Source organism: Drosophila gunungcola, assembly GCF_025200985.1.
Source record: "Drosophila gunungcola strain Sukarami chromosome 3L unlocalized genomic scaffold, Dgunungcola_SK_2 000005F, whole genome shotgun sequence".
NCBI lineage: Eukaryota > Metazoa > Arthropoda > Insecta > Diptera > Drosophilidae > Drosophila > Drosophila gunungcola.
In genome coordinates this window covers 1,088,558-1,194,172 of record NW_026453180.1, presented here as the reverse complement: position 1 = coordinate 1,194,172, position 105,615 = coordinate 1,088,558, and the positions used below count along the sequence as shown (strand labels likewise).

Genomic DNA, 105,615 nt, shown 5'->3' with positions numbered 1-105,615 from the left:
AATTAACTAAAGAGATGGAATTATTGTACATATATTGTTCTTCCTTATTATCAAAATGCGGCTAATAAATACAATATTATCCAAGATATCATAAGCAAAAGCAGGGATGTTAATTGTTTAACTCCCTATGCTTATAAAAGTAAATTCTCAAATTAAAAAAAATATTTAATAATTGATGAAAGGTAATATATATGTAACAAATTGTATAACAAGTTCTGGAGACTCCAACTCATAAATGGGTTTTTAGCTTACACTAACACTTTTTCTTATTATACATATATGCCTGGACTTACTTTTCATCACTTTCTTTATTTTCCAGGATATTCCTCAGTTCAGTAACATATTTTCACCATTTCTGACTTCCCTCTAATACACAAAACACAAAGTTGCAAGTGCCTCCTGTAGTTTTCCCATCCCCTCCATGCCCCCTTTTTCCATTCATTCAATTTTCTAGTTTCCTCTCGTTCTGCATAGTTTTTAATTAAATCAAAATATGTTGCACCAGCCAGTGTACTATATGGCCGAATGACCAAAAAAAAAAGCAATAGGAGTGGGCGTGGCTTCTCCGATCGGAGCAATGGCGATTGCCACATGGGTCCAGGGAGGTGCCCATCATCCAGCATCCAGTCTTCGGGTCAGAAAGAGGCAGCATCTGTGGATGACCAAGGCTTTGTGGGTCAGGTTACGAAACCCGTTTCTCGGTTCTGGTCTCCCTTCTCTCTCGCTCACTCGCCGATGATTGGAAGAGTCCAAAAAACAAGATACAGATGCGAAGGGTGTTCAAGATGCCTGTGCTACCTGCCATTTGCCCTGTCCATTGAGCGTAGAGGCCCACAGAGTCATCAAGTTGCAACCGCATCATTAATAAGCCTCTACAAATGAAGATGGTTAAGGGTAGGTGCTATACAAATAAAAGGGTGGATCTAAGGTAGCAAATCTATGGCCTAATGGTTAACACATCCTGGCTAATGAGGCGCAACCGAGAGAATTTTAAAGTTATAGGACCTATTGTAAGGGAAAAGTTGACAGTCAGACTGATTAATCTCTGGGAATACTTGTATTCTCAAGGGGTTTCTTGAATTGTTTGTTTTACCCTTCCAAATAGTTTTATAATTGTGGGCAGAAGTTTGTTATGTCAAAAAAATAGTAAAAATCCAGTTGTCCGTAAATAAAGATACAATTCTTCATTTAATTCCTTTAATTTTTCAATCCGGTTGTCAGTTAGGTATTTTTTATACAATACTATGGAAGAACTAATTATAGTTACAATACCTTTATGGCTAACAAATACCATTTCTGTATTGTAGTTAAATTTATAGAAGCTTTGAACTATTGGATGTCAGTCCATGGTCTTTTAATATTTGAAATTCTTAACAATGTTTGAAAACTGAAAAGCCCACCTCAGACTAAGCGGATTGTGGCACCTCTTAGAATACATTGATATATTTTACAGAAAGTTTTCAATTTGCATTTCATTGCACCTGCCCCGGAAAATCTCAGCTCTGCTCTTCTGAACTCCAGCTGCAGTTTTTTTTCCGAGCAGTAAGAGAAAACTTCAAAGGAGGGAGCCTCAGTTCAGAGTTCATTTTCCGAGCACACTCAACGTAATCGCCGCCCAGATGATTTCCCGTTTTTTGTTCAGGGACAGAAACACTTGTCGACTGAGATTCTCCACTCGGCAGAGAAGGCACAGAAGACAGAGATACTGAGAGAAGTCGCAATTAAACTGCACTCGAGGGAGCTGGTACCGAAAATAGAAAAGTAATAACAAGGAACTTATGCTAATAGCGCGTACCAAAAGAGCCAAAAGAAAACAAACAACCGACAACAACAGGCGGCAGACAATTCATAAAAAATGTACTTGGGGAAAACCGAGGAAAAGCGGGGAAAGGAAAGAGGCCACGACCTCAGGGTGCAATAAAAATTAGAGTGCGCAGGCGCAGCCGGAACAGAATATGTAGGAAAATATGTTTATTAAACGTTCACAGAGGGTAGCCGCGGAAGCTGCAGGAGTTGGGGAACCTTTTAGGCACCATCATCAGTCACTAAGTGTGAGGCAGCCAAAAAGTGGCAATAGATCTTCCTCCTTCTGCGGTTTCTGGAGGCGGACTTCATAAATCATCTTATAATTGACTGGGTATTTTAGTGGTATTCCAGGAAAAGAACTTAAAGACTCCACTAAAGATGATCTATTATAAGGGGGGATGAGTGGCTGATAAGGACACCTAAGCATAAGTTGGCGTAGGTTGCATTACATGAAAATTAAATGTTATGTAGGGTGTGGAAAGTATTTCGAGTGTTTTTAATAATATTAAATATATAAGATAGCTCAGTGATGGCAATAAAACTATGGTGAGAATTTGTATAGATATACATTATATTAAAAACTATCCTATTCGTTACTAAAATGTGTCAGTTAGAACTGTAATTGCTCAGCCCAATTCATTTAGCAAAGTTTACTTAGCAAAGTTCTTTTAGCACAGTTGATTTAGCAAAGTTCATTTAGCAAAGCTATATTTAAAGTAGATATTTCCCTAGCAAACAAACTCCTTGAATTGGTGTAATTTATAATCTATTTTCGATTGGCGAGATCGTTGCCCAGATAACCTCTAACCCAATTCCGGTTGCCAAGTGGAAAGTTTTCACCCAGTGCAACGCCTCTCATTCCACTTCATTTCCTTTAAATATCTCTTCGGGCGGTGCATAAACAAATTCCGGATTCGAGCAGCTGCGAATGATGATGATGCAGAGGATTTTCGACTAAATCATTTTGCCCAGCTTTGGGATTTTTCTTGCCATAACTTGCCCCTTCCAAAAACCCCTGACCCTCCAATAGTTATAGGTGAGCTCTGTAGGGAGCTAGGGCAATTTATTACCTGCCATTTACCGTTCCTCATTATTAATTGCAAGGCAATTAATCAGTTTTACTTGCGTTCAACGAGGCGTATACGCAACCCTCTCTCTCGCTTCTCGGGCAAAATGGATAGAAAATTTGAATGAATTGAAATGCAAATTGTTCGAGTAAATAAACATTCACCTGGAAATTGGGGATGACTTTAAGACACAGAAAGCAACGCAGTGTGAAATCGGAAATTCGTGTCTCCTTCACGTGTCCGCTCTGCTTTTGGTTTTCCTTCCAATTTTGGCTGCATATTTGTCCGCAGGACGTGGCAATAAAATGCATCGACAGTTTCCCCTGTTTGCGACTCTCTTTTTCCCTTGTTCAACGATATATTTCTATTCGATTTCCAAGTTTCAGCTGCATAAGTACAGCCTCCTCGTCCCAGGAAAAAAACCCCCCACCCACCAAGGCCACTGTCCCTTACTCAATAAAACTTTTTGATTTCCGCTCGAATAGACGAAACTTTTTAATGCGGATGTTCTGTGCCAGCAGCAGGAAAGCAGAAAAGAGCGAAATAAAAAGCGAAAAGTGAAAAACGAAAACGAAATCAAATCAAACCAAATTGAATCGAATCCAAGGCAAAACAAAAGGCATTGGAATGGTGGGGGTCTGTTGGGTCTGTCAGTAAAAAACAGAAATTTAAATGTAGAATCAGAATCAATACCAAGAAGACTAAACACCTGCCAAATCGCCCTCAGTTCCATTTTAATTCAATTGGATTACTTTCCATTGCAGCACCACTCGCGTGCTGAAAGGGGTAGGGTTTTTTTTTGTTTTTGAAGAGGGGCTTAGAATGGCTGGAGGTACGACAATCGCCACACCAGGGACAGTTTCCACCATTGAGGGGCTAAATTTCCCCACTCTTCCGCGTGGGGCTTCTTTATCGCTTTTTGTAAACTCGCGATTAATGCACTCTCGGCTGCAAAAGGCCCCATCATACAGCCCAACACCTCTGGCGCTTCGTTTATTGCCTTTGGCAATCACTCAAATGGCACAAGAATTCTAAACAAAAAGTAAAATAGACTTAAATAAAAGCAAACAAAGTATAAATGAATAGAAGGAATTGTGAATGGAATATACATAGTTGAATGGGACGTAAGAAATTGACTAATGTGAATAATATGTAGGAGAACAAAGGAATCACAATTTCCAAGGCATTTAAATTTGTGAGTTAAGGGGTTTTTTTATGAATAAAACAAAGGTAGGTGAACCTTGTAAACAAAGTTGAATTACTTTATTTGTTTCTTACAGAATTTACCTTCTTGGCTTATGTAAAGAGTGACTTGGAAGTAAACTCCAAGTCTATTTCCTCTCATAACTCAAATGTGTATCTGGAAACTACTCAAAGTACTGCTGCCATAACAAAACCTTCGATGAACCCCAGTTTGGAAGAGAATAAGCACCGAAAGCGAGCCATTAGCAACCTCAACTGCACTTAAGACCGGAACACGAGACGCCAACCAAGTGGGGGAGCATCCACATCCAGTATCCAGCATTCAGCATTCAGCATCCAGCATCTCTATATCTTAGCCGAAGAATAATGGATGAACTGGCATCGCTCGTGCCAACTCCTCGAGAGGAGTCCTCATTCAGGAGCAGGAGGAGAAGGAGCAGGAGCAGGAGCAGGGGCATTACCAGATGAAACCGAAACCCAAGCCGAAAACGGAGACAAAGCCAAACGGCAGCAGCGAGCAGTAAGGAAGGGCACAATCACCGGAATGAAATGTGGAGGGGCTGCAGCTGGAATCTGATAGCAACATCATCTCGAGCATATCCGGCAAGTGCAAGTGCGTGGAGGTGGATTCTGCAGGGGATTATGATGATGACTGGGGCAGGGGGTTGGACGGAGTGAAAGCGAGTGTTGACGCTTCCAGCTGCGGGGTTAATAAGCGATATAAGCGATGCGATAACAAGTTGTGGAGTACACGAAGTGCTCTTCTTTTCGTGCCCCACTCCCGAAACTCCACTTCTGATACAAGTTCCTCAATGGGGATTAAGCTGATGCCTCGACACACTGCGGGAAAATTAAACAAACAGCCAACATAGCTTGTAATATCAATGTTAGGAAAGGCAATTTGCCCTAATTTCCTCTCCTGTTTTTAGCTTCTTAAATGTATCCGATTGAACTAACGATTTATCCCACATACATTATTTTGCAATGACTGACAATGGCATTACTTATAAACAAGTTCCTTAAAATCCATAAATATATTTCTCCAGCGAACATGATTAAAAAAAAAAAGTGAAAAGCATTTTGCATTTTTGTTTGGTCTTTGATTGTATTCAATAAAAATTAAACATTTGTTTAAAGACGAATATTTTCGACGACCAAAAAAAGCTGTTAATAAATTGGCTCATGTTTTATGCATTTTTAAGCTATACAGTTTTAATAAAAAATTGAAGATATTAACTGTACAATAAATAAACATTATTTTTAATAAGTGTAAAAGAAAATTAAGTTCTTGGAATGTATATATAATAATAATTTTAACTCTTTGTACAAAGGCCAACTATTTATAAATAAAAAGTTTGGTCCACGTTTAATGCACATTTGAGCATAACATAACATGTTTAGAAGTATTTAGAAGTATTTTTTCGAGTGCTAAATTCTTAAACCTCTTTTCCCGCCTGCCCCCTTTCAATGCCTTTGTCCTTGCCTGCTAATGGATGCGACAAGGCATGTCCTGGCTAATCCTGCGACGTTCCTGATTAAGTGCAACTTTGACGTGGAACGGTTTAATTGGTGGAACACCCAGGCAGCAGCTGCCCCCTGCCCCCTGTTTCCTTTCCCTAGTACCTTGTACTCCATTAATGAGCTATAAATTTGGCATTCATCCCTGGCCTCCTTTGAAATCCTTTGACTCGAGCCTGCCAGACTTCTAGGCAGGGACTGCGATTCGATCTCCGCCCGATCCATGTGCAAATTCGATCATTTCAATCTGCTTTCCATGTCCTTTGGCCTGGCATCTGCCGTCGTCGGCAGCACGCGCATCCTTTTTGTAAACACTAGGACAAAGGACAAAGGACTTGCCCGAGCACACACACATGTTGTACCGACAGGAAGCGCACTGATTGAGGGGCAAATCTCTGGCCCTCACCCTCCATTTCTCCTTCGAATTCTTGGCCTGGGGACAGATGTTTTTATAGAGGACGAGGACGATAGGACAGAAACGCGTGTCCTGCCAGCAAATCGGAAGTGCATCCCCCCGCCCTCGCTCCATTATTCCCGATCCTGCTCCTCTTTGATCTCTCCTGGCATTTAACCTACGAAATAGTTTTGGTTTTCGGTACCACAAGATTTATTATTATTATTCCTCATGGTGTGCTTCCATTGAATCCAATTGTTTTGCATCCCAATTATGGAACTGAGGTTTTGACCCTCGACAAGTGAGGAATTTGGGGTCGGGGGCTACAAACCATTTCCCTATGTAATTACAAAAATAAACCCAACAAGACCAAAGACAATTAGCGGACATGGAATAATTATCCAAAATTTCTATATTTATTCATTTCATACTTTAAATGAATATTTAAATAAAAATAAATCAAAAGAATAAAGGTCTTAAAAAAATTATTTCAATAAGCAATTTTCGATATTTTTTTCGGAAACATTCTTAAAAATTAAACATTTAGATCTGTGAACTCTTTTCGTTTATAAATTTGAAAGCGAATTTAACAATGTAAGACTTTATAACTTTCAACCATTACGTATTTTTTGAGATTTTGGGAGAATTTTTAAAAATAAACACATTTCTTAAGAGTCTTTTTGTTGTAACTTGGCAAAAATATGAAGCACAGCCATGAAAGTAACTACATATTCTATAAAAATTATTTTTTAACCAATTTTCTCTTTTTTGATTAGGGGTTTCATTACAATTTATGGCAAAAATTTGCAAACAGTCCAAATTTTCTTCATGTTTTGTTTAACAAAAAAATAATAAAATATATTTTACTTTAAGATAATATTCCTTTTAAAAAAAATTACCGAAGTAAACTATTTTTGCGCTGCAACTGTGGGAAACCTCTTAAGCATTATTAAAAACGTATCTAATTTCTGCTGGCCAGCGAATTCCGTTACCTTGTGCTCACTGGGCAAGGCAAAGTGAATCCTTTTCCATTTAGCTCACTGACCTGTTAGGACGCTGATAAGTTCTTGGCCAGGATCGTGCTCCTGCTCCTGCTCCTGCTCCTGCCTCGACCTGCAACCATATCAAGTAATTAGATTTTAGAGCCAACTCGTGCACTTTCTCTGTGTGTTTGCATCGTGGCCAGGTAAACAGCTTTTTTGGTGGTTAGGCCGGGGGATGGTGGGTGGGGTCAGTGGGTGGGAGCGTTTTCTAATTAGTGCACCGCAAAATATGAGCCTGACCACCATTAGATACTGCTGCCGATGCTGCTGCTTCTGCTGTCGTCTGGCCTCATAAATTCACCGACCAGGCAGCCGGAGGTTCAATTAAATTTCAAATTGCGAATCAATAAACTAGCAACATTTTCAACACAATTCATTTAGCGTTCGCTGGTGGATGGGTTCGTTTGGCAGGAGGATTAGAAGCGAAAGGACAGCACAGGACAGGACAAGCCAGGAGCAGGATCAGGAGCAGATGTGTGCACCTGGAGGAAATCAAAGTGCCGAGGAGCAGCGAGGGGCGCAGGGGGGACGACGCGTGTGCAACTCGACACCGGAACAAGTGGCAGCCAGAGGGATGGGATGGGATGGGGTGGGGGATGGGGAAGAGCCGAGCTGGAGGAGAAGGGAATTCAGTTCCACAGTCTTACCTCAGAAATAAAGTAGAGCAAAAGCATGGATTAGTTGTAGGAATAGTAACAGCAAACATTGAAAAACAGACAGATATTTGTAATAAACCAAACAATAAAATATTATAAAAAAAATTAATTTAAAGATTAAAATCTACAAAATCGTTTAGTTAAGAAAACTTAAAGCTAAAACTTAACTTGTATACACTCATATAAATATTTTTCCAAATACTAGAAAATCGATTATTTTTCGTAGCGATTTTAACGTTTAACGTTAAGAGCATTAATTAAATTTGGTATGTCCAGCGAAGGTGAAAATTTAGTAATAAATTTAAAACCTTAAAATACGTTAAACGTTATTGTTTTCAAGCAACATTAAATAAAAGCTTACTTTTAAAATTAAGTCAATGAATATTGTGTTTTAAAAATCTGCAAGGTAAACCAACCTAACCAGCAAAATGATATATATAATGATAATGATGTTGATATTGTTAATATAGTTGATATTTTATATTTAATATAAAACTGAATAAATTTTTTTATTAAGTAGAAAGAAGTATCTTCCTCGGGCTCTTTTTAGTATTTGTCTACTATACGTTTCCAAATGAAGCGCTGCGGTTTTAGTGCGCAACGATGAAAACATTTGGCAGTAGTCAGTGTGAAGGAGTCAGGTGAAAGGTGGAGAAAGGAACTACGAGAAAGGAGCCAAAAGAAAGGAATTATAAGCCAGGAGGCACGCGCAAGGGGAAAACATTTACTGAAATTGGGACAACAACAGGAACCAGGAACGTGGAAAAGGGGAAAGGGGAAAGGGGGAAAGGAAAAGGTAACCACACGGACAATGAGCTCGACATCCTGTCGTTGGACAAGGGCAACATCGGCAAATCGGCGCACTGCATTAATTGGTTCAGTGATTTTTTTATGGCCAACTGGTAGCGTTTCAGTGGGGAAAACATGAAAACTGGCACAGGAATTACTCGAACTTCGAACCTCGAACGGAGGACCTGTCGACCGCAGGCACAGGATAATCGAAGTGCAGTTGCAGAGGCGAAAGGAGAAAGAAGAAAGGAGAAAGGGAATGTGGAACAGGATTGCAGCCTGTCACATGTTTGTAACAAAGATGCAGCCGTGCTGATAAACAGAGAAACCAAGAATGCACCACAAGATATAAAGGCACTGAGAAAAAACAACTTGGAAAAAACAATTTGGAAATTTTAATATAAAAATCAACGCACTACCGATTTTTCACTTAATTTAGATAGAAGGTAATTTTTATGACATTAAGTGTTACCTTATTAAAAAGTAATTGTTACTCAAAAAAATTGTTTTTCGCTTTAATTTGTATCCACTGCGGTTTTTTGTTAGTTAAGTTATATCTGTTAATTTTATTTAAATTTATACCATAAACCTAAAAACAAAAAGGAACCAACTTAAATATATTATTCCGTTTGACTAGCGCTTTACGATAGAATACAATAAAATACAAATACAAACCAATATAAACTTTTTAAAATCCCTAGAAACTTACATTTTTGATACAAATTAAAAAAAATGTTTAAGTATTCCACTAAAGTTTAAAAAACATATTAATATTGTTTCGACACCGCCACAATAATGATTTTTAAAGGTCTCACAAAAAAAAGGCAAGTTCAGTTTTAATAAGTGTGTCTTAATACTGACCGTATTAAAGTATATGTATTAATTCTAAATAATATTATCACTACTCCTTTTAGTTTTATTTGTATACCGAATGGTCTAAAAATGTAATAACACTCATCTTATTGAGAATTTTTCAAACTCTATAGCTTAAAATTCTAGTACCAATAGTTCGTTTTTTTTGTGCGGATCAATAAGCCATACTATTAATTTCATGAAACCCTTTTATTGTCGCAGTGTAGTTATCCTTGGCCCAAACAAGTATCAGCTGCGGTATAAAGTTAAGAAAGAAGCTGGGCTAACGAGCGGAAAACACAATATTACAAGCCCATGCCCATAACTCGTGGCTCAGAAGCAAGGACCTCGAACCCCGAACCCCAGGCTCAGAGCCAGGACCTTTGGCACGCTCCTTCCCATCCTGGCAGCAGTCGGCAGATGGGAATGGGAATGGATGAGGAGCTGGCAACGGCGGCGGCGGCGACAAATCTCATTAAAACTGAATCGAAATGGTAATTCGAGTTGTTCACAAACAGATCCCGATGCAACTGCGATTCCGATTGCGATTCCGTTTGCGATTGAGTTGATAGCGCCGGGACCCATGTGTGTTTGTGTGTCCCTGTTCCTTATTCCTCTTGCATCCCTGCATCCCTGCATCCCAGCATCGCAGCATCCTTATCCTTCGAAGACTTTGTTTGCCAAGATGTCTGGGGAGGGATTTCCACACGGTGGGGCGGTGGGGGGGAGTGGAACTCGGGGCAAGGTGTGATTTGGCTGCTGCCATTGTCTGCAGGATGTGCTGCCTGTGTTTGCCGCTCGGTTTTCAATGCGGGCAGGTGGTTTTGAGCGGTACCGAATGGCTCTGCATGTGCCAGCGATGCGGGGCGAGGGGGGTGGTCGATATGCCCGGGGTATAAATCGGACAAACTCCCCTGTCTACTTCAGCCTAATTGCAATCTAAGTACTCGGCTGGCTGTTGTTGGTCCCCGAGTGTCGAAATACCTTAAATGACGTTTATAGTTTCCATTTCAAATACTAGATAAGCGCTGTGCAATTTACATTCATATTTTTAACAAATATACAACTAAGATAATAATGATTTAAATTTCAGAATGAATCCAAAAGAATCTAAAACACCTGCAGAATCTGGGTTCAAATAATTTATATCTTTAAAAACTGTGCATGGATTGACTTGTTTCCGGAGTTATGTCTAATGCGTATAACTAAACATCTCTAATTCTTTTAAATACTCATCAACAAATTAAAAATTAAATCTAAAATAATTAATGTAAGTATTAATAAAAAACCATTTGAGCATAGAATAGTTTTTTATTAGCCGCAAAACGAAAATATTCACTACCTTTTTTCTTTCTCAACAAAAACATCATGGTCACAGAAAGCTGCTAGAAACCAAGGCTTTACTCAAACAATAAGCTAAAAAATCTCGAGGCCATAGATTGCAATGCAGACATAATAGACTGTAGCTGTGAGAATCAAACATTGGCCACAGGCTATTACAAAATTATAAATTTCCCAGCATTTTTCAATTTCGTCCCGCACTTTGTGGTGCTGTCATCTTGATTTGATTTTGGCATCAGGCATCAACTTTTCATGTATTTCAATTAACATACTCGCAATGCAACCAGTTTAGTCCCTCAGATTGTGACATGCGGATTAGGAGTGATTATGAAAAATTACATTTCAATTTGTGGCAAAGTGAATATATTCATAAACCGCAGCCCGCATAAAGGATTGAGGGGTTGAGTGGGGCAGTGATTGCGTGATTGATGGATGGTTGGATGGATGGATGGATGGACACTGGCAGGAATTAAATTAAATGCAGCGCGAGTGTCACTTTTAATTAGCCCCGAAACCCGTGAACCCCTCATTCCACGGAATCGGGATTAGTGCATGTCCAGCGCTGAAAATTACGCAGAAACTGAGCAGCAGCATTTCCACTCTGCTACTCCCTTTTACAACTTTTCGCGATTGTTTTCCATTAAGCTGAATAATTAGCATTCCTCTTCGCAAAAGAAGGTAAAGGTGTGTGCGCGTAACTACGGACAAGTTTCCTTTTCCTTCCTCCTCTCAGCTTTTTATCGCAGCTCCGAAATTGATTTTGACACCTGAAAACTGCACAAACTTCTGGGCTAAAAACTTTCTGCCAAAGAAAGTTTTTTCCGGGTGCAGCGAAATGGATGAGGTGCCTAACAAAAACAGAATTAAACATAAAGAGCAGGCGATTCAAGGGTGGGCGCAGATAGCTGAGCAAATCGCAGTGAGTTCCATTTGAGCAAATAACTTTTTGTCTCGAAGATTACACGAGCATTACACGACTTTCGGAACGACCTGCAAGAGAAGTCGAAATTGCAGTCGAGGTTGATGGGGAATTATGTCAGCCCAGAGGTTGAACATAGTTCCCTGGTTGCCTCACTGTCTTCTATAAGCCCTGGAAATACTTTTACACGCAGATAAATAATATTTCGAAATTAAAATAAATTAATTGCAAGCGTCATAAAATAGAAGCATCAGGCGATCAGAGAATCTGAACTAATTAAAACCATTCAAAATTTAAAATGCTTTTGGAAGAAATTTAGATTTCTTTGCTCTTTTAAAATAAAATTCGCATCAAACTAAAAATAATTTAAATTATTCGATAATGATTTTGGTCTTTTTGTAGACGACCATCTCATCTTAATTAAGCTTTCTTTGATCTTTGAAATACAAATTAATAAATAATTAAAAACTATTAAATTCATTCGTTGAATATTTTATTTCTTTTGTGGGCTGACTTTTTATTTACAAGTTTTAATCTTACTTTTATTGATATGGTATTTCTTGATTTTTCATTGTCAATAATTTAATTTTTTATGTTTTTCTCAAGAGTTTCATAGACGTTTAAATACAGACAATTAGACCGCAATTTATTTTCTAAATATTATTATTTTTACTGACAATTAAGCTCCTATTAATTTTGTACGCCTTAAACCTTTCTAGTATGTTTCTTAATATAAATGCTATGTTTTTTATTTTAAATGGTCAAATTTCTTTAAAATTCACCCATGTCTTGCGGTGTATGCACTTTTAAATTGATGTGCATATGAGGGCGGCATATGTATGTGTGGTTAGGTGGGCGGGGCAGCCGCAATTGATGTGGCAATATTTGCTGCACCTTGTTGGCTTCGCCTTCCAACCGCCCACTTTTCACCCAGTTCCCAACCCCCCACCCCTCTGCTCCTCAGTTTCCTCTTAAGGGAACACGCATCGTATGCGCAACTTGTGCAGTTTATTGAAAAACTTGCCTAATTTATGGTGTAAAGGCGGTAAAAGGTACGGAGTGAAATGGGCGGGGCTTCCATCTACTTGGTAGTTGTTCTTTGACTTTTCTAAGCAACGACTGACAGGCAATCAAATTATGCAAAGAATGCGCACAGTGAAAAGCCGTAAACAATCCAAGGGAAACGAACTCCAACTAAACGCAATTGAGTTAAAAGTGAGGCGAAACAATTTAATTGGGGGAAATGTACCCATTCTGAATTGGAATTGAAATTGGAATTGAATGCAAAACGAATTACCAAAGTGATTTACCCTGGCTGCTGATCCATTTAACAAGTTCATATGGCAACTGGGACATCAACCGGCCAGGGGATTCTGAAATGAATGCGAAAAACGAGCAGGGTCATGGCCAAACCCCAGTTTCAAAACGGCAAAAAGGGGAGAAAATCAAACAGATGTACGAGCAGCAGGACAAACAGTCGTTCGAATTCAAGAGAGCGCTTAATGGCGCAGTAATCAAAAGTCATTATGTGGAAGCAGCAGCCAAGGACGCACCACAACACATCCTGACAAAAGGCGAAATTACGCATATTATGACCACAAGCAGAGTTGGCCAAGAAAATGGTTGGGAGGGGATGGAAAACTGAGGCGTTCTCGGGGGGGTTGGAAATCTGAATCACCAGCCAAAAAGGGGCGCGTCTCAAAGGCCCAGCCCTCGTTTTTCCCCGCTCTTAATTTGTTTGTCGAGCAAGGAAACTGAATATTCGCCACATCACGGTGACCGGCCATTAAGTTTGGAGGGGGTTCACAGGAGTTCCCCAGCAACAGGGGTTTGGCTCTTGAATCGGCCACTAACCCACGGATTAGGCCCAAATGCACGCACCGCCCGGAAAAGCGGAAAATCGTTGGGCGGAGAATTTGAATCCAAATGCATGGCATATATATGCCTGCGAATATATCCTGGAATGAGATGCCAGGACACGTGCTGCGGCACAAGAAACGAGATTAGATTCTCCAGCAGAAGGAAATTCCTGAATTGAGCTGGGGGAAAAACTAAAACAAGAAGGTGGACACATCGAAATGGGCTTGGGGATCATCTAAGGGTGAATTAAGAAGCCACCAAGTTGGAATCGGAAAAGCAAACAGAACTACCATTCAAGAAAATACATTTGTTTCCCTCCATTATTTACTTGAAAACCACTTTTAATACAGTAGAAGTTTTACCAAAGCCCTTTTTAGAATAACAGCCATATAGAACAAATATTGATCTGAAATGTTACTTGTTTTTATGAAATTTCGTAACGATAATAAATGAAATTCCAATTTGGTTTTAAATTTGGTGTTACAATTTAAATAAGACAAATAAAACGATCATAAAGCAAGTGCTTAACTAAAATATAAAAAAAAATTGGAGCGACCCAAATCGACAGAATTTCTTTAAATTCATTCGAGTACTGCCTTAATCATAATTTACTTGATAGATCCATTAATTAACTCGTAGAAAATGAGTTCAAGGAACTTATGATCAATGGAAACATCCCCATGATTCGAGACCAAGTTCTGCAGAAAGTTGATTTGAAATATTATTTCAACAGAAAGCTGAATTGTTTTGTAATAAATTGCCAATCACTCAGGAACCATTTAGAGGAAACCATCGACCCACTCGATTACAGTCTGTATAGTCTGTGGAAGCTCCTCTTCGTCACGGCATCAAGTATAGAACATTATTAAGTGATCCCCTGGTCTTTTGGGGATGTTGTTTGTTTACCTGGCCGGCGATTGAAATAAACTCTCGTGCAATCCACCGAAAATAGAATTGAGTTCTCTGTTGCCTGGCAGTGGAGGGCCCCAAAGAAAGCAGACAAATGCAAATTTATAATCAAAACTTTCGTGGGCACACGACGCCACTGATGACGTGGCGCTAACGTCACTGAATTTTCACTCACGCGCTAAAATATCTTTATTTATTTATTATTTTCAGCCGGGGGGAATTACTTATCTGGTTTTGTGGTCCATGGGATTTTAGTGACTGCATCATCGCCACCTTAGTGACGTCACTTGGATCGCTCAACTGATTTCTTTCAAACCGCCTGTCTTCAGATCAGTGGGTGGTAATCAGAATTCTGCGAAGAATTCTCTATGGCCTGGCTGATTGACTAGGAACTGGGTCTCTCTGGGGGATTGCTTTTGTCTGCTCTTCGGCGGGATTTATTTATTTGTATTTAATGGAAATTGCGCCTTGTTTTCGCCAAACGCCTCCACATACGGCAAAAAAGAGTCTAAAGTTTTGGGCACTAAATTCGACACTTGGTGAAATGTTATAGTTCGGTGGTTCCCTATAAACGCGCTTTTGATCTTTAAGTTTCAATCGATAAACTGACCAGTTTTCTTCTTTATCTTATGATCAAATGGTGGAATAAATTAATTATTTTGTGTACAACTTTGATGGAAAAATACCAAGTTTTTTAAAGAAAAAAATGTAGTGTTTGCTTTTACCGATAAATAGATTTAACATTAATGGCTTCGTTCCTAAGGACAAACACATTTCATAGCAATTTGTACCTTAACAGGTTTTTAAATCTCTAACCAACCATCAAGTTAGGTTTTTCTAGCGTCAAATCATGTGTTTACTTAATATATCCTATTCTTTTATTAAATTTGAAATTGATTTGAGTTTAGAAGCAGTAAAGTATTAAATTCTTTCTATCAATTTACATTTACTTACACCAATATTTAAGAAACTAACGTTTGCTTATTACCACTTCGTAGTAATTCCTATAGAAAATAGGATGAGCTCACTTAGATTTAAGTAATGAACATTGAATTATTAATACTTCAGTTGTTTAAATCGATTTTTCGGCCTTCACCACACTTGATATCCAATTACATGTTATGTGGGCAAACTGATGAAGGCAGCACTCAACAAATGCTGACCACTTTAAGGAAATTAAAGCATATTTAATCGACTTAATGTTCCGCTTCCAATTGCTGCCAAAGCCTCGTGATGAGATGTGAAATCAACACATCCTCTAGCTCACCTCTGACCCATTGGAGTGATCCAGCCATGGATTTGTTTTTCAACCCATCGATTCACCGATTATGGGCTGATTATGGACACGCAAAATCCTCAACGGAAAGTTCCTCCATATCACATGCTCAAGTGGTGGCTATCCATGGAAAATCTAACCCGTAGCCCACACTTCTTTCCTCCATCATTCCTGATTGACGTCGACAAATTGTATTAAAACCATGTTAATTGGCATTTCGAGATTTTCAACAATTTCATAAAATTTTACGCCTATCATGTGTCGGCCAATTGGTGTCTGTCCCGTTGTCCGATCGTCTGGCTGGCTGGCTGGCTGGCCATTGTTTGTTTTTATAAACACACAGATAACTTATTTTCGAGCACGTATTTTTGAATTATTAAGTTTTCGGTCTTCTTCAGACCCTCGTGACGCAAAGTAGTAAATTCTGACGCTAAACTCGAGCTCTGATGGCCTGCGAACAAATGATTTCCATATGCAAACGTCAGGGAAAGACCTCTTTTCAGAGCAAAGATGGCAAAAACAGGAGGGCCACCTTACCCTAATTCTCAGATTTTGCAAATTTCATTCAGCATTTCGCTCGCCGGTGCAAACACACAAATCAATTCGGGCCAAACAGGCATCATCGCATTTATAATCATCTTCACACCTCGCTCGATGACTATAAAAACACAATGAACCTCATTGAGTGGGCTTATTTATATTGTGGGCAAACAGTCGTTAAAAAACACCACAGGATGTGAGCCATCAGACATGAGTTAAATGGCCGCCTTGCTTCAATCACTGAAAAATTTGGTTGGGAACTGCAGAATCGTTGGGGTACTTCGCTGATCAGTTTTCAAATATCTTGCTGTAAGATACACCATATTCTTTAGATGCATTAGAGACGTTCAAGCTCTTTAGTCATAATGACTTATCTTTCTTTTTTAACTTCATTTAATTATGTCTATTGTTAAAACATATTTTTTGTTTATTAATTTTCAGGTTAAAGGCTCTCTCTTGTAGTTCATGCGTTTCATGTTCACACTTATTTTATAAAATAAAATAAATAGGATCCTTTCATTTTGTTTGTCCAACACTTAACACTTGCCCTTTATTTGGTGACTTCATTTAGGAAAAGTTTCAAAGTTTAAACACAATGGTAGGCTGTGAAATGCATTTTTGTGAAATCCTTATGCTAGAAAGTGTAGCATACTTTTGGGAGCCGATCTTCGCAAAGATCGTAACATAGATGGCGCCTGAGCTGCTCACAGTTTTTTAAGAAAGTCATTTGGAAATGTTTCAGGCTGCTGAAGACCTAAAGTGAATTCCATTTCAAGCTTGAAACCGTCAGTACTTGGCCAAAAACCAGAGAAAACCGTTCCAAAGTTGATGAACTCGTGAAATGATACTCTATCAAATCTGGAAGATAAAACCTTTGCCGTTGTATAGTCTTTCCCAATCCATAGAACTTTAACAAAAATATCTCGACAAGGTCTAGTGATTGATGGTTATTATATTAAACTAGTAAAGCGAAATCATTTCACGTCTCATGCTTTGCATTTTCCACAACAGTAAGAGGAGTTTGGGCCAAGAAAATATCGTTATAGGAATCGTTTGGTTTTTGGCTCTCGCGATCGTACTGAGAGCCAATGGCCCACAGCGACTCTAAGTCGTATTCCTCCCGAGCCCTAGGTGAAAATATATGCAGGGCAATGTTGCCTATTGAATAGAATGGCAGTTAGAGCAACTTTAAATTAATGATGTTCCTGTTAGTACTTACCCAAATCCATGGCCATCCAATCCCGGCTCTTGTCGCCCTCAATGCGGGGAAGAATGTCGCCCTTGGTCCGCTTGATTTTAAAAATCCGACGTACAAACTCCGCCGTGGTCAGCATGTGACGGTAGCTGCGACCACTACAAACTACCAGGTGATCCACATATTTCAAGTTCTCTGGCACATAGCAAACGAAAATATCGTCCACATTCTCTTTGCGCAGCAAATCCACCAGATCCCCAACATCGAACACTCCGCGAACCCCACCTGTAAAGAGGGAATAAATCTTAAGTTTCGGTTCATTCCTGGTTACTCTCTAGCTTACGCTTTAAATTCAGGCCATAGTATTGATCCTGCTCCGGTTCCGAATCCTCTGGCAGCTGCTGCTCCTGACTTCGGGCCTCCTCAACATCAAAAATCTCGGTGGCCTCCTCGTCACGGAATATTTTGTATTTGTCCTGAACGCCGGCAACCAAATTCTTGCCGGGGTTAGCTTCCTTTTCCAGGCTTTTCTCAGGCACAGTTGGCGGTTTGGAGAACTCGTGGTGAAAGCAGCGCAGAAAAGGCACACTTAGACGCCTATCGTGCACCAAACGAAACACGCGGGTTAGCATTTTGTTCAAGTTTATTTTATTGAGTAACAAGTGAAATAAACATCTGCGCCTCCGAAAAACGATTGTTGGCAGTGTGACCCTCTAGTGGATAATGGGTTTTTAGTATTTGGTATTTTAAAAGATGTTAGTAAAAAGTATTTTTATAATTTTTTGTTAAATTTGTTTAGTTACGTATATTTTTAAATGTTTTTAAAATTTTTGTATATAATTGTAAATCGAATTTGAAATAAATTTACGAATAAAAAGATTTCTACTGTCTCTGTGGCATAACTTGAAAAAGAATGGTACTTCAAGCATATATCAATAAAAACCTTAAACATTGTATTTCATTCATTCACTTAAAAATCATTTTACTTAAAAAATTAATAAAATTTAGACCACAATATATAATCTTAGTAGTAGAATCTTATTTTTTTAATTTAACTTGTTTTTTCCAACTTGTAATTTATTTTTAATTAAACATCCAGTGTGAGCACGGTATTTTTTTGATAGTATAAATAAAGCGTTAACCCTGACAGCTTGGTGCAATCACTGTGCTGCCGCCTGGTCACTCTGAATAGTTTTCCAGCTCTAGTCAACGCCGCCTGATTAATTCCAAATTAAAAGTTATTAAATCGCAACAAAACGCAGCAGCAAAGTGTGCACAATGAGCGAGCAGAAAACGAGTGGGCTGTCGGCCCTTCAGCAAATCGCGGCGGAATACAAGGACAAACGGCCACAATGGCACTCCTTTTACAAGGTAAATGGCAAGAACAACAACTACGACGGCTGCAATTGCACAAAAAAAGCACGAAAAAATGGATAAACTGTTATGGCAAAGGTTAAAGTCGCGGAGGATTCGCAACGGATGCGGGTACACACCTTTTCGGAGCTCCTTTGGCGGTTTGATTTCCACGAAAATGTGATGAGTGCGCAAAAGGCTTTCTGCAGATGCCTCCACCACCAATACACGGGAACAAGCTTTCTGTGTGTGTGTGTGTGTTTGTGGGGCCCCAGTGCGCTAGTGTTGTTGCTTTTGCTTCACCAGCCAGGCTTTGACCAAAAACAAAAAACACTGAAAAAGAATGTACAAACAGATTCACACCAACACACACATGCATAGTTGCTCACCTGCTGCATTTCGCTTTGCATTCTCTATTATGGCCGTGTCTGTGTGTGCGTGTGTCTGTATTTGGCATATCTATGCTTGGCTATTGCTACCTTTCCCCAAAAACGTTCTCCTTTGACTATCAATAGAGCTTTGAGCTATTCCGCGAAATCTCGTTTGGCCAAATAAAATTGGAAGCAATTTCTGGGAACACTGTTGTTGTGATTGCCATTGCCCCCCCCCCGAAAAAAAAAAACAAAATAAATGGACGAGGGGTGACAGTGTGGTAGCCACTTAAGAACTCCACATACACACACACACTGGCGGGCAGAGAGGCTCACGCACACAGGGGCACAAAGGGCATGCGTCTGGTTTTTTGAGTCTCGCTTTGGGTTTCTTGTTGCCTGTCGGAATCCTCTCTTTGCCTCCTCCTCCTCTCCTTCTGCTTTATAGCCAGTTCCGGCGAACTGTGTCTTCAGCTGCTCCTCTCTCTTCCACCTCTTCCACTCACTTGAATTGGGATTTCACGGAATTCCACTCCGCAGTTAGGATGACACAGTATGGGCTGTGTATCTCGGTTTCTGGACCCGTTCCTCGGGCATCCTTTGTGCTGTGTCCGCGCGGTGAGGATAATCTAATTTTCCAGCTAACTGAAAGGAGCCCGTTCGCAATTATGCGTCGCAACTGGTTGGAAAAATTGCTGCCAGCCATTTCCATTAAAATACAGTTCAGCTTGGCTATGTCGAATTTCTATGAAAAAAAAATTAGAACCGGGAGGAAGAACTTGGAGATAACTAAACTTTCGCTTTTTCCTGAAATTTTCTTACTCATTTAAGTCCCAACATTTTTCACTTTAAAGAGTTGCTTAACCAAAATTCCATAAACGAATTTGGTTGAAATTTGATCTTTCAAGAAACTTCCCCATATTTTTATAGTATTGCAATTTATAAGTTGATAAACACAGTCATATTTGTATAACAAGAAAAGATACAGTTTCGCTATGCCTAGCTTTCTTTTCCATAAATAATACTTTAAATTTTCATAAAATTCCTCGTAATGTTTTAATGTCTCTAAGTCTTACAGTAAGCACTATTGTGCTATTTTTATTTATTTATGCAACATTCTGGAAATACTTACCATTGTTTTTAATAAGAAAATTCCAGAAATAATTTAAAATTATGTGTAAATAGGTTGGAGCAAATTTTATATTAGACATGTTCCAAGAATTTAAAAAATACAAATTATTAACATAAAGACTATAATGTTTGAAAGCAGCTTTAAAGTCAATTAAGATGAGTTTAAAGGTCGCTATTAAGCTAACATTACTTGAATGGAATAATTATTAGGTGTAAATTAATTTTGTTTATGACTAGGTATGATGGAATTTTCGTCTGGTTTTAAATCATTGAGTAATAAAAAAACGTTAAAGATTATCAAATAAATTTAAAAATAACAGAATAAGTTTTTCTTTTCAAAAAACAAAACATATGATGAAAAGAATGACAGCTTTATATTACTGTTTTTAAAATGTAATGTATAATAGCGTCACTTCCGTGGTTTGACTGTATGCCGAAAACGCGATGACGCATTCGGATCGTATTGTTTTGTTATGCTTTTTGCACACTTTATGCATATTCGTTTCCATTGAACGCACTCCCGTTACTGGGTCTGCTCCTCTCGCCGCCCCCATTTTCCCGCTTATCAGCTTACACCTAAAGCTTTTCTTGATCCATCCTTTTCATCTTACAAACCATTCCATTCCGCCCCATTATGACAACCTCCATCGACTGTGACGAAGCTTTTTCTTGATGCTCTGCAAATGGGTCGACCAAACTTTAATTCTCTAATGTATATAACCAAAAAAATCGTTTCAACCTATTTAAATTTTTTATATTTTTTTGGACTCAAAACGAAATGTTTATAAGTTTATTTTATTTATTTAATTTTTTTTTAAAACTATTAGGGTATATAAAATTCGACTTAATAGGAATTTTACTTCCGTACTAGCTGCAATTATGCTCCGCGTGCATGCATTGTTTTTGTTTCAGTTTCTTGCCTTTCCTTGAGCACTGCAACACAAAGCAGAAAAATAATAATTAAACTGTTTGTACGACACGCTTTAGAAATCCAAGCCCCCGCCCGCTGAGATTTTGCAATTCTGTTTAGAAGGGTCACCTGGATAGCCATAGAGCATAAAATAACAGTTTGTAGCTGCGGTAAACGGCCCAAGACTTAATGATTAATGGAGCTGAAGAACTGATTTCTGTTTGTTACAAAATCAGGTCGAATATAGATGCATGTATGTACATATATCAGTTAAATTTAAATATCAAAGCTACAATTCGGCTTATGTTGTCCAAATAAATAAATACTAACAGATATTTCTTTTGAAAAGGAATAAATTACCCTCATAAATGATTTGCGTGCAACAGATGGCAAATATGTATGTTTTCTAAGAAATACAACAAAATTCGTTATCACTGGCAAACATTTGAATAAAATACCCCAATTATATGCGTATATTTTCACGTGACATGATGATAATCAAACGTCAAATAATTGATAATAGCGAATACTGTGGATGTGATGAATAGTTCTGCGAAATATTTTATGCAACCCAAGTTTACTTTCCGTTTCTAAAGAATTATCAATTATTTCGATAGCGATACGAAACGTAAAAGGTGTGCAAGTAATTTTTCCTCTCTAAAAATGTACGTTATCGGACATTGCCCTTCATCAATCTGAAGATTACGTAAGAATTTGGCACTTCAAAGTGATTTCATAACTGAAAAATACGGGTATTTTCAAGCTCTGCAGCTGATTCACTTTCGAAACATGACAAACTGATAATTAACAACTGATTTTTCGAGCTGTAATCAACGAAAGCTGCAGGAGAAACAGTATAAATCGCTTTGTCTGGGTTACTCATCATCAACGTATGCATGTGATTAAACTTATCCGGTGGCCAAAAAAAAAAAAACGGTGTTTGCCTTTGAGCCGAGTTTGAGGCACACACTTGTCATCGTCGTCAGGTTGGCGCCATTGACCTTGTTTGGTGTTTGGTTGTTGGATGGTTCGATTGTCCATGGCAGCATTTTACAGCTGCGCCAGCAATTATATGTACATACATTCGGCTGATAAAGCCGGCAAACGGTCATGCCCAAGATAATGCCATTAACGACAGCCAGCCTGCGTTGCCGCCTGGCTAATTAGTCACGCCCGGTTTGTTAGCTGGGTGGGCTTTTGCTTCGGTACTTCAATTCAGTTCAGTTCGGTTCGGCTCGGCTCCCTTCCACTCCAAGTCCCCGTATCCATTCATATCTGTCTATTGCAGCAGGGATTGGCCAAGAAGAGAAGCCCGTGTGAGTCAGGGGCAAATGGGGCAACCCCCATGACAAAAGACATTCGATTTCTGGGTGCAAATTGCAAAATGAAATTCCTGCCTGTTGATATTAAGCACAGACAAGAATGGAATATACCATATACCCGGTCTTATCAACTTGAGTACGGAACTTGGAAAATCAGAATTCTGAGGGTATAATATAGATCCCCCTCATTGGTAATGGTTTTTTGTTTACAATATTTTTACAGAGAATTTCAGTGAGCCAAAATGTTTCATGTCTGTTTATCAAAGCATTATGAATATGTCATTTTAATTTTGTTTTCAGAATTCAATGAATCCTAATTGCTTGTGACACAGATTTAATTTCTTTGAGAACTGATAAATTAATTATCCATTAAGGTTACATTTTCTATTGCTATATTTTTATATCTCTGCTGCCCATTTCTTAAGGAATGTGTTGAGTCATTTGTATGTATGTATCAATGCGTATGCAAATGTATATTTAAATAACTTTGACTTAAGGACTTACCAAATAAGCTTTAATGATAGAGTACCCAGAAAACGAAAATTTTCCTCAAAAATCAACTGCCAAATAGTAAAGCGTTAAGTGTCCAATTAGCTTTTTAAATATGTGCAAAACGTATTTATTCGCAGTAAACTAATTCCTAGAAAAAATAAACATTAAAGCTGTATTTGAATGGGCCGTGCGTTTTAAGAACTTGCTGATTATATGTAGGCCTAGCCTTTTAAAAATGTAGAACACAATTTCAAATAGCGTAAACGACTGAAAACTTGAAAGCTAAATATAATTTTTTGAAATCAAAAGATTTTCCATTTTTAAAGAAGAATTCTAAAAAAAAATATCGGTATTTTGGACCCTTAAATTGATTAAAGAAAACAACCATTTAAAAAATTTTTGAATGGCAGATCTCATGATGTGATTTGCACTTTCTGGAAATGTTTTTAATTTTGGATGACAGAGAACGGAAACCTCCCCCCTTAATCACTTGTTGTTATGAGCCATTCCGATTTGACTAATCAAGTTTTTGGAATTTCAGGAAATTTGCGAGACCTGTGACCGGGAAGCGAAGGAACAACAATTCAGCACTTCGGAATCGGAACGTCACACAAACCGCGGGCTGAATCGTTATCGGGATGTTAATCCGTATGACCATTCCCGCATTGTTTTGAAGCGCGGCAGTGTGGACTACATCAATGCCAACCTGGTTAAGGTGGGTCCCCTATTTTAATGCTTCCGCTGTCCCCCATTTTAATGCATATTCTTCCACTTTTATTAGCTGGAGCGCGCCGAGCGTCAGTACATCCTGACCCAGGGACCGCTGGTGGACACAGTGGGCCACTTCTGGCTAATGGTCTGGGAGCAGAATTCCAGCGCCATTCTCATGCTCAACAAGATAATGGAGAAGAAGCAGATCAAGTGCCACCTCTACTGGCCCAACGAGATGGGAGCTGACAAGGCCCTAAAGTTATCCAATGTCAAGCTCACAGTGGAGCTGATCCGCTGCCAGACCTACCAGAACTTTGTGCGACGGTGGTTCAAGTAAGTTATGCTTTTCCAAAAGTTTCTTTCCAATAACACTAAGTGTATACGAGCCGAATCCGACGAGTATTTCATATTGCTCATAAATGATTCGCATGCGTCAGTTGGCAAATATGTATTCTAAGAATACGACAAAATTCGTTATCACTACTGGAAAACATTTAAATAAAATACCCCAATTATATGCGCATATTCTCACGTGACATGATGATAACCAAACGTCAAATAATTGATAATAACGAGTACCATTTAAGTTATGAAGTAATGAGGAAATTAACTTTCCGTTTCTTAAGAACTAACAATTATACCGATAATTGTAATTGTTCTCTCGACATTTAACACAGCTTTAGTTTATTGAAATATTCAATTTTTCTATTAACTGCAAGGGTATATTAATTTCAGCTTGCTTTCTTCTTTTAATTGCAATTGAAATATCTTTAAAACAATTATTTTGTTTCCCAAATAAACTTAATATAACACCAACTAATTGAAATCCATAACTTTTATAGATTAACCGATCTCGAAACGCAGCAGAGCAGAGAGGTGATGCAGTTCCACTATACCACATGGCCGGACTTTGGCATACCCAGCTCGCCAAATGCATTCCTCAAGTTTTTGCAGCAGGTGCGCGACTCCGGCTGCCTGAGCCGCGACGTGGGTCCGGCGGTGGTGCACTGCAGCGCCGGAATCGGACGCTCGGGCACTTTCTGCCTGGTGGACTGCTGCCTGGTGCTGATCGACAAGTACGGCGAGTGCAATGTGTCCAAGGTGCTGTGTGAGCTGCGCAGCTATCGCATGGGTCTGATCCAGACCTCCGACCAGCTGGACTTTTCCTACCAGGCGATCATCGAGGGCATCAAGAAGCTGCACGATCCCGTATGTATGCGTGACCAGCGGCCGGCGTTTGGGGGTCCAAACCGAGGGCTGCCAAGCGCCGCCGTTTTAATTGGACAATTCGCTTTTTGTGGGGTGTCACAGGAGTGTCAAGTGACATTTCGCAAAAATTTTCTGCCTTGTCAGAGATTTCATAATTCAGTCTTTTGTTTTTGGTACAAATTTAATTTTAATCTAAAATCTTACTTCGCACAATTTGTTTAAACTTGTTTTTGCTATTAACAAGTTATTGTTTTACGTTTTCAATTGTGTATGCCAGCATCAGCTCTAAATTCAGTTCGTAAATAATAATGATAAAAATTATATACCCAAATTAATTTTCAATTTCATTGATGCGCAGGAGATGACATTGATTTTCGGTTGGTAGAGATTTCTGTGACATTCTTTCTTTTTATTCAAGACTAACGCTTTTTCTTTACTTCCTTCGCAGACCTTTCTCAACGCTGAGGAGCCAATTATTAGCAATGACACAGACACCCACACACTGGATGAACTGCCGCCGCCTTTGCCGCCTCGCGTTCAATCGCTAAACTTGCCACTGGCCCCCAATTCTGGTGGCGTTCTTTTGCTTAATATGCGCGCAGCCCAGGCCAATGGAGCTGATGATATCGCCGACCTGATTGGCGAAAAGTTAAGCAAGGATGCCCTGAACAACTTTATCAATCAGCATGATATAATCCACGATGCTGAGGTGGCCGACAGCCGTCCCTTGCCGCCGCTGCCCTCGAGGCCGCTGAGAGCTCTCAACGAGTCGGACAGCGATGAGGATTACTTGCTGGACGACGAGGAGGAGGATGACACCGATGAGGATGAGGAGTACGAGACCATTAACGAACACGAAGCAGAGCCAGTTAATGGTCATGTGACGACGGCACAGCCGCATGTCGACGATGTGAATGCCAACAACGAGAAGCCAACAGCGCCGGCCGGTGAACAAAATAAGGCCAACGGCATCGATACAATTCCAGATCAACTCGCAGCCAGGTAGAGATCTCTAGTCGATAGAAAACACCTTAAGATGGATTGCAAAAGATAGCCCATTTACACACAATTACTTTCCACTTTTTTGATAATTCTTATGATTTCTTATTAAGACCTAGTAACTAGTTTAAGTTTAATTTTTCAATTTTTATAATCATGTCAACATTTAACCTTTTCAGTCCGGAGAACGAGCTGAAGCGGCGAAAACGCAACGAATACCAGGCCAGCCTGGAACAGAAGGTCAACGACATAAAGCGGAAGCAGCGGGAGAACGAGGACAGCCAGCTGGCGGCAAAGAAACGAAGGTCATTACTCACATATATTGCCGCTGGTGTTGTGGTGGGCGTGATCTGCGCCTACGCATACACGAAGCTAGGATAAGTGCCCTAAGTAGCCACTAAGTAGTCGTAGGCCAGTAGTAGCAATAGCTGTATGACGTATTTAGTTGCCGTAGGAGACCGATTCCCCAGATACCCGATTTCCGACTACCGACCACCGACCGATCCCCACCAGCTCGTCCGCCTGGCCCGTCATCTAATGTGGGCACGAATCAAGGGCGAGGTACGGATCGGATGGGATAGGATAGGATCAGAGATCGGATGGAATCGCATCGCAATCATCAACGGATTGCGGATGGCGGATTGAGCTGAACGAACGATACACGATGCATAAATATTAGGGAATTTTTATATACGAAAAAGAAAAGAAACGGAAACGAGGAAATCTTGCAACTAAACTAAACGAGAGTCGGGTAGAAATCACGTCAAATGTAGATTTTGCGCAATAGACTGACATTTTAGATCAAATTTATTTTCTACACTTAAAAAAAAATATATATATTGATAAAACAGACCAGAGTACCCGAAACGCACCACACCAAAATCCAAATGCAAAACTTACCTTACTCGCTCGCTATGCAATAAAATTGATTATAAATACTATAATTATCAACGATTCAAGCACCCCCCCAAATCCACTCACACGCTTCACTTGTTGTTGTACAGCAATTTCTTATAGCATACGACCTATGTATATTTATTTATGAAGATTTACAAGAAACGAACACTTGTTGTAGTCCATGGCAAAAATATAAAGTGCAGCAATGTGCCAAAAAGAAGCGAAACGGAGCGGAGCATGAAAAAGCCCTTCATGACTTTTAATTTAACTTTGCCATCTTCCCGCCCCATACTCACTTTGAATTGTTGTGTTTAGAAATACTTTCATCTTTAAAGAGCACTCTATTAAATCAAACGAAATGCAGCGCCATTAAAGCAATATTATAAACAAAAGCAAAGTACTACACCTATATCTCGTTTAACGCTTTAAGGAGTTTTATAATCAACATTTTCAGTTTTAACACACGACCCGAACAGATCTGAAATCAAAATAAAGGGATTACTTTCCAAATCGTAATCTTTGACTTGTCTAGTTGCATATTATATTTAATGAGTGTATATTTTATGAAGTCGCTAAGCGAAGTATAGGTGTATGATTTAATGATTTATGATTTAATGAACATACAGGTTTTTGCCCTAGCAAAATCACTTTGTATTTAACAAACGAAGAGGGTGGAAGGCTATTCAATGGTTTTTCCAGTAGATTAAGTGCGTAACCCCAGCCCCCAAAAAAAAAATTTATATAAACGTGTAGCGTGAGAGGATGCAAAGATACGACATGAATTATTTTTTATATGTGTAATCCACAATTTAACGAAATTCAAGTAACCACCCACGAAAGCGAGGCAGTACTAAATGAAATCGGATGAGCCAAGGAGGATACCTAATAAACGAAAAAACATATTTATATTAATTTATCTAACAGTAACAACATGAACAATACCTATAGTAATGCCTAGTTAACTGAACGTCGGCTAAGTACACACACATCCATACACTGAAACAAATCGAACACCACACAACACAAACCAACACAAGTACTATATATAATGCCTATGAAAGAATGAAAAGAGAAGTGAGAGAAAGTATTCAAATAAAGCTATTCATATAAGACACAGCAAATGCAAACTGCTTGTACTTGGCGTATTTCTTACTGTCATTCATAACATGTTTTCATCTCTCTGTTTTCAGGCGCGAAAATCGTCACAAAAAGTCCAAGACAAAGTAGCGGCACAGCCCATCCAGTCCAGCACCAACACAAAGAAACAAATTCAACATATCAATATTGCATTATTGTAGCTTTTAATGCCAAAATAAATACTTTTTAATTACGAACTATGTTTGAAGTGTAGCGCTAATTTATCGATGATTTATCGATCTGTTATATAACAGAGCGGTAGCAGAATGTTGTGTTCTGTGTGGCCAAGTTGTGGAACTTTTATCTGTTTTGGAAAATAATGTTGGTTTTTTAAAAACCAATTTTGAAATATTTTATCTCGAACTCTTTTATATTAAAATCATTGCTATTCTTAAGTCAATAAATTTATATCTTTTTTAATGAGTCGTGCTATGGGTTTCATAGGAGCTGTTTATTTAAAAAAAATATATTTTCTCAAATTTTGTAAAGTCATTTTGCAAGTCAATCATATTATTATATATAAATGCGTTTTTGAAATTAACCGCGTAGCCTTGTACTGCTCATTTATTGTCTGGTCACACTACGGATGATATGGTGTTTACAGTATATTTTGAAAAGCTGGATATTTAATAAACTGTCCTGCGGTCACACTGGCTACAAAAAAAGGAAAACGTGCGCACAATTTGGTTCTGTCAATTTGATTTTTATTGAAAAAAACTGAGTGAAAAGATGGCAAGCAAGCCGAAAAAAGAGGTACTATGCGACTATTGCCACAGCAGCGACGAGGCAAAGAACATGTTCTCCGGCCAGAAGGTATTCGCCATGGGCCGCAAAATTGTGGGTCTGCTCGAGATCGTCACGCACAGCAACGTAAGTGGAAAAAGGCGGTATTCTGATTTCCCAATCTTACTTGACTGACCCCTTCCCCTCCCCCTCCGCCTTTCAGCACCCGGCCAACGCGGCCGTAAGGGTATGCTTCCATTGCGCCTCGAATTTGCTCTCAGTCACCCAGGTAATCGAGAAGTCCAAAAATATGGTGGCCAGAATAGCCCTCGGCCTGAAAAACGAGGAGCTGGATTTTAAATCCAGCGATGAAGAACGGCCAGTTTCAAAGCCAAATCGGAACACTACCATACGCCAGCGCAGCAAGTCGATTGCCGCGGTACCAGAAACACCACTATTTACAGGGTCTACAACTGCCAAGGGCTTTCATAAGAAACTTGATGGTTCCGCCAAATCCCGACTTCTCGAGGATTCCATAAAGATGACGCCCGCCAAGGAGGTGTCGCCAAAGAAGAAGGCTTTTAAGCAGCTCTTTGGCACCGGCGATGACGATGCTGCTGAACTGACATCCGAAAGCGAGGAGGGGGAAACCGAAGAGGGGGCTACAAAGACGATCACCTTCGAGACCAACAACTTCAAGTGCAATTATTGCGAATACGTTTCGAAGTATCCTAAACAGTTCAAGGAACATTTGCACACAGAACACGGTCAGCAGCGGCCACGCATTTACTCCTGCCCCCGCTGCCCCAAGAGCTTTGGAGTCCTCAAAACGATGAAAGATCATTTGTTATTGGTCCATTCGCTCGTAATCGAAAGCGGACCGAAGGCGACCAAGTCGAAGCAAAACAAATCAGAGGGCCAGCAAACAGTTGATGCAAATGATCCAAAGGAGCCAATGATTCAGGAGGAACCAAAGGCTCAGAACCGTAAGCCAAAGGAAGTTAAGCCTAAAGCTAAAAAGCCAGAGGAGGTTATGGAAATCAAGTCAAAGGATAGCCCAAAGAAAGCAAAGTCATTGGGTGAACAGGCTGTGAGCAAAGCCAAGAATGACAAGGACAACAACGAGCGCGATTTAGCCACTTTCAAAGCCCTTAACGACACATCGATTAAGAAGAAAATGTTCGATAAGCTGATCGATCCGGAATACACATTTGCCATTAACGGATCCAGTGCATCCACTCCCAGGGCAGAATCCTCAGATTTTCAGTGCGACATTTGCGACTGTGAGCTGACTACCGCTAAGCAGATGCAGGATCACATGAAGACCGCCCATGGCATCGACAAACCAAAGATCTTCAAGTGCAACGTTTGCGAGAAGAGTCTGACCACCAAACAGTCTCTAAATAAGCACATGAATCTGCACGGCGAGGGTGCTGAGCTGGCTAATTCCACCAAGCGAAAGATCCTGCAGGCCGAGGAGGAAATCGTTGAGATTGAGAGTAGTGTCGAATGGAACAAAATGGCTGATAATGACGAGATGCCTAAGGAAGAAAAGATCGAAAGGGAGCAATACCAGGTTGATGGAGCCATGCCCGCTCCTCAGTCGCCCCTTAAGAAGTTTAAAAAGAGCAAGTCCGGTTTGCTGGACACTTCTGTGGCCACAACCAATGGGGAATCGCCTTCAAAGGCTGAGAAACGTACGAAGCAGAACAAATCTGGGTACTTGTCCAGTGACCAGTGGATGGAAGAGATAAACCATAACGTTAAGCCGCACAAGAAGGCCCGCCTGGAGTCCGTTACGGACTCAACCGCCGACGAGTCCACGTCCAGCCTCAGCTGCAACCAGTGCGCAAAGCCATTCCACTCGGTGCAACGTTTACATGAGCACGTCCACAAGAAACACACCTCGTCTCTGAAGTGTCCAAACTGTTCTAACATTTTCAGCAGCCATCTCGATTACGTGGGCCACTTTTCCGAGTGCGGTGCCGTGGACGCACTTCCCTGCGGCGTGGCAAACTGCAAGAAGAGTTTCTCGGATGCCAACTACCTAAGCTCGCATCTGCGCAAGCGCCACCAGTATGCTTAGGGCCGCTTTTGTTTTTTTAATTCATCACTTTTTGACCTAATTAGTTTTATAGTTAGTTTATTGATTTACGTTTGAATTTTGGTAAACTTTTTACTTGTCTTTCATGATTTATAAGAACAACTTTAATTTGCAATGTATAAAATCATCTTTATCTTTTGACACACAATACCATTTCAAGAAATCTTAACTACGAAATGTAGTAGTAGATTAAGACTGGACATACCCTTTAATAGGAAATGAAGTACTCACCAAGAGTATGCAAATCAGTTTCGATTTTAGTAACTATTTTTGTACTGAAAATTAAACTGTTAATAAAAACGTCAAATGACTACGACATACGAACAAGTTTTTTACTCGCTCAAGAAAAAAAACTCCAACATTAGTTAAGTATTCTTATACATTTATTTGTCATATTCCCCAAACATAAACAAAACTAAAAGAGCGTGTACGCGGAAACCAACAATATGCGAGAGCCATTCGCCTAGAAGAGCACAAGGATTGAATACAGTACAGATGATAAATCTGGGGAAGCATGGGTATGGATTCTCCACACTAGTTTAACAACGAGGGAAAAATATAAACAGTATTGTCTAGTTACACTTTTCTACTTAATGTAAACAATGATATATCGATGAAGGGTGAACGGAGGTGGGAGAAGTTGGGTTCAAGATGCTGGTCTAGTACTCAAGACGTCGCCACCTTGCCGTGAATCTCGGCCTGGGCCACCTTCATAACATCCAGGGCTCCCCGCTTGATCAGGTCCTCGGCCAGCGTCTTGCCCAGCTGGTTGGCCCTCTCGTAGATCCCCCTACTGTGGCAGGCGTGCTGGTAGAGACCGCAGAACAGGTTCTGCACATCCTCAATGAGCACCGAGTGCTGCGGAGTCGGTTGCTCTTCGTCGGCGTAGTCGAACATTTGCACGGTTTTCTGCAGAAACGGGCACTTGGCTTGTGTTGTGTTGCCATTATCTTTTGTATTCGCCTCCAGACCGCTGCCCTGGTGCATCGCGGCAAATGGACACTTGGAGGAAGTGGCCACATTGTCCACTTCATCTCCAACGCTGCTGGCATTACTGGCTCTACTGCTTGGTGGCGTGGGCAGAATGGAAGCCGGTGCTGCGGCCACACCTCCCGTCACTGGACACTTGCCTGCCTGGGCATAGGATATCTTGGTCTCCTTGTTAACGTACGGACATTCGCCCATAAAGTCCTGGCCCACGGGCATCTGGAGCGGACAGTGGGCAGTGGTGACGGCTTCATTTTCGTTGCCATTGTTTGTGTTGGAAGAATCCCCGGAGGCAGCATGAGCCACTGGACACTTGGCGGGTGCCTTTGGCTGATTGTGCGCCACTGGACACTGGCCCATGACATCCTGACCGGCCACCAAACGCAGCGGACAATGCCGGGCAGTTGTATTGGCATTGCTGGTATCCGCATCGCCACCACCGGTGGCGGCTGGTCCCAGAGCACTGCTGGTGTTCAGCACTGGACACTGACTGGCCAGATCGGAGAGCTGGTGCACACTGTAACCGGCGAGAGCCTCGCAGGCGGCAATGTCCTCGCAGATAACCGGAGGACTGCCCTGCTGCCGAGGGCTACTCGAGTTGGAATCTGATCCGGAGCTATCGTTACCATTCCTAGCACGCTTCGTAGCTGGCGGGGAATCGCAACTGCTGCTGTTCTCCTCCTCTTGCTGGCCAGCGCTTTCCTGGGCTCCACGTTTTCGCTGCTCCACCTCCAATTTCTGCTCATTTAAGGCACAAGCCAGGTGATTTCGTATTTCTATGGCCCCGTCCAGACTCCAAACAGCGCCTGTGAGGGAGAGTCCAACCTCCTGGCTATTTCCATTTAAGGGTTCCCCCTTAAGGTTACTCCAGACAGCCACTGGTGCAGAGCAACCGCCTCCCAGGGTCTTCAGAAAGCTGCGTTCTGCCAAGATCCGGCACGTTGTGTTCAGGCACATCAGTTTCTGCAGCATGGCCAGCACTTGATCATCATTAGCCCGACATTCCACGGCTAGGGCTCCTTGTCCCACAGCATAGAGCAGATCTGTCGGCTCAAGCACCTGGCTGATACGACTCATCCAGCCCATTCTCACCAAGCCTGCCTGGGCGAGAATGATACCAGAAAACTTTGAATCGGCGGCATCCAGCTTGGCTAATCGAGTGTTTAGATTGCCACGAATATCGCACACGGTCAAATGGGGATACATCCTCCGGATCTGAGCCGTGCGGCGAAGAGATGAGGTTCCTAAGTAGATATTTATAGTTTTAATTAATTAATTCAATAAGAATATATAGGTTTGTATCCAAACTTACCAATTACACTGCCTTGGGGAAGTGAAGCTATCGTGTGACCCTTAAAGTTCTCCCGCAGGACCAGCGCATCTCGGGCATCTTCTCGTTCTAGAACGGCTCCAATGGCCATTCCTGTTGGCAGTGCCGTGGGCAAATCCTTAAGCGAGTGCACCACAAAGTCAACGCCGCCGTTGCGGAGTGCATCCTCAAGATCACGGGTAAACAAGCTCTTTTCACCAATCTTGGGCAGAGAAACGTTCAGCACACGATCACCAAAGGTCGACATGGTGTCTGTAATTTATAAATATATAGCATTATAATATATATTATAAATATCATTGTTACCAGGTAAATAAAAAAAATAAATGTTGATAGCAAAATTATTAAGTATTTTTATTTTCCATTAACTTCTTAAAAATATATGCTTAACATTAGGTACTATTTGATCATTACCCATCTATAGATGGGAAAACATCTTGAATTGATAATCTTGGGAACGTGTTTCTATTATTGCAGGCTGTTATGTCATCACCACCTGATAAGGGACCCCCAGTAGCACCCTAAGAATCTAAAATTAATGACGGCAATCAACAGAGACATGCAAACGAGATATTCAACTTCCCCTTCTTCCTTTTAAGACACGCAATGATAATGTTTTTTCCAATTGTTTTGCTTATCTGACCGGGAATTTGACTCGAATAAATATACATACATAACAAAAGAGGATATTGCGTGTGAGGTTTGGAACAAAAGCACTTGCTAAAATACATTTTAATTGAATTTCGATAAGCAAAGTGAGAAGCAACTAATCCAAGTATGATAACATTTGTTCGTGTTTGCTATGCAAAAACCATACATCAAACTGACTCATGCTTAATTCTTCTAAAAATATTTCAATAGCTGGCCAATCTTATCGAGTTCAAAGACACTCAACATGCCTGCTTAAATAAAATTTCAACAGATTTTACTGTTGTGTCGACAGAAAGTGTGAATCTAATCGAACATTTCTACTTTATCAGTGGCAGAAACGCAGCGATCAGATAAACCGGTGGGATCTGATATGATCCAAACATAATATCCACACGTAATGGTGGAGTGCACACCAATAGCACCTGTATTACTTTAATTCAATATGTTAAACAGAATATTTTAATATAAAGTCATTTTGATTGCTTGTATCTAAACTTATTTCAAATCCATAGTCCATAGGTTCGAAACATATTCTGTATTTAAATAGGATTTTTAAGGAATAGGAAATTTGTTATGAAATTTAAAATTAATAAAATGGTTTCAACTATGGGATAATATCAAATAAATTACTACCTTTTATCATAGTCTGTGATTCATATCCTAACTAACCAGTTCAGTAACTAATGGCAAGCATTTGAATGCCGAGTACTTCTTCACTACTCTCCGCTGTTTGTATGTACGTGTGTGTATGATATAACATTTTTCGGCATTCGCCCTAATCTCGACAGTAACAAAAACAACAAACAGACATTGACATTGAGAAAACTTTGCAAAATGGCACGTGAGCGGGAAAGAGATGACGAAAGAGCGAGAGAGCCGGTCAAATAAAACAACCGATTTTATTAAAACGATCGCAAAATTGGTTTTAACTACTATTAAAATATGAGATAAGCCTAAGGTTCCCCCGGCTGAAATTTCCACGAGTCATGCTTTGCTTTTAATTTCAATATCTCTTCATGCAGCATGAGCTTGTGGTTCGCTTGGAAGAGCTTCCGATTCCCGAGCCCCTTCCAGTTTTAATATCTCTGTACGCGGCATGAGTTTTCCCTTCCAGACGGTATCCCAATATTTGCCTCGACTTTCACTTACGGATCTCGAATTTCTGCTTTGGATATAGCTTCTGCAGTCGGCCGATGACATGTTTGGTCTGAATTAGAGCCAGCTGCAAAGAGGGGAGAGTTTAATCAATTAATTAAGTGCCTATTTAAATGCTAAATGTAAATGAACCGGGAGAAAAGGAGAGAGAGTGGGGCACTCAAGTCGCAAATAAGTCAAGTAATTTCAAATAAAAATGCCAACAGCACACAGATGGCCTTCGTTTCAAGCACGATCAAAGGTGGCTCAGCGCAATTACCACAAAAATTATTAAAAGGCTTAGCTTAAAATCAAGTTTTGAAATGGAGATCAAGAGAGCGGTGGCCTAATAAAAATCATCAAAAAAAAAACATATAAAGTACGGGCTCGATAATGTGAAGTTTCGAGGAAATAAATTAAAAAGATACATTATTTATTTTGTTTTTGCTGCTATCGAGCAGTTTTAAAATTTTTTAAACATGAAGGGCACAGTGCACCATAGACAATGTGAACTTTTGTAATAATATTTATTTACATATATGAATTATTTGGGTTTCGCTGCAAAAAAGCAGTTTCTTATTACTTAAACTGAAAATTTTTAGGAAATAATTTTTTTTCAAATAGTTCCTATTTCGGGTGTTCACTGTATAAGTTTTGCCTCTCTCTTCAGTGCAAAAGTGCGTGTTGTTGCTATTGCGAATTGTGTAACAGTAATCAAAAAGCAGGGCAAGTACAACAACTACGCCACGCGGAGAGCAACAAGTCTCAGTCTCTTGAATTAAAGGAAGAGAGGAGAAGGAGAAGTGGACAACCAACCAAATGTGATTGGAAATTCAAATGCAGCTAAAGCATTTTAATTCAAAGCGGATGTGCATATTTTGATTCTAGACGACCACTTACCTCACTCTTTCTCGATCCAACGCGTATAACCTTTTCCTGCAAAGACATTGTATCCGCCTTAAAGTTTCGCTAATCAGTATTGCACAATAATTGTTTATGCTAGGTTATTTGTTCGTTGTTGTTGCTGGGCCAAAGTGAAAGTGTGCGCGAGAAGGACAGCTTTCGGGGTCACGTTGGCAGCCACAAGAGACGAGAGTGCGAAAGAGAGGGGAAGCGGAGGAGCCTCGGTAATTGGTGAACGATGAATGAAAACGTAAATGCACGCACTAATCAAGACACATTGTTGAGTTGTAGTCACGTTGGCTTTGTACTAATCGGTGGCTTAACCCAATATTTCGAAATTTTGTGCTGCTGGCCGATACTACGACCGAGCAAAAAAGTGAATGACAAAGTGTGACCGCGGGCGGACCGTTAAAATATACAAAGCACGGCGGCCAGGGTTGCCAAGTGCTTGCCCACTATTTGGGGCTAGACGTAGCGCCACATTCCTAAAAATACTGTGGTCCAAAAATATATAAAATAAATAAAGTTAGTTATAGTTCTAAAATTATACAGATTTCCAAAAAAACCTATTACTTAAACGAAAGATTTATGGCAATTTTTGAATCTACATTATTATTATAACATTTGTAACTGATATAAACTTAATATAACAAATAAACAATTTACACGTAACACTTGGTTTAATTTACAATATATGTATCTTATATCTTTCCTTCTTCTTGGATAAATTTCCTAGTACTATCCTTCATGTTGGTCTAAATTTAAAAATAGAATGCATAATAAATTTAAAACATAATATTGAAATTAAAAAATAAAACACCAAAAAATACCACTTAGAAATGCAACTCTGAAGTCGATAGCAAGTGGTCTCGCGCCCAACCTATCGGTATCAGCTGTTCGGAAGCAAAGCAAAACAAAGAGGATGCCAAACTAACAACAAACGGATTAAAAAATGTTTCTGGTGAGAAAATAGCTATAATTAAGCAAATAAATAATATCTATTAAATCCTGCCTTACACCAGTTCATCAGTCGTCCCACGCGGACGCTGGGCAACCGCATGCAAGCGGTTCGCGAGCGTCTTGGCGCGGATTTAGCCGATCAACTGGACGCACTGCACCGGAATGTGATGCGGACCGGACTGGTGTCCACACAAGAGCTGGAGGAGGCGTTTCGAAAGACACGCGACATGGATCATAACCCGAACCGGTTGAATCTGTTCTGGCTGCTGGGCATAGTGTTTTTCATCATGGTGGCGACTCCGGTTTTCTATGAGACCATCTCGTTTCTGCTCGGCGTGCGCTGCTTCTTGCCCAACAATTATCTGGTTTGGGAGGCCACTCGACCTATCAGCGACTGCGAGTTCTGCAAAGGCGTGCGGGCGCCGCTGATCCTGGACAATCTCACCATGGAGCAGTTTGCCCCGCACGCCTACTCCTCGCTGCCCATAATTGTCAAGCGGGCAGTGGCACATTGGCCAGCCCAAAAGCACCTCAGCTACGCCCACATCAAGGATCTGTACGAGAGGGTCCCGGGCGCAATGGAGTCGGACTGCCAGTTCTCGCATTTCAACTCCGATCTAAAGACGCTGAAGGATGTGTTTGCCATGTCGGCAGACCGTTCGAATCTGAGCCAGGGCGTGTCATGGTTCGTGGGCTGGAGCGTCTGCCAGCCGGCTGTCCTGGCGGAGTTCAGGAAACTGTATCCCCGCCCTCATTTCCTGCCTGTCGACGCCGAAATGCCCCACGCGGATTTCATATTAATGGGCTACGAGCAGGGAGCTGTGATGCATGTAAGTCTGGCGGCCTGCGAAATCAAACAATTCAAGACTAATCTCCCGATTTTGTTAGCTGGATTACATCCCCCGCCTGATGTGGCAGGCTCAGCTGAAGGGAAACAAGAGCTGGTTTTTGGCCCCCGCCCCCGAGTGTGATCACCACTGTCAGCCCTTCTCCTTCTACGTGGAGCCCGGGGATGCTGTTTTGGTGGATACACGCATCTGGTACCATGCCAATACCATTCCCAAGGGACAGTTCTCACTAACCGTTCAGTCCGAGTATGGATGATTGCCCTGTGGAAAGTTTACGATTGGGAATAATAATAAATAACCTTATCTACTTAAGTAATTTTTAATGAACAGTACGAAGTATGTTTATAAAACTTTGTTAAGCCCCCTGTTGGATATTTAAAAGTCAGTTTTATACGTACATATAATAACAACAGTGGACCTTTGCCTTAAATTTGACTTCTGTATAAACTAATTTTTCTTAAAATTAAGACATTGCAAACATACTTAAATCATTTTTCAAATTGAACCGCCAACTTTAATGTTATCGATTTCCGATATTTTCGGCGGAAGACATTCAAAAGAAGTCATCAAAAAAGGGAAGCGTAAACAGCAACACACAAGAAATGGAAGTCAATGTGGATTTTAGCGAAATATCATCGAAGCTGCATCAGAAATACGCTCAGCATGTGAAGAACCTGAAGGAGCTGTGCGTGTCCAAGACGGTGATGAATCCGAGTGCCTTCTTCGACAGTATGCAGCAGATGATGGAGGAGGAGGCGGCCACCAGCACGCCAGCCGAGGATCTGGGCTCGGTGTCTGAGTATGCGGAGCTTTTCAGGACCCTGGAGGAGTACCCGGCCAACCTGCAGCGGATGCCCAAGAAGCGGGAGCTGCAGCGCACCAACTCGACGATGCTGCGAGGAGCGGATGAGTCTGTGGCCATCAACACCTCCAATGTTTCGCTCAGCCTGACGCGTCTGGAGGAGCAGAGCAGTGCCGTGGATGTGTACAACGACTTCAAGGCCTTCCAGCAAAAGCTGGCCAAGATCTACGACGAGGCCGCCGCCCTGGACACTACCGAATCCATATACAAACAGAAGTTGAGCCAGCTCCATGGCTTCGCGCAGCAGGTGGAGAAGTTGATGCCCAGCGGAGGTGAGTCCCCGCCGGATCCATTTACACTTGAGCAGCAGGAGAAGCTACTGACCATCGCCGCCAACATGGAGCAGCTGAACTACCTGCGCTCTAACAGCCTTCAGCTGCCCAATCCCAGCGAGATCCTGGCCAACGGGAGTCTGGCCGCCCGCCTGGAAATGTTCGTCGAGGTCCTCAACTATGCTCTTCTTCAAATCAGTAGCTATAATATGGCCTTGATTTGATGTAATTACCTAGCCAGTTAACTAAGACTTAACTATTTAGTGGTTTCATTTAATTATTGATTATTACAACACTCTCAAACTAATAATAAATGTTTTTAAAATGGTCTACTAGTTTTGTAAATAGTTCAGCGTTTCGACAAATTTAGATAAATTCGTTGATCTTACCACTAACCATTTAATTCCCTACTCAATTGAGACTTACAATGTTTATCAAACTCTAAATTTACTGTGATTTAAAGCCTACACTAGAACTACGACAAAGCATACGGTTGTTAAACAATTTCGGGTAATAAAGTAGCTCATTGGAACCAGGATTCTTTAATATTTAACAGACATTAAATGTAACCAACTGAAGTTATGGAATTACACTTATTAGCATACGTTTTATACTATTAATCATCATCTTAAGGCGAATCCTCGCCAGCATCCTGCTCCTCCTGGAGGTTGCTCATCTGGCCAACGGTTTCGTAGAGGGCCACCAGCTTGCGGACGGAGCTGCCGAGGTGCTCCACGCGATGCCGATAGGCCAGACAGCCCTCCAGGGCGCTGCAAGCCTCCTCCCGCTGGTCGCTGCTGCGCATGAGCAGCTTGAAGTTCTCCAGAATCTTGGACAGAGCCAGCTCACACTTCGGCGATATGTTGTACACCTTTTGGGACTCCGCGGGACATAGGTTCTTGCTATTGGACTCGATGTGGAGCAGTGTGTTGTTCGATCGCTCCATTATCTCGTCTATCTTAGCCAATTGTCTGTTCATGGTCTGCCGACAGGCAGCTGCAATGCATAGCCATCTTAGTATTTAGTTTTGGTTATTAATTAGATAATGTTTACCCATTCCCGCCAACATTTTGTCAACAGCGTCGCTCATTTCGAATTCGTTGTTTTGTTTTGCCGGAGAAACAGAGTGACCGTGGTTACAGAGCGATTAAAATACCACACTTATCGAAGGTGCTTCGTTATTATCGAAATTTAAATTAAGTTTAACGGTTATGATTGTTGAACTTCGAGATAAGACTTATTACATTTTACAATTTGAAAAATATTTTTAATGGACGTTAAATTGTTTATTATTTGTTTTATATACACACATGTCGATGCTTATTTAAGTTGAACCGCTTCTTACCTATATTTTAAATAGAGTTTTAATTTTTGCATTTGTTTTTACTAAGTCAACTTTTAAGCCCTTCTTACCCATTTGTTACACAAAAAGTTATTTTAACGTTTGGTTTATTCAGTTGTTCAAATTGTATTTGACTTGTTTTCTATTTAAATTTAAGTGTAATCCGTTTAATGGTTTTCATTTGCATTACAGTTACAATTTACTCATACACATCCTCCTTGTCGGCGACGTACTTAATAATGTCGGCAGGTTTAAGCAGCTTCTCGGCATCGGAGTCGGGGATCTCGAATCCAAACTCGTCCTCCATGGCCATGATGACCTCCACGTGGTCCAAGGAGTCCAGTCCCAAGTCGTTGATGAAGTGCGACTCAACGTTGAGCTGTAATGTCAAGCGATTAGCATTATGCATTGCACTTTCACTGAGCTTTGTTCAGTTCTCTGTAATGGCGACCATTGCACTGGCAAAGGCAATATGTGGCTGTGGCGTTTTTACCTTGCTGGGATCGATCTTGTCGTAGAGCTTAAGCACAAGCAAGACGCGCTCATTGATCAGCTTCAGCGAGAGCGGCGGTTTCGCCGAGTATCTGCGCACCGATTGCGTTTGCCAGCGACCTCTGCACTCCTGGTTTGGTTATGGTTGGAGGTAGGCCCAAAAGAAAAGATCAAAACACAGAGACCGAGTTAGTGGCGCCATGGAAGTGGATAGTTTACCTTATCGGCGGTGACTTTGTCGTAGGCGGACACAACCTTCAACACGCGGAACTTAATGTCCTCGATGGTGCTCTTGGCCGAATAGCAGCGCACACCGAACTTCTGCGAATTACAAGTTTAATGACAGTTTATGCTGCTTTAAATGTGAATCAATATGGTCCATAGTTGATTTGTATATATAAGACTGTTCTCAACAAATTTAGCTAATATAAAATGGTTTAAAAGAGAATATGGGCTTTGATTTAGGCTAAACTTAGATGCAATGAATATTATTTATGAATTTATAGTTTATGTTTAAGTATTCGAGGTTTAAACAAAATTAAATCATTTTAAAGCAATATATTAAAATTGTTGTACATATATTTGTATAAATGAGTTTTCTTCTTGCAAACTAAATAAATGTAAAAAAAATATAAAATGGTTTCTTTTAAAATTCATTTGAGCCCACCTTATTATCATGACTTTCGATATTTTCTGAAGAGTATAATTTGTTTTTTTAATAATTAAATATTTGTTTACTTTTAATTCTAAAAACTTGTTAGAGAAAAAAGTTAAGAAAAAAAATTAAAAAAAGAATAAAGTGCTGAAAGGACCAGCACGTAATGAGCTCGTGCTTGTTTTCGTTTCGCCACTTGCTTGGACTTTTTAAAGTGCATCAACGTTCAACAATAACAATATCATATCATTTACAATCTTTAAGTGTTCAAGTACTCGGTATTAAAAATTAGAAAAACCAAGACTTGATGTAGCTAAACTGTTCTCGACTTCTTGAACGTGGGCTGCTTAGAATCACATCAATTACTGAATTTTTTTCTTTGCTAGCCAATATCCACCGTAGTACTATCAAACACACACACAGGCACGCACCGGTGTTGCAGGTGTGTGTGCGATAGACTGAAACAATCATGTTTTATGCAAAACAAAGTGATGCAATCAATTTGAGTGGTTCGACTGCCACATGGCGAGATTCTAGTGCAGTTTGGAGGTCTGGGGGTTACGTTTTGGAACCAAACAGATCCCAAAACCCCAATGAGGTTAGGTCGCGAATTGATGGATCGATCGATCGATTAAGTGTCCTGGTGGAAGTAACGCCCCCTGGTCATCCGCTTACTTGGCTCAATTGGCAGGTCATCGAGGGCACGGCGATCCTGTGCATCATCCTGGAGGTCTGTGACTGGACGAGGACGCCGGAGGCGATCCTTCGGGGGGCCAAAGTCGCCGCCAGTCGACTGCAGCTGCGCGCGATCTGTGTGAACGACATCTCGGTTCTCCTGCAACGAAAATACACCCGGTTCAATATCGTGTCTTTTCAGGCGGTGCACAAATGCGGGGCACGAAAATTAAGCAATATTTACACTGAGTTTTCAAGATTATGTAAAAGTTCTGGAGCAAGTGAAAGACAGCAAGTGACAGTGTGACCAGAGGCGGTGTGAAACCAAATCCGTTATGACTAGGGCAAAAAAACTTTAAAAAAATACTAAATTTAAAAATCAACTGGTAACACTGCAAGCAGCTGACAAATCGATGTTATTAATCGATTGCTAGTTTCGCCAATCGAATAAGCGGACTTTTTGAATTTTTTACAAGATAAGACATTAGAGAGATACGGTTAAAGAGCCACGTTTACACTTTGCAAAAAAATGCACGTGCGTGATAGCAGGCCAATTCAAAATGATAAGAGCCCAACTCATATACAAACTGTCATATATTTATAAGTACTTCTTTATCAACAATATACATTAGGTTGGAACATTAATCATATAAAATTCAATTGCAGTAACAAAAATACATATGTAGGTACCGTATAAATTACACGAATATAACAAAACAAACGTTGTTTGATTTAAAGCCACTTTTTTCTGTTGTTGAAAGTCATAGTAAATTCCTTATTGCGTTCCAATCTGCAAAGAGAAATAATTTAGAAATGAGGTCAGCGATAAGAGGCGTCATATTAGTCTGGAATAAACGTCACTTACAATAACAAGATGGCCCTTATCACGAACCACACCCGGCTCGGCGCCCGTCTGGATGTCGATGACGCCGCCCTTGCCCTTGACCACGTTGTGCTCCAGCCTGAAAGCAACATATTCTATTATAATATATGCATTAAATTATGACCCTTTAGGAACTCACGAATTTCTGTCCACAATGGAGATGATCTGAGCCGTTCCCACGGTGTCTATAATATATGTGCTGAACTCGATGATGCGCGGAATGATGAGGATGAGGTCACCCTTGTCCTTTTTCAGCTCCAGCGGTATCCGGATGACCATCAGGTTATCGTTGTGGTTCGTCAGCGTGAAGTCGATCTTTTCCAGCGGCAGGCGGTGCTTCTGCTTGTACGTCTTGCCGTCCAAGACATAGACAGCCTTGTTGCTCAGCAGGATGAAGCGATCGCGCGACTTGTAGCCATGCCTGTCGAACTTGGTGCAGAAGGACTGGTACTTCAGCTGCTCGCTGCCAAAGGTGCTGGCCACAAAGTCATTGACCCGCTGGATGTGCTCCTTGGGGATGCGATCCTCCTGGAACCAGGTGGACACACTAGCAGCGTAGTTGTTCTTCTTGCCCTTGAAGACCTTCTCGGCGAGAACCTTCAGCTCGAATTGCCTCTTCTGCTGGGGCGTCAGCTTGAGGCGGTAGATCCGGGCCAAATGAAGGCGATGCAGGCGGTGCAGGATAACGGAGGCCTCCTCACAGTGTCCCGGGGCATGGGGCCAGCTCTTGTCCAGCACCTTGGTGGGCAGCTCCTTGGCCAACCGCAGCAGCCACATCCGCTTGGCATTGGCAATGAAGTCCTCGTTGAAGCCGTTGGGAGCATCGTTCCGTGTGATGAAGCCCTTGATGAAGGCCCTAATCTTGTCGGCCGCCTCCCTTCGCTGCTTGGCCGCCTGTTGGGCCAACCGCCGGCGGCAGTAGCTCTGCAGGACGATCACCTGAGCCTTGAGCTTCAGATACTTCCTCCGCTGCATCAATCCCTTCCAATGGGCCTGGATAATGGCTGCTATGTCATGCTTTTTGGCCTGGTAGGCATCTTCCGTATCGAACAGGGTCCTGGGCCAGCGGATGAAGAGTTTCGTCTCACCCACCCGGTACTTGTCCTCGTCCCAGCCCAAATCCTTGACCAGTTGCTGCACTCCAGCCTTTGAGCCACCGGCTCCCTTGTAATTCGGCCAGGTGGACTTGCTCAGTGACTTATAGCGCTCCAGGAAGAGGTCATAGGTGCGACGGTAGGCGAAACCAGCTCGCCTCACCCTCAAGTTCTCCATCAGTCCCAGATATTTCACCTGATGCAGCACCAGCTCGTCGTTGAACACCGAGGCGGTCTGGAGGTCATTTGGCTTGATGCAGCGAATGTAGCTGGGCTCCTTGCACATCAGGATGTCCATGAGGTTGTTAAGCGAGGCACGGAACTGGGTGATGGCCGTATCCGGACGCTTCAGGCTACGCAGCTCCTGCTCGGGGAAACAACTCCTCACAATGCCATTGCCCGCCTTGCTGAGCGTTTCCTTCAGATCCCTGAACAACAGATCGTTGTTCTTGTCCAGGAAACCATTGACGCTATAGGTGACCTCGCCGGCATAGTGAACCAAACGGAACTCATCGCGCAGCATGATCTTCTTGATGTGGGCAGGTGCCTTCTCGTGGCAGACATAGTGGTGGTGCAGCGACAACTTCTGCGTGAGCTTCTCCAGGAAGGTCTTGTCCGTTGGCTCTCCCGGACGCAGGCACTCCTCGTCCAGTATGGATATGATGCCCTTGTGCTTCTCCTCAATCAGGTTGCAAATCACCTTGTTGTCAAAATACTCCACGGGTATCCATTCGATGCCCTCCCTTCGGTACTCATCCTGCTCGGATTTCAGGGTCAACTCGATGAACAGCTGCTGCAGCTTCTCGTTGCAGAAATTGATGCAGAACTGCTCGAAGCTGTTCTTCTGGAAGATCTCGAAGCCATAGATGTCCAGGATGCCCATAACATTGTTCCTGGCTCCCCGCGTGTCCTTGGCCTGCAGCGAGATATTCAGTCTTTGGACCAGCCATGAAAACAGACGATCGTAGACGGCCTTGGCCAGGGCATCCCGGGCATAGATGGCCAGCTCCTGGTTCAGCGGTGAGGTCACCACATCCCCGCGAGCATCGATGGTGCGGTGCGTCAAGGCGGCCTCCAATTCACTGGCATTCACACCCAGCAATCGGGCGGCGGTCACCACCAGATCACGACTGTTCACCTTGGCATTGCCCTCCACCTCGTTGAAGGCGATGTTACCCAGGTGCAGGATACTCGCCACAATTCCGAAGATCTCGCGCTGCTCCTCCTTGCTGAAATCGATCACACTAAGCGCCTGGTGCACCTGCTTGAAGTTTTCCGCATCGTTGATGCTCGTCACACTGCCATTGAGCTGTGGATGTGATGAGACAACAAAAAAGGTTATTAAGTTATAACACTTAAGAAATAGAGCTACATTCAAGTGTTATATATCAAAACTGTATTTAAATTAAAGGTTAAAAGCAAAAAAAAAAAAAAATACACCATGTTTTGTTTTTTTTTTTCATTCAAGATTTTTTATTTTGTTTAGTGAAGAGTAAACTAACGTTTTTAGATTTATATCAATAAAAATCTTAAATCATGGTAGTTTTAAATTAATATATATATATTAAAATCTCAAATACCGACTATTTCAGATTCAAAAAAATATGTCTAATAATAAAAAAAGGAACAAATTCTCTAATAAAGATTTTTTGTGAGATTTATTCATAAAAGTTATGATAGTTACGATCCCTGGATTAGAGTTTAGACGATAAGGAATTATTAAACGTAGACCCACTTACCCCGTCGGTCAGGTAACTATATTTGTCCAGAGCCCGCTCCAGACGCAGTTCCTGCAACAGAGTCTCATCGGCTCCGGCCAGCAGTTGGTAAAAGATGTGGAAGTTGCGCTCGCCACCCATTTGGGCCACCACACGCGACTTCTCCAGCAGGTAGTTCAGGATATTGCCTCCGATCGGAGCGCCCTTGAAGTCGAACTGGATGTCCATGTACTTGCCGAAGCGGGAGGAGTTGTCGTTGCGGTTCGTCTTGGCATTGCCAAAGGCCTCCAGCACCGGGTTACTCTTCAGCAGCTTGTCCTTGACACCCTCGACGGTGGTTTGGTTGCCGGAGCAGGCGGCAATGAACTGCAGCACCTTCTTGGAGGCCTCCGTTTTGCCGGAACCACTCTCGCCGGAGATCAGAACGCACTGGCCACGGTTCTCCTCGATCAGCGAACGAAAAGCATTGTCCGTCACCGCGAAGCTGGAGAGGATTAGGTATAAATCAATAGTTCTAAGGTACTAAATACTATCGATTTGGTACTCACACATGTGGAGGCATCTCGTAAAAGTGTTTATTCCTGTAGTCCTTGACATGAGCATCGGAATAAATGGGCAGCTGCTTGTAGGGATTCACAGAGATCAGCACCTGGCCAATGTAGGTCTATAAAAAGAAATGGATTTAAATAGTTGATTTGGGGTATGGAATATATACGTTATATACTCACATAAATTAGGTTCTCCTGGAAGCGCTTCTTTAAGTTCTCAATGAAGGCTTCTTCGCTCTGGTAGTTTTCGAGGAGCACAAAGTCCTGGACACCAGCACGACCTCGTTCGTGCAAACCCGTCTCCATGTTGGGTAATGTAGTATAACTGAAATAATAAAAGAGATTGCAAAGATCAATAGATGTTTAATAAGTTTTGCAACACAAATTTGTAGATTAGTTTCAAGATTTCTAATAAATCTGTAAAGCAAAGTTTACCTAACAGATCCCCTACAAATGATATGGAATTCTTGAAAAGTGAAATGTAATTTTTCCACCTTCTCAAGAAAACCTTAAAGCCTTATCTTTCACGAACCTAATCTGAAAGGGTTGCCATGTTTGACCGCCTTGATTAGGGCAAACCTCTTGAGAAGCACCATAGTAAAGCCCCACAGAAAGCCGAAAACCCATAGATAAGATTTACGTAAAGTTTATATAGTACACGAACAATGATTTATAAGAACACTGCGGAAATGAGGACTTCAGCAGTGAATGACAATGACCCATGAATGAACTTTATTATAGTCCATTCCGAGTGCCATGACTTCATCAGACATATCCAATAATGCTTTATCTCAGAGGCAATGCAATCCAATCTTTGATATATATAGAAGTATAGAAATAATGGTGGGGGCAGGTGCAATTCACCTTATCAATGCCATATTTCATGGGGCCATGGGCACGGAGGTATAGAGTTGGCTTTATTGGATGACTGCTCGAGTTCTGCTGATACGCGACTGGTAAATCCATAAAAAGAAGATTATGCAATGGACTTTGCGGTCAGAAATACCCGAAATGGAATGTCCGAACTTTAAAATCATATTTTCTGTGATATTTTCGCAATAAAATCACCATGATAGCGATTTACGAAGAGCACTTTGATTATAAATCAATCAGGTCACTAAATCACATTCAACTATCTTCAAACATAAGTTCTGTTTACATCCATCTCTACCTGGTCATGGTTATTCGATTATCCTTATTCCTTTTCGATCAAGATTGTTCCACAACACTTTCGGTTTACACAAATCTGGACTGGAATCTCTGGAGGAGATGTCAGATTTCGCTCATATTCGTTGGCAAACTAAACCGATCCGTTGGAAGTTGAGGCGTTTTAACCATCAATACTTCTCCACTCTACATATCAATTGGCCTCGTCGTTGTCGTTGTCGCTGTTTCTATATTTGTTGTTTCTATATTTCTGTTGTTGTTTTTTTAGTCGGCACATTTATCAACGATAATAATACCTATGGCTATGAGGAGGAGAGCAATGGGCCACCGCCAATCAGTCAGCACCCCGATTAGATAATGCCTTTTGCGAATAAACTCGGGACCCGATTTAGAAAACCATGACAAAAACGCAGGAAAGCAAAGAATTCCGGGGCTTCAGTATCTGAGATCACGATTGGTATGGTATATGGCTAGTATGCGTCAGTCCTGAAGTTATATGTTCTCATCTCCGACTTGAAAGGTTCCAGATATTTGCCATGAATCACAGTCGTGAATCAAGTATGTTTTTAATTACAATTTAGATAAATTCAATTGTGCACCATATAATGAAAAATATATAGCTATCTTTGAGTCTTCTTAATGCAACTTAGATGTTATTTTATATACTCTTTATGCATGTAAAAGATTTTTTTTGTACAAGCCTTTTTCTTATAGATAAGAATTGGAAAAAAATATAATAACACATTTTTTAAAAGTAAGTCCATTTTTTTTGGAATATGAATCATAATTTGTATACATATTTAAAGGTTCTTGATTTTCAATATGAATACAGGATTTACTGATATATGGGTAAAATATTTATTATTCTGTTCTCAAAGTGAAGAGAACATAATAACCATTCACACATTTATTAATGAGTTAATCATAAAACTGATCTTGATGGTTTGCTAGTTATGATCAATATAATTAACTATTGCTTACTCTCCATAATTCATATTTGAACGTCTCGGAGTATTGTCTTCCATTAGACTATAGATTAAAGATTTTATTTCCATAGTCATTGGCTTATAAAGTACTTCTTTTGTGAACACAGGTCAAAACTTTATTCATCACTTTCACTTTAAATACGAGAAACACGATTACTGAAAGTTCTCCACCCAGTGCTGTAATTAGAACTTAATGCATTGGAGATTTCTAGATGACTGGCTTGCTTTTGAAACCAGGCTGAGCTTGAGTTAAAATTTTGAGCCTCGACTCAGAGACCTACTCTAGTGCACATTAGCACTGTGTTATTATGTGCTATCAGTGCGCTAAATAAGTCATTGCCGCCATGCAAACATTGTAAGTACACACACACTCGATTTCGATTGATGTCGCTATTGTTTCCATCTGCTCTTGCTCAGTTCGAAATTGGGCTCGATAGGAGGGAGATGGGGTAAAAATCGAATGCCTGACTAATTACGAAATGTTTGCCGGCAATCCAAGACGACGGGAAGACTTCCCAGGAATTCTCGAAGAGGCCAGCAGACACGTCTTTGAGTCTTGGAGTCTTGGAGGCCGAGCTTACTGCAAGTCGATGTTTGTCACATAATTGTTTAATTGCACGTAGGACAGATTGATGTGGATAGTCGAGAACCATATATAAATGTATGACATAATGGGGGCACTGCCTTTTGCAGTCTTTTTACCTTTTTTACCTATTTCTTTTTAGCACCTCAAACAAATCGCCAGACGCCCAAGATTATGCTACGTCTATTTAAGGTATCAGCAAGTGAGAACGAATTTGATAAGGTTCTCAACCCGCAGATACATAACCCTTTTATACATAACTTATACTGACAATTTGGATAGATTTCTTGATAAAAGAGGAAATTCCAAATAAAAAATTTGATAATGTGTTGGAACAAACGTTCAGACATTATTAGATAGATTAGATAAACTAATTAGTGCTTATTGATAAACAATATATTTATCTGAGTAATGGGTTGCTTTATGAACAAAAATATGTGTGGTTTGACTTTCGTTTTCCAGTTAATTAATATTGTTATTGTAATAACATAAATTATTTCTTCATAATGTAGACTTAGATCCTTAAATAATGCTTATTTACATTGATTGCAATATATTGATGGGTATCAAAAGTCATTGACTTTCTTGAAGTTTTTTCTCCTTTCCCTGAGGGAGTCGTATTTGGTCGGCCTTTTGTTCTACACATTCTTTTATCCCCATTCAGCTCCGTAATTGAGTGGAGAACTGGTTTCTCCGATCCACAAATGCTCCACCAAGTGATGTAACAGAGAAGTCCGGCTCTTATAGTGCTATCAAGAAACTCGTAAACATGTCTACGAACACACGACCCATAACGGAACCCAAAAACATGGGTCTCACCCAAACGAAAAAGTTCTTAAACTTTTTATATCATTCAGAAAAAAACAAATATTATTATCTAAATTCTTTAAAAAACAAACATAAGTCAATCCGTTTTTTTAATGGGAAGGACAAAATTTGCTGGGAAAGATTAGTTGTAAAATGTTAAAAAAAAAAAAAAAAAGGAACTAAACGATTGTGCAGGCAAAGATAAAATATTTTAAAAAGCAAATATTTAAGAAATTCTTCATTGTATTGTTTACAAATGAAGAGTTTTTGTTCAGTGAAGTAAGCTTTCTTGATATGCATACAAATGACGTCATATATCAAGTGGCGAAATGGTATATTGAACTCTTTGAAAATGCAGGGCTGGCAGATCGATTAAAAAACTGAAAAATCGAGAATGGAGAAGGGCAAGAAGTGGGAAGATCCCACAAAGAGCCCATGATCAAATGCAAATTAATGATCGCGGTTATTAGAACGGTGCTTGATCGATCCGAGATTGAGTTCGAGATGAAAGAAGTTGAAAGAAAGCCAGTCAAAATTTGGGGCACTGCATGGGTTCATTATAATGAGAAAACCGGGTAAAAGATGCCGGAATAGATGCATCCACATGCTCTATAAAAAGGGCATGCAGTTGCAGTGGTCAGTTTATTCCGTTGGCGATCATGGATCGAAGAGTGACTGCGATTTGTTTGGGTGAGCATAGATTTCGGTTTACTCATATATATATGCATAACCTTTTATATATCCCTTCAGTTGTCCTGCAGCTGGCGGGCAGTGGCCTGTGTTTCCAGGACAAGTCGCCGGTGCAATCGAGCCTGATCACCGGACAGGCCAGGAATGATAAGCAGCAACAGGCGCTGGATGATCCGCTGGGCGGTGGACGCGGAATCGACGAGCACATGCTGAAGACCATTGGTAAGGGCGGCATCAAGCTGGTGATGGCCTCGGGCGCCGCGACGACAACCCCGAAACCATCAGTACAACATCATTACTATTATCCACCAGAGGATCAGCAACATCCGCGCCAGTACGGCCCCTATGCTCCTCCGCCGCCCTGGTCGCCGGGCCCGCCCGTTTACCCACCGCCCCCGCAGCGTCCCTGGGGGCCACCGCCTCCTCCAGGACCGCCGCCAGGACCTCTAAACCAGCCCCCGCCGCCCTTCTACAATCCCTACTACAATGGCTTCAACTACTACGGCGGCTACGGCGGCTATGGCGGTTATGGCGGTTATGGCGCCTATGGATATGGGGGCTATGGCTATCCCGGCTTTGGCGGTTACCCTGGCTATCCCTACTATCCCTTCTATCGCTCCTCGGCGGGCGGGGACGTTGATAGCCAAGTGCCCGGTCCCGACGGACTGACGGCCTCGCCAAATCCGGGTGTGTTTCAGGGCAGGACCATGCTCTCACAGAACTTTCTCGAGGGCAGGAACAATGCCAACATTGTGCCATTATATCACCTGCTCCAAATGGCCAGGGCTTAAATTACAGTGAACGAATGCTTAAAAAACTGAATAAATTATATTCTTTCTATACAGCTTGAAGACTTTTTTTTATTAAATTATTTTAAATTATGAATTTATATTATGAGCTTTCAAAACTTTAAAATATTTGAGATTAAAACTCATTTTTAAGGCCCTTAAGATAAGATTTAAGTAATCCTAGTTTTCTGAGTTTCGTATTAAAGTCTTTCCAATCCAATCTCGTAAGAGTTGTTTTATACTAAAATAAATTATAAAACTATATTATGAACCCTTAAAACTTCAAAATATTTGAGCTAAAATATTTGGCAAAAAGCCGTAAAAGATTAGATAAAAGAATTCTTGTTTTGTGAGTTTCGCGTTAAAGTCTATATAATCCAATCAGATAAACAATAAAATAATGAAAATACTTTATTTACTTCGTGAAAACGTGTTTTTATACTAAATTAAATTATGAAATTATATTACGAGTTGTTAAAACTTTAAAATATTTGTGGTAAAACATTAGCCAAAAAGCCCCAAAATACCAAACCTCAATTTTAAGATCTTAAAGATAAGATTATAAAATTCTAGTTTTGTGAGTTTCGCGTTATAGTCTATCTACATACACTTATATTATATGCTTCTTGAAGACTTATTTTTAAAACTATATCTTTCCACTGAAAAGGAAAGAAAGCAAAAAGGTTTTTGTTTTGTGGTCAACCCAAGACCAATGATAATTTAAGTCATGATCATTAGATCTGAAGAGACCTTAACAAAGGCCGCTGACCGAAAGAGGCGATGATCGAATTCGTTCAGACGATCGTCATCGCCATTTCTCGCACTCGCAAAGACTGGAAATTAAAATTCAAACGAGGCGATCACAATGCAAAACACACAAAATCTGGACTCGCGACTGCTGAGTCACCAGCTTTTGGGGACGAGGCTCCGAGGCCCGGTTCGAGGAGATCTTGCCGGTATTTGTGACGCATGCCAAGACTCTGGGTCTCGGATAACCATTAAGTATTAAACAATCACCGAAGGCATTCGCCCGCTGTTTTCTTAGCTCATTGCAAGCCATAAAAAGCGTCAACAGCGGCTGATCTTGAACGCGATTTACTGCCAATTGCGAAAAAGAAAAAATCTGCTGAAAGCAGTTCCCCTGCCTCTACCACAAAAAAAAAAGGTTTCATTTTTTACCTTTTTTTATTTTCGGTCTTTCGAAAACAGACTTTTTGCTCGTACTCACGTTGAATTAGGGTTTGTGGCTTGGGGCTTCCACGAAAAGCCCTTACCTGACACTTTACCAAAATGAACGAATACAAATCCGAGGTGCGATGTAATTGTGATCCCAACACGAGCTCACACTCACTCCTCCGTCGAAAGAAATGAAATGAAATGAATTAAAACTGCTAGCTTTGGTTTCTTGGGGCTCGCCAATCGAAGTTGTATGACAAGTGGGGATTTTGCTTCATGTGTATTCTGTGGTCGCTAGGGTACATTTAATTGTGTGGGGCATATGGCCATACTGCGGTTTATCGCTTTATGAGGGTGGATCAGTTGTATCTGAGGGGGGAAAAAAACAAGGGGTAACAACACTATGATTATCTATCTGATGTTAAGATCAAGTACATTTTCTAAGAATTTAATTTATTTATATTCATCACATCACTTTATTTTCATTTTTTAATTCTCTACTTGACTGCCAAAATACAATCCTAAATCTTACTGTAAAAGTATTGGCAAAAAAAAAAATGAATGTCATTATCGGCCATTCATAAAATAGGGCATACCAATTGTCAGCAAGACATCTTTTCAGACTTGTCAATTGCCAATCTTTCGTGGAAAAACGATGTGCTTCGATGGTTATATAGACATTTATGACAATCGCTTGCGTTCTTGGCATTTCCGCTTAACTTTTGTATCTTATCAAACCAGCGTTTTAATAAAAGCCATAATGCAGCTGGTCAGAGAGTTACCAGGGAAAATGCACCCTGTATGTCCACGATCAATAGTCATATCAGTAAAATTGGTTGAACCCAGCGAAAAGATAACGCGACCGATTCCGATAAGAGAAAGTTCAAGTTTGTCATCAATTTTACCGATTTCAACATTTTTCGGGAGGGTGTGGACTGTTGGATCGTTATGTTCCCAAGATTATGCGTTATGTTATATGCGGTGAAGTCAAATCATTCACATGACAAGGCTGGGGCGATAATAAATATCGCAATTACCCGAACCAAAAGGCGTGCAATTTTATTTCCTTCTTCGGTTCTTCGTTTGTTCTTTTGTGTTTGTTTGGCTTGTTAGTTGGCAAAAACTTTGCATTATACATCATTACCAAAAAAATAATGTTTTGTGGAGTAGCTTTTTTCTCCCTTGGTTTTCCAACTCGTTTAATTTGGGTGCCAAGTGTGTGGCAATGACATTGAGGGCAATGCTTTATATTATGCACTCAAAAAAATAGGTCTTTAAATAAAAAATACATTTATTTTTATCTTAAAGTAACTGTTTATACTTATGTATTTTTAATTAAAGCCTTTATTCCGTTATCAGTTTAGACAAAGCTTTCAGGATCTCAACTAATTTCAAATATTACTTTTTAACCACACAATTTTAAAAATTGTATTCAATCATAGATTGGTTCTAAGGGAAAGTGATATAAAAATGTGAGATCTATTAATCAAATATTTTGATTTATTAACTAAGACGTTTGACCGTGATATAATCAGTTGAATTGGGTTAAATGTTATCACAACTGCTTATACTTTATGTAAATAAAATTTTCAGAACTAACAATTGCGACTGGTGGTATTTATCTATATTTTTTTCTGAGTGCGGAGTTGGATATTGTTATTTGTTTGTATTTAAACAGCTGCCAGATTTGGCGAATCATTTGGTTTCGTTTCTCAATCCATTGCAGTTGGTTATTTTAAGCGGCTTATATCCACTGTTTTGAAAACTGGGTCAAATTAATGGAGGGCCGTACAAGTGTGGAAATAAAATTGAAATTTGATACAATTTCAATTGGTCAACGAGTGGGAGAACGAGAGGGGGAGAGAAGGGGAGATATACCTCATATCCGAAACTATTACTCATAGCTCTCGCACACTCACATGCGCCTTGTGTTGACCCTCTTTGTATGTGTCTATTTGTTCCTGCTATAAAACCTGGGCAAACAAACCTATCCCAGTGGTGTGAGAGAGACAGACAGGTGGACTCCAACCACTACATTCACCACCCATATCCACATATATGTGGCCTCCAAGGAAGAAGCCCCAGGAAGCGAATGAAAGAGGGAGAGAGGGAGCGAAATTGAGGTGCCTAAACGCTCGCTTTATTAGAGGAGCATCACCATAAACCAGATCCCCTCTTTGATTTGCGGTTGCTTACACATTGAGAGAATTCCAGTTACACCTAAAATTATTGATTCTTTAATTGCATTTAATCAAACCAAATCTTGAATATATATATGTATATGTATATATATTTAAGTTAAGAACTGTTTACAAATTATTAAGTTTCAGATGTTAAAGGTCTTAATTATTATACAAATTATGTGGCAAAAAACAAGATGGTGTTGTATTAAGAACAATAGTCAATACAGGGGATACATTTTTGCCAGTGTACTCCTGCTTTTGTAGCTCTTTTTTGTGCTTTTATAGCTTTTGTTGCGTTTGGTGTCCAAGTTCAAATCGTGCAAAGGAAAGAAAGCAGCGGAAGACGCTGCAGATCACGACCACTGCCAAACCGGCAGAACCGCTTTTTTCGTATTCATTTCTTCAGTTTTTTTATAACTCATGTGCGCGGCATCGAATCGCTGCTTTTTGGTGTCTTCTCCGGTGCCCCGGACATTAGTTGGCTGTCAGGATATGCAAAAATTGCGATCGTAATTGATTTTATAGGCCAGCGTGATTTGGATTCGGATTAAGAAGTTTGCGCCGTCACACGTTTGACAAACGACAGCATATTTGTAATCGGACTGGGGGGCTAAGTACCCATAATTTCACAAACTTGTCGCCTGAAAGTCGTTACTTTTTTTTAATGTTGTTGGGTGCTCTACCTGTTTGAATTTCTTTTTTTTTTCGATGCGGGTACCGTTAGCTTGACCCGGTAAAGGTGACGGCAACAAACACGTTAACCGCGAACACTTGTTGTTGCGTTGTGGATAATTATAAAAGTCGAGACTAAGGCGGCATATAGTATTCGAAATCGGTTGGTTAATGTCAAGCACCGCACGCCCAACGCATGCAAATGAGCGCCCAAAAAAGTTCTCGGCAGCGAAATAACAAATTTAACGAACGATTTCCGCACGCGAGCGCGCACCTTGCCAATGTTGAAGTTCAACTGACTTTGCTGGTTTCGATTTGCCGCCACATTTCGCGCTCAGCTGTGCAGCCGACAGTGTTGCCAAGTTGGCGTTTTTACCCCCAAAAGCCTAATCTATTTCTTGATGTTATCGTTATCGAACTCAAACGTACCGTTTTGGCATGAATATTTTTAGTAACAGTAATTGTAAAAGTAATCCTTAAGAACATTGTTCTAAAAAAAAATTGTTAAATAATGTAATGTAACAATGAGCAAATATTGAACTTGGAAGGATTTAGAATCTGAGACATCTAGTATGACTCGTTGATTTGAAATCCAATTAAGTTATTAAAAACCGACTAAAAATATAAATAAAATCTTTAGAATTCTTTCTTATCAAAACCATGGCACAAAATAAATCTGTTGCAAGTAGAAAGCCTCCTTTTTATCGTCTTAATACTTATACACCAATTTTATTATCATTCTTCCACTTCCTTTCTATAACAATGTGGTATTCATAACTATTCTAGGGTTTAAAGCCATAACACATTTTACTAGATGATTTGATCGCTGATAAATGTGTGTTCCATGTGTAGTTCGTCCTTTAATGCAGTCATTCCTCAATCCAAAAATGCGGGGCAACAGTGGAGAGAACTTTGAAAAAATACCTGTAGTTAGAAGCCGCGCCGTGATCCACCTGCGGAAAATCAAACCAGACTAAATCCCTGAGTTTGCTGGATGGCCTGCAGAAGCTTGAACTTGAGGCGCTCCTTGGTCTTATAACGCGGCAAGTCCAGCAGATTGAAGCATGTGTGGGCCACGGGAAGAAAGCGTTCATCCGGGGTAGGTTGAATGGTGAGCTTTATATATATTTTTAAATTTAATTAACAATGTAAATATTTATGTTGCTGTACCACTTACTTTAAGAGCCTTCATTCCCTGAATGGGTATACGATCGCTGCCAGTCAAATAGAGCAGGAAACTCTTCTTTTCTGCCTCGGACAGATCGTGAATGATCTCCCAGAACCATTTGATCTAAGGTGAGGAAAAGTGTTAGCCATTGATAGTAAGTATTCCATTCCAAATAACTTACTGTGTCATCGCCTGAGGTATAGCCCTCCCGGTATTCGCAGTTGTCCTGCAGTGCCTGCCAGTCGTAATCCTCATTTCCCACCACCACAGCCATTAGTTCCTCGGGCTGGAAAATGTGAATCACCCGACCGGAGCACACCTTCATAAAGCCCTTGTGGAAAGCAGTATAATGTAGCTCGACGGACTTGTTGAGCACAAAGTCTACATAGAGATCCACAAACTCCTTCCTATGTTATATTATATTATTTATAAAGATATTAAGATCTAAAAAGGGTTATCAAACACTTACTTGTTTTCCAGCGTTACGGCTATTTCATTGCCATTGGGCTTAAGGCACTTGGTCTCCGTCTCGCCAAACACATCGCGCGTTATCTCAAAGGTCAGATCAAAGACTTCCTTGAAGTCCTCGCCCTCGTAGTCGAGCAGCGACTGCATGGAGTTGGCCTCCGGTGGCGAAAGCTGGCGGAGATCGCTAAGATCCACTGGCTTGCTCAATAACTTTTTGTACAGCGCCAGCGGAAATGGTAGGTTGATGATCGTAAAGTTGTAGATGGCTAGACCACAGAGTACACCAATCAGGAAGTACATGTTCTCCGTTTCGAAGGTGTGATCAGCAAACCAGAGGAGTCGCGATTCCTCGAACTCCTTGAACATTCCGTACTTGGGATCGAGGAGATCCTTCAGGAGCAGCATGAAGAACTCCTTGCGCACGCCACCTGCATCCTCCGCCTCCTCGCCATGGAACTTGATCTTCAGCGGCTTTTTGAGATCGCTCTGCGAGTAGCGCTGCAGCTCTCTTAGGGAATCCTGCACCAGATTCTCCCGCGTCACGTTTAGCACAATGAAATGGGAAACGGGCATGCCGTAGTTGAGAAGATTGTGAAATGCCTGCAGGTAAGAAGATAATGTATTAGCAATATCTCTCATAGATGACATTAACTCACATTGTTGGCCGCGTTGGCCATGGCAGAGTGCATCTGCAGTGCCTGGTCCGCCTGGAGCAGCGCCGTCTTGGCAGACGGATCGAAGAGGAATGAAAAGTTGCAAATGTTGAATTCGCTGGCAGTGTCGGCCATGATCCACTTAACGTACTCCTGCTGTACATCCGCATAGTCCGCAAGATCAGACCAGTAGAAGCTTTGATAGCTGAGGCGGTCATCGCGCAGATTGTTGATCACGCAGAGTGTCTGCATTAACTTTAGGATCACCTCCAGTTCGGTGTTGTATGGCAGCAGCTGGAATGTTAGATGGAAAAGGATCAGAACAAATTGAAGATTAAATCATAGAGAAATACTTGCCCTATGGCGTCTTTCGGCACTGGGACTGACGACTGCCAATCCCATTTTGAAGCTTATAATGTGCACCACGACGTGCAGAAAGTTCTGGACAAGATGCTCAAAGTATTCTGCTGGCGTTTGGGCCAGCCACTTGATTAGCACCTTGCGTGGATTCTCAGTCAGCTTGAATATGGCACTGGCGAACGGAACCTGCAGCGACTTGTAGTGCTTGGAGTTCACAAACTCATGGTAAAGCGGCAGAAGAAGGTACAAACGCATGCTCTCCACGTCTGCTGGCGAGGATACCAGCGAACCAACTAACTCTTTGGTGATATTGTCCCAGATCTTAAAGAATTTTTTGATTGAAAGATGCTTATAAAATTTTGAATTGTGAAAACTTACCACCTGCTTAATGCTTTCATTTTCCACAACGCGCAGATTGTCAAATGCCAATTGGGCAGCCTTGAGATCCAAACCATGGTTTCGTACCGAGCAGCCAAAGTGCCTCTCGTGATCCAACAGGAAGGAGCCATTCCAACAGGCCTGACTCTTAAAGATTAGCTCAATGGAGCTCAAGAGATCCATGTCGCTCTGATCACTTTGCTTGAAATAAGCACATTGCTTGGTAACCTCTGATGTTAGGGCCAGGATCTGGGATTTGGGTCTGTAAGTAATTATATGAATAAGACTTAATTAAAAGAAAGCAAGTACTTATATTTACTTGTAGTTCCTAAAGTCCTCGGGCGGTAGCTTGTCCGTAAACAAGGTTGTGGTCACAATTGACTGGTCTCCGCCCGAGAAAATCTGATGGATTACCACTGAAACCTTCGCATCGTTAGACTGCAGCAGGGCCGATCCACTGGGTGACACCCAAGGACCAATGACAACCTGTGGCAACATCAAACTCTTTGTACTCCTTGTGCCCAACTGCCCGGAGCTGCCCAAGCCGAAGGCGTAGACCCTCCCACGCGATGGAACCAGGGCCAGAGTATGGCGATTGCCACAGGCCACCTGAGTAATGGTGCTGCCCATTAGCTCCATCACCATCCTCGGCAGCATCTCATTCGAGCCAAAGCCGTGACCCAATTGGCCGTAGGCGCCTGCTCCACAGGTGAACACTCCGCCCTCGTTGGTCAGGAAAACGGAAAACTCATCGCCGCAGGCCACAAATCGAACACCCAGGGTGCGCAGCGTCTTCAGCTGGGTGGGATAGGCACGGCTCTCTTCGTCATTGAGGCCCAGTTGCCCACAGTTGTTCCTGCCCCAGCCGAACACAGCACTGGACTTGGAGATGAGAAACGAGTGGTTGCCCCCGCAGGCAATCGCAGCCAGCGGAATTCCCAGCAGCGTGGTCAGCAGCACGGGATGGTTGCTGTGCGTCAGTTCCTTGGGGGAGTTTACGCCCAGCTGGCCGTAGATGTTGGAGCCCCACGAATACAGCTCGCCACCTGGAAAGTCAAAGGAAAATATTAGTTGGAGGGAATAGCAGAAAGAAAGGGGCATAGCCCTTTTAAGAAGTCTTAAAATATGCAGCAATACATTACAAATCCGGAAAACCGAATAATTCGTTCTTAAAAAACACGAATAATTCGTTCTTAAAAAACACGTATTACGTCATTCGCTTTATCTATAAATATTTATAATCAATTTCAAAACATAAGTTATTTTCTTTGGAACACCCAATAGTATATTTCTGTATTTCTCTAAATTGCATTTGATAAGGACTTTTCAGTAATATAAAAATCTTAGTCATGTTGAGCAGATACAATTTTTTTAAAACCTTTTATCTTATCATGTTTCCGGTTTGTGTTTGTAAGTACAAGATATGGTTTAGGTAAGAGATGACTCAGCAGTTTGCGATATTAAAAAAAAGAACAAATTTCATACGGCTAAATACAGTGTAGTGTATTGACTATATAGGTAATATAGATCAAATTTAGTTGGAATGTTGGAATAATAACAAAGACAAACATGATCAATGTATACAATTATATAAAATATGATATGATTAAGTCACAATCCTAAAATTAAGTCAAGATTCAAAGTTTCTAAGGAAATAAATTGGAGAATTTAAAGAATTTTGGTTTAGAATGATATTTTCTCAATTATATGTTAATTTTTTCGTTTTGAGTTTAAAGTTTCAAGTAGCTTGGAAACGTAGATTTTAATAACACAATCGTTCATGGGTCACAAAGATTTCAGTTTCCACACTTACAACTGGTCAGCGCCAGGCTGTGGTTGTTGCCGCATGCGATCTGGACCACCGTCTTGGACACCAGTTGGCGCACCACCTTGGGCAACTGGACGATCTCCTGGTCGGTGGCGTGGCCCAGCTGGCCGCAATCGTTGTCGCCCCAGCTCAGAACTTGGCCCCAATCGGAGAGGGCCAGCGAAGTGGCGGCTGCCGCAGGCAATCTGGATGACCACATAGTCCTGCAGTTCGGGGATGAGCACTGCAAAGATTAGGCAGAGGTTGAGTCCGGGACTTAGCCTCGGCTTACAGCAGTGGTGGCCCATTTGTGGAGCAGGTGGTAGTAATGAGGTGGAGTAGTTTTGATAGTGGAGAGACAAGACGATAAATGAAGATTACATACGAAATGGCGACATACGTGGCCTTTTGGTGGGCAGTTCGTGTCCCAGTTGGGAGTGGTCGTTGCTCCCGCAGGCGTAGACCTTTCCATTGGCGGTCAGGAAGAGAGTGTGCCGGTGTCCACAGGCCACCTGCAGTACGGCGGAGTCCGGTGTAAAGGGAATCTGACTGGGTGTGAGGATCTATCAAGGCGGACAAGGTTAATATGTACATAAGTAACTCAGTCAACTGTGCCCAAAATTTCACTCGATTACCTGTTCGTCCTCAATCCCGCCGAGTCCCAGTTGTCCATGGGATGTGCTTCCCCAGCAAAACAGCTCTTTTCCGGCTGCCGTTCCGCTGGATCCCGCGCTCTCAGCTCCTTTCATTTTTCTGGTATTTGGACAAACTGATTTACTTGTCGGTTTTAAGAGAATTTTCCAGAAAATTCCCAGTTAGCCACATTCTTTGTCCACTTCTACCCCCTCGGCTTTTTGTTTTCGCTTTCGTCGTGCCGGATTTCTCTGCTCATGCCTTTTCGTCCGAATTTATGAATTCTCTGTAAAATGCTCCTTAACTAGAATTTACGCATGCATTGCCCTAGTTTTCTAAATTACAAATAAAAACAAAATATAAAAACTCAAGAACCAGCAACAAAAAACCAACAAATAATGGTTACGCTGCCAACTGATTCGGAATAAGTTCCTTTTCGTAGGTTGGCAGCTCTATAAATTTCTTTTTTTTAGGGCTGCGTTACTTGCGGATTTTCAAGATCCGCATCCGCGATTTATCTTATTTCTTTGTGTATGCGTTTTAAGCCTCTTTAAAATATTTTATTATTAATAACAGACCAGGAATTAACAATATATTTACAATACTTAACATTTATATTTAAACCAATAACAAACGTATATTGTTTCGTTCTCAATAATATTCGTTTACAGATTAAACACATTATAAATAAATTTCAGAAGCGGATATCCCGCAACCGTTTAATGAATCCGCATTACCAAAAGGTTTAGCTCTTAACTATTAAGATGATCTCTCGTTTCCCAGTTTTTGATCCTAACTTGAAAAAAAGTAATCCAGGCCATGATGCTACATGCTATGATTAAAAGCAAACTCCCACTTGACTTGGGCGACATCCTAATCTTTATAATGTAAAGATTGGCTAGTCACCTAAAAGAGGACAAGTTAAGTCCCATTTAATAGTTCAAATTCAAAAAATTCCGGCACCCTTTGAACATCTGATTTTGTCATGCTTTGCAGCCCTGGTTTTCATATCAGCCGTTTCTTGCTAGCCGCCTTCGCTGAACTTCTGACCTTTGGTCATTTTGGCTCGAAAGATTAGCCCGTACCATAGTAGTGTTTATCGGGGCTATCAACACTGGATATACCGCGCAAATCTAATAGATTTAAAAGTGTCCCAAAAGCTGCACCTGTGTGGATTGAACAAAGGAAAAACCGGTTGCCACGGGGACTCGGAAAACACATTGCATTGCGTGTGAAAAGAGCTGGATCAGCACAGGTGCCGATTGATTTTCACCACCGCCATCATCACATTGCCACGCCAACAGCAGCGGAAAACATGCAGGAGGCCTACGTGAACATCAACTCAATTCCCACCCACATCTTCACCTGGGGCCGGTGGATCGAGGAGACCATAACGGAGAAGGAGCTGGTCATTTGCATAACTGGTAATCCCGGACTACCTGGCTTTTACACAGAGTTTGCGGGCACCTTGCAGAAGGAACTGGGCGATCTTCCAGTTTGGGTGATAGGTAAGTGAACGTGTCCAAATCCCAACGATACCATTTACTAACATGGTATTCTACTTCGAGGACACGCTGGCCACGATGATCCCCCAGAGGCCAGTATCCGGGAGGTGCCCCAACTCAGCGGCAACGAGGAGCTCTTCAATCTGGATGGCCAAATCAGGCACAAAGTGGCCTTCATCGAGAAGTATGTGCCGAGTGATGTGAAGATCCACTTGATTGGCCACTCCATCGGCGCGTGGATGATCCTGCAGCTGCTGGAGAACGAGCGGATACGGGAACGCGTCCAAAAGTGCTACATGCTGTTCCCCACCGTCGAGCGGATGATGGAGTCGCCCAATGGCTGGGTCTTCACCAAGGTGGCCATGCCCCTGTACTCGGTGTTCGGCTACATCTTCTTCAGCTTCTTCAACTTTCTGCCCGTGTGGCTGCGCCTGATGCTGATCCAGATCTACTTCCTTATCTTCTCCATTCCACGGCAGTACCTTGGCACCGCGCTCAAGTACTCCAAGCCGTCCGTGGCGGAGAAGGTGGTGTTCCTGGCCGACGACGAGATGGCCAGGGTGCGCGGCATTCAGCGGGAGATTGTGGAGCAGAATTTGCACCTGCTGAAGTTCTACTACGGCACCACCGATGGCTGGGTGCCCGTCTCCTACTACGAGCAGCTCAAAAAGGATTACCCCAAGGTGGACGCCCAGCTGGACACCCAGAAGATTGCCCACGCCTTCGTCCTGCGCCATTCCAGGCCCATGGCGGCAGTCGTGAGGGACATGATCCAGCAGCACCGTCGGGGATGATCTCCCTAGCCCAGACCGTCAGCCCTGTCCAGTTCCTAGATCGACATCTGGGCAAGGTTTGAACGACCCCATAGCAATTCCAATCCACTGCCTTTGTGTGGCAATTAGTTTGTTTTTATTAGTATCTTTTTGCATCTCTCGAAAGAAACTTTAAATATAGTCAAAAGTGATTTAAGCAGTGTGTTACTTTTCCGGAGTTCCTGATCTGCTGCGAGATCCGGACTTTGACCGGCTGCCAGAGCGGGAACGGGACCTGGATCCCGACTGGGAGCGCGATCTTGAGCGGGAGCCGGACTTGGAGCGGGATCTAGAGCGAGAGCCCGACTTGGAGCGGGATCGGGATCTGGAACGGGAACCCGACTTGGAGCGGGATCTTGAGCGGGAGCCCGACTTGGAGCGAGCACGGGAGCCAGATCTATCCGATTCCCCGCCAGATTCGATGCGGTTCTTGGCCCGCTTGCGCTTGGTGGCGCCATCGCTGTCACTGCCAGATCCGGAGCCACTCCGGCTCCTGCTGCGCTTGCGGCTGGCATCCCGATCACTGCCGCTTCCAGAGCCACTGCCACTCCGGCTGCCACTGCGATTGCGGCTTCTACTCCTGCTCCTGCTCTTGCTGCGCTTGCCATCCGACTCCGATTCGCTAGTGGAGATCGTCTCCTTGGACAGCACCTTAAGGCGCTGCTTGGCCGTCAGTTTCTCCTTAGGTTCCTTGACCGGCTTGGGCTTCTTGCCCTTCTTCTTGCCCGACTTGCCACTGGCCTGCGGCTCCTCCTCGCTGTCGCTCTCGTACTTCTCCGTCTTGCGCTTGCGTCCGCTGCCCTTCTTGCGCTCCGCCTTGCTCTTCTTCTTGCTGGGACGTTCACCCTCGCGACGAGGTCCTTCGTTGTCGCTATCGGTGCCGGATATGTAGTCATCCTTGCGCGCCCGACCGCCTCCCTTCTTGCGCTCCTTTTCCGGCGCCGAATCGGCTATCATGAGCATGTTCTTGGTCTTCTCCACGTACTCCTGCCGCTTGGCCAGTAACTGGTCCCTGGATGTCTTGGCCTCCTCCTCGCGCCGCTTGCGCTGCTCGGCCACCTTCACCTTGAAGGCTTCGCGCTCCTCCTCCTGCTTGCGGCGCAGCGAGCGCTCCTCCTCGTCAATGCGCCGGGCACGGCCCACATGGTACTGCGCCTGGGAGAGCAGATCCTGGCAGGTGTTCGCCTCAATGCCGGCCACCTCGATGTTGAATCGGTTCTTGTCGCCGTGCACGGACAGGTATTGGAAATATCTGTGGAAAATTGAAGAAAGTATTTTATTAAAAATTAACAGTAAATGGTAAGTATCCTATTTTTTTCAACATTTTTTTAAATTTTGTTTTGTAATTGTTTTTGTGTGTATTAATTTGCCAACGAATCCAACGAATTTCTTGTTCATTGGAACTATTTTGTAATCAATGAGAATAGTTATTTCCGCAATTAGGTGTACCATTTTGAAATCTAATCCAATCTTTAAATTACACAATTGAGGTGATTATTTTGCATTTATCTGCGTAAGTAATCTGTTCTGCGATTAGGTTAAGTACCTAATTTTTATCTGCACTTCAACTTGCGGGAAATCAGATAATACCAATTAAACTCAAATCTATCACTTTAAAAAAAAAAGTTCAAAAATTATGACATATTCCTATTACAACTTACTTTTGAGCCAGCTCTAGTTCGTGGACCGCCTGCAGCACAATCTCAAGCGTGGACTTTTCATCCTTGAGTATGGCCATGGCCAGCCGTGAGAGCACCACAGCTATGTTGAAGAGTAGGACAGTGTCCTGGGGGGCAACTCGACGGGCCTTAAGGAGCACCGCCTTGGCCTCGACCAGCTTGTTGGCCCGTAGATACGCTCTGGCCAAATATTGCATCACCTCGACGTTGTTGTGCTTGTAGAACTTCTTCATACAGTTCTCGTACATCTGGATGGCGCTGATGTACTGCTTCTGTTCAACGTACACGTGCGCGATGTTCAGCCACACGTCGCAAAAGTCGGCGGTGGCCTCGCGCACCTGAGCGAAAATATCCCGCGCCTCGATCACACATCCTTTGTGGGCCAGTACGGCGCCAATGCCATTGGTGGCCCAAATGTTTCGAGGATCGTTTCGGAGAACCTGCAAAAGCAGCAAACAAATATTGAGAGTATAGAATAGGAGGAGGATTATCTGGACCCACCTGTTTAAATATGGCCAAAGCCTTCTCCTGGTGCTTCCTCTCCTTCTCCTTATCTCTACTCGGCTGATGCAGTGTCTGCAGGGAAAAGTTTCCCAGAGCAATCAGTGAGTAGGCATCCGTCGACGTAGCCGGATTTTTGAGGATCGTTTCGAAGTTCTTCTGACCCAAAGCGAACTGCATCTTGGCCAAATGGAGATTTCCCAGCAGAGATCTCGCGTCCGGATTGTCGTTGTTGATGTTCAGCGCATCCTTGAAGAAATCGGAAGCCACGAAAATCAGACCCTTGTCCCTGGCCATGCAACCCAAACGCAGGTAGCAGTCAATGTAGTTGGGATGCTCCTTGAGGATCTCCTTGTACAGCTTGTCGGCCACATCGTAGCTACTCATTGCCTCGTTAAGGCGCGCCAGGTTGTACTTCATGGTGACCTGAATGGACTCGTAGTACTTGACATCCTTGTCCATCTCAGAGGTGGCGTGCTTCAGCGCCGACTCTAGCGTATCCTTGGCCATCTTCAAGTTGCCCAAGCGATAATGCAACGAGGCCACATTGTTCTGAATCTCGGCAGGAATCTCATATTTGGCCTTGTCCCGAAGAATACTTGAGGCCGTGCCGTAAGCGTTCAGCGAGGCCTGCAGATCGTTCTGCTCCAGGATCTGGGCCAGTTCGATCCAGGCCTCAATGTCCTCGGGAAACTGTTCGGTGACCTTTTTCAGGTGAGTCTTGGCCATGTCCCGCTTGGTTTGCGAGTTGGAGTGCGCATACAGCGAGCCGAGGATCTTCATGGTCTCGTAGTTGCCCGGCTGGATCTTCAGAACCTTTTCAAAGCACTGTGCGGCCTGCAAAAATAACAGAGTTAGTAATTCATAGATTGATCAACACTTCCAACTAACATTCTCCGTATCCCCCCGATAGATGTACATCTGGCCTAGTCCGTAGTGGGGCAGCACAAAGTTGGCCGGCGCAATCTGGGTTGATTGATAGTAGTACTGGAAGGCCTGATCGTAGTCGCTCTGGGCGTGGAAGCTCCTGGCCAGTTGGTAACAGCTCTCGGCTCGCATCGCCTCGTTCTCGGTGTTGTGGAAAGCGTGCAGCGCCAGATGGTGAACCTTTTGATAGTCCTTCTTGAAGAAGAAGTGATTGGCCAGATGATTGAGCACCATGGGATTGGCATTGTCGATGGTGTACGCCTTGGAGAGCATCTGGACGCCCAGCTTGTTGGACTCCGGCTCCAGTTGATTGAGTTTAAGCACAGCCAGGCCTATCAACGCGCCCACACACTGCTGATCCAGCTGGAGGGCGCGCTCGAACGCGAGTTTGGCCTTCTCGGGATTACCCATCTTCAGGAAACAGTGGGCCATGCCAATTCGCACGTTTGCTGGGCAGTTTGGATTGGTGCGCAGGGCTTTCTTGTAGAAGGCCATCGCTCCGCGGTAATCCTTGCGATTAAAGGCGATGCACGCCTTGCCCAGCAGCGAGGGAATATTTGAGGGGGATTGATTCAGCACAAAATTGAACTGGGCATCCGCCTGGTCCATCTTGTCGCCTTCCAGCAGGCAAAAGTAGGCCCTGCCCAGCAGATGGCTTTGGTCGTACATGATGATCTTGTCGGCACTGGTGTACAAGTTGGTGGCCTTCATGAAGAGCTCGCGCTTCTTGTCCTTGGACTTCTCGCGGTACGCCTCCTGGACATAGTGGGCGGCCAGCATGTCCAGGGCGCGCATGAGGTCCTTGTCGGAGTCACGGTACTCCTTGGTGGCGTCATCGCTGCGCGACTCCTCCAGCAGCGTGACAAAGTCCTCCGTCTTCTTTTGCTTGTAGTAGGCGAGCTGATGGGAAAAAAACATGTGGAACACCTCTCAAATTTCAAGCAGCATCTGTACGTACCGCCACATTGACCCAAACATGCAGAGGAGCACGCTCCTGCTTGAGAATGCTCAGCACCTCCGGACAGTCGGGCAGTTGATCCGGGTCCACCTCGATCACCTAAATTGGAAAAAAAAAATGCAGAGGTAAAACCAAATTGTATTGGAGTCCCCAATATCAAAGCTTACCTCATCGGTGTCCTGCAAGGGAATTTCTATGCAGTTGGACATGATTGCGGCGCCCTGGAGCCAACAAACTGCGCGGAAAAAAAACGCTTTACTGTCCACGAAACGCTTGAAAATATTTAAAAATCAGCTAATTTGGCCAACAACTTTTTCCATTCCGGTACGCTTGCTAGAGATGGCAGAAGAATCGATTGCACCAGCGATACTTTACGTGCTATCGAGTGTCGATAGCCATATTTGGCTATGACAGTGATGTCAATTTCGCTTGTTTCAAGTCCTCGTTTTAAACATATTTGTTGTAAATCGAACTTGTACAATTATTTTCTATGAATTTTGTTAAAGCTTATTATCAGATTATTTTGTTGTTTTGTAACTGTTTTTTAATTGAAGAAGTTTCTTCGTACAAATAAACTAAGCCATTTTTCAATTAAATTATTCTAGCCATTTCCAGCTAAAGCCGATGGTCCAGTACTATTCAAACTCGAATGGTTGGCAACTCTAGCAGTCGTAGACAAATAAATTTTTATAGATAGAAAATGATGTTGTCAAAACCACCTGAAAGATAGTGAAATTCGGCTTAATTTTATATTTAAATCACGGTGCGGACAAGTGAGATGTGCTAGCGGATAAGATAAGATGCTGGCCCTGGGCAGAACGGCCTCCTTGGGCGCCTTTTTCACCTGCGCTCCCCCCGCCCCCAGCGTCCTTCGCTTTGCCACCTCGACGAAAACAAAAACAAATGGGCAAAGGCAAACAGATGTTTCTCTGCTGTTATGCAACCACGCTAAATTGGCGCAAAATTCAATGACGCTGATTAGAGCAGCGCCGGGAGCCGTGGGAATAGCAACACGTGAATTGAGTCGACAATCGCAGCAGACTGCTAGGCACTTTCACAGCTCGTCAGTGGGAAAATCAAGGTATTCGGCTAGCACCATAATGACATCCTACCACAAGGAGCTGCTCCTCAAGGACTACGATATAGTGGGCTTCGATCTGGACGGGACTCTGCTGCGCTACAATATACGCGAGATGTCTGCGCTGATCTATCAGGTCCTCAAGCAGTTCCTCGTAGAGCAAAAGGGCTACGGCCAGGATCTCCTGGATCAGCCGCTCAATGTGGACTTCCTGCAGAAGGGTTTGTTCCTTGACGGACCACGTGGCAATGTCCTAAAGCTGAGCAACGAGGCCCACATCCTGCGCGCCACCCACGGCACTCGTCTCCTAAACGACGCCGAAATCCAGGGTATCTATGGAGCCGAGCGACAGTGGGACATCACCACCGCCTTCTACAAGGATCCCCTTTCCACTTGGAATGGAGCAGCGTCCACGCAAATGCGATCCCTATTGGATTACTTCGATATGCCCAGTGCCTTGGTGTTTGCGCAGGCGGTGGATCAGGTGGATAGGGAAAAGAAGCCAACGGCAGGGGAGGAATACCAGGTGTGGCAGGATTTGCAGTCGGGACTGATGCACATCTTCAGCCGCGATCACTTTGGCAACGACATAAGCCTGTATTTCAAGGGCATGCGAGCGGATCCGGCCAGATTTGTGCTCCAAACGGACGCCAGCGTGATGAACTGGCTGGGCGATCTGCGAAAGTCGGGCAAAAAGCTGTTCCTTCTCACCGGCTCCAATGTGGACTTTGCCAATTTAACGGCCACACAAGCACTGGGCGAAGATTGGCGGAAGTACTTTGATTTCGTGGTGACCTACGCCAAGAAACCCGGTTTCTTTACCCTACAGCGACCTTTTATGCAGGTGGATGTGGAGAAACTGGAGGAGCTGCCGCAGGAGGCGCAGGAAATAAAGGCTGGCGAGGTCTACTCCCAGGGAAACTGGCACCAATTGCACGAGGCCATGGCTAAGATGCTCCAAAAGGAGCCATCCAAAGCCAAGGCACTGTATTTCGGTGACAACATAATCCAGGATGTTTATACACCGGTCAAACACCGCGACTTCGATGCGGTGGCCATAGCTGAGGAGCTGCTCCTCGAGGACGGTAAGTACCCGTATGCCGCCGAGTTGGATTCCCAGCTGTGGGGCTCCTACTTTGCCCTGGACTGCACACCCACTCTGTGGGCCAGTTTCATCAGCAGCTACGCACAGTTGTGTGTGCCCTCGGTGGAGCAAGTGGCGCAGACTTCGCCAGATAAGCGTATCATCTGCTCCAATCCGTATGGCTTCAGTCCGCGGCTGCCCAAGGAACTGGAGACGGTGCAGCTCAAGAGCTGCTGGCGGGGATGAGGCCAGCACCCCTGCTATCATGTTTCAGGAGACAATAAACGACCTGCGACCCCAAAGCGCAGTTAATCCGATAACGCTTCTTTCAGTCGAAACCTCTCCAAAATTCTTACGTACAAACAATTGTAGGTATTTAATTATAGCAATAAACAATGCGAACTTCTGAACTATTCAATTAGCATATACAGTGCATGCCATAGCTATAAGAATTCTCCAAAAAAATGGGATTTATAATGCCAATTGATTGGGATAAAACACAAATTAAATATCTATTTGGAATCCTTTTAACCATAATAACCTATAACCAAATTAAATATAGATATAATGTAATTAATTCATTATATAATGTTGGACATGATTCAAGTATTTACCAATTTCCTAATTATTTTTTTCAATCATTATCTTTCGGTTTATGATTTCGAGGTCTTATTCCAAAGTCCAAAACAATAACCCATATAAGTATTTGCAAACATAACTGATTTTTAAGTTCATTTTGTTGATTAAACAAATACTTTTTAAGTTGTTAAGAAAATAAATAGTTTAATTAAGGAATGGATTATACAATTTAATATACATTAGCCCAATTTAGTCTATATAACTATATACGTATTTTATATTGATGCCAGGCCTTAATTTAATTGCCTTATTTGAATAAATATTTAAGGATTTACACGTTGTAAGCCCCATGTAATCGGTTATTTTATTCACAGTGTACAAAATATTGCATCTGTACGTAGCAACAAAAACTAAAAGCAATTAAAATGGGTTGTGCATCATCATAACAAATGCTGTTTTATAAACAGCAAACAAGTGTGAAATTTCGCTTTGCTGGATAAATTGAATTTTCCGGGAACAAGACAGCAAATTGCGCCTTACTTTATCCACATAAGACGCTGGATAAAGTGTCGCAAATCAATTCCAATTTAAAATTCAATTACAATACAGGTCTTTCCAAATTTGTTTTAATTGAAATTAAGTTGACTTTGTGACTGAGTTTGTGACAAGGGTTCTGCCCCTAAGTACATACTTGGGAATACTACTTGTTTACACTTAAGTGAGAAACAGGAAAGGCAATAAATATATTGAATAACTATTATTGGCGATTAGTTGAGGCGCTCCACGGCCAGGGCGATTCCCATGCCGCCACCGATGCAAAGAGAGGCAATTCCTCGTTTTCCGCCAGTGCGTTCCAGGGCGTAGAGCAGCGTGACTAGGACACGGGCACCTGAAGCTCCAATCGGATGACCCAGGGCAATGGCACCGCCATTCACATTCACTTTGCTGGCATCCAGCTTTAAGTCCTGTAACACAGCCAAGGATTGGGCGGCGAAGGCTTCATTAAGCTCGTACAGATCCACTTCCTCGCGTTTCCACCCGATTTTTGTTAGCTAACAGAGTAGGGATAGTTAGTACGCCACATGTGCCGATAAAATTGTTCATTATTACCAAAGCTTCCACTGCTGTGACTGGTCCCAGTCCCATCACCCTGGGTTCAATGCCACTCTGCGTCCAGCCCACAATCTTGGCCAGCGGCTTAACGCCCTTCTTGGCCACCTCCTCGCCAGACATGAGCAGCACAGCAGCTGCGGAATCGTTGACACCAGACGCATTGCCAGCGGTTATAGTGCCGCCCTAAATAAACAGGAGAAAGTGGGTTAGCATCTCAACAGCTTTTTGTTGGTCTAAGTTTCCAAAACCCACTTCTTTGAAGGCTGCCCTCAGCTTCTGAATGCCCTCAACGGTGCTGCCCGCCTTGATGTACTCGTCCTTGGAAAAAATCTGCGTGCCCTTGCGATCCTTGATCTCCACGGGCACAATCTCTTTGTCGAAATAGCCTTTTTTCTGCGCCTCTTCTGCTCGATTTTGTGACTGCACGGCATAGGCATCCTGGGCCTCGCGACTAATCTTGTACTGCTCGGCCAGATTCTCAGCGGTGATGCCCATGTGTATGTTTTCCATGGCATCGGTGAGACCATCCTGGAGCATGGAGTCCACCAGGGTGCCGGGACCCATTTTGACGCCCTGCCGCAGGTGCATGACGTGTGGAGCCAGGGACATGCTCTCCTGACCACCGGCCACCACAATCTGGGCATCTCCCGATCGGATTGCCTGGTAACCCAATGCCACAGTTCTGGAAAGGATTACAGCCGGCATAAATAAGTAGAATTCGGTGTAGATCTATGGCCAACCTACTTCAAACCGGAACCGCAGAGCATATTGATGTTGTAGGCCGGCACTTGAATGGGCAGACCAGCCTTGAGGGAAGCCTGTCGAGCGGGATTCTGACCCTGGCCGGCGGTGAGGGCCTAGCAAAGATTTACATAACAAAACAGATGGGTAAGATAGGCAAAAAACCCGAACAAATGGGAATGCTAATTGTGTTCCTACCTGGCCCAAAATCACCTCGTTGACCTGCTGGCCCTCCACATTCGCCCGGCGGAGCACCTCCTGGACCACCACGCTGCCCAGATCGGAGGCCTTTAGTTTAGAAAGCGTTCCATCAAAGCTACCTGTTGATTTCCATCAAGCAATCAGAAAGAGAAAGTTACCAAATTGAATTTGGATATCAAACTATTGCTTATCTTTGATATTTTGTTTACCTATGGGGGTACGGGCGGCGGACACGATGAACACGTCAGACATATTGCAAAGGCCGATCGACAGGTGGCGCAGTGTTTATTGCTTAGCTAATGGACAGCAAATAAAGTTTATTTTTCGAAATTGTTATTGGCTGCCTGTAGTGTGACCAGGCGAAGTCAGAGCTCTGATCCCAAACATGCGCGGCCCATCCACACCAAATAAAATAACGGTATTCCCACTAACAAATTTCTTAGAAAGTTTTTACAACAAATTTTAAAAGATAAAAAGAGTTTTAAGTTATGATTAATTTGAGAAATAAACCACCATAATATATACATACTCTTACTCTTTTTAAACAAATCTTATATATTTTTTTATGCACGCTATTATAAAAAGACAAATAAAGTCTGTCCACCTAGTGCCTTCTGCTCTCGAACTTTTGATTTTTAGTAACAGTAACATATTCTCAAAATTTTAGGCAAAGCTCTTAACAAATTAATTTTAATTCCAAAAAATTGAACATAATTGCATGTGAGGTGTGACCGTTTCCCTCAGAATTGTTATTCAGTAGTTAAGTATATTTCAACACGCCGGATGGTATATTTAAACAGTCCAGCCGCGGTCACACTGCAGTACACAGAAAATTTACATTTGTTGAGAAAATTAGGGAATTAAACGCACAAAAAGCGAAATAAAGAGGCCCAAAACGCAAGGAGCGATCATCAGTCGCCCCGAGGACCAAAAGGCACTGGAAAAGAGTGCGGAGAGACGAGGATAACAAGGACAAGGGCCGCAGAAAGCAACAGCCCTCCGCCGCCGCCGCCCAAAAAAGACCAAACGACTGAGGACTGCCAACCAGCCATAAAAAGAAGCACCAGCACCCCCACAATCGGCAATCACCAATCTCCAATCTCTGGGAACATTTGAAGCACCCAAAAAGGTCTAGGAATCGACATATAGAACACCATGCAGGCGATCAAGTGCGTCGTCGTGGGCGACGGAGCCGTGGGAAAAACATGCCTGCTGATCAGCTATACGACCAATGCCTTTCCCGGCGAGTATATACCCACCGTTTTCGACAACTACTCGGCCAATGTGATGGTCGATGCCAAGCCGATCAATTTGGGCCTCTGGGATACGGCCGGGCAGGAGGATTACGACCGGCTGAGGCCTCTGTCCTATCCGCAGACTGATGTCTTCCTGATCTGCTTCTCGCTGGTCAATCCGGCCTCGTTCGAGAACGTGCGGGCCAAGTGGTATCCGGAGGTGCGCCACCACTGCCCCAGCACGCCCATCATCCTGGTGGGCACCAAGCTGGACTTGCGCGACGACAAGAACACGATCGAGAAGCTGAGGGACAAGAAGCTGGCGCCCATCACCTATCCGCAGGGACTGGCCATGGCCAAGGAGATCGGGGCCGTCAAGTATCTGGAGTGCTCGGCGTTGACGCAGAAGGGTCTAAAGACCGTCTTCGACGAGGCCATCCGGTCGGTTCTGTGCCCAGTGCTGCAGCCCAAGTCCAAGCGCAAGTGCGCCCTGCTCTAAAAGAGATAGAGGAGAGAATGAGATATCCCACACAATGGATTCTATTTAAACGTAATATTATTAACGATAAACCATTATGTAACCTAAGCGTTGGCCAGGCATTTGGCTGATCCGTAGTTTCTTTGTTACACTTTGCCACTAATTTCTTCAGCTACAAAAAAGTGGGGGTGCATTGAATCCCCCATTCAAACTCTTGCTTTCTTCGTTTCCGAGTTCGTTTCGTGTGTGTTCTGTAATTCATAATCCAATTCTGTTTACCCGTGCATTAATTTCAACTAAAAGTTAAAAGCGAGATGTTTCTAGATAAAATGGAAAACCCGATGGGCGATCTGTAACTGTAAACTCTAACTGTATTTTGTATTATTTAGTAACTTTTGTAATTAAAATTAATGTTGTAAAACTGAGGTAAAACCAAAAAAAAAAAAACAAAACAAAAACTGAAAAAAATGTGAGAGAGGTCGAGAATAGCCGCATAAAGAGCATAAAAGCATAGATGTCGCCTGTTGATCGTAGGTCCTTTAAACGGGATCAGGATATTGAGTCAGTAAAGTAAACGTTCCATTGCAATTACACTAACATTATTACATACATACTTGTATTTAGGTGTTGTTGGATATCGAAGGGACGACGCGAGCAGGTAACAACTTTTTAAACTTTTGCTAGATCCAGGAACTATCAATTTATATATATATATATACATATATATATACATACATGTATGTATAAGATGAAAAGTCCTTCGTATACTATGTACTGAAATTAAAGGCATCAAACTGAGCAACTTTGAATACTTTGTATTTTAAAGCAACAGATATTCAACAAAACCAGCAACAGCAAAAACAAGAACGAAAACCAAGATAATTATATAAATGTGTCTATTTCAATGGAAATCAATAAAGCATTATTAAAAAGAATTACTAATTTTGGTCTACAAATTTAATTGTTTTTAATATCTAAACTTCAATAGTTCAGTGGAATTTTTATAATCCTAAATATATATTCAATCCACTAGAATAGATTATAAATGGAAAAGAACATAAAACTAGTTTTGGTTGAAAACATTCTTAAAGAGCGGATTTATCTCTTCTACTTCAAGATCTGAACAGCACATAAACAATCGTACACACACAAACCCACTCAATTCATGGGGGTATGGAGTCTGGAAATCGTTTATCAAACCCCATATGGTCAACGGCTTGCATCACCAGCGAGTGCTCACTGTACAAAGGCAGAGACAGACTTATCAGCGCCCAAATACCAATTATTTGCTTATCTCGGCGAAAGTCGAAACCCAAAAATAATCTTAATCAGCTGAAACAAAGTAAAAGATTTTCTTGTCCCCGAGTTCTGGTTTTACACAAGCAAAAATAAAAGAAAACACCCATTTCGTTTAAAGACATTTTAATGTTGGTATTCATTTTTACCCCTTTTCAACATTGGTAGCAATTTGACATTAACTATGCAGACATAATTGGAAATATCTTAAATTTGTCAAATTTAAATTTGTAGTCATAAGTTTTCAGTTCACTGCTTCCATACCTTTAAAAATGTTTGTGAGTTATTAAAGCAAAACATTAAAAAAAAAGTATATTCTATTAGCAAACGTAATGCTTTTTATTCGATCATTTGTTAGTATGTTAGAACGTAGATAAAATCAATTCAATTTCTTAAAATTAATAAACATTTTACAAATTTAATGGAAAAAGATTGTCACTGTAAGAATTAAGAAGCACAGTTTCGATTGCCAACTGACAAGGCCTTGCATTTTTTCTAAGTGTATACTCTCTTTAAGTTTCCCCGTTTGTGTGTGCGTTTGCTGGAATGTTCTCGCAGCTGGAAATAAATCGGGCTACAGCGAAAATCATTTATGTTTATATGTTACACAGGCAAATGCGGCGTATCTGTGGTTCGGGGCAAAGAGGAGGGGTCAAGTGGTCGCATGTGTGTGCGGATGGGGCGTTCGTTGAAGTGACGTGGCCATTGATGCTCCAAAAGCTGACGTGGACGCCTTTCAATTAAACAAATCACCTCAAATCAATTAGTCGTGGTGCCATAGTTTATGGCCCCTTCATTCGAGTCGCTTTATAATGAACTTTCAATGGTCTTAAGATCTAGGCAGGTTTTACAAGTTATTTGGCATGCGAAATGGGAGATTCGTTAAAGATTCATTCTTAATCTCTGGGATGCTGGGTATTTGGTCCTTTGCACTTAGACTCTAGAACTCATCGTGGCGTGCTAGGGCCTCGCCGAAATCGGTGGCTTGAGAGCCAACGAAAACATCGTACTTGTCCAATATCTCTGCCTTGGTCAACTGATCATCGTGGTCCACATCGGCCTCGAACAGCAGGTGCTTGGCCTCGCTCTCCGAGTGATCGAAGTCGTGGGGCGCAATCCACTGCTTCACTTCCTCCTCGTTCAAGTAGCCATCCTTGTCCAGGTCGCGATGATTTGAGAACGCCTCCCTTTCGTTGGCCACCCATTCGGGCTCCTCGTCTCCGGGCTCCGCCGCGCGGTACATGTCACCAATGTACTCGTCCACCGAGATCTTGCCATCCTTGTCCTTGTCCAGATCGTTGATGGTCTCGGTCAGCACTACATATTTCATTTTGGGATGATCCTCGGGATGCAGGAAGGCGGTGAACTCTTCCCGGGTCAGCTTGTCATCCAAATCCAGATCGGCTGCCGCCCAGCGGTTACGATCACGCTTCAGCAGACTCTTGTAGCTGATTCCTGAGAAAATAATAGAACTGATTTTGATAAATTTTTAAATGTAAACGTAAATTTAAAACAGGCATTACCAGATTTTGAATGACAAATTATGTATGCAATTTTAAAATAGTACTTATTAAAATAAAAGTATCTACCCACCATTTTCCTCCTTTTCCTTCTCCTCGTTGCTCAAGTCATCCATGAATCCGTAGACAGTCTTCCTGTAGGACTCCCAACTGATGGTTTCATTCTTCTCCGGATTGTGCTCTTTCCAGAGGCGGCCTACATCCTCGTCGATGTAGCGCCTCTGGGTGTAGGCAATCCAGTTCTTCAGCTCCGGCAAGGTGACGAATCCGTCCTTGTTCTCATCGATGCGGTCCACAATCAGACCCAATCTCCGCCTGCTCTCCTCCGGCGTCAGGTTGTCAAACTTCTTGGACTCATCGGGACCCAGGAAGGCTTCGTGGTCGAACTGGGCATTGTGCTCGCCCCCATCGAAGTGCTTGCCATGGAGCGAGTCGAGCTCGAGGGGATTGTAGGGCACCTCTTCCGGAATGCTGGAGCCACTGGCCGCACTTATCACCACCGCCGCAACAAGTAGCAGCATCTGAATTCCGGCCCTCGCCATAATCTATTTTAAGTGCGTCCGTTTCGTTCAAAAAGCAAATTGAGAGTGGTGACAGTTGTGGGAGCAGCAGCCAGTGTGACCGCATATGAAACAAAAAAATATACCGCGTTTTGAAATGATGTAGTGTAACCGTTTTTTGGTAGCGGCGCTGTGGTTTAAAAAAAACAAATTTCTTGGAAAAATTCAAATAGGTTAATCGGCTCCTTGCGTTGATTTCACTAGATTAGTCTCCTAAAATTAACCGTTTCACAACATTTAAAATTAATAATTTGTAACCTTTCCCTGCTGAAAAAAATTGATTTTCTAATAGTCTTAAATTTTCTTTATAACTTACTCATTTAAAACGAATATCAGTAAAAATAAATTATTTGATTAGATCTATGCCCAGGTCATATTTTCCCATTTGGACAACAGTTTACTGACAAATTTAGCAGATAAAAGAATTAACAGTTCAAACAAATAACGACGCAGCCATACTTCAATGATTTTTGATTGCATTTATTAAACGTCCTTTCTGTAAAGCTAGTTAAATATTGTACAAATAAATATGTGCACACTTCTGAGTTTAAGCGATAGGCTAACTACAATATATTACTTATCTCTATTTACATGCGTGTAAGTGCGGGGAAAAAAACCAGGAGCTATTTAGGTGCCTCGCTGCTCTCCTGACCGAGTGAACTAAAGTCCCCCGTGTTGCAGGAGATGCTGGGAATATCGAAATTCGAGAAGCCCCGGTAGTTGGCCACCTCGGGCTTTAAGGGAGATGGCAGCAGGACAGCTGTGCCGGGAACTTCACTGTCTATCAGGCTATCCGTGGTGCTGTCCAGTAGACTGGCCTCCGGCAGAACGGCAGGTGGCTGGGTAACTGAGCCCGCTTGCGCCAAGGGATCGAACTCGTCAAGGTTCAGTTTTGACTCATCCGCAGTGCTGTTCTCACCACTCTGGTCCGACAAATCAAAGTCGTAGTTTATGTTGGTCAGTCCTCCGTGAAACTCAGAGCCCAGCATGAGCACATCGGTGTTTCCCTCGGATGAGGGCTCCTGCTCCTCCAGCAGGGCCACGGCATCGAAGGCGGTGTAACTAAGAGTGGCGAGGCGAATAGGTTGTCGGCTGGCTGAAGATTCTGCTGCAGTGGCGACAGACGACCCATCGAACCCATACTGGTGTCCTTGAGTGATAATCCCGAATCCTCCGTAGCTACTGGGGGCTTCGCCAAGCCACTCACTGCAGACAGCGATTGGGAGGTCAATGTGCCACCGCCGCCACTCAGCATATTCGCCTGATAATGACCAGCTTCGCTCTCGTTCTGGAGGTGAGCTCTGGCCTGGCCGATCAGGAAAGCGGGTGTTTTGATGGGCAGCAGGTTGAGTGGCGCCTTGGCCAACACGGTGTCCACTCGTTCGGTCACCTCTCTTTGGAAATCAATAAGCTCCTTTTCGAAAGAAGCGATGCCGGAGCTTATCAACGCGTTTCTCTTCTGCAGCATCTCCATTCGCTTCATGTTCTCGGAAATCAAATGAAGACTTTCGCAGGCCAACAGGGCACTTTCCCAGGGCGAACTGTAGGGCTGCTGCCCGGACATGAGGGCGTCGAACTCCTCGCTACTGATGCCCAGACTCTCGCCATTCAGATTCTCGATGAAGGCAATGGCCGAGCAGAGATTGGTGAAGTAGTAGCCGCTCTCACCGCTCATCACGCGCTGCGCATTTGTGAAGCGCGTCACGAAATTGATGTTGCTGTGTAGGCGCACAGGATTGGCCTTCAGGACGACGAATATGAGGGCGGGCAGGAAGTCATCCGCACTGGCCGGTCCGCCAGTTGCCCGTTTCAGTAGCTCGAAGATGTGCCGGCAGCAGCGCCACGTGCACTGTAGCTTCTCCTGGGGCGAGTAGTACGAATCGATGCCCACCAGCTCGGATATGGCATTGTAAACCAGATCCCTGGCCTCCGAGTTGACCTCGTCGATGCTGCAGTCCAGATGCTTTGCCGTAATCCAGCTCAGCTGGCGTATGCGCTTCTGAACCTTCACATCGCTATCCTCATCCGTCGTGAAGTAGGGACTAAAGAGAAATCTGCAAGAGGAATAGTCCCCCGCCTTAAAGATAAACATTCTAGGGCAGTGATACTACTGCATGACTCACTTGTGGTTCTGCGTCATCACCACCTTCTCGAAGAAGTCAATGGCACTGTCGCGATCCTCGTTGGTGGCTATCTCAAAGCTGGGATCGTTGTGCACGATGTCTGAGACCTTGGTGTAGGCATTTTGCACTAAATCCGAAAGTTCATTGATATTTTTGCCACCATTTCCGTTCATATACTTTCGTATATCGGCGTCCAAACGTTGGATTTCCAGCTTAAGCTTGCGTTTGCCGTCGTCGGGAATGCGGAGTTGGCGCAGCTGCAGCAGGAACTGGCCCTCTGTGGGATCGGGCACATGACCACGCTGTTGGGTGACTACATAATAAATAAGTTATAAGTTTGGGAAGTCACAAGTGCTATGTAACACTACTTTTTTGGGCTCCAGCTTGAAGGGTTTTCTGCAAAACCGCGGTGAACTTCTTCTTTTGTAGGGTGCCGGATGAGTTATCCTGCTCCGGTTTCTTGACCTGGTGTCCATGACCATGTCCATGTTGTGGGGATTTCCGCTCATGGGATCCACCCGCGGTCTGTGAGGATGTGGAGGATCCGAGGCCCGTTTCGCCGGCCCTTTCTGTAAGATACCACTTCATAACTGAAGTCTCTGTTTGCGGATTGAGTATATTAAACCCCAAGAAGGGGACTTACGCTTCAATTTCCGTTGACACATCGAACAAAGTCCGTGGTTCTGGGGTGTCCCGTAGAATCCGCATCCCATGCGGCACTTCAGGTCCTGCTGGCCCAGGCGCAAGGAAGGTCCCGCCGCCCTCGACATCTCGGATTTTGGGTTGTACGAAAGCTTATCTTTTGTTTTTGTGTTTCAATTGTACATAATAATTGTATATGATTATTCCATGGCTGACAGTGCTGCCAGATCGTAGATTTGCTAGTGATGGCACATCGCAAAGTTTACCGGTATAGGTGAACTGGTTCACCGGTTCCCAGTACCCGCCCATAAAACGGAACCAGTTCGGTTTACATTAGAGGGGAATCCCATTAATTTAAAAAGTTTATTTGGCTTCAAGTGCAAATATACGTATGTACACCTAACTTAGCTATTTTGGGATAATACAATTTCAATAAATCTTGCGTTTTCAATTTAAATAAAGTTAGTTTAAACTGTAACTTATTAAAAATAAATTAAAGACATAAAAATATAAATAATTTTGTTCATTAGCTGTAAACTCCCATTAAATAAAAAAACGCTGTGAGTATGTTCCACTAAAATTGAATTTTAGCATGTTTTATTCAAAAAGAAAACATTTTAAACTGCAACTGAGGGGAATTCGGTAAATTTTGATGGAATACATTTAGTAAAATCGTCGAAACGTTTCAACACACATTCAAGTTTGGGATGCACACAAACATTTTAAAAACCAGTTACACGTTTAGTTTTCGCTTTAGCAAGTTGATAAAGTAGTTACATTTAGGACGGTTATACACATATGAAGAATGCAATTCTGGTAGGGTCACAAATATTAGTAGTTCACAACAGCGATTGGAAAAAGCTCAGAAAACATAGAGTTATGGCTAGGACTAGACTACGAGCTTTCAAATTTTTTCGTCCTAACTGCTTTACATGCGCTACGCTATCGATCTTGTTCCCAATGAAAAATCTAAATCTGCAAGCAAACCTCTTCGTCGTCGAGCTTTTTACTTAATTGACGCGCTTCAATAATGCACTCAGCTACCAACAACTCGACTAGTTCAACGCTACCTCTACTCTATGTACCTCTAGTTCTTCTAAATTTGTTCTCTTGTCTAGCAGTAAAAAGATTTGGAAAAAACCATTTTGTCTCTGTTTGTGTTTGATTAGTCTTAAAAATTGCTAATACTATTTCGCTACTTTCATCAAAATGCAACTTTGCCTTGCCCGTGCTCAACTACTATCGATAGTTTACATATACTTAACATGATCGTTCTTGTTTTCGTTCACTTTCCGTTTGCAATTCAATTCAACCGTTTCGAAAAAGTTTCGTATATAGTTTTGAACTGGAATTTAACACTACTTATGATGTCTTTGGCTTCTGTTTTTGTTTGCTTTGTATGCGTTCAACTCTTACAGCTAAAAAATGTAATTATCGTTAACATGTTTTCAACAGTTATGCTGCCTTTGGTTTTGGTTATACTTTTTTTGATTAAACATTCTTTGGTTTTTTGATTTTTTCGTATGTGAGTGTGAATATCAATTCGCTACAAAAGAGTTGCATTTGTAAAAAATTCAAGTCTAACGATTTGTTTCAATAAATTCCTTGTTCCAATCGCAGATCAATTGGAATCAGTTGGCTGATCTGATGTTTCTGGTTCTTGTTTTGTATTCAATTTATGAGTACCCTGTGTTTTTCAGTAGTTTTTATATTTAAAAGAATTACAGTACACGTTAAAGAGGCTCAAGTTAATAAAACTGTATGTCCTAAGTACAACATAATTTTGAATATTTACATTTAAACGTAAAATACAAAAAAAAAATTAATGAAGAACTTAATTTCAGTAATAGAGTCCTAATTTATTTATAAACCCAATCAATTAATTATATTTTACTTATTTCATAACGACCTGTAGTTTTAATTTCATAAGAAAATCCTTGTCTTTCTTTTATAATAAATCTTTTAACTAGGTACTGCACTTGACCAACTCATTGGGACTCAACTAAAGACCCTTAGAAAGCCAGCAGTTTTGTTTGGTTCCTTCTGCCAGGCAGATGGTTCAGCGATCTGGTTAACTAAAGTACTTGAGTCCCGCGATCAGCATGAATTTCTCAATAAATAACTCCGAATCCAGGACTGCAATGTGAGCCGCACGACCAATTAAAGTGTTGGCCGTATGAGGCAGGGCATGATGGACATCAAAGCGGGCTAAAGTCAGTTCCGGCCTGGCCAAAATCGGAGCGATTATATTGTGCACCATTTCCCTGGAAAAAATATGATTATACATTGGTAAAAGAATAACGTAGGCAGTTAAAAAAAATGGAATAGTAAAATTAAATATCTGACTATTGAATTCAATATTATATATTTAATATTAAAACTAAATTTTAAATCACAAATTGCATGATTTAGTATTAAAATATTTTAAGACATTTGGAAAAGACTAGATCGGAAATAGTTCCTTTTTGATTTAAATGCATTTTAAATTCAAATTTAATTTTCAGATTTTTTAATCAGTTTCAAAAATATTTACAAATATAAAATTTTATATTTAATAGTTACTTATTTATTTCTACTATTCCATTTTTTGTTTTTGTGTAGGGAGATTTTTAAAAAGTTTCTGCTGCCATAATCACCTGTAAATGGTGCCCAACGAAGAGCTATCCCTCATGGCTGCCTTGCAAAGTTCCAATCGGGCCGAATGAGCTGGAACATAGCGGTCCTGGCTAGAACCACAAAGCAGGATGTTCTTGAAATGATGCAGGGTGCTCCTTTGGCTCAGCCTGTAGAGGAAACAATTCCGCATGTCGGTGGTGTCACGCATGCAAAGCTGCAGCAGAGATCCGGACTTTTTCCACTTCTGCATGAACCACATTCCTACGGGCCAAAGTAATACATTGTGAGTAATTTAAGTAAGGTTCTTAGCTAATATAGACTTACCCATGTTGACCAATCCACTGGTGTTGTAGAGAGTGCCCAGATGAGGTCCCGACAGCGAGAGGAAGGTGTGCAGCCGCGGGAGCAGGGGTCTCATCTGGGGCCTGGCCAAGGCACTCCTCACTATGATCGTGCCCAATGAATGGGCCACAAATGAGATTCGAGCGGGATTCAAAGCGCAGCTATCGATATGGTAGAGTATCTCGGATACCAGCCTAAGTGACATACAATTAAAACAATTAAAAATATTAGAGGAAAAAGAAAAATTAAGCATTGCCTATTTAAGATACTAGGTCAGTTAGTAAAATACTAATGATACACATAAAATAAGACGTGGTATTTCTTAAATATAGTTGATTAAATAAAAAAGTATTTGAAGAATTCCATAAGGAATTAACTAAGCTATTTAATTTTTTTTTTATTTAATTATACAAATTTCATTACTATTGGAATTTTAATAAAAAAAACGTAATCACTTGCAATTTTTTCTCCAAAAGTAATGGATGTTGTTTTTCTTGCACTACCTTTTTCTTAAATTATTAAATGTTTTTGATTGAATTTGATTAGCAATAAATGAAATAAAATTTAAAAAAATTAATGAATTGTTTGCTCATTAACATTACTTTTTTCAAAAGTAAATCTTTTTTTCAGAACTCTGATCAATATTAACAGATTAAATCACCCAATAATATTTTTAAAATGTATCATATTTTTAAGATATTGTTAAACTTTATGAAAGGTATAAAACAAATATCATTCAGCTTACCGATCAGTCATGGTGTCAAAGTCGGAGAAGGTGTCGCCCTGATTCCTCTCGGACATGAGAAACTCGAGATTCACACCGGGCAGTCCCAGTTCCAGATAGGTGCGCACCAGCCGCAGATCCGCCGAATTGCCATCCAATCCGTGGACGCAGATGACCAGGTGCATGCCGTTGGGCGAAAATGCACGGTACTCGTCGCTGATGTAGAAGTAGGGCAGCTCCGAGGCCAGCTGCACGTAGTCGGAGTATATGTTGCCCTGGTATTTGATCTGCTTGCGGAACTCCTCGCGATACTTCTCGAATTCCAGTAGGGAGATGCTGGGAGGAGCCTCCTGAATGGCAGTTGAGGAGACAGTGGACGAAACATGCCCTTTTCGTTTGTGCTTGGCGAGGGTATTCGAAGCATGTCCCTGCTTGGTGGATCCTCTCACCTGGCCATTGGAGTTCTCCTTGTTCTCGTCCTGTTCGTGGTCCACATCGTTGCCATTGAGGGCATGCGATTTGCATTGGTGGTTCAGGGGATTTGGCAGATTCTGTGGCCTTTTTAGCTCCGCCAGACTATGAGATTTCAGTACGGGCTTATTGCTGAAAATGGCCGGCGTGGAGATGGGACGCAGTGACTCATAGATGTGGTACACGGGATTGTCGATGGCTCCCACTGGCTGGCGTTCCTTCAGCGGCGGCGGTGGTGGTGGCAGATGACAGGTGACCAATTTCGCAGCTTTTCCCGCAGGAGCAGGAGTAACCGGGGCCAAGGGAGCTGTGGGCGCTGGTTCTGGTGGCGGATCACGGAACTCATCGGGCGGCGGCGGAGCCTGCTCATCCTGCTCCTGGTCCTGCTCCTGATCCTGAAACTGCTGAGGAGGTGGCAGGCACACAGCATCCAATGGCTGCATGCCCTTCAAACTGGCTATATCGAAATCCGATTTGGATTTCTCGGCCGAGGCGGCAGTCTTGTGGCGATTCCTACGCGGCGGTGGCTCCATCTCCTCCACCTCCGTGGACTCGCCGTTGGGCAGGTGACGCAGTCTATCCAACTGGAATCGGGACCGCTCCCGCTTAACACTAACCGTCACCGATGAGATCTTCTTGTGCACTTCCGTTTGCTGGCGAGCGGGTGTACGACTTTGGCTGGACGATCCGGCTGCCTGTCTTTTCCGGGTCTTGTGGGGATGCTGCTGCTGTTGGAGTTGCTGCTGTTCCAGGACCTTTTGGAGGCGCAAACGCAACTGCTCACCATTCAGACGCGTCTCCATGGCCATGCCCATGCCCAGATTGAGTTGCGTGTGCCTTTGTCGATTGGTCAGACCCGTACTGGTGATGGTATCCGGACTGGAGATGGCCAGCGAGCTCCTCCGGCTGCTCACCCAGCCACTCTCCTCGCTCAGCGACGAGGTGGAGTTGCTCCGCTGACGCCTCACCTGCGAGTCGGAATCGAATTCCGGCGGCGGAGCTAGGTTCGGCAGGGATTCACTGAAGCCACTGGTGTTGGGGTCACTGCTGGTGGTGTTGTTGTTGCTCGTTCCATTGCCAGCACCCTCCAGGCGAAAGGGCACACTTGTGGAGCTGAGCATCTGCAGCTTCTGCACCATGTCGCTCTCGGAACTACTCGACTCCTTTCTCAATTGACCCTGTCGCAGCATCTCCTTGATGTCGGACACTCGCACCCGAGCAATCTCCACGGCACGGGGAATCTGCGAGGAGCTGCTCCTCGGCATGGTGGTATGCTGACTGGGCGGCGGTGGTGGATACGAGTTCCTCGGCGGCACCATGGACTTAGGCAGGGAATTGTAGCCATTGGTACACGGCTTTTCCTGCGCCGCTTGCTGGACCACCTGTTGCTGTGGCTTTGGAGGATTCAGCAGCTTGATCTCATGCAGGTAATCGAATTTGCCATATCTCTGGCGGAACTCGCAAATGTTTCGCATCAGATCATCGGCCTGGAGTCGCGGTAGAGTATGGTTATTACTCGTTGTAGTCGAGCTGGTGATCAAAGCCTCGCAGCCATCTAGCTGATCCAGGGACTTACTATGACGCGCCGGCACACTGGCATCCAGATCGAGATCCTCCAGCAAACCGGTGACCGAATGCCTGGACAAGTTGTGACGCAGTGCGGGTGCAGGCGTGGCAAGGGGCTCCTTACTGGGCGCAATGGTCAGACTGGCCTGGAGCACCTCACCGCCCAGGGCAAATCGCGGCGTGATCACACACTTGGCATGCGGATGAGCCGGACCCGAGCCATTGGTCATCTGCGGATAGTCGTAGTCGAAGTGGCAGGCCAGGCAGTCCTTAATGCCATTCAAGCTGCTGCTCGAGTGCGTCTTGTCCACCTTCTTCTTCGGGCCACCACCTACACCAACACCACCAGCAGCCACTGCTGTTATGGCCTCATCCAGCTGCGGATCACTGCCAGATCTGCGGCGGGCATAACCGCTGCCCGGGGTCACATAGCGATCCTCGAAGATCAAGGGCAAGGAGGAGGCATCGCCATCGATGGGTGTGCAGTGCACGGGAAGCGGCGGCAGGGATTGCAGATAGCGACTCCTCCTGGCCAGCTCCGCTATGGCCACATAGCCCTGGCAGCCCTGACCCAACGAGGCTGATCCCTGATGATCCTGTTGACCACCACCACCAGCTGCCGCCGCCGCATGACGCGGTTGCTCCAGCACAAAGAAGCCCTCGGCAAAGCGACGTACCCTGAGTATATGATGCTTCCGGGCCAGGAGAGTGTGCACCGCTGTGGAGGATCTGGAGGCCAGGAGCACACGACGCCACCAGAAAATGCTCTCCGCACACAGTTGGGCTATGTCAGAATTGGCCCTTATGGCAAAGTCCTCCTCCGCCTCCAGTTGCTTGGCCTGATCCAGCAGCAGTTGCAGCCTCTCCCCCGTGTCATTTTCCCTCAGAGGCGGCGAGCCAATCTGCGAGTTTATGCTCGGAGGTAACACTGTACTGAACTCGTTCAGAGTGGCCTTCAGCTGCTCAATGGCGCCTAGTAGCAAACAGCAAATCTCGCGATGAATTGCTCGCGATTGGAGGAGTCTGCCGGCGGGACCACCACTGCACTTGGTGGTGCCACCTATCTGGGGTCCAAAGAACACCGCTTCCAAGGGTCCCGGCGAGGTGTTCCCCCTGCAGCTCAACTTTCCTGCACTCCAAGGTTTCGAACTGCGCGGGGCACTGAAAAACAGAGATTTATATTTGTATTTAATAGATAAAAAGACACCCATTTCATATATCTACCATTTAAAAAACACATAATGAAAGGAGTTAGAGAAAAAGATGAAATCGCAGACGGACGGATACAGATACAGATACATAAAGCAGGCTTTCCTGGCCACAGAAACTACACTAAGTGGAGTACGGAATTTACACAGTTTTACGGATTTGGAGTTATCATGGGCGATCTTACCAGAATTTCATATACGAGAACATGCTTTTCCTGCAACCGCAACCAGTTTTCAGTGTTTGATCCATTATTAAGTGATTTTGATATGGTTTATATATTTGGGTTTATTTCGTTATCGTTGGAGCGCAAAAAATGAGATAAATGAATCGCAGGTTATAGAAAACAATAAATGGTTGACTTAAAACTGCAAGTAACTATTGGGAAATAAATGGAGTGTGTGGTGTCTACATTTTCTGAGGTGATGAAAAGATTACTAATAACCATTGTCTTCAAACCATATATTAAATTAATGCAAAATTGTTGAGCACAACAGAAAATGATTAATTGACAAAACTTTATGGACCAGCAAGGCAATGAAAAATTTTGTTAAACAATTTAATAATATAGGTGGCTTTTGTTAAAATTTTTTTGTAAAAAAAAATAACCAACAAAAATATTTATTTAATTCATTAAAAAAATTGCTAAAAAGTAAATCTTAAATATACATGAATGCATTACATAATTATTAAAAACTAACTTAAATAATTAAGTTCTCCAACACTTTAGAATTTTTTTGGTATCCCTTAAATTGAATCCAAACAAAAACTAAATCAAATGCACCTATAAAAATTGTCGAATAAGGATAAAAATAACCTCTTGAACAAAATTAAAAATATGTTTGATAATTGCAGGCCAAAAAACCTTAACAAATGTAATTATAAAGGGCATTTTAACTATTAAACTTTATAAGGGAACTCTTGAAGAAAGGTGACTAAAAGAAGAGGGGATGTTTTATTATTCCATAAACGTGAAAAGTTTTCATTGGAAAAACGCAAGAAAATCTTCCTGAAAAGATTTAATCCCGGACACCTTAAAGTTTATCCACCGAGAATCCGACTTTGAGCATGATTGGACCTCAGCCTGCCGAGATAATCAGGCAATTTACGGCTTCGCGCACGAGGACGAAGGAAGCGGGGATTGGGATTGGTGGGCTGTAATCGGGATAAGTATCTACCTTTTGGGGCGGTGGGGCCAAGGTCAACAAGGAATTGCGAGGCCCAATGAGATGATATTTTATTCATACGAAAGAGACAGCACTACGCGCGCTGAGTCAATTTCAAATTCCGTTTCTTATTTTGTGTGCCAAAGGATTTCGCAGCATGAGGACCTCAAATTGCTACTCCAACCGGAGATTGGGCTTCGAGAAATAGCAGAGGACTTGCACTCGAAAATTGCCGACAACTTTTGGCAATACAAAACAGATTAAAGAATTACTGGCTCAAGAAAAATGGTAAACTTTCGTCAAGGAAGTGGAGGGTATGAAAAACTTGTGCGGAATCAAAGTGACTCTGCAGTAAAGCATTCAGCCACGCCCCCTTGGGATCCTGTAACGCCTCTGCCGTCTTGTTAGCCGTGCAAGTTTCTGTGTGTTGTGTACTTTTTTTTTTTATCATCCTACTTTTCCCGGCAGGAGCTAAAGGACAATTGCATTGCTAGAGAGAGTCATTAAAATTTATGCCTCGACATTTTTTTTTTTATGTAATCTCTGCATTTTGTATGCACAGTGGGTTAAATAAAGGGCAATGAGGGGGAGGAGCAGCCTGTGTGCAATTTTAATGAGTTGGAAATGATTTGTGCGGGTAACTGGCCGCCAGTTGCCTACGAAATTCCCCTCCCCTGCTGATGCTGCAGTCCCCACGCAACAGGACACGATAAAAATAGGGGTCCTGCCACGCCCCCAACCCCACCGCCTCCCGCCCCATTCCACGGCCTCGCCCACGCAGCGGGTTCAATTTACTGTGAAAAATATGACTATATCAACGTTGACATTAGAGATCATGTTGTCATCTTCACTTTGCATCTGCTGCAATGCCTGTCATTTGAAACGCCTACGCTTATAAAAATAGTGCTACGATATTTTTTTTTAGATAACCACCTTTGATTGATAACCTACTTTGTAAATAAATACATATTTTTTTTTTACATTTCGGGCCTTGATCAAATTTTATGTTGGTAGTTTTCAATTACGTTTATACAATATATACATTTCTAACTGTCCAGTATTAAACATTTAAAAAAGTTTCTGCCAGTTTTAATTACTACTTTCTTATTATTAAGTTTCAAATTTGTCCTGCTGTTTTTAATAGTTATCGTATTAAATTCATATTTTTTATGTTGCATAAAATTAAAGAAATTATTTATTTTTTTTATCATAAGCAACTTTTTCTAAGCAACATAAGCAATTCTAAAGATAAAATGACAATTTTTTACAAATCACAGTATATGTATAATAAAATATTTTTTTCAGTGCATCGAGGCACATCTCCATTACTCACTTGATGTACGGCTGATGGAGGGCCACGAGGCTGGCATGGATGCCCACACTGATGGCCGCCAAGTGGAAGTAGTCGAACAGCACCGGCAGATGGTAATGAAGGCCACGTCCCGGATGGAAGTTCAGCTGCAGGTTCCTGGTGGAGGCCAGTGTCAATGTGGAGCCGCCGGATCCGGCGAAGCTGCCCAACCCACTGCCCAGCCCATTTCCATTGCCATTCATGCCGCTCGAGCCGTTCTGTTCGCCAAACCAAAGCTCCAACTGCAGCGAAAACTCGGCCCGTTCAATGGACTCCTTCAGGTGACGACTGTCAACTGCAAAAAAAAACAAGGGGAGGGGAACAAGAATGAATATCCGTCTTGAGGTTGAGTGAACTGCAAATTCCCGGGATAAATGCGGCAGAAAATCCAGCATGCAAACATACCATTCCATACCATACCATTCCATACCATACCACAAAAAACCCCCCCAGAAGTCGATTTCAATTCCGTCTTTGGCTTATTTGTTTTTCTATTGATTTTCGTTTAGCTCGGAATGGAATAGTGGCAAGTGGGTGGTACTGGATAGGTCGGCCACCTAAAACCTCCCAAACCGAAATGGGTTAATGTCCATGTAGTTGTGCATGCGACAAAGACAAATCAAAATTCTGCGAAGACCGCAAATCGTTGGCCGGAAAGCAAGCAAGTCGATGACTCAGGGAAATGTTGTCCTAGTTGCGAACACTTGTGTTTGGGAACACAATCAATTAGGTCTCATTGTCCATTCAAAGCAGATGTTCCAGTATCAAATATTTAAATGTTTATGTTACAAGTTGGCTTACAAAATATATGGGGCAAATTAGGGTTGAGGCTTTGAGAATTTGTTATATTTTGAGGCATCTAAAATAGTAAAAGCTGCATTAAATAAGTTTTGGGAGAACAATGTAACTTTTTTTTATTTCAACTGCAAATATTTCTTTAAATTCAATCCCATCATCTTGTTGTTTTATTCTTTAAAAAAACACAATGCAAGGATATTTCTAACTTAAACTTAAAGTAGCTACATTTTATGAATAAAAAACGAGTTTCTTTAAATCACCCCAAATGTAATTTATTTTATATTATCTAAAGTCATAACATACCTCTCTGTTTTTCTTTAAATATATAAACTTTTAAAAAGAGATTTAATAAAAGAATATTTTCATTTCATTTTTTATGTTAGAGAATTTGCTTTTATAAAGTCATAAAGTTGAAGAAAAATTTCATAAGTACCTCTTTTAAAAAATGTGGGCTCATAAGAAATACAAAGATTTATCTGCCCTTCTGGATGCTGATTTAATTATTGCATATTCAACAAGTAAGCTGATCTTAATCGGTTCCGCCCACCTTTTGGTATTTCATCAATACCGGCGATTATTCCAACTGCCACTCCATAATAGTAACCAATGTTACCATTGTTTTTCCCTTTCTACCTATGGCTTTCTAAAGCTCCATAATGCCCGCCCGTCTCGCTTCCGAGCTGAAAATGTTAATCAAATTCAATTTGCTCCACATGTCGATGGTGGTTTATGGGGCAGCCACTTAGGATTCCTCCGTGTGTGTGTGTGTGTGCATGGGGGTCATAAAATTCATTTGTTTTCATAAAAGAAGGGTTTATCCATTGCAGAAGCTAATAAAAAAAAGGAGCAGAGCCAGAAAGACCCCCAGGCTTCTCTTTTGCTTGTTGAGATTTGCTTGGGTCCGCCGCATCATTCATCACTCATCCGCCATGTGGTCCATGGTGACAATTGCTTTTGGCTGAAATAATTTAAACGGCGAGGCGAGGATTTCACAAGGGTCTCCTCCGCTGCTCGACACAGTTTATTTTATTGTCTGCGGTGCAGTAACCCACTCTGCGAACTATACGAGTATTCTGCGTGTGCGAAAGATAAATTGCACAGTTAGGAAAAGGCGGAAAATGTGGGAAAGTGGGCAGAAAGCGAAAACCCCTACAATCACACACATGCGAGACATCAACAACAGACTGAGAGCTGTCAACTGAAAAGTTACTTTTGTTTGCGGCTTTTTCTATATACATTTCCCGCCACCGCACAAACATGCTTGGGGAAACTTGTCCAAATGAATTAATCACTTTACTCAGCAGCCAAGTGGATGATGTTTCCATTGTTGTTGAAGGATGCGAAGGCGAGAAAACCAAAAAAAAAAAAAGCAAAGGGAAAAACAATAAGGACAAAGGACTTGGGAATAGCCAGCAACATCGAGGGGTTTTAGGCGTCCATCAAGTGCTCATCATTCTCGCACTTTTCCGAGAGCATATTTTCCAGCACCTTGCGCTCTTTTATTTCTTTACACAATACCCATTAATATTCGAATAAAAATATCTCTTTATATATATATCCAGCATTTCCATTTCTTGCCGGCGCGTGTGTACATATTTTCCTTGGGTTTTCTGCATTTCGTCAGCTTCTCATTCTCCACCTCTTGTTGTTGTGAAAATTAACTTTCAATTTGCTTTTTACCTCGCCTTTGTTTTTTTGCCATCTTAAATGTTTATGATGCTTTTTATGGCGTGTTTACCGTGTGTACAGAATATTTTTTTAATATAATATGATGGTTTTATAAATGTTTATGAAAGATATCATATTTGAGTGAATATGTTTGTAGAATTTTTTTATTATGAATTTATATAATTAGGGATTTTTTTTACCCCGTAAAATATTTAATTTGAAGTCTGATTTTCTTTTGATCATAATCTATACAATTTACTTTAATGTTTTGTAAATCTTTATAGTTGCTAGAAAATAATTTCTGGTTCTAATATTTTTTTATAATTGTATTTTTTATAACCACAAATTTCTATTTATCATTTTTAGGCCACTTTTAAATTAAATTTAAATAAAATGGAAAATAAATTTTAATGTAACGTAATTTTATTTTAATGACATTTTTTTTTGTATAACCATAAAATTTATTTTCATCTTTTTTAAGTCACTATTAATTCGATCATCTAGCAAGATTTTTTCCAAAATTGTTTGCATTAAATTCCACCATATACTTGGCCTTCTGTCTTGTGTGCAACGTCTTGGTTTTTTGTTAATAAAAAACTGGGTCAATGTGCGGGCCAAGTTTTTAGTTTGCTTGGCAAAGAGTTTCCTAAAAGGAGTTCCCAACTTGCCGTAATTGCATTGCAGCCAGGGCAGCAAAAATCCTTTTAGCTGCAGTCAGCAATAAATGCAATTAGGTGGAAATTTCCAATCTGAACTTTGTGTCCAGCCATACGTCCTCGTCTTCGACATCTGTCCCGTGTGGTCATCAACTCCACTCCACTCCTGATTCCATTCAGCATTCCATCCATTCCCCAAAGCTCTAAAGTTTTTTTTACTGGGCAGAGGAGAGCCAGAACTTTGTTCGGTCCCTGACAATTTGATTTATATTTCGAACAATCGAACAATAAACTCATTTCGGTTCTGAAAGTTTCGCTGCCCGCTGACTGGGCGAGTGATTTGGTGTCTGGTTACCCGCTCTGGGTCGCCTTTTTTCCCGGTTTGCCATTAAAATGCCACCAATGCGGCAATGGGGAATTCTCGACATTCTTGGCCCTCGCCAAAGTGCACATTTCTAGTTCAGCCTACTTGGCAAATTATCATGACACTGTTATAATTTAATTTACGATTTTTTAGTTGTTTAACCAATTGTCAGACATTTTTGAAAGTGATTTTCAGCATTGGGTTGCTTATATTAAATTAATTTTATTTTAGTAATTTAGTCAAAATATAAGTATTAAGGGTAGAAGCCCTGAGTTTATTTTAATCTTTTGCATTTAAATGGTGATTGATATGTTCTTTGTTTTGGCGAACTTATGTGTTTTCAATTAAAAAATAATTATAGAAACAAAAAATAAAAATTACAAAAATTTAATTTAAAAAAATATCTAAAAAATATATATAAAAAGTATTTGCTAATTGCTGCTGTTTTGCTTTGCTTTTTTTTTTTAAATACAGTTACCAAATCTAATTCTTTGTTTTTGAAGATTACTCTGGTTATGAATAAGTAAAACTTGATTTATGCAGTTCCAGCTAGAGATTGCAATGTTTGTCGACACGGTTGTTTTTGAATGAAAAACAAACACTACAATGCCAACAATGCGGAAGAACGTGATGCCTTTTCGCATTCTTGGCAAGCGGCTCCGGTGCTAGAAAGTGCAATTTATGCTCTAGCCTACTTGGCCGTTGGCCGTACTATTAAGAAAACACAAATCTTCGATTTAAAAAAAAAAAACAAAATAACTTTTCATTTGCCGGCAAAGGTTAGTCACCTTTTCCTAAAGAAATTGTGTTTTCTAATTTAGAAAATATATTGTTTTTTATTTAAGAAAGTAGCATTTTAAAGGTTTGTGTTTCATACTATGTTTAAGCAAATCGAAATAAACTTTTCAATGAAGATTAATTCAATAAATTTTTTCTTAAAGATTCAATTTAAATTTAAATTTTAAATAAACAAATTTGCCTTCGAACAAGTTCTTTATTTAAAGGCTATTCAAATTGAGGAATTCTTACTAAGTAAAAACGAAATTTTCGTTTTAGAGAGGTCTTCTATGATCAATTTTAAATATTTTCTTACACAAGAAAAATTTTTAAAATTTGTAAAATCATTTTTCTTAATATACTCACCTAGCAAATGGCTTCGAAAGTGGATGATGTCGCGCAGCGGAACCTCCTCGTTGCGGTAGAGTATCTGGAAGATACGCGAGGCGCCGCTGCCGTTGATAACCGAGGCGGAAGTGCAGCTGCCACCCGTGGGCGCCTCGTGGAGGCGTGGCACTTCCCCCGGCGACAACTGCTCCCCCCGCTCGCTGTCGCTGCTGCCATTTGCATGGAGGTCGGCGGCGGTGCCCCCGTTCGCGTGTCCGTTCTGTTTGCCGCTTCCGCTCGCTTCCGGAATGGTCGTCTCCACCTGCACGGGCAAACGGGGCGAAACACGCAGGCCACAGCGCACCTGGTAGAGTCTGGTTGAGTGGGCGGGAAAAATATTGCACAAATCCATTTAACTTAACATATTTTATCCAATGCTTAAAGGTATTCGCAATGTCAATCTACGATTTGAACAAGTCTCAGTGTTTGAAAGATAAATTTGGTTATACGCTTTCGCTTAAGATCTAAAAAAAGTTTTCAAAATTATTAAAGGCTATTTTAATTTGCAGACCATGGACAACAAAATATGTATTATGTTTACTAAGAGATAATAGAATGATATGGTAATATCTTTAACATATATTTTTACAAAGTCAGAAACAGGTCGTATGCGTAATGTGTTCAATTGGCACACTATAAATAATGTTTACTTTAAAATATTTAAAGACTATTTCAATTTGCAGACCCTTGAAAACAAATTTAATATACTACTTAAAAAGAGATAATATAATGATATATTTAATAAAATTTTTTCCTAATGCTTTTTCATAAAAGAAAACGCCGCCTAAACTTTGTATAATATTGATTAATATATATATTCCCTGTGTGTGGTATCGTATTTTCCCCATAATCCACTTGATGTCAAAACATTTAAAGATCAGAAATCCTCAATTCCCAGTAGTAGTGTCGGCCACTGACATCTCGGTCGTCAGCAGCTTCATTCGCAGTGACAGCCAAACAAAGGAAAATCATCGGAGAAAAACACATAAAAATCAGCCCAAGCCATTGCATTATTTTTTCCTTTTCATTCAACTGGCACTCGCACACGATTCGTATATTTGCGCACATTTCATGCGAGCTTCGTTTGGTGTTTTTTGTTTGTTGTTCCTATATGTATTTTTAAAACACGAGCTGTTTGCCCGGCGTTTTTTCGTTTTCTTCGAGAGCAGCAACAACAAATTGAAATCCCATAAACACTTGGCTGACAATTAGTAAGTGCTTCGGTCACTACACCCACTTTTTCCCCTATTTTTCCCTTTTCTGCCGTTGATTGGTTGGGCACTCTTTATTTGCTTATTGCACTGCATTCCCATTTTGTTTGCCCAACACTTCAAAGGTCTCTGTGTGTGTGGGTGGAAAATATACAATTTTATTTCAAATATTTTGTACCAATAGCTCTGTGTGCGATGACGCTATTGACCCGGATTTCTTCAATGTTTGCACATAATTAAGAAGTGCAACTCATCATCGTTTGCCTGGTACTAATTGCAGAAACTACAATTTAAAAACTTCAATAAACTCAAAGCTTACGACAGCATAAATGCCAAAACACAGGAAACAGGCAGTACATTTTGATGGGACTATTTTTATGGGGCACTCAAGAATTCATTGCAAACAAGAGAAGTACAAGAACAATTCGTTTTATGCTCTAAAAACTGGGCCAGGAAAATGTTCAGGATATTATCTCAAGCATTTAAAAGCGATTTGTTAGGAAACTGTTTGTATATTAGTTTTTTTTTCAGACATAAAAGCACCCACTAAACCTTAATATAAAATATTTTGTTATTTGTTTCTTAGCAAAGTCTGGGGAAATTTGTCCAAACTGTCAATTTGTTTTCTTTGACTTGTCCCTTTTAGGGCTTCAACTTTGACTAACGCATTTGCCCTGCTAATCCATCAATTTCCATGGCGTGCAAATAAAACTTTATTGGTATTTACTTTATTACTTTACGTTTCTTTGGATGAATACATCACTGAGTTTGAGTGCTTTTAAAACGTGGCGACAAACTCACCCGCGCTGAAACAAATCCACATTGAAGAACTTGTGCAGCTCCACGGAGAACTCGATGGTGGCCTGCAGGTCGCCCATGATTCCTTGACCGCCCAGGGGCTTCTCCTCCTCCTGGTACTCCTCCTACTCCTCCTCCTTTTGGTCGTCTCAAGTTGTTCCCAAGTTCATTGACTTCTTCCTGGCAGGCAGAAAAAAAATAAACACGTTTTTACTTTTATTTATGTTATTTGATTTTTTGTTGGCTCGGACTGCAGCGCCCACGGCAAAAGTGGCATTGCAGCGATGTGCCAAGTTCGATTGCCGTGCTCTCAATAAATTTATTGGCAACTATTGACAGCTTGGGCAATTGATTGCCCCGTAATTGTGCGACGAAACTGTGCCAAGTGGCCGATTTTTACCGAGCGCGCTTTACAGCCGCGGATGTGGGTTGCTTCCTATGCAGAGAAAAAATAGTACCTAAATTGTGTCTAAAAATATAGTTTTTTTTTACAAAAAGAAATAGGTCAAATTTGTTTTGTTGTCAAAATTTTAACAACTCTAAACGATGATTTTTTTTGTGTGACACAAACGCTTCTAAAATATTATATAAATGCCACCTAAAAAATCGGCGAGGTCAATAAATTTGAATTAAATGATCAAAATATAACTAAGAGTTTTGTAATAATATAGCATTATGAAAATAAATGCAAGAAAAGCCCATTAATAGGACGCTTTTTTTAGACTTTAGACTTTTTTAGACAAATTAAAACCAATTAATAATATATTTCAGGATTCAATGAAATTATTTTAAATACACAAAAGACTTTAACTAGTGAGTGAAAATACATGAATTACCGCCATTCTTATGATTTTCCCTTTGTGTAGCCGTCTTTTCTATGTGTGTTTGTGTGTCCTGAGGTTAGCGGGTCAGCCACAACAACAACAACGAAGTGAAACCAGAAATGTGGGAAGCACCGCCACGATGTCAGGCAAATGGGGCCAAAAGCGAAAGGAAGACAGCAACAACAACAACAACAACAACAACAACAACAACAACAACAACAACAACAACAACAACAACAATAACAACAACGACGACAACTTTTAATCGCCCGAACAACAAAAGCTCCTTTCCTTCATGGCGAAAAAAAACGAGAGGGAAAGTCAGTCAGTCAGTCGCCTGTGAAGCCCACGCCTACAATAACATTAATGTGCTGCAGTTAATGCCACCCCCACCACGCTTTTCCACCCACTTTTGGGTGACCTCGCTTGCTGTTGACACAATGGAAGCGAGGCAAGAAACAGAAAAGTGCTGCCGCTGCTGCTTCTGATGAAAGAGTTCTCCGTGTGGATTTTTAAGGATGGCCTGGCAAAGGGAACATGTCTGTTTTCCACCCACAATGTCTGTCTGTTGTTCGCCTCATTGTCAATGTGGGTTAACCTAAGTGAGCCAAGAGGTGGGTGGTGTGGGTGGTTGTTACACTACGATTCGCAACATTATGGAAAATTGAGATAATCAATCATTCTGTCCAATAATTATATAACTTTAACAATTTGGTGGCACATTACGGATGATGTTTGGAATTCCTAAAACATCATTATCGCAGTCTTTAAAATCAGCTTACTTTCACATTGACTTTTATAAAAGCCTTAAATTTAGTAATCGCTATATGTACCAATTTGTTTATAGATTGTTTGACAGCTTAATACTTGGTTTATAATAAAATAGATTTACTTATTATTCATACGAGTTCATAATTAACTTTTTAAAAACCTTTTTTTGTTGAAAAACAAATTTAAAATCATCAATAAGAAAATCGTTTAATCTTCTTTATACTTTTGGCTTTTACACATTTGGTAGCTTGCTAGGGATATTATTTTAAAAACTATTTTATAAAAATTTTAACAATGATCCATCTTTGTTTCAAGTGGTAAGAAGACAGCTTAGAAACATTTCCTCTCTAGAATCGTCTCTATTGTTCTCCAATTTAGAGCTTTACCAACTTTATATCTGGACTAAAGTGACGCTGACTTATAGTTGCTAACCGCACTGTTCGTCTGCTGCAGCCTGGCAAGTGAAAGTGATGATGCCATTTGTTAGCAAAGTCCTTAAACCGATCCCGTTTCCCCCTGCCATCCTTGGTGTCCCATGATGTATGGGCAAATGTTGTCGCTACATTTTGACTTACTTTGTCATTAAGTGTGCGCCCGGCCAATTACTCTCTTTTCGCTTGACAAATATTTGTGTTCATGAATTTGAAATGTTCTATGAAGTCTGCGGATTTTCGGCTTTGGCTTTTCGAAATTAAAAGCAAATTTGCTTGTTAGTTTTCATCCCGCACAAATACAGACGAGCGTTTCCAAATGCTTCCTTAACTTTGGCACATTACTCATACGCCGTGTTGTCTGAGTATAAAGCGAATGAAACGAAATGAAAAAAGTGCAAAAAACAACTCTGAGAGTTAAGGGAGGAAACTAGGTCATCGCCAAAGTTCACGCAAAAAAACGAATTGAGAATAAAGTGCCAACAATGAGTGCACAAAGAATGAGAAATATATAGAACGGGAAGCGGAAACTTTTTAAAAGCTCAACCAAAACACATTTGTGCACTGGATAAAGTGGATTGGGGGCAGGAAGTGAAATTTCAGTGGATTAACAATGGCAAAGCCGAAACATAATGAGCATTATTTTTTGGCCAACTTAGGCGACCACAAAGACCAAATGCATTAAACAAGTTTCTAACTGAAAACCGCGAAAACTACCATAAAGTTGAATTTAGGCTAAAGTTTCGCTGCTTCGCTAAACTGAAACAATAATAAACGGAATGAGCTGCGAACTATTTTAGAGACCACCGAAAAGTACGCCATAAAAATAAAGCTACAAAAGCCACTTGAGTCACTTATCGAAACAAAAGCCAGGCCAAACAATCAGTTGCCAACAAATACACAAAGACAAAGACATAAGCCTGGTATTTCCGATCTTTCCCAACCCAACTAAAACCAACCAAAACCAAACCAAACCAAACCAAACGAAACTGTCGATGACAACGGCCCCATAAACGGGAGAAATCAAATCGTTCGTGCTTATCATCGTAATGATTATCCCTAATGTTCCTGGGCGGGCGAAGAAAGGACTTCCGCGAGAAGGAAATGAGTGGGGAAGGGACTTTCTGGCTATCTGCTAAAGTGAGCCCACTACGTGTGCCCTAAATTATCGTTGTCTGGCCCAAGTCCAAAAATGGCAGGAAAAATAGGGAGAAGCGGAGGACCAATGGGCCAGTCAATGGCAGACAAACGAGGGTTGGTTCGCTTTTCCTTTCCATTCCTCCCAGATGAAGATAAGTTGGTGACCCCGACACGTTCTGTTTTTTTACGTCTTCCCCTTCATCCTCACCCACCCCCTGCACTTATTTTGATAAATACTATATAGTAGATATATAGGGGGCGTTTATACATAAAACATGGCGTGTGAATGTGTTAATGTCTAAGGTCGTCGTGGCCTGTTGATGAATGGAAAAGCTTTCATGTTCATATTTCAATTTAATGCCACAGGCCGGCCGCATTTCCTTTTGGGCCTCTTTTTTGTTTTTGACCCGGTCTCAAGGCCATAAATTCAATTAATTTCCTCTTCAAGTCTGACTTTATGATTGTGAAAAATTAATTAAAATATTTTGTTTAGCTTCAGACGTTGCCCGGTGACCAAAAAAGGTCCTTTAAAAATTAATAGGTTCTCAGTTTCATTTATTAACAATTTATATTGCCTACTTGTTAGCGCTTAGCTTCCAAACTTCCAAACTTCGATACTAAGCAAATTAAGTTTATCCAATTTGGAGGTTTAAGCGTGATGTTACTGGCATGCAATTTGAAACTCAGAAAAAGTATACTTTTTGCTGATTGTTATCTCAGTTGCCTCGAAACGTTGGAGCAAAAGCTCTTTCACTTTGGTTGGCCGACAACTTTTCGGTTACCTTCATCCCATTCCCATGACAACTTCCTCGGCAGTCAGACTGAGCCGGAAATAGGCAATTTCATGTCAGACAATTTCAACGACCGATTTGTTTGCCTTGCTGGCGAATTCCAGCCAGAAACATGTGTTTTTCCATTAAATTATTCATCAAATCGCAAAGCTAACCAGGCTGGGCTCTAACTCTGCTCTACACATCTCTGCCCAGGCATCTCATAAAAAATGCCCTCGAGTGCCGACTTCGTCGCCGTCCATGAGCATGAAAATTATTTTCCCTGGCCTTCAAACCTTTTTTTCCTTCTATTGTGCACAACAAAGCAAGAGGAAATGCTCTTGTAGAGAGTGAAGACTTGTTGGTTATCTTGTAAAAAAAAATAGTTTTAATATTTGTAATATTTTTAATACCTATTCAATAAAAAAGAGAAATTACTAACAAGTTTTTGTAAAACGCCTAATAAAAATCTTATTTGGGGCCCAAAAATTGTTAACAAGCGGTTATAAATGATTAAAAGCCCAATATACCCCTAGAATCAACCAGTAAGGGATACAAAAATTGCCAACAGTTGCAGCTGTTGGCGGGTACAAAAAACGGGTAAAGAAGGCAAAGAATGAGGTGCTCGGTCTGGGGTATCTTGGCCAAGTGCATCGCGTGCCCGGGGAAGAAGCCAGGGGCGCTCGGGCGGGCCACTTGCTCACGTTCATGTGTCGAGGCCCAAATGGGGCTGAGGTCCAAAGTCGGAGGGGCAAGCAATATAAAGGGCGCGCCGAACAACTCAAGTGCGCAGCCAAGAATAACAAAAGAACAAGACCCCAAGCCAAGAGCAATGGCAGCGGAAAAGTTAGGCAAAAGCAACCGCCTAACTGGTCTGGGGTCTGGGAAACACGGCTTGTGGCGAGTGCAGGCAAGTGCAAGGAATTGGTCAACATTTGTACGGTTTATACGGGCCTCTCACATTACACGTGGAAAAAGTTGCAGCGGAAAATGGATGGAAGGCGATTGTACCGCCGCCAGGGCTACAAATCGTGTGAAGATATCTTGTGGCCCATCAAATGGAATTGAAGTGAAGGAAGCACGAACGAATGAAAGATTGCGCAGAGGCTCAAAGACCATAGTGACATGAAATGAAAATGAAAAAAAGGAAAATGAAAATGAAAAGATCAAGAAAATGTAGAAGATCCAGAAAAGATGACAAACTTAACGAGATACCTTTAGAATGGAAGTGTATGTAATTTTCTGTGCCGATAAGAGAAAGAAAGAAATGATAGCGGTACTAGATATAACACTGGAATATTTTAAATTGCAAGTATCACTTTATGTTTAAAATATCTCTAAGGTGAACTTCGAGACTATTAATATTTTGATTATTTTTTAATTTTATAATAATAACAATCAAAACACAGAAAAGAATATTAATAAGCTAAGAAAACCGAAGAATAAATTTGAGTATTATTTCATAATATAAAAATAAGTTTGTGGACTATTTAATGGTGTGAGCTTCCTTACTTATATTATTTTTTAAATTATAATATTTTAAGTAATAATTGAATAACAGACTAAGAATATAAATGAGCTTAAAAGCATGAGTATTATATAGTTGTAAATATAATTTGATGATTAAAAAAAACTTGATTGTCTATTCAATAATGTGACCTTAGATAATAAAATTATTTTTTAAATTATAGCATTTTTAATAACAATCAAATCACAGAATTTTATAAAATCTGGTTTACCAAAAGTATACAATTTAAAAAACTTTTGAACTACTATAATTAACAAAATATGTTGTTCGACTTAAGCTAAGCTCTTTATAAATATCTTTAACGAAAAAACCCATATATTCAAGTGGGCTGAAAGCAGAAGCCATTAATTGGAATAATGGCAAAGAATAGGAAACTTAAGCCCAGCTTCATTAAAATTTACAGAAAGGCCAGGAGCAAAAAAGGGAAAATTGAGAGCCTTTTCCAGGATTAAAATAAAGAGAAATAAAATACGGAAACCTGAGATTCGAGAACGTGGCACTAAAAATACATAAAAATTCTACAGCATGGCTGGGATAATTAAATCAAATTAATTATTTATCAAACCATGAGGGCTGCTGCAACTAGTACGCTACATCATAATTTGCTCAACTTTCTGCAGCACTTCCGAGCATGCATGATGCATGGCTAGTGCCCCGCCCACCGGATGACTTAATTATATGCATCGAGCTCCGAGCACCGAACACCGAGCACCGAGCACCCACGTCCTTTGGCTCCCCTCTTGATGAAGGACCCTCTCCCACTTGGTTAACTCCAACAAAGCTCAACGAGTTGAGCATTGTGTAGAGCGAGCGGAGAGAAAGCACGAGCATGTGAGCACCTGGAGGACTGTGGACTGAAGGACCTGAAGGACCTCCGGGGTCTGGACTCTCTAATGAAAATGGAAACTTGAATTGGCAGCAGACCGAATCGTCGGAGGCGGGGGAACTCGCGGCTGGGGGCGTGGAAAAATTGAATTGAGCCTTTTTATGCGACCAGGACCAGACTGACGATGGATGGGGCTGGAGACGGAACAGGATATTTCATTACATTTAAGCATGCATGACTGAATGGGAGGATTCGGTGGGTGGCGTAGATAGGGTAACGCCCACGTGGAAAAAATGGTAACATTGTTGAAATGTGCAAATATTGGCTCAAGTGACGGCAATAAAAGAGTCAACCCCGGAAAGTCGCTTGTCCTTGCCAAAAGCCCTCGAGCACCTGAGGGTTATCCTTTTTATTTAGTACCTGATATCGAGACGATATTGGGTATATTTAATGCCTCAAGTGTATGCTTCTTTTATGTTTTCTTTTATAATAGAAATATAAGGAACAAATATTGGGGAAACCAAAAAAACTCTTTATAAAGATGTGTAAAAGTATTTAATTTTGATTTGGCAAGCCGATGGTTTTTTTTCTTAGATACAATTTTTTTTTGCAGCATTTAAAATCATTTTTTCGGTACCTCCTATATATTGCATTATAAAATATATATTGCATTGAGATACATATTCTATGAGGATGGATTTTATTTTTAAGCTATCTCATAGCTATGAAATATTTATTTAACACTTTTAGATCTCTTTTAAGGCTATTTTAACTATTTTTTCTGGTTAAAATATCTTATTTTATGAGGCTGGTGGTACCCGAAGTTAAAAGCGTTAGGATCTTAAGTATGAAATACAGGAAAAGGGTGCCTTCCAGTCTCAATCCTATATTTATTGCAAACCCATCACGTCACCTGGCCTTTCAGCAATTGATGTCCCTTTAGTGTTATCCCAACTTTAACCTTAAAAGCTCACGATTGTCGACAGCAATTTCAATTTCCCCATGATTGACAGCCCGTATCCAGACCGTGAGTACGCCCCCCTTTTTGCATAATTGCATACCTGGCTGGGCAATATTTTTGGTATGCTATTCCGATGTGCATATAAATATATGTTTTTTCAGAGCGGTCATGTCATAGATCTCGCCAGGAAGAGGCACTTAACCCCTGGCTGCCAACTGTGCCTGTCACAGCCTCAAATGTTCGTGTGTCGGCTGCGGTTTGGTGCGGTTCAGTTCAGTTGGGTTGAGTTGAGTTGCGTTATGTTATGTTGGGTTTTCCTTCTTTTTTTTTTTTTGCGACGAGCTGCTTTGCGTTATGCGGCAGTTAACTGTGTCGTGACATGTGGCAAGCATAAAAGAACCGTAAAATGTCATGTTTGTTGTGGGCCGAAACATGACGTGAAGTGGTCGAGTTGGAATATATGGTTTAGTAAGTATAGGAGGGTGACGACTCCCACAGTTGGCCGACATGTGACTCACGCATTTGCCAAAAGGTCGGAAACAATAGGTGGGTGGGCTAATAGGTGGCCGTGTGTCAAGACATAGCCAAATTACAATAGGCACGCAGCGAGGAAACAAGAGAACCACAAGAAATTTCGCACGGCGGTAAGGATTTTTTAATAAAGTCGCAACTCGAGTCGAGTTGGGTTAGTCATGCAAAGGGATATGGGATAAACAAGGGACCTGTGCTCCTTAATTAATCGATTTTTCATTTACCTTTAAAAGCTGTATACATTCTAAATACAAGTTTAATGTGAAGATATATATTTAGTGACTTCAACAAGGATCGTCATGCAGCGTTATTTGGGATAAACAAAGGACCTATGCTCCTTAATTACTTGATTTTTCACGTACCTTAAAGGTACATAGAGTTTACTAAATATTAAACAATTAACTAATTTTGTAAGTATACAAGTATTTAATTATAATTCTCAGCATTTAATTAAGTTAATTATCTAATTTAAATCCTGATTTATGGCTTTTAAATCGTTAGCAGTTAATTAAATTTGTAGCACAGTGTTAGGCGCAGTTGTTACACGCATTGAGAGTCCTCTTTAGTCCTTTTTCTGTTGACCATCAAATTTGCGAGCAAATGTCCCGTTCTGCCGTCCCATCGCGAACCATCCGAAATTCGTTTTAATTAAATGCATCATAAATTCTCGCACATTTCAACTAGCTGAGGGTTTGTCACCCGAAAAAAAGGTTCCGCCGAATCGCACTTGTCACTCAGTTTTGAACACTTTTTCATTTCATCGCTTGATTCACTTTTCTCTCTGGTGGGATTTTCGTTTGTTTTTTCGTTTTATTTGCGGAGGTTTTTGCCCTACAATCGACGATGCCGATTTTTTGTCGCTCATTTTGTGTGGCCATGAAAAACGGAACATTTATTTATACATTTTTGCGTTTGCTCTGCGGGGCTTTTGCGTATGAAATGTTTTTGCAATTTAAAAATAATTAACCCAACGAAAATGTTGTTTGTTTCAAAGAATAACATGTAAATGCGGGAATGCAATATTAATATGTTGTGGGTGAATATAAAAATATCAAAATAAAGAAAATATCAAGAATTTAACTATTGAAATATAAATATTATAAAAACTTCAGAATGGTTTTAATAACTCATAAAGCTCACCCCCTTTGGACTTCAATATATTTGTGTCCCAATAAGAATGTCAAAGAACTTTGTTGGGAATTTACGAATTGTTTGGCCTTTTTGGAGCCCCTAAATTCGATGGGAATTTAAAAACGTGGTGTCCTTTTTGGGAGCCCTAAATTTAGGTGCAGCAGAGTGGGCCCATTGAATTAATTAGGCTGCGACAACGACGAGCAGAGCACTTTAAGCGAGGGCGGTCAAGTGGTGGGAGTGGCACTCACACACACACACACACACACATACACACACACTCGCGCCAAGCATTTTGCCCTAATTTTACTTTCTGCGATGCGATGTTATCAGGACACACACACTTTTGGGGCAAAAAGGAGCAAGCCGAAGAGATAGCGACCACTCACACACAAAACGCTCTCTCTTTTTATTTTTTTAAACCATGCCGATGTCATAATTTACGCACTTCTTCATCTGCCTCCGGATTATTTGCCCTGCCCGGTAGACATTTTCCGATCCCCGTTCGCTCCTGCTTTTCCGGCTAATGAAATTAGAGTGCAAAAACCGAAAAACCACAGGAACCGAGTGTTACAACGAACGCAACTATTATGATATTTTTATTCTTTGCATTCGGTTCGTGTGTTCGCAACGTGTTCGAGAATTTCCACCGCTCAACGCACGTCCGTACCGGGAAAATGTCTACAGCCAACTGACAGAGACGCTTCGCCCTGCGCCGGAAAATGCTCATTTTCACAGCGAGAACTGGGAGTCCAAAGGAGATTGAGAATCGGAGAATCTGAGAATGAGCATCGAGCACGGAGAACGCACCACGGAATGCGTTGTCGGACAAATTGTTCTTCGTGCTCTTGGCCGTGTTTTTTTGTTGGCCATCAGCTAAATTCAATTTCCTTTTATAATCGGTAAGAGAAAAAAGGTAAAGAGAATGGATTTCTTCAAAGCACTTTCTCTTTGGAAAGATTGAAAAAG

General features: G+C 41.8%; 19 protein-coding genes and 1 long non-coding RNA gene across 27 annotated transcripts; 8 read left to right on the top strand and 12 right to left on the bottom strand.

The window, feature by feature from the left end:
* Window positions 1–17,105: 17,105 nt before the first annotated feature.
* LOC128259018 (mitochondrial assembly of ribosomal large subunit protein 1) lies at window positions 17,106–18,072 on the bottom strand. Its single transcript, XM_052991088.1, has 3 exons — window positions 17,712–18,072; window positions 17,393–17,653; window positions 17,106–17,331 (listed from the first exon to the last, which is right to left on the bottom strand). The coding sequence occupies exons 1-3, from the start codon at window positions 17,998–18,000 to the stop codon at window positions 17,153–17,155; spliced, it is 729 nt and encodes a 242-aa protein (XP_052847048.1). The 5' UTR covers window positions 18,001–18,072; the 3' UTR covers window positions 17,106–17,152.
* Window positions 18,073–18,531: 459 nt separating this feature from the next.
* LOC128259185 (tyrosine-protein phosphatase non-receptor type 61F) lies at window positions 18,532–28,102 on the top strand. 2 transcript variants are annotated; one of them, XM_052991408.1, is made up of 7 exons: window positions 18,532–18,739; window positions 23,489–23,662; window positions 23,729–23,991; window positions 24,501–24,867; window positions 25,316–25,869; window positions 26,046–26,171; window positions 27,954–28,102. In XM_052991408.1, exons 1-7 carry the CDS (start codon window positions 18,647–18,649, stop codon window positions 27,988–27,990), a joined length of 1,614 nt encoding a protein of 537 aa, XP_052847368.1. In that variant the 5' UTR covers window positions 18,532–18,646; the 3' UTR covers window positions 27,991–28,102. The 2 variants fall into 2 exon arrangements, with proteins under 2 accessions (XP_052847368.1, XP_052847367.1); XM_052991407.1 differs by lacking the exon at window positions 27,954–28,102 and having other exon boundaries at window positions 18,533–18,739; window positions 26,046–26,754.
* Window positions 18,632–19,856, bottom strand: LOC128259186 (uncharacterized). Its single transcript, XR_008268034.1, has 3 exons — window positions 19,111–19,856; window positions 18,862–19,054; window positions 18,632–18,768 (listed from the first exon to the last, which is right to left on the bottom strand). It is a non-coding gene; the product is annotated as an uncharacterized LOC128259186 (long non-coding RNA).
* A 438-nt stretch (window positions 28,103–28,540) lies between the features above and the next one.
* On the top strand, window positions 28,541–31,045 carry LOC128259321 (zinc finger protein CG2199). The gene is made up of 2 exons (XM_052991628.1): window positions 28,541–28,770; window positions 28,847–31,045. The coding sequence occupies exons 1-2, from the start codon at window positions 28,630–28,632 to the stop codon at window positions 30,707–30,709; spliced, it is 2,004 nt and encodes a 667-aa protein (XP_052847588.1). The 5' UTR covers window positions 28,541–28,629; the 3' UTR covers window positions 30,710–31,045.
* Window positions 31,046–31,092: 47 nt separating this feature from the next.
* On the bottom strand, window positions 31,093–36,142 carry LOC128259001 (uncharacterized). Its single transcript, XM_052991064.1, has 4 exons — window positions 35,730–36,142; window positions 34,845–34,917; window positions 33,027–33,296; window positions 31,093–32,958 (listed from the first exon to the last, which is right to left on the bottom strand). Exons 1-4 carry the CDS (start codon window positions 35,775–35,777, stop codon window positions 31,394–31,396), a joined length of 1,956 nt encoding a protein of 651 aa, XP_052847024.1. The 5' UTR covers window positions 35,778–36,142; the 3' UTR covers window positions 31,093–31,393.
* Window positions 36,143–36,546: 404 nt separating this feature from the next.
* Window positions 36,547–37,935, top strand: LOC128259003 (uncharacterized). Its single transcript, XM_052991065.1, has 3 exons — window positions 36,547–36,693; window positions 36,755–37,522; window positions 37,581–37,935. The coding sequence occupies exons 1-3, from the start codon at window positions 36,685–36,687 to the stop codon at window positions 37,794–37,796; spliced, it is 993 nt and encodes a 330-aa protein (XP_052847025.1). The 5' UTR covers window positions 36,547–36,684; the 3' UTR covers window positions 37,797–37,935.
* An 86-nt stretch (window positions 37,936–38,021) lies between these two features.
* LOC128259004 (augmin complex subunit msd5) lies at window positions 38,022–38,898 on the top strand. Its single transcript, XM_052991066.1, has one exon. It carries the CDS (start codon window positions 38,143–38,145, stop codon window positions 38,896–38,898), a length of 756 nt encoding a protein of 251 aa, XP_052847026.1. The 5' UTR covers window positions 38,022–38,142.
* Window positions 38,899–39,010: 112 nt separating this feature from the next.
* LOC128259005 (augmin complex subunit msd1) lies at window positions 39,011–39,854 on the bottom strand. Its single transcript, XM_052991067.1, has 2 exons — window positions 39,728–39,854; window positions 39,011–39,670 (listed from the first exon to the last, which is right to left on the bottom strand). Exons 1-2 carry the CDS (start codon window positions 39,762–39,764, stop codon window positions 39,303–39,305), a joined length of 405 nt encoding a protein of 134 aa, XP_052847027.1. The 5' UTR covers window positions 39,765–39,854; the 3' UTR covers window positions 39,011–39,302.
* Window positions 39,855–40,106: 252 nt separating this feature from the next.
* Window positions 40,107–42,215, bottom strand: LOC128258983 (acyl carrier protein, mitochondrial). Of its 2 annotated transcripts, XM_052991040.1 has the most exons (5): window positions 42,085–42,151; window positions 41,839–41,998; window positions 40,743–40,829; window positions 40,510–40,638; window positions 40,107–40,395 (listed from the first exon to the last, which is right to left on the bottom strand). In XM_052991040.1, the coding sequence occupies exons 2-5, from the start codon at window positions 41,986–41,988 to the stop codon at window positions 40,216–40,218; spliced, it is 546 nt and encodes a 181-aa protein (XP_052847000.1). In that variant the 5' UTR covers window positions 41,989–41,998; window positions 42,085–42,151; the 3' UTR covers window positions 40,107–40,215. The 2 variants fall into 2 exon arrangements, with proteins under 2 accessions (XP_052847000.1, XP_052846999.1); XM_052991039.1 differs by lacking the exon at window positions 40,743–40,829 and having other exon boundaries at window positions 42,083–42,215.
* Window positions 42,216–42,414: 199 nt separating this feature from the next.
* Window positions 42,415–55,439, bottom strand: LOC128258981 (unconventional myosin IC). Of its 4 annotated transcripts, none has more exons than XM_052991035.1 (7): window positions 55,145–55,439; window positions 46,262–46,406; window positions 46,082–46,197; window positions 45,555–46,017; window positions 42,861–45,124; window positions 42,704–42,800; window positions 42,415–42,628 (listed from the first exon to the last, which is right to left on the bottom strand). In XM_052991035.1, the coding sequence occupies exons 2-7, from the start codon at window positions 46,385–46,387 to the stop codon at window positions 42,614–42,616; spliced, it is 3,081 nt and encodes a 1,026-aa protein (XP_052846995.1). In that variant the 5' UTR covers window positions 46,388–46,406; window positions 55,145–55,439; the 3' UTR covers window positions 42,415–42,613. The 4 variants fall into 4 exon arrangements, with proteins under 4 accessions (XP_052846995.1, XP_052846996.1, XP_052846993.1 ...); XM_052991036.1 differs by lacking the exon at window positions 55,145–55,439 and adding an exon at window positions 52,331–52,479; XM_052991033.1 differs by lacking the exon at window positions 55,145–55,439 and adding an exon at window positions 48,230–48,438.
* LOC128258982 (annexin A7) lies at window positions 50,174–51,165 on the top strand. 2 transcript variants are annotated; one of them, XM_052991038.1, is made up of 3 exons: window positions 50,174–50,314; window positions 50,375–50,536; window positions 50,627–51,165. In XM_052991038.1, exons 1-3 carry the CDS (start codon window positions 50,284–50,286, stop codon window positions 51,103–51,105), a joined length of 672 nt encoding a protein of 223 aa, XP_052846998.1. In that variant the 5' UTR covers window positions 50,174–50,283; the 3' UTR covers window positions 51,106–51,165. The 2 variants fall into 2 exon arrangements, with proteins under 2 accessions (XP_052846998.1, XP_052846997.1); XM_052991037.1 differs by having other exon boundaries at window positions 50,375–51,165.
* A 392-nt stretch (window positions 55,440–55,831) lies between the features above and the next one.
* Window positions 55,832–61,023, bottom strand: LOC128259214 (probable E3 ubiquitin-protein ligase HERC4). Its single transcript, XM_052991461.1, is given in 12 exon segments — window positions 55,832–56,249; window positions 56,311–56,424; window positions 56,483–56,708; window positions 56,771–57,369; window positions 57,426–57,716; window positions 57,780–58,103; window positions 58,161–58,422; window positions 58,480–59,206; window positions 59,974–60,151; window positions 60,153–60,211; window positions 60,368–60,530; window positions 60,603–61,023. Coding segments are annotated over 12 exon segments (3,210 nt in total). The 5' UTR covers window positions 60,717–61,023; the 3' UTR covers window positions 55,832–56,096.
* Window positions 61,024–61,582: 559 nt separating this feature from the next.
* On the top strand, window positions 61,583–63,074 carry LOC128259011 (lipid droplet-associated hydrolase). The gene is made up of 2 exons (XM_052991079.1): window positions 61,583–62,108; window positions 62,169–63,074. Exons 1-2 carry the CDS (start codon window positions 61,916–61,918, stop codon window positions 62,897–62,899), a joined length of 924 nt encoding a protein of 307 aa, XP_052847039.1. The 5' UTR covers window positions 61,583–61,915; the 3' UTR covers window positions 62,900–63,074.
* LOC128259010 (RNA polymerase-associated protein CTR9 homolog) lies at window positions 62,992–67,344 on the bottom strand. Its single transcript, XM_052991078.1, has 6 exons — window positions 67,150–67,344; window positions 66,983–67,081; window positions 65,989–66,924; window positions 65,098–65,934; window positions 64,579–65,036; window positions 62,992–64,169 (listed from the first exon to the last, which is right to left on the bottom strand). Exons 1-6 carry the CDS (start codon window positions 67,189–67,191, stop codon window positions 63,083–63,085), a joined length of 3,459 nt encoding a protein of 1,152 aa, XP_052847038.1. The 5' UTR covers window positions 67,192–67,344; the 3' UTR covers window positions 62,992–63,082.
* A 275-nt stretch (window positions 67,345–67,619) lies between these two features.
* Window positions 67,620–70,133, top strand: LOC128259210 (5'-nucleotidase domain-containing protein 1). The gene has a single exon (XM_052991458.1). The coding sequence runs from the start codon at window positions 67,783–67,785 to the stop codon at window positions 69,388–69,390; it is 1,608 nt and encodes a 535-aa protein (XP_052847418.1). The 5' UTR covers window positions 67,620–67,782; the 3' UTR covers window positions 69,391–70,133.
* Window positions 70,134–70,329: 196 nt separating this feature from the next.
* Window positions 70,330–72,151, bottom strand: LOC128259211 (acetyl-CoA acetyltransferase, cytosolic). The gene is made up of 6 exons (XM_052991459.1): window positions 71,988–72,151; window positions 71,776–71,897; window positions 71,581–71,693; window positions 71,089–71,518; window positions 70,834–71,019; window positions 70,330–70,775 (listed from the first exon to the last, which is right to left on the bottom strand). The coding sequence occupies exons 1-6, from the start codon at window positions 72,028–72,030 to the stop codon at window positions 70,491–70,493; spliced, it is 1,179 nt and encodes a 392-aa protein (XP_052847419.1). The 5' UTR covers window positions 72,031–72,151; the 3' UTR covers window positions 70,330–70,490.
* Window positions 72,152–72,564: 413 nt separating this feature from the next.
* LOC128258980 (ras-related protein Rac1) lies at window positions 72,565–73,949 on the top strand. Its single transcript, XM_052991030.1, has one exon. It carries the CDS (start codon window positions 72,934–72,936, stop codon window positions 73,510–73,512), a length of 579 nt encoding a protein of 192 aa, XP_052846990.1. The 5' UTR covers window positions 72,565–72,933; the 3' UTR covers window positions 73,513–73,949.
* A 1,601-nt stretch (window positions 73,950–75,550) lies between these two features.
* On the bottom strand, window positions 75,551–76,917 carry LOC128258979 (calumenin-B). The gene is made up of 2 exons (XM_052991029.1): window positions 76,381–76,917; window positions 75,551–76,242 (listed from the first exon to the last, which is right to left on the bottom strand). Exons 1-2 carry the CDS (start codon window positions 76,847–76,849, stop codon window positions 75,728–75,730), a joined length of 984 nt encoding a protein of 327 aa, XP_052846989.1. The 5' UTR covers window positions 76,850–76,917; the 3' UTR covers window positions 75,551–75,727.
* Window positions 76,918–77,331: 414 nt separating this feature from the next.
* On the bottom strand, window positions 77,332–79,884 carry LOC128258978 (rab5 GDP/GTP exchange factor). The gene is given in 5 exon segments (XM_052991028.1): window positions 77,332–77,933; window positions 77,936–78,921; window positions 78,991–79,303; window positions 79,359–79,559; window positions 79,634–79,884. Coding segments are annotated over 5 exon segments (2,070 nt in total). The 5' UTR covers window positions 79,761–79,884; the 3' UTR covers window positions 77,332–77,490.
* A 313-nt stretch (window positions 79,885–80,197) lies between these two features.
* Window positions 80,198–105,342, bottom strand: LOC128258984 (uncharacterized). Of its 2 annotated transcripts, XM_052991041.1 has the most exons (9): window positions 105,095–105,342; window positions 95,737–95,913; window positions 93,704–94,038; window positions 89,057–89,369; window positions 86,745–86,774; window positions 83,336–86,512; window positions 82,573–82,784; window positions 82,269–82,509; window positions 80,198–81,896 (listed from the first exon to the last, which is right to left on the bottom strand). In XM_052991041.1, the coding sequence occupies exons 2-9, from the start codon at window positions 95,811–95,813 to the stop codon at window positions 81,704–81,706; spliced, it is 4,578 nt and encodes a 1,525-aa protein (XP_052847001.1). In that variant the 5' UTR covers window positions 95,814–95,913; window positions 105,095–105,342; the 3' UTR covers window positions 80,198–81,703. The 2 variants fall into 2 exon arrangements, with proteins under 2 accessions (XP_052847001.1, XP_052847002.1); XM_052991042.1 differs by lacking the exon at window positions 86,745–86,774.
* Between the last annotated feature and the right edge of the window lie 273 nt (window positions 105,343–105,615).

What these genes read in the sequence shown, in the direction of transcription:
- LOC128259001 (XM_052991064.1), bottom strand. Translation starts at nt 35,777, where the DNA reads ATGTCTTTGCAGGAAAAGGTTATACGCGTTGGATCGAGAAAGAGTGAG. An exon ending in TTGGATCGAGAAAGAGTGAG is followed by an intron (nt 34,918 to 35,729) that starts GTAAGTGGTCGT and finishes CCCTCTTTGCAG; the next exon opens with CTGGCTCTAATTCAGACCAA. An exon ending in AAAGCAGAAATTCGAGATCC is followed by an intron (nt 33,297 to 34,844) that starts GTAAGTGAAAGT and finishes TATAAATTACAG; the next exon opens with ACACCATGTCGACCTTTGGT.
- LOC128259011 (XM_052991079.1), top strand. Translation starts at nt 61,916, where the DNA reads ATGCAGGAGGCCTACGTGAACATCAACTCAATTCCCACCCACATCTTC. An exon ending in TCTTCCAGTTTGGGTGATAG is followed by an intron (nt 62,109 to 62,168) that starts GTAAGTGAACGT and finishes TTCTACTTCGAG; the next exon opens with GACACGCTGGCCACGATGAT.
- LOC128259010 (XM_052991078.1), bottom strand. Translation starts at nt 67,191, where the DNA reads ATGTCCAACTGCATAGAAATTCCCTTGCAGGACACCGATGAG. An exon ending in CCTTGCAGGACACCGATGAG is followed by an intron (nt 67,082 to 67,149) that starts GTAAGCTTTGAT and finishes TTTCCAATTTAG; the next exon opens with GTGATCGAGGTGGACCCGGA. An exon ending in GAACTAGAGCTGGCTCAAAA is followed by an intron (nt 64,170 to 64,578) that starts GTAAGTTGTAAT and finishes AATTTTCCACAG; the next exon opens with ATATTTCCAATACCTGTCCG.
- LOC128258984 (XM_052991041.1), bottom strand. Translation starts at nt 95,813, where the DNA reads ATGGGCGACCTGCAGGCCACCATCGAGTTCTCCGTGGAGCTGCACAAG. An exon ending in CTCCATCAGCCGTACATCAA is followed by an intron (nt 86,775 to 89,056) that starts GTGAGTAATGGA and finishes TTGCGGTTGCAG; the next exon opens with GAAAAGCATGTTCTCGTATA. An exon ending in TCGTTGGGCACCATTTACAG is followed by an intron (nt 81,897 to 82,268) that starts GTGATTATGGCA and finishes TATTTTTTCCAG; the next exon opens with GGAAATGGTGCACAATATAA.
- LOC128259210 (XM_052991458.1), top strand. Translation starts at nt 67,783, where the DNA reads ATGCTGGCCCTGGGCAGAACGGCCTCCTTGGGCGCCTTTTTCACCTGC.
- LOC128258983 (XM_052991040.1), bottom strand. Translation starts at nt 41,988, where the DNA reads ATGTCGTTCACACAGATCGCGCGCAGCTGCAGTCGACTGGCGGCGACT. An exon ending in TGACCTGCCAATTGAGCCAA is followed by an intron (nt 40,830 to 41,838) that starts GTAAGCGGATGA and finishes TGTAATTCGCAG; the next exon opens with AAGTTCGGTGTGCGCTGCTA. An exon ending in ACAAGATCGATCCCAGCAAG is followed by an intron (nt 40,396 to 40,509) that starts GTAAAAACGCCA and finishes TTGACATTACAG; the next exon opens with CTCAACGTTGAGTCGCACTT.
- LOC128259004 (XM_052991066.1), top strand. Translation starts at nt 38,143, where the DNA reads ATGGAAGTCAATGTGGATTTTAGCGAAATATCATCGAAGCTGCATCAG.
- LOC128258982 (XM_052991037.1), top strand. Translation starts at nt 50,284, where the DNA reads ATGGATCGAAGAGTGACTGCGATTTGTTTGG. An exon ending in AGTGACTGCGATTTGTTTGG is followed by an intron (nt 50,315 to 50,374) that starts GTGAGCATAGAT and finishes ATATCCCTTCAG; the next exon opens with TTGTCCTGCAGCTGGCGGGC.
- LOC128259005 (XM_052991067.1), bottom strand. Translation starts at nt 39,764, where the DNA reads ATGAGCGACGCTGTTGACAAAATGTTGGCGGGAATGG. An exon ending in CAAAATGTTGGCGGGAATGG is followed by an intron (nt 39,671 to 39,727) that starts GTAAACATTATC and finishes TATGCATTGCAG; the next exon opens with CTGCCTGTCGGCAGACCATG.
- LOC128258980 (XM_052991030.1), top strand. Translation starts at nt 72,934, where the DNA reads ATGCAGGCGATCAAGTGCGTCGTCGTGGGCGACGGAGCCGTGGGAAAA.
- LOC128259321 (XM_052991628.1), top strand. Translation starts at nt 28,630, where the DNA reads ATGGCAAGCAAGCCGAAAAAAGAGGTACTATGCGACTATTGCCACAGC. An exon ending in AGATCGTCACGCACAGCAAC is followed by an intron (nt 28,771 to 28,846) that starts GTAAGTGGAAAA and finishes TCCGCCTTTCAG; the next exon opens with CACCCGGCCAACGCGGCCGT.
- LOC128259211 (XM_052991459.1), bottom strand. Translation starts at nt 72,030, where the DNA reads ATGTCTGACGTGTTCATCGTGTCCGCCGCCCGTACCCCCATAG. An exon ending in CTCTGCGGTTCCGGTTTGAA is followed by an intron (nt 71,519 to 71,580) that starts GTAGGTTGGCCA and finishes AATCCTTTCCAG; the next exon opens with AACTGTGGCATTGGGTTACC. An exon ending in TCACAGCAGTGGAAGCTTTG is followed by an intron (nt 70,776 to 70,833) that starts GTAATAATGAAC and finishes CTACTCTGTTAG; the next exon opens with CTAACAAAAATCGGGTGGAA.
- LOC128258979 (XM_052991029.1), bottom strand. Translation starts at nt 76,849, where the DNA reads ATGGCGAGGGCCGGAATTCAGATGCTGCTACTTGTTGCGGCGGTGGTG. An exon ending in GAAGGAAAAGGAGGAAAATG is followed by an intron (nt 76,243 to 76,380) that starts GTGGGTAGATAC and finishes TTATTTTCTCAG; the next exon opens with GAATCAGCTACAAGAGTCTG.
- LOC128259003 (XM_052991065.1), top strand. An exon ending in AGCAGGGAGCTGTGATGCAT is followed by an intron (nt 37,523 to 37,580) that starts GTAAGTCTGGCG and finishes CGATTTTGTTAG; the next exon opens with CTGGATTACATCCCCCGCCT.
- LOC128259185 (XM_052991407.1), top strand. Translation starts at nt 18,647, where the DNA reads ATGAGCGAGCAGAAAACGAGTGGGCTGTCGGCCCTTCAGCAAATCGCG. An exon ending in TTTGTGCGACGGTGGTTCAA is followed by an intron (nt 23,992 to 24,500) that starts GTAAGTTATGCT and finishes TAACTTTTATAG; the next exon opens with ATTAACCGATCTCGAAACGC. An exon ending in TCAAGAAGCTGCACGATCCC is followed by an intron (nt 24,868 to 25,315) that starts GTATGTATGCGT and finishes CTTCCTTCGCAG; the next exon opens with ACCTTTCTCAACGCTGAGGA.
- LOC128259018 (XM_052991088.1), bottom strand. Translation starts at nt 18,000, where the DNA reads ATGCTAACCCGCGTGTTTCGTTTGGTGCACGATAGGCGTCTAAGTGTG. An exon ending in CTATGGCCTGAATTTAAAGC is followed by an intron (nt 17,654 to 17,711) that starts GTAAGCTAGAGA and finishes CCCTCTTTACAG; the next exon opens with GTGGGGTTCGCGGAGTGTTC. An exon ending in TTGGATGGCCATGGATTTGG is followed by an intron (nt 17,332 to 17,392) that starts GTAAGTACTAAC and finishes TCTATTCAATAG; the next exon opens with GCAACATTGCCCTGCATATA.
- LOC128258981 (XM_052991033.1), bottom strand. Translation starts at nt 48,309, where the DNA reads ATGACTATGGAAATAAAATCTTTAATCTATAGTCTAATGGAAGACAAT. An exon ending in TCAAATATGAATTATGGAGA is followed by an intron (nt 46,407 to 48,229) that starts GTAAGCAATAGT and finishes TTATTATTTCAG; the next exon opens with TTATACTACATTACCCAACA. An exon ending in ATAGTTACCTGACCGACGGG is followed by an intron (nt 45,125 to 45,554) that starts GTAAGTGGGTCT and finishes TCACATCCACAG; the next exon opens with CTCAATGGCAGTGTGACGAG.